We start from the raw sequence: 121896 nt of genomic DNA on the forward strand, positions 1-121896 counted from the left end.
TCGTGGGGGCCAATGTGTGCCCTTTACCACCAATCCTTCCTGGTCCAGGGGTACAGGTCGGTTTACTGGGCCAATTCCATGGTAGTGCCAGGGGTCTGCATTGACCAGCTAATAGCTGGTGAGTAAGCAAGATGCGATCGGAACAGTCGGTAGCTGCGTCATGGAGTAAGCTATGTCTTTCTGGTGTAGACAATTTTTATTCTTCAGGAACTGTGATCTCTGCTAGAGATGTAGCGAACCTCACAAAAAAAGTTTGCGAACCCGTTCGCGAACTTCCACCAAAAAGTGTGAACTTTTGCGAACTTTGCGAACCCCATAGACTTCAATGGGAAGGCGAACTTTAAAACCTAGAAAAGCCATTTCTGATTTTAAAGTTGTTTAAAGGGTGCCATGACCTGGACAGTGACATGCAGGAGGGGGATCAAGGGCAAAAATTTCTCTGAAAAATACGTTGTTGACAGAGCGTTGCGTTTTGTGCTGTAAAGGGCAGAAATCACACTGCATTTCTAAACTTGTGTAATAAACTGCTTTAAAACGTCCGGCGTCTACATGCCAATCAAGTTGTGTAAAGGTTACAGGCGGTTCACACGCAAAGACAAAACGCCGCAGTAGTGGATACGGAATATATTATTGCTGGTGGAAAAACATCGCTCAGGTGATTTTATTGCAATGCAATGTCACTACTATGTGTAACGTGTTTGGTGCACTACTATGAATAACAGCAAACAGCACTGGACACATTAAAGAACAGTAACTTAAATTAAAAAAAAAAAAATATATTAATAATAAAAAAAAAGTGATCTCTGGTTGGTGCTGGGGGTGAACTACTAGGAGCAGCACACCAGTCCCCAACACAGCTAGACTAATAGCACTGGGCTCTATAAATTACAGTAGCAAAGTAAAAAAACACAAATAAAAAAAATGATGTGAATGTGTGGTTGGTGCTTAGTGCACTACTATGAGCAGCACACCTGTCTCCAACACACACAGACAGAGCTGCAGTACACAATGAAAAGAAGAGTAACAGTAATCAGAAAATAAAAGCAGTCCTTACAAGGACTATTGGGTTACAGCAGATGAGATCAGCAGGACAGCTGCCCACAGCAGCTACATACAGAGCAGTAGAAAGTAGATTACTAGTCAGCAAAGCTACCTAAACTGTCCCTCAAACCCCTGCACAGCTTCTCTCCCTATGCTAACTCATCAAGCACACACAGGCAGAATGTAAAATGGCTGCTGGGCTTCGGTTTATATATGGAAGGGAGTGGTCCGGGGGTGGTCCAGGAGGGAGAGTTGCCTGATTGGCTGACATATATCTGCTGGCTCTGGGGTGAGAGGTCAAAATTTGGCTCCAGCTAAGGCGAACCCAAAATTGCGAACTTCGCTAAAAGTTCGCGAACTTGCGAACACCCGATTTTCGTGCGAATTAGTTCTCCGGCGAACAGTTCGCTACATCTCTAATCTCTGCTTCTGAAGTTCTGCCAAATAGTCAAGGTAGATAGAAATGTTAGGGTTATTGTGCTGTATTTGCCCTTTTTTCTAATCAATCACAAGGAAACTCTTTTTTGCAAGTTTTGGAGGCAGAAAAACTAGGGGGCTGATTTACTAACCCACGAATCCGACCCGAATTGGAAAAGTTCCGACTTGAAAACGAACATTTTGCGACTTTTTCGTATGTTTTGCGATTCTTTCGGATTCTTTACGAATTTTTCGTTACCAATACGATTTTTGCGTAAAAACGCGAGTTTTTCGTATCCAAGTTGCGCATTTTTCGTAGCGTTAAAACTTAAAAGGTGCAAAGTTTCGCGTAAGTTTTAACGCTACGAAAAATGCGCAACTTTTCGCGTAAGTTTTAACGCTACGAAAAATGCGCAACTTTTTACGCAACTTTCGTAATGGATACGAAAAACTCGCGTTTTTACGCAAAAATCGTATTGGTAACGAAAAATTCGTAAAGAATCCGAAAAAATCGCAAAACATACGAAAAAATCGCAAAATACCGATCATTACGAAAAAAACGCAATCGGACTCATTTCGACCCGTTCGTGGGTAAGTAAATCAGCCCCTAGGTGTACTGACAAACAGAACCTCGTGTAGGCTGCCAGTCCACATAGGGGCTACCAAATAGCCAATCACAGCCCTTATTTGGCACCCATGGGAACTTTTTTCATACTTGCGTTACTCCCCAACTCAGTTTACATTTGATGGTGGCTCATTTTACTGATTTTACTGTGTTTTATCTTTGCATTGTTCTTTATTGTGTGTTTAGTGCCCCAAAAAAGGTTGCTTTTGCAGTGACATTGGTGGATCCAGGGCTCTGACCACAGATTTCATTGCAATTATTGTCCTTTGATTGCTTTTAGTGGTTTTATTCCATTTTAACTTCATTTGATTTCAGTTGTTCTAGAAAGGTCCAGAGGTGCTAAGTTCAGATTGTTCTGGTAGTTTCTATTGCCAAGGGTTAGGCTGATGCCACACATGGCGTAGGGCTGATTTTTTCAGCAAGCGGAAAAACGCTTGCCGAAAATTCAGCCCTACGCCTGCTACTTGTGCCTGCACCCGAATGAATGGAATACGCTCGGGTGCAGGCACATGTAGCCGATATACGCATGAAAACGCGAGAGAATGCAAAGTGTGGCATGAGCCTTAACTCCTGGACATCTCTTGCTGGCTTGAGTTTATCAAAAGGTTACAGTGAGTTTTTTTACAAGTGTTGTCTTGCTTGCTTTTTTTTTGCTTGCTTGTTTTGACTTTGCCTGCTGATTGCTAGATTTGCAGTTGTCAGTATATTTCTGGCACAATGGCCAAACGGTTTTACAGATACATGACAGATACATTACGGTTTTTTGTGCTTGTAGTACAAATTGAATATCTACTGTATGTTCTGGTTAGGTTACGCAAGTTGCAGTGGCTCTCTAAATATAAAAACTTTGTGTAATACTGGTGTGCCACTGGTGACTGCTGCACGGCACGTAATTGTGCACATAATTTTATCTCTGATGCTAATGCCCCAAGCTTTATTGTTGGCACCTAAATTCCTAACCTTTAGTGCAACTTCTAAGGGCTCTGACACACGGGGAGATTAGTCGCCCGCGACAAATCTCCCTGTTCACGGGCGACTAATCTCCCCGAGTTGCCTTCACCTGCCATCCCACCGGCGACAATGTAAGTCGCCGGTGGGATGGCACACGCGGCGGCGCGATTTCGGGAAATCGCCGAAAAAGACTCGCGAGGCTTTTTCGGCGATTTGCACAAAATCACGCCGCCGCGTGTGCCATCCCACCGGCGACTTACTTACGTGCCGTGCAGCAGTCACCAGTGGCACACCAGTATTACACACAGTTTTTATATTTAGAGAGCCACTGCAACTTGTGTAACCTAACCAGAACATACAGTAGATATTCAATTTGTACTACAAGCACAAAAAACCGTAATGTATCTGTCATGTATCTGTAAAACCGTTTGGCCATTGTGCCAGAAATATACTGACAACTGCAAATCTAGCAATCAGCAGGCAAAGTCAAAACAAGCAAGCAAAAAAAATGGGTTGCATAGAGTGCAGCCCCAATATTATGCATTTTCAGGTTTGGCGGCCATGTACTTATGTGCAACCAGACATATGGGGTGTCATTTTTGATAGTTGCCATTGAGATTTTGGGGAGAAAACTAATTTTATATTTTTTTTCAAACTAAAGTCCAGCTTGTATAGGGAACTGCATCCACAATTTTGCCTGTAGAAAACCAAGAATGGTGTCTCTAAATAGCTGAAGTTGTCTATTTTTAATCAATGTACAGTTTATATGGGTTTTTTCACAGGTAAGGGGCAATTTTGTCTGAAAAACTTAGAGATGTGCACATAAATTGCAGCCCCATTATTATGCATTGCCCCTGTTTTGGGGAATTTGGTGGCTGCATCTTTATGTGCACCCATACATATGGCATATCGTTTTATTCAGGGGAACTAGCAGATTGATGTTTAGTAAGTTTTTGGTAGTTGCCATGGAGATTTTGGGGAGAAATCTAGGTTTGTATCTGGTTTTTCCTTGATTTCTGACCAAAGCGCTGACTTCTGCAAGGGACTGTGGCCACAATTTTCTATGTAGAAAGAGAAGAGTGGTATCTCTGAATAGCTGAAGTTGTCTATTTTTAATCAATGTATAGTTTATATGATTTTTTCACAAGTAAGGGGCTGAAAAGCTTTAAGATGTGCACATAAATTGCAGCCCCATTATTATGCATTGCCCCTGTTTTGGGGCATTTGGTGGCCACGTCTTTATGTGCACCCATACATATGGGGTATTGTTTTATTCAGGGGAACTAGCAGATTGATGTTTAGTAAGTTTTTCCATGTAGAAAGAGGAGAGTGGCGTCTCTGAATAGCTGAAGGTGTGCACTTTTCAGAAATATATAGTTTGTGGGGGGGTAGGTAGGGGGGGTTAACACTGAAAAACTGCAGGTAGTGCACATAGAGCTCAGCACCCACATTTTTAGCTGTAATTGCCCTTATGCATTGCCCCTGCTTTGGAGTGTTTGGTGCCCATTTCTTTATGTGCACCCATACATATGGGGTATCATTTTATTCAGGAGAAGTTTGTCTTTCAAATTTGCCTTTGTTAGAAAATTTTTATGAGATTTTTTTTTGTCAAATCCACATTTGATCATGCGTCCAAGTTTACGTTTTAGAAAAAAAAAAATGTCAAAAAAAGCTCCAAATTTCACAATGCACTGACAAAAGGTATTTGGCTTTTGAGTGCACATTGCACCTAGAAACCTAAAGATAGGTTACCAAGATACCAAACATGAGGGGATATTTTAGATTTACATATAAGTTATGCTGCATCAACTGTTACAAGCGCTTTTCCGCTTTCTTCTGGTGTGATATTGTACAAAGTATTGCTTTAGTTTGGGGGTTACTTCTGGACAGGAACTGTGGGGTACCACCACATATTTGGTATCATTGGACTTGGGAGTATCAGGGCTTTTACAAACAACAAAAAAAAGTGTGTAAAATTAACTTTTCTATGGAAAAAAAACTCAAAATATACAGAAATTTTTCATAATTTTATTTTTTTTTTACATATTTCACCCAAAATACACATCATATCTCCAGAAAAGTTATAAAATTTGGTATGTATGTCGACGCCCAATTAGTGACGAAAAAAACGATATATAATTTCCCTAGTTTCATGGAGGTTTTCCTACCAAAAAACATTGTTAAAGTGAATGAGTACAAAATGCTTAAAAAACGTCTGGCACTGGGGGGAACTGAAATGACAAATTCGGCTGGCACTTAAAGGGTTAATGCAGGATATATTCACTTTGAATGGTGTAAATAAATAAGGAGACTGGACAGAAAATTGGCTAATGGAGATTAATGCTGATAAATGCTAAATTGGCAATTGGGCAAAAATAACATGAATGCTAGTTATACACTTGATGGAATATTTTTTGGGTTCTCTTACTGAAAATGATTTGGGGGTGCTAGATAACAGACTATGCAAATTTAGACAGTGTTAGTCTTTGTCAATAAAGTACTTACTTGTATATAAAAAGGGACTCGCCAGGGAAAGGGAAATGCCAGTTTTATATACTAAACTTATTGCACCAGCTTAAAGTTTTAGCATTTTTAGTAAAAATATACTTTTTTTAGTAGTATGTACTATTTGGTACTCCTAAACAAAAAATTGCCATTTTAATTGTTAAAGGTAAACTGTACCCCTGAATGAATACTAAACCCAACCTATTTCCACACTTCTTCCTGTTACAGTTAGAGCTGCATTATTTCTGGTAATTGATAAATTGTGATAAATTGTGCAGAGCAATAACTTTTGAACCAGGAATTATAAGTTTCTTCCTTTTCTCTTTTGTATAGTTTTGCATGACAGACTTTTTGCCAGCAGAGAAAATAAACATGTGACATGCTTTTTTGCTTAAAAAGAAATAATAAAAATGACTAGCATATTATGACTCTGTTTTGTAAAGTAATATATTTAAATAGCCATTTGGTGGTCTGTAATTAATGAAGACTGTCACATCATGTATATTCTAATACATAATAATCACTCTTTGTGTAACAGTAAAGCTTTGGTTTCCTTAGTAATAACCCTTAGCTCAAAGTTCAGGAATACTTGCTTTGAACCAGAACTTTGTCAGGAAAACCAAGAGCATAAAAACACTGCAAGAGGTAACTGTGATTGCAGCTGTTTCATGTCATTCATAGGGATCAAATGTTACATTTTAATATGTTCATTCTACCACACTTAACACTGGCTTCCTTTTTGGCATAAATATTTTGAAGTTCTGCCATGTCCACAGCAAATTGTCTGTGTCTTCAATAACAGAATTCTGACTACTTTAGCTCTTAGCAATGAATTACTTTTAAACAATTGTTGCTGTGACTAAAATAAACATATTAGGGCTCATGTACGTTGGCAAGCGCAGTTACGGTCCTAACACTTTCCCTGCAGTCAGTTAAGTGTAAAACCACTTTCATTAAAGTTACTTGCATAAAAATTTGGACCATGAACTTCCACATAGTTGCTCTTGTCCTTTCTACCATCTGTTCCAAATTGACCGTCGATATGAGCCTATTAATACAGGGAAACCCTGGAGCTACTGCCACCTCTAGACCAAGCAGTAGCTTTAGGGTTTCCTCAGTGCCCTGCGTCAACCACAGTTCAGTTGTACCAAAGGAATAGGGTGTACACATCACTTGCACACTAAATACCGCAAATGACGCCAGGAACTCTTAGAAAATATTAGGCACAACTGTGCCTGATTTGTGACAAAGTGCACATTCCGTTCAGTTAATTTTGGTCAGTTGGGTGTAATTACTGTAGGCACAGTGCTGTTGAGTTAAGAGCATCTCCCCTTGCAACGACAATGACACTGGTATTCTGAGGAAAAACACTGAATTGCGGGATACAAATATGTGCTTTGGAACTTTGCTCACTGCATGTGCCCTATGGTCATCCATTATGTATACAGTACTATAGGTGCTAAATTGTGATAGAAAATATAATTATTTTGCAAAAAATGATGCAAGATCCGCAAGCTTCTAATCACTAACAAACAGAGAATGGTATTATAATGATGTGCAAGTGCCACAATTTTGCAAGCAGCATAATAATCACCCAGCATGTTTTGCAAAATCATGCACTGCATCTGTAGTAGTTAAGCAAAACTAGATTATCAAAAAGACAAATGTAGCCTGTTATTTTATAATTGTATAACATTAAATCGGGCAAAGTGAACTTTCTTAAAGTTATCTGCTTTCTCATTATATGACCTTTATATGACCTTTATAATACTTTATTAGTGATAAAGGTAAAATCTATCCTGTGCAACTGGCGCCCGGCGCACCCCCCCCCCCACCTGTCTTGCTGATGTGACCTTTGTGTTAGCTTTAAATGGTGATACCAAATGATAATACTGAGATCTCTGCCCCCTGCATTATTCACACCTCAGATTCAGGCTGTAAACCCCTGTATGGTTTACACCTATAGTCCCCTTTATTGTTCACCATTTGCATTGTTCACGCCTCAGATTCTAGCTGCAATCCCTTGTATTGTTTACACGTTTTAGCCCCTGTATTGTTCACCCCCTCTTTTGTTCACAACTCAGGCTGCAAGCACCCACATTGTTCACCTTTTCACACCTCAGACAGACTGTAGGAGCAGTGCCAGCATTGTGTCACTGTATGTACTGCTTGCCCTACCCTGCCTGTGCGACATACTCTACCTGCCTTATACTGCCTGTGTGTGACATACTTTGCCTGCCCTATGCTGCCTGTGTGTGCCATACTGTGTGTGCCCTATGCTGCCTGTGGGAGGTGAACCTGGCAGGGGTTTGTTCTGGGAGTTTGTTAGCATTTGAAAATTGTCAATACATGGTCCCTTAGGTGTGTAATTATGTGCTGGGGTTTGCTGTGCTAACAGGGGATGCATATGGATTTAAGGGTATGGCTTAATATGACATAATAAACATCTTTCACATATGAATGAAGGGTGATATGACTGTAGTGAGAACCAAACATTTGGGTTTTTGCTGTGCTACCACCATTGAGGTGCCTGACCAAAACTAACGTAACCACTTAAAGGAGAACTTATAGGAGAAGGTATAATAGCTGGGATGGGCAAAAATGTTAGCTAAATGGCACCAGCATTGGATATTTCTGTAAAAGTTCATCTTTGTCTTCTTCTGTCTTCTCTTTTTTCCGATCTAGTCAGGTGCATGAACCTGCCCAGCCTGGAAAAAGAAAGACAGAAGAAGAAGATCGCTGTGAATGAGCTTCTGCAAAAATTCCCCATGGTGATGCAGTTTTTTACTAAAAGGAGCACCAGCTCGGATATCACAAAAGTGACTATAATTACATTTTGGCACCCCAGTGGTTATACCTTTAGTTCTCCGTTAATGTCATGTTACTTTTATGGTACTAAGCATTGGACAACTGAAGGTGACAACTTTTTATCCAGGTGATTACATTTTTGCTGAATTTGTAACATGCAAATATGGTTTTATGATTCATTTCAGTATTTGGAGAAATAATTCCAAATCCAAAAACAATGAATTCAGTGCATGCCTGCTAAAAGTATTATTCACAATACTATACCATACCCTATTCAAACCCTTACTTGGGTATAGTGTATTACTTAGTATATATCAGTTATTTAAATCTGAGGTTGAGTGTGTATAAATATTTATACACCTGGCTCCCTTCTACTTAAGAGCTACACCTCTGCTAGCAGGAGAGGCCGGCAGAAGTCCCCCATCCCACCTACTAACTTTCACATTATTCATATATGCAAGTCCAAAGAAGCCCAGTATTTAGCACCTTCCCGATTTGTGGCCTGGAACGAGCTGCAGAGCACAGGTAGGCCCCACACGCAAGTGCATTCTGAATGAACACTAAGGGGAACAATTTAGATAAATACAAAGTATAACAATAAATACAAATAAATACAAGGTACAGTTGCAATAAGTTAAGAGACAAGAGGATGTAGATCCCTTCCCCATAGAGCTTATAAAACATGGGGCCTTTAATATTTTGTTAAAGCGCTCATTAAACCTTTTGTTTTTCCCACAGCAAACAAATTATGTGCGTTCTGAGTCTGTGATAAAAATACTAACACCAGTACCTAACTATATATATATATATAATTTGTGTATGCTATAAAACAATGATTTGTTTAAGAAAAACCACGGTGTATCTGAAGAATGTGGCAAACTTTCATCCAGCTGGCTGAATTAGATCACATGCATCGATATACCTTAAAAATGCATGAATACATCCCCTTAAAGAATACATTGATGTGAATGATTTTCAAGTGTACAAAACTACACATGGTAAAACTGATCCAAACATGTCACTAAAAGAACTGGTAGTTTTAATACTGCTGAGAAATGCCCTAGACAGTAATGTGAATGCAGCAGCACATATTCATAAACATGTTTTTATTTTCATTTAGGAAAATCTAGTGATTAAACATCAGTAATATGTCCTTGCCAAATCTGTGACAAGAAACTTTTGCAAAGCCTAACATTTGTTCTAGTAAGCAGTTCAGAACTGGGTAAGTCTAACGGTCCAACTACAGCACTAATGCTCTACCCTAAATAGGCTCTCTCAATGCATAACAAACAGTAACTGTTTTTTTCCTTTTTGAAATTGCAAATTAGAATGAACATTACATTTCTGTTGCAAAGAATAATAGTAAGAAAAAAAGTAACAATATGTGAAAGTGAGGGCTAGTAAAGCACCAGTAGGAAATTAACAGTATCTTTCTACCTTATAAGTGTACAAAATATTAACAGCTGTAAAAACACAACTTCTGTGCTGTGTTGAATAGAGCCCTTTCAAACTCTTCATTCTGATGAGTGGTGCTGAAGCAGTAATGGTTTCATGCTGTCCAAATGCTTCAGACACGAATATTAGAAGGTTTCCCTAAGAAATGCGGGATGGAAATATTTAGGATCAGCCAGGCCAAGTGTCTGAAGGCACACAGTGTTGGAGGCCCTGTTTAAAGGGGTTTCTTTTATCGTAAATTTTGAAACATTATTTTAGGAAACTTCCAAGGTAACACTGTTCTTTGATGATATACATTTGAAAACAATATTTTAGCTAATTAGTTTCTTACCAAGAAAAGGGCTGCTTGTGGGGGCTTAGCAGGGCACTGCATCATCTCCAAGACTCCCAAAAAATTTTCACAGTACACCCTGCACACATGTAATGTAAATTGTAATGCTGATACTGCCAAAAACTGTGTATATTAAGAATGTCTGATAAGAAATTTCCTTTTTTTTAATGCTCTCATATTCATAGGGGCATTTACCATTACTCTATTTTTTTCGGTTTGGGTTTTTTGTTGGCAAAAACCTGATTTTGTTGCAGAAAAAAATGCAATTTTGACATGATTTATTATGCAACAAAACAGCAGTAAATCCGAATTAAAAAAATACGCCAGCTAAAACCTGTTGAGAGCATGTAAAACCTGTTGAGATCAAGTCAAGGCAGGTGTATTTTTTACAACTGTAAAATCTTTTTTTTTGCTTTGTGGTTTTAGAGGTTTTCGAATTTGCTTGATGCTAGATTTTGTACAACAATATGAAAAAGTTGTGTTTTTTGTACGACAAATTGAAAAAGTTGTGGTATTAATTAACCCTAGTTCTATCTTTAATCAAAAAGTAGGGGGGGACCCAGCTCAATCAGGGGTTCCAAATTCAGGATTCAGTGAAACAACATTTGAATTCTGAAGAAACACCGCATTTTAGAGAACTTGCACTTGAAATTACACTTTGCTCACTGCACTTGCTGTCATAAATGACCCATTATATTTCGAAAAGCAAGTGGTAGCTCCAAGGTTCCTGCAGCTCCCCAATTATTGCTGCACAGTTGTGCAGAAAGAATAGGGTGCACACGTTATTTGCACTTCGAGTGCCGGGAAATGATGCCAACCAGTCTAAGAAAATATTTAGCACAGTTGCGTCCAATTAACAACAAAATGCTTACAACAAAGTGTGGAGGCAATTGCATTGACCATAACACATCATCCACAATTTCTTTAGGCATGACTACCCCGGCCAGTGAAACGACATTGGAATTCTGAAAAAACACTGCATTTTAGAGAACTTGCACTTGAAATTACACTTTGCTCATGGCACTTGCTGTCATAAATGACCCATTATATTTCTAAAAATGTTGTGTATGCAAAATGCATTATGCACTGACTAAATGCTTGTATTTTCAGCTCACTTATCCATAAAATAATCATAATGTAATATAATCCATAAATGTTTAAATATGTTGACATTGTACTGATGATTTCTGAATGCATTTTTTTTTTTAAATGTATGACAAATGAATTTTCAGTCTAAAATAAATTCTATGGGGGGAAATCACAAAAGTGGAGGTAGCCCTTTTTTGGAGTAAAAGTGGTGGAAAAACTGGTGGAAAACACTTTCTCAAAATTCACAAACAGAAATCCGCCTAAATTCAGACTCAACCGCCACTTTTCCGTTTTTGGTGAAAGAAAGACACTTATACGACATTTATACGACGTTTTAACAACATTTTTTCCAACATTTTCAAAATGGAGTAAAGCTCAGTGTAACTTTGTCAGATCAATTCTAAGCTCTTCTGTTTTGTATTGTTTCACCCAGTCTCCATTTCACACCTAAGGTAGGGGCACCATTGGGGGATCATTAACATATTAATGGGGATTAGCAGACTATTGTTAGGGGACAAGTTTCTGTCTAACCCTAGAACAATAGGTGCAAAAAGCCTCAGGTAAAACATTGATTAAAAAAAGTTCAATTTATATCTAAAAAGTTTTTACTTTTATAATAAATATTTATATATAAAAAAAGTTTTTACCTCACATTTACATAATTATGCAAATTTTAGCTTAATGAATGAGGCAATAATAACATTTTGTGTGAATATATTGTAAACATTTTTATTAAAAGGAAAAGTAAAGCCTCCCAGGCAAATTTTTAGTTTTAGCAGCAGCAGTGCCCTTTAATCACTTCACTGACACTTTCCGCAACTTATCTGTGCCCCCATAGCATGTCCAGAACTACAGAGCTGCTTGACAGCATTGGTCCCAACCTGTTCCCAGCAGCCATCTTGGTGATCAGCAAACAGCACATACACACTGGCACCCAAACAGGGATATTGGGGTACAGGGTTGGACTGGCCCCAAGAGGGCACTGGATAAAAACCCAGTGGGCCCTAGTCCCCTAGTTGGAGCTCTATTCACCGGGCATGTTGGGGGGGGGGGCCAGATTGCTGCTGCCCAGTAATGAGTAGGGGCTAGAGAATAAGGTATTTAGACCCTTAAATCTTGTTACAGAAGTGGAATTACACAGAAATATAGAAAAAAAATTACAGATTGTCCTGAAAAAAATGATGTATAGTTTCCCTGTGCAAACTAAAATTACCCCTCAGGAAATGCCCCCAAAGTGAAATGACAAATGGCATATGAAATGCAAAATCCTGCTGGTAAAATCCTTATTCCAAGGCTCATGTAGCTGTGGGACTGGGTTTGATGGCACCGACAGATTTACTAAGAGCTAAATGCAAATTCATAACAAAAATGGTGGCAAAATGACAAAATCTGAAAACTGCTTAAAAGACAAATTCACAAAAGTGGAGATAGAGGTTTGTGAATTAGGTGGAAAATCCCACAAATCTATCTCCACTTTTTTTTTTAATCTCCTGTACCATATACCAGGATATCTCCTGTATTACATACCAGCTGGGCACTATTATACGGCTCAGGGAATATCTCCATTAACTCTCCTATCAGCTCCCCAGTGTAGATTCTTTCCATATATCCTAATCAAATTCACAAAATTGGGACTGGATTTAATGGCACCGACAGATTTATCAAGAGCCAAATAAAAAAATGTTGGTAAAATGACAAAATCTGAAAACTGTCTGTTTAAAAGACAAATTCACAAAAGTGGAGACAGAGATTTGTGAATTAGGTGGTAAATCCGAGAAATCTATCTCCACTTTTATTTTGTCTCAATATCAGCACTTTCGTGAATTCCCCCCAATGAATCTAGCCCAGTTCACCCTTAACCTTACCTTTCCCAGCACCAACAATAAAGAACACCCTCAAATAAACAAACTGCAAGTCCAGAAAGGATGTGAAGAAGGCCAAAGCTTTGTTAACTTAGATGAAAATGAACTATAAGATCACAAGCAAAACACAGTGCAACAAATAAGCACCAGTAGAATGTTTGCCGAAAGACTCTACACAAGTAAACAGGCCTTCCACCATGCAAGCCACCCTGTACAAGTAACACTCAGACTGGAATTTTGAAGCAAGATAAACCTCACTCCAAACCCCTATTGCCTGGGACAAATAACCTAGGTATCCGAGTAACCTAAGTATCGAACAACAGAACAGGGTTATTATGCTTCCCCTTAGCTCTCCAGCAAGCATTTTCCTCTGCCCACAGCTGCTATTAACTCACTACTTTATAACTTTTCAAAGCAACATAATGGAGTAGGAAAATGGGACGTTACTCTGCACTAACACAAACTGAAAGAAGGGGGTTAAAGGAATTCAGGCACAGCTTTTAAAACTCTCTTATCTTGCCTCTCCCCAGAACTCCCTGAACATAACAACTTTCTTTCAGTCTTCCTAGGCCTGTTAAGGTTCCTTTGTCTTCAACCTTTGTAATGTACTTATGGTTTTTTATGGTCTCTGCACTAAATGCTGCTCTAGGTTCTCAAAATTTTTTCAGAAGGGTAAGTATGCCAGTAAATTAGATTTTAGTATGGTATAAATAATAATAAGTTCAAAGCACACTTTCAGCTGCTGTTAATCTATGGTCTATTAATTGGGGCGGTATAAAAAACATCACCGAATGGATTTTTAAACCTGCCTGATTGATATGTAGCCTATTTTCAGCCAGATACCAGACAGGTAGGCCTGTCTAATGGCCCTATGCAGCTTAAGACCACTATGTTTTAAAGAAATTGGCGACATGGGAGCCTTTTTTCCCTATGAAAGACAGAAGTCTCATTTACATCCACATGTGCAGTTGCAGTCATCTCAATTTTCCTGCAGTCAGCTGCACATAAAACCACTTTCATTAAGAGTACTTGTGGCAAAATGCACTCCTTACACTTCTGTATTGTTGCACTCTGGGCCACTCAGTCCTTAATGCCTTCTGTTCTGGATCAAGCACTGCTGCGTCTATTGATGCAGGGGAACCCTGAAGCTACCACCACCTCCTGACCAGATGGTAGCTCCAGGGTCCTCTTCGCATTAAGCATCAATAGCAGGGGCGCTGCTGTCATGAGGCGAGTTGAGACACTTGCCAGACAAGTTACCAGGGGCGGCAAAAAGCTCTCTGCACTGGCGATGCGACTCGCTCCCCTCTGACGCAAAAAACCTACACGTGGGGGGAAGTGTGGGGGCAGCACTGATCAATAGGCTCAGCACACTAGAGCCTAAAAACTCTGACTCAGATGTCACTTGCACACTGACAAAATGTGTGCGTAGTTGCATTCATTTTGGCAAACCGGTCAAAATTTTGGTAGGCACTGCCCTTGTGACCAAAATGATTCTGGAATTCTGAGTAAAAAAGAGTGCATTACGAGAAAAACATGGCGATTGTGCTCAAAACTGCACTTTACTTACTGCACTTGCTATTTTAACCACAGAGGTGCTGCTGCCATAAAGCAAGTTGAGAATGTTGCCTGCATTTTACCCAGGTACAGTAAAACACCACACCTGGTAACTTTAAGAGCAGAAATTTCATTTTTGATATTGGAATTCTGCCTCTTCTAGTGCACTTGCAATGTACTGTACTTGCAATGCAGCCCACCCTTGACTCACTTTGACACGAGTTAAGCACAGAGGCAGCATTGGAAAGTCCAACTCTGGGTGGCACAGGGGCCTAATTGCCCCTGGTTAACTAAGTGGAATTTGTCAAGTTTGAGTAAATAAGGATGATGTGTTAAAAGTGTGTGTATATTTGTGCAGATTATATGAATATAAACCATAAGCAGAGTTTTTTTCACATAATGAGTAATTTATATAAGATTTTGTAGCATATTACCTCCCCACTTACTGGCAAATTATGCAACAAAACAAATACATTTTGCGATAAATCACGAGATACCTGTTTCTGATATTGTTTATCCTTTTATACAAGAATAAAGGGATAATTGTATTTCCCTGTTCTCATACTGACTCCTAGTGACTTTTTTTAGTACTACCAAACTACAGTGTGCTTAAAGGACATGGAAAGGCAAAGTCACTTGGGGGTGCCAAAATGTTAGGCACCCCCAAGTGACTTTAATCACCTACCTTGTACCCAGGGCTGGTGCCCCTGTTGGGAGAGAACAGCACCAGCCCGGGGTACCTGCAGCGCTTCCTTCTTCCTGGTTCGTGAGCGCGCGCATGTGCAGTAGAGTGATAAGCCGAACTTTAACAGAGAAGTCGGCTTTTCACTCTACTGTGCATGCGCCTATCGTATAGTCGCAGCTAAACGAAGCAGGAAGGAGGAAGTGCATCGCTACAGGTACCCCGAGCTGGTGCTGTTTTCTCCCAACAGGGGCACCAGCCCAAGGTACAAGGTAAGCGATTAAACAAATTGATTAAGGTGTGCTACACAATGGACAAACCAGCTAATTGTAGCCCCAGGTGCAAGCTGAACCCTCAGCCAGGGTAAAACAATATCCAGGATAAAATGAAAAAACAGCAGCACTCCGGAAATGTTGTAGAAAAAAGTGACTTTACTCAAGTGCACACAGCAACGTTTCGGGCATAAACCAGCCCTTTATCAAGCCAGTCACTTTTTTCTACAACATTTCCGGAGTGCTGCTGTTTTTTCATTTTATCCAGGTAAGCGATTAAAGTCACTTGGGGGTGCCTAACATTTTGGCACCCCCAAGTGACTTAGCCTTTCCTTGTTCTTTAAGTCCCAAGGTCACCATGTGATTTATGAAATGGTTTAAGATGAAAAGGATTCTGACTGACAGTCAGAATAGAGCAGTGTAAATAAGAACTAAACAGGAAGGTTGATTCTTCAAATTAACCTATATATCCAGTTAGAGACGAGTTAGAAAGTTTAGGAAGTAATGAATATTTTTGTTTGACAAATTACAGGTATGGGATCCATTATCCGGAAACCAGTTATACAGAAAGTTACAAATTACGGAAAGGCCATCTGCAATAGACTATTTTAATCAAATAATTACATTTTTACCTTTTTCTCTATAATAATAAAACAATACCTTGTACTTCATCCCAACTAAGATATAATGATTCCTTATTGGAGGCAAAACAATCCGATTGTGTTTATTTAATGGTTAAATCATTTTCTAGTAGACTTATGGTATGGAGATCCAAATAACAAAAGAGCATTCTGCATAACAGGTCCCATATCTGTATTATATACTGTATTTGTGAATGGTAAAAAAAAATCTGAAATGGTAGAAAGTTTTCTCCTGAGAACAGTTTCTGTGGTTCATTTTCTAAAAAGCAAATTCACATTTATAGTATTATATTTATAAAAAGAAAGAAAAAAAAAGGATATTTTTGTTCCACTAAATACTAACATTAACTCTAAATTATGTGCCAGCTATAAGGTAACAAAGCTATGTATAAACAACGCAAAAATTCCTCTGCACTCACCCATTATCAATATGTAGAAATAGGACATTAGGACATTTCTGTGCATTCAGCTACTAAGAAATGCCTTCCCTCCCCACCCCAAAAAGAGGGATTGTTTGTCCGTACATTGCAATATACTTCAAGCTGGCCAACTACGTCAAAGTCATCCCTTCTGGTCAGTCCTACACTGACTGACCTATATAAGTAATTTAAGATTAGTACTGAGCAAAGGGACTAAGTTTTACCTGCAACATGCTTGCTTATAAGGTTAAAACTCCCATATGGTTGCCCTTTTATTGGCTCCATTGGGATCACCTGACTGTAGCTGGGAATAGTGGGGGCTACAACATGGAGCTGGCCACTGCTCCTGTATAAACAATAACACAAGAAAAAGGGAAAGTTGTGCTCAACCACAAAATTGTAAACCATTAGGCGGGGGTGCAATGAGGCTGTGACCACAAAATACATATAAACAACCGCAAAAATTCCTCTGCACTCACCCATTATCAATATGTAGAAATAGGACATTAGGACATTTCTGTGCATTCAGCTACTAAGAAATGCCTTCCCTCCCCACCCCAAAAAGAGGGATTGTTTGTCCGTACATTGCAATATACTTCAAGCTGGCCAACTACGTCAAAGTCATCCCTTCTGGCCAGTCCTACACTGACTGACCTATATAAGTAATTTAAGATTAGTACTGAGCAAAGGGACTAAGTTTGTACAAGCATTATTTCAAACTTGTAGATTTCTTTCTACTACAGGGATCTTTATGATCTCTAAGGCAATGTACAAATTGCACAAAAAGTGCTGCAGGTCTCTGCACTCCCACAAATGCAATTCTGTCTACATTCCGCATTGCTGTATTTGTGAATGGTGGGAGGGGGGCACATAGACAACCCCTCAACCAAATATGCATGCCATTCAGATGTGCAAGTTAGGCAGTGGCAGAGCCTACAGGTGACAAAAGGGGCTCTCTATGTCAGGAAATAAGGACAGGGCAGGCATGCATTCCCTGACTCTGCAGTCTGCACCTCACCTCCAGTGGCAGGTCAGACTGGTCAGGCACCTTAGGCAACCCAGCATTGGGGGAAATTCACAAAAGAAGAATCATGCACAAAACAATACATTTATATTTAACATTAAAATCATGTAAGATTCAAACAGTCTTACTCAATTTTGTGATTAAAGCTGATCCTGCTTTTTTGTTAAAACGGTCATACCACAAGCCACTTTGTTGAATTTTGAGCACCATTTAAGAATCAGACAAAACTGTTGGAATAATTTATGCAATGAGTCTGACTGGCAAAATGAGTGAGCTGGAGGTGCTAGCGTTGAAGAGGAAATATGATGTGATTTGTGTTGCTGAAATATGGCTGAATGAGACACATGACTGGGCAGTAAATATAGGAGGTTATACCTTGTTTCAGAGGGATGGAGGCAATAGAAAAGGAGGAGGGTGTATCTGTTTGTTAAGCAGGATTTAAAAGCCAATATAAAGGAGAAAGTGATGATGGTAAATGAGGGAGCTGAAGCTTTATGGGTGGAGCTTTTCACAGATAGTAAAGAATCCAGCAAAGTAATGGTAGGGGTATGCTATAGACCCCCTAATGTAAGGGAAGAGGAAGAGGCTTAGCTCCTGTTGCAAACAGGAAAGGCTGCTAGTTTAGGGCAAGTAATAATAATGGGGGATGTTAATTACACAGATATTGACTGGAGCAATAGTACTGTCACAATAGTACTTGGGAACAAGTATATAAACATATTGCGTGACAACTTTATGTCGCAGGTTGTTGAGGAGCCAATCGGAAACCATGCTATATTGGATCTAGTTATCTCCAACAACCCAGAATGTATAGCAAATGTGCAAGTGGTTAAACCTCTGGGTTGTTTTGAGCACAATGTTATATCATTTAATGTTTGGTGCAAAAAAAAATTATTCACTGGGGAAACAAAGACCCTTATTATTGGAAAAGCAAACTTTTTTGTGCTGCAGAGCATAGACTAGGGCATTAAGTTTTCTGCTAAAAACACAGAAATGGTTGTCACATAAAATTACTGTTCTCAATTTATTCCCCTAAGAAGTAAATGTAGAAGCATAAAGAATCATGCTATGTGGCTTAATTCAGATGCAATGAAGTTAATAAGGAAAAAAAGAGAGCATTTAGGCATTACAAATCATACGGGGACAGAAGTTGCATTTTAGGAGTATAAACACTATATCAAGTGTTGTAAAACAGCAATCCCGTGCATTGTGGCAGAGGCTAAGACTTGCCCCAAAAAGATTTTGAAGTATATTAATAGTAATTTATGTTGAGAGTATGGCTCCATAGAATAATTGTAACAATATTATAACTGATACAGAAAAAAAATGTGTTAAACCAGTCCTTTTCTTCAGTTTATACAATAAAGTCAGTGGCTGATGCAGCATATGGTACGTAAAGGGTTACTCAAAATTAATATGAACAAGGCACCAGGGACAGAGGGAATACACCTTCAGGTACTCAGAAAGCTTAGTTCGGAGCTAGCCAGGCCTCTATTCCTTATATTATCAGACTTGTTTTCATCTAATATGGTAACTATGAATAGAGGAAAGTTGATGTAATTCCTATATTTCAAAAGGAATTACGATCCCAGCCTGGCAATTATAGGCCAGTAAGTTTGACATCAGTGGTGGGCAAGTTAATTGAAGGCTTGTAATGTGATCACATGCAAAATTATGTTCTGGAGAATAGCATAATGAGTAGTAATCAGCATGGCTTTATGAAGGACAGGTCATGTCAGACAAATTCCATTGCTTTTTTTAATGAGGTTAATAAGAAGCTGGACAGTGGAGGTGCAGTAGATGTGATCTATTTGGATTTTCTGTTTGATACAGTGCCCCCCAAAGACTGCTTTCTACATTAAGGTCTATTGATCTTAATAAAGATTATTATCTTTCTAATGCATTACCAGTAGGTCCTTCCAGCAGACACAAGGGCACCCATTCAATTTACAATAAAGGAGTTTCCATCTGAATATTCAGAAAGTGTTTTTTTTTACAGTAAGAGCTATGAAATTGTGGAACTCTCTGCCTGAATTAGTCATACTGGCTGATACATTAGATAGCTTCAAGAAGGGGTTGGATTGCTTTTTCGCAAGTGAGGGAATAAAGGGTTATGAAGATAGCTCTTGCCATCTTGGAGTCAGGAAGAAATGTTTTCCCCTCTGTGGAAAATTAGAGAGGTTTCAGAAGGTTTTTTTTGCCTTCCTCTGGATCATCTAGCAGTTAGACAGGTTATATATTGATAAGGAATACATTCTGTGTGTGCAGGTTCACCCATGTGACTCGGATGGATTCTGTTCTCAAGCTAGCCTTAGTTACAGGTTCACCCATGTGACTCGGATGGATTCTGTTCTCAAGCTAGCCTTAGTTACCTCAATTAATATAAATAGGTGGTACCTCAGAACCACCTATTTGGTAAAGACCTTGTTTTCTGTGCTGTGAACAAATATTTCTATGTACACTGGCAAACAGGTAATGTCTATGCTCATAAGTTTCTTATGACATATGCTACTGTCACAAAGTCTATATAAACCTTTTGCTGTCTTTGTTCTGTAGTTCTGACTATCTTTTGCTCAGAACCCATGTACGTGTCTAACAAACCTTAGCTATTTACCTCAAATGACTTTTGGTATCTGAAATTTCAACAGTTTGGTGGAGAAATGCGGGCAGGCTCAGGTCACGGAGAGCAGCCATCTTGAAGTGAGGAGCTGGGGAACGTAAAGAGGCAGAAAGCATCCACGCAAGGTAATTGCCTTGACTCTCTTCTTTCCTCCCCTGGTGCCTCTGAGTGTCTCTGTCAGCAGCCTGATCCCCAGGAAGTAATTTCAAGGTATCTATGTTTTGTCCTAACCACGTGTCTGGTATGAAAGTGTTTGTGTGGGGGAACTAAAGGAGAAGAGGTCCTTTCTTTCAGAAGGTAAAAGGGCACAGGACTGGCAAATATTTTAGCCAAGGAGTTGGCCTGAATACAGGACTGAAGGGCTTGTGAGTGCTGCTACAAAAGAACCTCCCTTCTTCTAAACGGAGTGGGTACCCTCGTGTCAGTTGGAAAGACCTACGGGTAAATAATGCATTAGAGAGGTTATTATATGATTCCCTTATATATTTATACATAGTTATCATGTCACCTCTTAAGTGCCTTTTCTAGTGTAAACAAACCCATTTTAGCCAGTCTTTCTTCATAACTGAGACTTTCCATACCCTATACCAGCTTAGTTGCCCTTCTCCGGACTCTCTCTAATTCAATAATGTCCCGTTTGAGCACTGGAGACCAAAACTGAACAGCATATTCTAGATAGGGCCTTACCAGCGCTCTGTAAAAGGGATGAATAACACCCTCCTCCTATGAATATATACCCCTTTTAATACACCTTGTTTGCCCTAGCAGCTTCTGCCTGGCATTGCTTGCTACAGCCAAGTTTATTCTCTACAAGGACTCCAAGGTCCTTCTCCATTATGGATTTGCTTAGTGCAGTCCCATTAATGGTATAAGTGGCTTGCATATTTTTACATCCCCTACATTTATCCACATTAAATCTCATCTGCCACTTAGCCGCCCATATTGCCAGTTGGTCAAGATCCTGCTGCAAGGATGCCACATCCTGGATAGAATTGACTGGTCTGTAGAGTTTTGTAATACCCTCTCCTAAGTCATTTATGAACAAGTTAAACAAAAGTGGGCCCAGTACAGAACCCTGAGGGACCCCACTGAGAACCTTATTCCAAGTAGAGAATGTACCATTAACCACCACCCTCTGTACTCGATCCTGTAGCCAATTTTCTATCCTTGTGCAAACAACTTCACTAAAGCTGGCCATACACGCACCGATAATATCGTACGAAACCTCGTTTGGTACGATATTCGGTGCGTGTATGGCATGTCGGCGAGTCGACCGATATCGCAGGAAGCTGCTGATATCGTTCGACTCGCCGATCGGACCGTTTAAAAGATTTCGATTGGGCGCCATAGAAGGCGCCTCACCAAAATCTGTCATCAGGGCTGAATCGGCAGAAGGAGGTAAAAATCCTATTGTTTCTACCTCCTTATCTGCTGTTTCAGCCCTGAACGGTGTGTGGCGGATAGAGATGTAGCGAACCTCACAAAAAAAGTTTGCGAACTTCTGCCAAAAAGTGCGAACTTTGCAAACCCCATAGACTTCAATGAGAAGGCGAACTTTGAAACCTAGAAAAGCCATTTATGGCCAGAAAACTGATTTTAAAGTTGTTTAAAGGGTGCCACGACCTGGACAGTGGCATGCCAGAGGGGGATCGAGGGCAAACATTTCTCTGAAAAATACGTTGTTGTAATCAGTAATCAGAAAATTGGGTTACAGCAGATGAGATCAGCAGGACAGCTGTACCCAGCAGCTACATACAGAGCAGTAGAAAGTAGATTACTAGTCAGCAAAGTTACCTAAACTGTCCCTCAAACCCCTGCACAGCTCTCTCCCTATGCTAACTCATCAAGCACACACAGACAGAATGTAAAATGGCTGCTGAGCTTCGATTTATATATGGAAGGGAGTGGTCCGGGGGTGGTCCAGGAGGAAGAGCTGCCTGATTGGCTGCCATGTATCTGCTGGCTCTGGGGTAAGAGGTGAAAATTTGGCTCCAGCTAAGGCGAACCCAAAATTGCGAACATCACTAAAAGTTCGCAAACTTGCAAACACTCGATTTTCGTGCGAATTAGTTCGCCGGCGAACAGTTCGCTACATCTCTAGTGGCGGATCTGATGCACGAAAGATCGTCAGATCGCCACGTGTGTGGCCACCTTAAGACCAATAGACCTTAGTTTAGAAAGCAGTCATTTATGGGAAACGGTATCAAATGCTTTGGCAAGATCCAAATAGATCACATCCACTGTACCCCACTGTCCAGCTTCTTACTAACCTCATCATAAAAAGCAATTAAATTAATCTGACATGACCTGTCCTTCATAAAGCCATGTTGATTACTGCTCATAATGCCATTCCCCAGTAAATAATTTTGTTTGTGATCCCTTAACAAGCTTTCAAATAACTTGCCCACCACGAATGTCAAACTTACTGGCCTATATTGTGAGGCTGATCTCTCTTACTCCCTTTTTAAATATAGGAATGACATTAGCCTTCTTCCAATCCATAGATACCATACCAGCGAGTCACCTATTGTAGTGATGGCTGATGGATATGGACATGTCCTATGTTCAAAAGTGCTTACCTGGGTTTAAGCCATGAGAGATTCCTTCTGACAGTGGGAATAAGGGAAATGGTTAAAAGCAGCCAAAATATAAAAATATCATTATAAATGGGAAGAGAAACAAAACCTGTGCTACAAACACGAAGACTGGGAAAAGAGAGGTCAAAAATTAATTTATTTCACTCTCTCTTACAGTCTTACACAAACCTAATCTTTTTCTACCCTCCCTTATGCTTAAATTCTTCTGAAATTCTCATTGAACACTGGTTTAATGAAGTATCATTTTTGCCTGCTTGTCTAGCATATTGTGGTGATAAGAGGTATATTGGAATTTTTTTCTTAGGAAGCAACATTTAATTTAAGAGTTGTGGAACACAAAGAAAGTGTATAAAGGGTAACTGAAAGAGTTGAATACAGTTGCTGGATTTCTGACATTGTGAATTATAGTTTATATTTTTGCAGTATAAATTTATGAAGACCACTGAGTAATATTGTACATGAATAATACAGTAGAAAATGTTTTGTTAATTGTAATGGAAACTGTGGAAGATTTATAGACAGGCATTGTAAGTGAATGCAATGCATACTGGGTTAGTGCCTAGAAAGTAGAAATAAAACTTCATGCTATATTAATGTTGAAGGTACTATTCTGTAACATGGAGTCAAAATAGTGCTTGTGCCACTGACCGCACCCAACTCTGTTATTCAAACTGCCCTGCCTCCATTGTTTCCGTATCAAGGGGTGTGTCCCACCTATTTCCATGTCCTACCCCTTGGGTTGAGATTGAGGTGGTAGCTCAGGGTGTTGCAGACAGATGGTGTCTGCCCTCTGCAACAAAAGTTGTATCCATTCTTAAAATGACTGCCAGTTCATTCACAGTCTCCACCAGGAATGGGTCTTCACATACTACGGTACCTGTGTACAGTATCAAAGCAGTCAGTCTGGCTACATCAGGCTATTGCAGGAGTGTATAGTCTAGTGCTGTTCTACAGCAATACCTTTGATAGACAATGTTTTTTACATTTTGTAATTCTAATGCATTGTTGTTTGATATATATATAGATTAATATTTATGTATTGTTTTGTCACTTTATGGCTATTATGCCTCTCATCCTATAGCTTTATGTGATAATTTGTTGCGTAAATATCTTTCTGCCATTACTCATTCACTGCGGTAAGTCTCTTACCATTAAAAGGATAATTAAAAAAGGAAAGAGTCCGTGATAACGGAACTCATATCTACTTATTGTCATTTTCTTCTTATATACATTCCAGTTCTGTTAGTAATTTAACAGTAAAGGTTATAAAATTTGCTAACGAGAAGAAATCATATGCTAAAACCAGATGTATACCAACCCCAGAGATTCAGCTTGTTGTTCCCAATCGCCCTGTTGCTCTGTTCAATCTCTTGCCACATTTGGCTGCTGCCTCACACAGCCCCTCCCACACCTCAAGGACTGCCTGAGCTTTTGTCCTCAGATTAAGGTATGCATTTCACAGGAAAGGTAATTAATCTGCAAAGACATTGTATATGTGCAATCTTCATATGCCATATCACCCCCAAGCTAAGGGAAAGTTTAAGGTTAAATGGTGCTATTAAAGACATGGACTCAGTAAAGTGGGTGCAGAGACAATAATTGTTTGGCCTCATGATCTTATGTCTATGAGACACACTGCAAGTCAACAATGCTCTAACCATCAGATATTCCTTGAGAGATCCACACTTATGAAGTACTTCCACCTGCTGGTATGCTGTGCATAAACTATGATCTGTGGAAGTCTGTCTCAGTATTTCATTTGGTCACACAATAAACCACACTGCATTCTTGAGTTTATTCTTCATTGCCAGATTCAGCATTCCAGGAACTCATGCTCTTGCTACAGATGATTCAGTCCTCATCACATGGCACAATGCCAAGGCTTCCCAGCTGTGTTAGGAAGGACCGCATCAAGTCTTGCTATTCATGGATACTATAGTGAAAAGTAAAGGGTGGCCTGATAGGATTTCAGCACCCCACTGCAAGGACACTCACCTAACACGTATTTTATGAGTGTGGGGTAAGTGTGGACATAATAAATCCCTTTTCCCTGCACCACCTAAGGGACGTTAGATTCTGGCACTAAGGCATATCCTTGAGAGAGGTCCTAATGAGGACCGAAACGTTGGTTTTAACAATATATCTACAATTAAAATTTTTTTGATAAAACATTGAAGGGTGTGCTGGCCACAGATGATTATTTTCTACATATACATAATTTTGGCTAACACCCCGAAGAATATTGAGCCTTGGAGTGCGGACACCATTTGGATTGATATATATATATATATAACCCTTATGGCATGACTCCGAATTTGACAATAACAAAATAAAAATGTCATTGGGTGGCATTCATATGATTGCTGTTCAATGCCTTTAACACCTATATCATCCTATTGCCACTTTTGGACACCACCCCAGGTGCACATTATAGATGCCTATAATACAGGGGTCCCCAATATCAAAAAGGTTGGTGAACAACATGTTTCTTGTGAGCCACTGGTTGGGGGATCACTCCTGTAATAGGTAGTAAGTCACAAATTGACCTTGTGGCAAATTGACCTTAAAGTTGGAGGAGTTGTTTTAGTGATGAGCATGTTGACACAAAACCCACAAGTTGAGTGGGTTCAGGCCAAGAAGGCAAGTACCAAGTGTGGGTTCAGGCAAGTAAAACTTAAAGCAGGGCCCCTCCCCTGTGTTGATGCAATAAGTACTGACACCTCCCTATTGCAGCTGATCCTAGCTATATAGGAGTCATTAGAGGGGAGTCAGGTAAGGTGTGGGTAATAAAGCAGAAGACGTCAGGCTGGTTTGGTTGCAGGTTGGGAAGTAGCCTGTTAGAAAAAATTCTGAAAAGCACAGCCCTAAAACTATAAGCTTTGTAAAACTATACGCATTTAACAACTTGTGGTAAAGAAAAATTCAAATCCTTTTGTTTATTGCACAATTTCTTTAATCAAATACATAACAAGAGGGAAGACAAGTTAACACATTATTCCCTTGGTTTTTGGCATTCTAAGGTCCAATGCTGTGGCTGATCTTGTTGTTTCACAGTGTATATTGATCCAAGAGTCAGATCACAAACATTAAATTAACATATTTTTCATGTGTGCTGGACTTTAATTCTTTTTTTCTTGTTCAATTGCTGTAAAAGACAAAAATAAAAAATGTAACTTATGGTTATATACATATTGCAAGTCAGTATTAAGTAAAAAGAGCAAGGGGGTGGAGAGTTTGTATGGGGAATATTCAGGGTTTCTACGGTTGTTACCTTAAAAGATACAGTAACAAACAAATGGTTCTCATTTCACCACACTGCAAATTGTCCTTAGCACAGACGTTACCTGTTACCCACTACATGCTTCACTACAGACTGAAAGTGACATTTGTTAACATATGTAGTTAACCTATGTAGAGATTAAATTATACTGTAATTTATTTGTGGTACATGTCATTACAAAGTTACAGTAGATGGTAACCAAATTACAGAAGTATGGCTTACAAAGGCGCTTGCATTTCAAACATTTCTCAGAAAAGGAAGACCTTGTTTTAGCTGACAGATGTCTATATATATTTTATTTTGGATTGGATATAAAGAGAAAAATCTTTGTGATGCATTTAAAATCCTACTAATAGGGGTAGTTCACCTTCACAAAACTGTTTTTAAATAGGGCACAGCTGCCTTCTACTTTTCAGGCAGTCATGGGCAATAGTTGCATTTTCTCCTCTCTGTGCACAAAAAAAAGTGACATTTCACTAGATGTCTCAGTTTACCGCACAATACAGATTAAGCCTGGCTGCTGCATAAGGGCGAAGACACATGGGGCGATTAGTCGCTGCAACTTTTCACTAATGCAGTCGCGACGACTAATCACGGCGACTTTTCGCCCATAGCAGTCAATTGAGTCACCGTGACAAATTGTGCGCAATTTCGGTGCACAGAATAGTTGCCACAACTTTTGTGTTGTGTCTTTGCCCTAACAGTTACTACAGTAGGAACAACCTGGGGTTAAATAGGATCTAGGTTTTGGGGAAAAAAAAACAAAAAAAACCTTAACTAATAGGGGACCAGGCTGGTGTTTTGCATACCAAATAAAATTCAGCATTTTCAAGCAGTGATTTTGCTAGTAATAGCAAAAGTACAGCATTTTTACCACACAAGTGAAATGCGATAGTCTTTCTTAGGGTTTTTTGGCCTCCTTTTAGAGCTTCTCAGCATAACCTTGATTAACTTAACAGAGCAGTGGATTGGATACCCACCATAATAAGCAAGTGCCCCAGCTTGCTTGTCATGTATGTGCATGTGAGGTAAGATTAGGAGAAGAGTTAAACGGTCCTACGTCATGGCTGTCTACCCTGGGCAGCATATTATTTGCTAGAGATATGTACTTAAAAAAATAAATACTATTGTTTCCCCTATCTGTAGTAAGGGCTCTATTAGCTGCACCTCAGGTGTAAGAAACAATTGATAGACAGAAAGTAAAAAATACTAGCGAGTGAATCAAAGTTTAAAGAAAAAGCAAGGCACCCCCAAAGATTATAAATCATTGCTTTTACCTGTCTGAAGAACTTCTACTTTAAAAAATGAACTGTGCACTTTTTTTTTTTAAGCACACTGTTTTCCCTGTGACCAAGTCTCCCCTTGTTTCAGCTGGGCAGTACAGCAAATTGCCAAACAGCGCACCCAGGGCACACACACAGGGCAGTGCAAGAGACACCTGGAAGCAAGAAATATTTGGCAGCACTGTTCTCTATAGCAAAATACCCCAGGCCAGTTTATCTTTTCAAATAGGAGGAGAGCCAGCTCAGGTTAAAAAGGTTAGCGATTATAGCAACTGCCATCTTGGCCTCCCTTCTTTTGAGTGCAAAGTGCACAAACCATTGTTTGCAGCAGAACAAGAGTAGATGCTGTGTCTCCACTTCACTTCCTTATTTGCTGATCAACCATGCACTCAGAGCCACCATCAAGGGGTATTCCAGCTAGGGGCCCTATGGTAGAGTGCCCCCCCCAGAGACTAAGGGGTGATTTGCAGGTCACAAAGGTAGCACAGCTTAAAATGAGTGGGTTATTAGCACAATGGGAGGGCTCACAAGCCAAGGGGACTAGAGGTGATACATCACAATTACGATAGCTCTTAAGCTGGCCATACACGTGGCGATCTCACGATGTTTCGTACGACCGTCGGTCGCACGAAACATCGTCAGATCCGCCACACACCATTCAGGGCTGAATCGGCAGGTAAGGAGGTAGAAACAATAGGATTTCTACCTCCTTCTGCCGATTCAGCTCTGAAGGGAGAATTTTGGTCAGGCGCCTTCTATGGCGCCCGATCAAAATTTTCTAACTTGGCCGATCGGCGAGCCGACCGATTTCAGCAGCTTCCTGCGATATCGGTCGGCTCGCTGACATGCCATACACGCACCGATTATCGTACGAAACGAGGTTTCGTACGATAATATCGGTGCGTGTATGGCCACCTTTACACTCCGCTAACTTTCAGAGCTGAATCATCAGATATGGAGGTAGGAACAATAGGAATTCTACCCCTAGCTGACGATTCAGCCCTAAACATTTGCCTTTGCTTGGGCACCGGTGAATTTTCTGTCCCACCTGATTGACGTGATGACCAATATCCAAGGCTTTTGCGATATTGGTTATCTTGTCAATCCACCACACACGCACCAAATAAAACCTGTTAACTTAGGTGTTTGGGGCAATATTATTATAGATGGTGGACCTGCATGTACTTGCTAACATGGTGCACGGTCACATAAAATTTTCAAACCTGCCTGATCCTCGAAACAACAAATATCTATAGTAATTAGATACTGTGGAGATTGGCAGGCCACCATATACACACATATATAATTGTATTAAACTTTGTTTAGTACAATTTTATCTATGCATAACACCTTTGGTGTTAATGCTGCCTTGATGTAAATATAAATGTGCCCTAGAGCAACTAGTCATTGATAGATTGGGTGTGCCCCGAGACAAATAGCAATGGATAGAACACACGTGCTCTGGTGCAACTAGCCATCAACAGAATGGGCGTGCCCTGAGATGAGCCATGGATAGAACAGCCACCCAGGGGCAATTCTGTGGTCCTTCCCACCCTAAGGCAGACCTTTAGATGCTGCCCCTTCCTCACTCCCCACACCTACTAACAGGAGCTTCGGTGTGGGTTGAGGGGGATTTTGCAATTGTGATATCTGCACTAGAAAAGCATAAATTCCGTTTGAAAAAACTGAATTTCATCTCTTATAGTTATCAGGGCTGGCTTTTTGTTTATCAACTTGCCTCATGGCAGCAGTGCCACTGGGTGCACCCTGGAGCAACTAATCTACAGAATGGGCGTGCCCCAAGGCAATTAGCCATGGCTAGACTGATCATGCCCTGGGGCAACTAGCCATGGCTACATCAAGAGTGTGTGTGACACCTAATAAACAGTGGAGGAACACATTACTGCATAAGAATAATGCTTACTTTCTTTTGTTGGTAATGTATTCTTTTCTTGAGTCTCTGTTTTCTTCAGTTTGGTTTTATCAAACCTATCAATCTCACCAAGATCTGGCCTGTCTCCCATGGTGAATACCTACTGCAAATGGGCAGAGGGTATTGGTTAGACACAAGCGTACCAAGCAACAAAGAGCATCATATTCTTGCTGTGCTACTGTTTCCCCACAAGTTACACTGACAGCCCCCCCGAGCTCATTGTTCGCCCCACACACAAGCTCATGCACCAATATACATTCCATTTCTTTCAGCACAATAAAGAACTGTCTCCAGGCGATGAATGGAAGCATCTTGTGCCCGCCCCCTTTTGATACTGAAGATAGCACGCATTACCTATTGCACAAGAAACGCTATGGATGACCCCATGCATAAGTAAAGAAGATGAAGCATCGCCCAAATGATGCTCAGTGCAGCTCACCTCTTCCTTTATCAGTCGAACAGGGTCCTCTGCACTCGGATAAATGAGACAATAGACTGAAGGCTCCGAACCCTGCTTATATACTATACCCAGCCCTTAGTACGTCACGGCCTGTCTCATTGGTGGGATATCAGGCAATGCTACTATCAGGAGGTGGGTGGGATGATCGAACGTGCTTGGGAGTATGGATCGGAACCGGACACGTGTCTAGTTGCTGAACAATAGTACTGAGGTGGTCGGATATCGGAGTTGGGGTCCCCTTTCCCGTTCGAATGGATCATCGTGATGCTATATGAAAGCTTTTATATTATGCTATAATTCATGGATGCCTTATGCAGTAATTGTCAGTCTGTGACTATAGGGTTATACGGGCGGGAGATGAATGGAGTGATGAAAGAATGGAGCGGTGGTGAACTGGACCATACCGCAAAATCATTTTGGGACCCGTTAAACAATGAGATGTTTTTCATAAAAATATACACTGTGTCTCAGTTTGTGTCCTACACAAACCCTACACCCGAAAACAGTCGCAGGTGGTTAGCTGCTTCTATAGTTATGTCTGATGAAAAGGTACACAATGTTGATATCAAGAGAATGGGGATATGAAGGGAAAAAATATAGGTGCACTGGTAAGCACACACACATAAGAGCCGAGGTACAGGGTTAAGTGTAAAATCAGGGAACATTTTAATAAGTCTAGTTAAAAGGGTTGCGACTTAATACGCAACAATTAGAACCCAGCAATGTGCATTGTTTAGACATGACCCTGATTTTTCAAATCATCTGGTCATCTTACTATAAATGTGAAGCTGCTCTTGTGCCTTAAACCTTCATATACGCACAGCATGAACCACCTTGTTGATATGATGTTTGATCTGAATAAATGTGTGTTTTTGTTGTCAGATTGGTTTTAAAAAAAAAAAAAAAAAAGCAGGTGTGGTTTGAAAAAAGAATTGTGTGGATGAAATACCTGTTCTGGTTGACTCTCCACTACAGTATTTAAGTAGGACATTAAAAGTCCTTCATTCTATGAGTAGTGGAGAAGGCTGCAAAAGACTTCGGATATTATAAAACTGAATTCTCTGGTTTGATAAAACTGGTGAAGATTGTATATATGTGAAATTGATACAGCTGCCCATAGTTATTTGTATTGAAACCATTTGCTTGGACGAGTTGCTGGGTTTAAGTTATTAAGCATTTGACCCTTTTGATTTGACCCTTTGATCTTCTTGTGCCATGTGCTACCAGTAGTGATGACCATTTTTTTTCGGCAGGCATGGATTCGCAGCAAAATTCCACATTTCACCATTGGTGAAGTTTTGCATGGTTTTGGGGGGGGTCAATGTATTTTTTTGTGTTTTTACCCCACAAAAATTGCAGTAAATGTGTTGAATTTTCAGTAGCTAGAGATCTCTGGGGCAATTTGTATGTACTAACTTAATTTTGGGGTCTCTAAATGCCAGATACTTTAGTGATCCTATGCACAATGGGCATCAAACTTGTTCAGTGGACCCTTGGCTTTCATATTTAGGACGTTTTTTCTTGGTACCTAATTATGTTGGAGTAAGGTGCTTGAAAGTGGAAGGTTTGATAAGTTTTTCATGAAAACTACCAATTTTGGGAAAGCATTACGACTCTAGTTTGGAGTAGAAAGACATGGGCAACAATTTTGAATTTACCCGGATGTGTACTTTTCAAAAATATATGGTTTTGGGGGGAAGTCAATGTATTTTTTGTGTTTTTACCCCACAAAAATGCAGTAAATATGTTCAATTTTTTAGTAGCTAGAGATCTATGGGGCAGTTTATATGCACTAACTTCATTTTGGGGTCTCTAAATGCCAGATACTTTGGTAATCCTATGCACAATGGACATCAAACTGTTCAGTGGACCCTTGGCTTTCATATTTAGGATATTTTTTATGGTACCTAATGTTATGTGAGAGATATGATGCTTGAAAGTGGAAGCTTTGAGGCAATTTTTTAGAATTTTCATAATTTTTTATAGAAACTGCTAAATTCAGAAAAGCATTGATGTTTGGTACTTAGGAGTTGAAAGACATGATTACCCATCTCGGATTCAACAAAATGTGTACTTTTTAACAATACATAGTTTCCTGGGGTAAACCCTATGTTCCAGGATTTTTGGCTTTGGGATCTGCCTTTGGAAGTATGCCGTATTCTGCTGTAATGCTTGAAAATGTGGTAATTTACTGCTGGGAGTTTTTGATCTATAGAAGTCAGAAATCTCCATAAAACTATACATACTAGTAGTATACTACTAGTTTGGAAGACATGAGGCTTTCTAAATCAGTTGAATTTGTGTCCATAAAATAAAATATGTTTCTAGTATATAAATCATGAAAACTATAAATATTTCTTTTTTTTGTATTTAGAGCTCTAAATCTTGTTCCAGAAGTGGAAACACACAAAAACTCAGGCTTGGGATTTGGAAAGCTCAGGTTCTCCTGAAAAAAAAAAAAATATAGTTTTTCTACATAAAATAACCCCCCCCCCCCAGTGAGTGCCCCTAAAATGAGAGAGCACAAAATGTTTACAAAAGGTCTGGCACTGAGGGCAAACCGAAATGTGAAATTCTGCTGGGTTAAATGTGATGCAGTCCTTACAGCTGTAGTTTCTAGAAGTGACTTAAATATTTCATATGACTTGCTAACCTAATGATCACTCTACAGGAGCTTTTGAAGAATGGTGTCAGATTAACAAAAATCATCCTACAAGTCAGATGTAGTCGCATGGGTCAAAATATAATGGGACTGATACCAAAATCTGATGTTTAAACTACATAGAAGATCTGCCATCTGACACAACATACCTGTTGGAAGAGAACGCTGCATGCTGCGTCTTCATCCAATGATCAATTCTTGCCAAATCGTATGGCATCTGACAGACTTTTTTCTCACTGACATATGTTGTCAAATGTGGATGCATGAACAAAACACGCCATGTGACTTTAATTGATCCTAATTTACATTACAGTCTATGGAGATCATATTTTGTGCTGTTGTGTGGTATTGCGTGCTGTTGCATGACAAGATCAAATAAAATCTGACCCACAAAATCTGATGAAAATCTTGTGGAGTTTAGCCCTATTATAGAAGATTCTTATGGACTCTGTATTGGACTACATTAAAGCTTGTGTTACTTTCCCCTAATCACCTGCATGCTGTAAGGAATTTGATTTATTTCTCATTAAAGGAACAGTAACAGCAAAAATGAAAATGTTTTAAAGTAATGAAAATATAATGTACTGTTGCTCTGCACTGGTGTGTTTTTGCTATAAAATTAGTTTATATAATTAAGCTGCTGTGTAACCATGTGGGTGTTACTGTTCTTTTAAAGAGTCAACAATAGAAAGAATCTTCGGCACACCACTTACAGTACATACTTCCATAGGGTGCTTTATTTCCTCAGCTGCTCCCAAGCCATTCATACCTTTGTGAAGGAAAGAAGCACACCAATATACCAGCAATGCAGAAACAAGTGGCACAAGCTAAAGGGGGATGAGACCTTCTTCATGTGCACCTGAAGAAGGGGTTAGCCCCCAAAAGCTTGTGCCACTGGTTTCTGCAATAAATGTGTTAAAGTCATTGCTGGTATGTCAGTGTGCTTCTTCCCTTCACAAAGGTCCTTTAAAGAGTCACCCTCTAATGCTGTCTTTAAAACCTTTCAGATGCTACAAGGCATAATTAGGTAATATAATTTTAGTGGTATGTTAACTTTCTGAAGGACTTTTGGGGGCAGCCGTATTTATCATGGGGGGAAATTAAAGAAAATTCTTTTCTGTCTTTGAAAAACACCTTTTAGGGTAAGAACCTACGGAGCGGTTGAGTTGCCCTCGACAGCAGAGATCTATCACGAGGGTGACTCAACTGATCCATGGGTTTTTACACTAAATGGTGTGTTTATCAGAGACAGAATTGCAATAGGAGTTGCCAGTGGAAAGCCCTTTGCATTGCTTCAGTAATCCGAAGTCGCACTAAGTTTGCTCCTGCAGGCAACTTTGCATGACTTTGGAAAAATAAAAATGACGAGAAGGGCTTTCCACCAATGACTCCTATTGTTGCTGGTGGAAAGCCTTTTCAGAGTGATTGTCATATTGCCAACAAACCGCTTTTCTGGGGGGTTTGTCGCCTGCAATACTAGAGATCTATCGCCGGCGACTCAACTGCTTCATGGGTTCTTACCCTTATAGGACTTAGGACATCTTTAATATTATTTTGAGAATTCTTCATGCCTTTAAATATAGATTTGGTCTACACAGTAATTACGTACTTTGTTTAGTACAGTTACAATAACATTTAGTGCACAAGCTAATTAACAAACTGCTGGTATGTATGCATGTATGTATAAAGTGCTAACATGTTCTGCAGCACTGTACAATAGAACTGGTTATACATCAAACACAATGACTACATACAATGACTGATACAGGTTGTAAAAAGCTAGAGCTTACAATCACTACATATGCTGTATGCACAGTATGGTAAGGTCACACACAGCTACAGGCCCTGCACCACTGTACATCTGCAATTGTGGTACATATGTAGGAGTGGGGAACAATGTTCTTATTGCCCTTTCCCCTTAGCTCCAGGCTCCCCCTTATTTTTAAACCAATGTATATACATAATATATATTCTTGTTCTTTGAAGCACAGGTAAAAGACTATGAAAAGAATATGAAAACAGATCTTTGAGAACCATCTAACCAGTGGATTCCACACGTCCCTAATGTAACATAGGAAAATGCCTTGTTAAAAAGAGAAGGGTCTCTATTTTGCATTTTACAATTTACTAATTTCTCACAGGTTCTCACGTACAGAGACTACCATATAACAATGCATGGTTGCATGTACTGTTGTCAGCAATACGCTGCTTCACCCAACGACTTGCCACTAGCTGATTACAAATCTTGCTCTCTTTAGTCTTGCTAATTTTGCAAGGTGCGCCTGGGCATAAATTCCCAGTTTAACTGTCCCGCTCTCCATTCTCTCGCCTCTGTCATTTCCTGTAAGTGAATGCGCTTCCTCTCAGCGGCTCCTTAGGGGTCACGTGGTGCAGCCTTGTCACATGTTACTGTAGCAAGTTCGTTCCGGGGTAAGGAGACTGTAAGAAATTGGCTCACCCTAGCGAGGAGGATGCTTGCGCCTGGGGCAGAGGAGGAAGGGGGGGAGCCTGAAGTTCAAGTCATGTCCCAAGAGCAGGGCGAGTGGGAGTGTGAGCAGAAAGTTCCCAGTGCGCCAGAGATGGATGGGGCCGGCGATTCCGATCTGGATTATGAAAGCCTGCTCGCCTCTGATCGCTACATCCTGTATAGGTCAGTAACGAAACATGGCAGTGGTTAGTGGTACAGGATTTTTTTTTGCTTCCCTGTGCCATTCTTGCTCTGGCCAAGATACTAAACCTACGGCAGTTTTTTGACCCCCTATTACCATCCTTAGAAGTGCCATTGGGCTAGAGCTTACGCTTTATAGTACCTAGTGGGATGATAGTTGGTCTTTCTTTTTTCTAAGAAAATCAGGCGACTTTTTTACATACATTTAGGAGTTTATACTTACATCGAGTAGCCATCCACTTGTAGAATAAACTTGTTACAAACAGATGTATTTTGCAGAATAAAACATATCCAGTCACTTGAGATTTCTGGGTGTTGTAAATTCAACTTAAATCCTTGATGATACCTTTGAAAGCGGACAGTCAATCACTCAGCTTGTCACCTAATTCATAAATACTGTATCACATTGTATAGAGTATAGACCATCTTTGTTTTAAACATAATGTTGTGCCTTACACACTCCCTTATGTAGTCTTAATCCGCCACCTTCTTGTGGAGCCTTTGGCACTTGGGCTACATATGATGGATACTGTCAGTTCTTACCTCCCATTCAAATTGCTGCTAGTGCTAGTGCAAGTTAGTGCAAACCAAATTCAATAATGTGTTTTTACTCCATTCTAATTGTTTTTCAGTTTTTTTCGAATACTGTATAAATTCAGTTAGAATAAGCATTATACTCTAATGCTATACATCTCATGCATGTTTGAGAGGTTGTTGTTTACAAACCACCTTACTGTTGATTTTAAAAGGTTAAAATTGACAGTACATGCTCTGCTGTAAATCCTGCAGATAATTTGATCAGCTAGAATATTTTTATGGCCCCATGGCTTTTATTCAATAAATCAAAACTATAAGTTATTTTGTTATATATGGAAACCCATGACTTTTCTGAAGTAGCTGGCTAAGCAGACATATCCTCTCCCGCTTGTTGTGGCTGTATGGGGCACTGCTGGAAGTTTCGGAGACTGTATTGGGACAAATGTAAAACATCTAAATCTCTTGTTATGCATACACATTTACACTAAAACTTTTGTTATGTATAACCATATTTGTAATCTTAATTTTTGAACATTTACGCATTCGTTTGGCCTGTTTTTTCCCTTTAGTCCAAAAAACCTTGTTTTTTGGTATAGTAGGAAACCGTTCTTGTAGTTCCAGTGCTTAATGATAACATTTTATACAGGGACAGAAAAGAATGGGCTGACGTGAAACCAGTACCGCAGGACGATGGGCCAAATCCAGTTGTTCAGATTGTTTACAGTGAGAAATGTGAGTTTTTTTCATTATTTTTAATTTTAAGAAATCAATATGAAAATTCAATCATCTGCACAGAGAGCCCTGTTTATTAACTTATGCAAAGCTGCCATATTATCTGTGCTAAAGAGAAATCCAGAAAGCTCCAAATTACAGAATGCCTGTCTCCCATAGACTCTAATTTAATCAAATAATTCAGATTTTTAAAATTGATCTCCTTTTTCTCTGTAAAAAATAAAACAGTGCCTTGTACTTGATCCCAACTAAAGTATAAGTAATCCTTATTGGAGGCAAAACAATTCTATTGGGTTTAATTAATGTTTTATTGTTTTTCAGTAGACTTAAGGTTCTGAAGATCCAAATTATGGAAAGACCCCTTGTGTGGAATACCCTTGGCCCCGAGCATTCTCGATAACTGGTCCTATACCTGTACATGAAAAACAAGACTAATTTTGGAATGTATCAAAAATGCTTGTTAAAGTAATTTTATTTATAGAAGATAACTGTAATATTTCTGGTTGAACATTCCTCCAGTTATAGTATCTTGGTTCAATGGTTGTTTCTTTCCACTGGCAATAATGTAAATTGCCTCACAAGGCAATTGTGGGTGACTTCAGAAAAACAAAGCAGTGCAAAGCAGTCACTGGTACTGTGAGTGCTCCCTGCTGTTCAAGGAGCAATATTTTTTTTTGGGATGAGATCCATTATCTTTTAAATCTGGCCAGTGTGAGGCAGAAGCGTCAACCTTGGAGGGGGGCACAGCAAGGATCTTGTCCCACATAGCCCTGCATGCCCTGGTCTGGTTTTGCGCCTGTGTGGTTTGCAGTGTCGGTGGTTGTGCTGTGGTTTGGCACAAAAAAAATATGGCTTTGCATAGATTTGATGTGCTCAGCCTAAAGCACCCTGATAAGCATTGCTTCAGGGATATCTTGGGGGAGGAAGCTGGTAAAAGGTTAATGGTAATTTATTTAGTTCCAGCCTCCCTGCCACAAAAGAGTCACCAAGAGATACTTCACAATCCAAGAGGCCGTCGTTCAAGGACCTCATGAAATAGTGTTTGTAATTCTATTTTAAAAAATAATTTGTCTGCAGGGGCAGCTTTTAGGCCAGCAGTGATCTTGACTTCTAATTGTAGAGCTATGAAGTTCTGGTTGGGAAACCTCTCACCATTGTCTAAATGCAAACGAGTCTAATTTGAAGGAAATGCTTTCTGAGATGAAGTTGGTGATAGACTTTGAAACTGAATCTAGTCCTGGATCTAGTGATGTTGTCAGCGAGGTTCATGGCTTTCTCTGTGGCTTCAAGAAGGGCTCTGTGGCTTAAAGCATGGTTGACTGACTCTTCTTCCAGATCCAACCTTTGTCAGTTAGTCTTTAAAGGTGAGATGTTATTTGGTGAGACGTTAGATTTCATTATCAAGAAGGTGTCTGGGGGTAAGAGTGTCTCCTTGCCTCAGCAGAGAGACAGGGAGGAGTCTCCTGAGTCATTTCAAGAGTCAAGGTTTTTGAGGACAGAGAAGTCTTATGGCAGACAATCTGGGTGGAAGTCAAAGCATGGAAAGAGTTGGCAGACAGGCAGAAAGAATTTATCTTTCCCCCTTATCCTCAGGAAAGTCACAATGAGGGTAAGCCAGTCCAGACTTTGTAGAAAAGTTGTAGCTTTGCCCCTACTCTCAAAGTCTGGGCCATGAACATTAAAGATTCTTGGGTCTTGGATGTTGTTTTAGAAGGATATCATCTCGAGTTTCAGAAAGTTCCCAGGAGAAATGTTTTCCGGTACTCAGTACCCCCAAACGTTCCTCAGGCAGAGGAAATCTTTCTGGAATTTGTGGATCTGCTGAACCTGTGGAACCTGTTCCTCTTTTCTCCCAGAAAACAGGACTTTACTCAAAGCTATTTCTGGTACAGAAATCTTCAGGCATTTCAAGATGCAGTCCTTGGCACTCAAAGTCCTGCAGTATGTCCAAAGTCTTGGTTAAGATGATTATAACGGTTACGAGAAAAAGGTTCTGGGCAAGGTGGACAGGCCAAAGGGAAGGCACGTGCATTGTACATGTTTGGAAACTAGTGCAGAAATTTTCTGTCCAGTTCGAAAACTGGAATGTGAACAAAAGCATTTTTTTGAATTGAGGTTTATTAAGAAAAGAAGGAATCCCAGCTTTTTATTATCTTGACTCCATTCTGTTGGTAGCCCATACAAAAGAAGAAGCACTTGTAAACAAGGACAGAACTATTTCTGGACTTTCCCAGTTTGGTTAGATCATAAATTGTTGTCTAACCCCAGACAGCTCGATAAATAGGAATGTTTGGTCTCTCAAAGACGTTGGAGCAGGTGAATTTCTTTGTGAGACAAACCAGAGTGTCTATAAGGATGTGTATGTCAATTCTGAATCTGATGTCTTCCGCTATTCAGATGGTGAAATGGGCGAGGTGGCATATGAGGCCCCTTCAGATCTTTCTCATAAGATCTAGAGCTCTTAAGCCCAGAGGTCAAATCTTCTTCAGCTATCATATGAAGTTAAGTTAAATCTAAAGTGGTAGACAGATTCAGAAAACTTGTCTCAAGGACTTCCTCTTGCCAAACCTCGGTGGGTGACCATCACCATGAATACTTCAGAGCCAGTCTGGGGAGCAGTGTTAAACAGTCACATTGCTCAAGGGCAGTGGGACCTGCACTCATCCACCCTCCAATGTTCTGGAGTTAGATCAGGCCGTACTAACCTTTGCCCAGGAGGTGTCTTAGAACTGGGTGAAATACAGGTCAGACAATGCTACAGCTGTGGCTTATGTTCAAAGACATGGAGGTACCAGAAGCTTAAGTCTTATATGAAAGTGTCGCCAATAATTGTTTGGGCAGAGCAGAATATGGCAGGCGTGACACCAGAAATACAAGATCTCCAGGCAGACTTTATCAGCCACAATACCTTAGACCCAAACAAATAGGGTCTTAACCTGGAAGTGTTTTAATTGGCCATTCAAAAGTTTGGATCTCCGGAGGTAGATCTCTCGGCTACATACTGAAACAACAAATGTCTGTAATTATTTTCAAGAAATCCTTGCCGGCCCTCAATGGGGGTGGATGCATTGCTTCAAGACTGGAGTAAGATCTTCGGTAACTTGTTTCCACCTTTTCTATCATATAGGGAAGAAAGGCTTCCACTAGTGCTGGGCGGTATACCGGTAAAAACCGATCACCGGTTTTTTTTTTGAAACCGATATGAATTTTCTACATACCGGTGTGCTGAATACTTCCGGGTGCGCACGTGACGTCAGCGCGCACGTGACGTCAGCGCGCACACTCTACAAAAGCGCCATCGCTAGGACGCATTCAGAGTCGGATACCAATGTGAGCTGTCGGGGGGTGCCTGGCCAGTAATTATATTTTATGTGAAGGGGATGGGGTTGTGTTTGGGGGGGGGGTTATATTTATTTGAAGAGGATGGGGGGGTGTTTGGGGTGGGGGTGGGTGGGTGGGTTATACTTATGTGAAGGGGATGGGGTTGTGTTTGGGGGGGGGGTGTTTGGGGTGGGGGTAGGTGGGTGGGTTATACTTATGTGAAGGGGATGGGGTTGTGTTTGGGGGGGGTGTTTGGGGTGGGGGTGGGTGGGTGGGTTATACTTATGTGAAGGGGATGGGGTTGTGTTTGGGGGGGTGGGATGGGGGTTATATTTATGTGAAGGGGATGGGGGGGTGTTTGGGGTGGGGTGTGCGGATGGGGGGGTGTTTGGGGTGGGGGGGTGCGTGCGGATGGGGGGGTGTTTGGGGTGGGGGGGTGCGTGCGGATGGGGGGGTGTTTGGGGTGGGGGGGGGTGCGTGCGGATGGGGGGGTGTTTGGGGTGGGGGGGGTGCGTGCGGATGGGGGGGTGTTTGGGGTGGGGGGGGGTGCGTGCGGATGGGGGGGTTGCGTGCGGATGGGGGGGTGCGTGCGGATGGGGGGGTGGGGGGGCTGCGTGCGGATGGGGGGGTGTTTGGGGTGGCGGGGGGGGGTGCGGGTGGCGGGTGTTTGGGGTGGTCACCTAATCATGCATGGGGAAAAAAAAATACCGTCAAATACCATGATACCGATATAATTTTGAAAAATACCGTGATATAAATTTTTGGTCATACCGCCCAGCACTAGCTTCCACTTCAGCTCAGCGTGGAATTGTTTTGCTCTCTTTGCCTTAGAAAGAAAGGCCAATCCTCAAAATCCGGATTACAATTTGGTGATCCATTTCCTGTTTTTTGGGTTATCAGAAAAGATACAGTAACAGTATCTTACTGGGTCAGGTCTCAGCATTGTCAGCCCTAACAGAGAAATCTTGGTCAGATGATTTGCTGGCTCTTAGATTCTTCAATGTCTTGAAAAGAGTTTGTCCTCTTTGAACCTTTAGAAGAAACTTCTGATTGGCAGGCTACACTTAAGATATTATTTGGTAGCAATCACGTAAGCGTGCTGAGTGGGAGAAATATGCTTGCTTTCAGCTGAAGAGCCACATACAGTGGTCTTTAAGGATAAAGTCTTCATGAGGCCAGTCTTTGGATTTCTGCTGAAGGTAGTCTCACAATTTCATCTAGACTGGAGATTGTTCTGACTTTTTTTTTGTGAGAGGCACTGGCATAATTTGGATTTAGTCTGAGCTATTTCCCACTATCTGGAACATACTAAGACATGGCGCAGCTCTTATAATTTGATCCTTTTCCTAGGGGCCCATTGTTAGTGATTTGCTGCCATGGTGACTTGAGAAATAGAGAAATTTCATTAACAATTGTTGCTCAGAAATGCTGATTGCCGTGTATTTGATTTGGAAGTTGTTATTAAAGAGCTATTAAATGTTTGGGCAGCAAAGCACGTGGAATCTCAATGTGTGCCATTTTCTTAAGGACTATGTCAGACAAAGAGTTTTCTCCACCAGCATATCTATGCCAGGGAAGAAAATGCCAATCCACTTCTTCTATGCCTAATGCAATTGTGCATTGAAAAGCCTTCTGTTAGGCTTTCAGGTAAAAAGCAGCACTTTTCACAAAGGCTGCAGCCGAAGAAAGGGTTTTATTTATATAGAGGGCCTCTCACTGAACTTCTGATTTGGTTTTTGCTTTAAAGAACAGGAAGTAGAATGCAACTTTTAGTTTCAGATATTGCAGTTTTTTGTGCAGGAAATTAAATAAAGCCAAAACCTTAAATATGTTAAATGTTTGTTCAACACAAGCTCTGCCTATTGCCTTTTAAACTATATGCTATATCGCTGGACTTCTGTTTTTGGCCATAGGTACAGCAGCCTTATGACGTATATTCACTCCTGCTATTGTTCTGATAACTGCATGGATATTCTAATGCCTTTTTGAATTAATTTTACAGTTCGGGATGTGTATGATTATTTTCGTGCTGTGCTTCAGAGTGATGAAAAGAGTGAAAGAGCTTTTAAGCTTACAACAGATGCCATTGAACTAAATGCTGCTAACTACACCGTATGGTGAGTGGGAATAAGACATACCTGTTTCCTCATTATCTTATTATGTACTATGTAATGCTGAGCATTAAGTACATTAAAATATGACAAACCTAAAAACCTGTGATTATTTTCAGAGTTAAAGCTGCTGAATATTTCATGTGTTCATATTAATGTATATTTTGGGAATAGTTTTGCTTTTTTTATAATAGAAAAAACAATAAACATGCTGCCCAAAAGTATATTTTTTAAAATTGTGCATATTATTTTAATTTGATTCTAGGAAGTATGTTTGCCAAGGAGGCTAGCACGGTAGCTTGGAAGTATGTTTGCTAGCCTCCCTCTGCTCTCTTGGGTTAGGGGATCCTTACTATGCGGTGAAACTCACAGCCTTCCAACCCATATCTCTTTAATTTACTGTGTCGAAATTTATTTTTGTAGGCATTATCGTAGAGTACTCTTGTCATCTTTACAGAAGGACCTTAGAGAGGAAATGAACTACATCACTGCAATTATTGAAGAGCAGCCAAAGAACTACCAAGTCTGGTAACTAAATGGCATAATAAATTATTTATAGACTTTATAATTTAAAGAGAATCCCTGCATCATGCTCTTAGTGGAATTCTTTGCCCTATATCTAGCATTCAAGGCCTATTTAACTAGGATAGTGTCACGAGGGGGAGGATATGGGAAAAATGCAAATGATCATAAAAGAGGGCTGCTGCTTGGAACATATTTATTATTTTGTAATTATTTTGTTGATGGATCGTAAAGGGGGCCTTTAAACCATTTAAGGCCTAAATATACCCTATTTTTCAACATTATCTCATTGAATAGAGCTGCTGAACCTACTTTCTTTTTTAAATAAGAAATGTGTATGTTTTTTGTTGTGTCCTGTTCTAAGCTTGGCAAAATCTAAAAGTAAGGTTATATTCTACACCCTGGTTTTGTCAAAAGCACATACAAAACAAATCAGCAGAAAGCAGAATGTGGTGTTTAGTGCAAGAAATTTAAAAAAAAAAAAAAAAAAAGTACATATTTCTTAATTAAAGCAAAATTAGTCCAACATTATGCTGAAAAGGGGTATACTTGTCCTTTCACATTTCTACATGGACATTTATGGATATAACGATTGTTTAATGTATTTCTGAATGGGCCTAATAAGTCCTAAAATGGGAGCAGGTGACAGGAAATTTTGCTGATGAAGATGTATATTTGTGTATATGGAGGAACTTTCTGGGTCTGTGTGTCATAATTGAGTTGAGTGAGTGTATAGTACCAGGGAGATGTTTTATGCTGATTGTGTGTAGTGATGCCACATAAATGTTACATAAAAATGTAACAAATGTTACATAAAAAACAACACTTTAAAAAGGAATTTTGTTTTCTTTTTTGCACTGCAGGCATCATAGAAGAGTTCTTGTGGAACTGCTGAAAGATCCTTCAGAAGAGCTAGAGTTTACTGCAGAAATCCTTAGCCAAGATGCAAAGAACTATCATGCTTGGCAGCACAGGCAGTGGGTCATTCAGGTGCTGTCTCCATCTCAAAATTTTTGATCATCCTGCCATTCTCTTTAAAGGGATACTGTCATAATTTTTATGGTATACTTTTTATTTCTAAATTACACTGTTTACATAGCAAATAATTCAATGCACCATTTAAAATTTTATTCTTACTAACAAATTTTTTTTTTTATTTGTAATATTGGTGTGTAGGCAGCCATCTCAGTGCTCATTGAGTCTGAGCTTTCAGAAGGAGCCAGCACTACGACATTAGAACTATTGTTTCTCCTACTTCCATGTAACTGGAGCAGTTGCAAGCCAGACTTGGATAACTCACTATTGAGTACTATTCTGCTATCTATTGGGATCTGCTATCTTGCTCCCTTCCCATTGTTCTGCTGCTCGGCTGCTGGGAAGGGGGGTGATATCACTCCAACTTGCAGCTTAGCAGTAATTTATCAGAGCACAGGTCACATGGTTGTGGCACCCTGGGAAATGAAGAATATGGCTAGCCCCATGTGAAATTTCAAAATTAAATATAAATTAAATATGTGTTGTTGAAAAATTGATTTCAATGCAGGCTTCTGCTGGAGAAGCTCTATTAACTGATGCCTTTTGAAACATGTTTTCCCATGACAGTATCCCTTTAACTTCTGTTAGTTTCATGTATTTAATGCACCCGTTGTGGGAAGCACATAACTGTGAATACTTTTTTTTTTTTTTTTTTTTTTTTTAATTCCCTCGTTTTGTTGTTCATTCTGTGCAGGAATTTAATTTGTGGGATAATGAACTTCAGTATGTTGACCTGCTGCTAGCAAGGGACCTCAGAAACAACTCTGCTTGGAACCAAAGACACTTTGTCATATCTAGTACATCTGGGTACAGCAACTCCACCATCCTAGATAGAGAAGTCCAGTAAGTCTCATCAATCTTTGAAATACTATAGAAGCTTTGATTGTGTTAATTTATTTTCTGCTGCAATTTCTTGGTGCAAGCATAGATAAGCAAAATATTATGTTTCTAGCAGTCCAAGTATGTCTTACTTTTTCCAAGCTCCTCTTGGATATTACAGACAGAAAATGTAACCCAATCAATTTTTTTGTTTACACATTATTTTTTTTTTTGTAATTTTAAGTTCAGTTGTTTTGCTTGGTCTGTCCTAACTAAGCTTTTGCTGCTTTCGCACTAATAAAAAAAAAAAAAAAAAACACGCTTAGAGCCAGCTGTGTAGTAACAGCAGATACATTTTTTAGTTTAAGGCTTATGGCACACAGGTTATTTTCTGACAGTGGAGAAAACAACTACATTTGCTGCCTTTACCCATTGTATGTCTGTCCACTGAAAGGATCAGCCTGTAATTGCAAACACTGTAAATTGTGGTGTGAAAATGCACACTAGCTGATAAAACAACCCAAGTACCATCAGCCTAAGGTTATTTTATTCTGCCATGTATCTTTTGAGACACTTTGATCCTAAATGTTTATCTAGAATGTAGAAATTTTAAAAAATAAAAGCCAATTCAATTACCCACACAAGCCTAGATAAACTGATTTTACTTGACATCCATTATGGAGTTGTACTGGCAATTTTATTTATTTTTGTTCTGACTTAAAGAAAAACTATACACCCAAACAATGTAGGTCTGTATAAAAATATATTTCAGTGAGATTAGTCACCCGCAACAAGGGAGATTTGTCGCGCGGCGATTAATCTCCCCGTGTGTCACAGCCTTTTTTTAAGTAGTATGTACTATTGGGTAATCCTAAATAGGAAGCTGCCATTTTAAGAATTATGGGCCACCTCCTGGGTTTATACAGTTCATGGTATGCACAAACAAACAAACAAGGGCACACATACATGTTAGGTCACAGCAGCCAATGAATGGATAAAGTTCTGTCTTGTACTCTCACACTACTTCCTGTTACAGTTAGAGCTGCATTATTTCCTGTCAGGTGATCTCTGCGCACAGACCACAAAATGGTGACTCAAGGTAAAACATGTAAAAGGGCAATATTTATATATAATAAAATAACAGTTTGGCAAGAATCTATAATAGGTTGCTTAGTTTATATCATTAACTGTTGGTTTAGTATTCATTTTGGGGGTATAGTTTTCCTTTAATATCCTTTTATATTATTGCAGGTATGCTCTAGAAATGATCAAAGTAGCTCCCCATAATGAAAGTGCCTGGAACTACCTTCGAGGGTAAGATATTTTGTTTTCATAGGGATTTATTTTTGTCAGTTACATATGCTTTCTTCCAATCACATGTATATTATTTTGTTATCAACCTGTAACTAATGTACAGTGGCTTGCAAAAGTATTCGGCCCCCTTGAACTTTTCCACATTTTGTCACATTACAGTCACAAACATGAATCAATTTTATTGGAATTCCACGTGAAAGACCAATACAAAGTGGTGTACACGTGAGAAGTGGAACGAAAATCATACATGATTCCAAACATTTTTTACAAATAAATAACTGCAAAGTGGGGTGTGCGTAATTATTCAGCCCCCTGAGTCAATACTTTGTAGAACCACCTTTTGCTGCAATTACAGCTGCCAGTCTTTTAGGGTATGTCTCTACCAGCTTTGCACATCTAGAGACTGAAATCCTTGCCCATTCTTCTTTGCAAAACAGCTCCAGCTCAGTCAGATTAGATGGACAGCGTTTGTGAACAGCAGTTTTCAGATCTTGCCACAGATTCTCCATTGGATTTAGATCTGGACTTTGACTGGGCCATTCTAACGCATGGATATGTTTTGTTTTAAACCATTCCATTGTTGCCCTGGCTTTATGTTTAGGGTCGTTGTCCTGCTGGAAGGTGAACCTCCGCCCCAGTCTCAAGTCTTTTGCAGACTCCAAGAGGTTTTTTCCAAGATTGCCCTGTATTTGGCTCCATCCATCTTCCCATCAACTCTGAGCTTCCCTGTCCCTGCTGAAGAGAAGCACCCCCAGAGCATGATGCTGCCACCACCATATTTGACAGTGGGGATGGTGTGTTCAGAGTGATGTGCAGTGTTAGTTTTCCGCCACACATAGCGTTTTGCATTTTGGCCAAAAAGTTCCATTTTGGTCTCATCTGACCAGAGCACCTTCTTCCGCATGTTTGCTGTGTCCCCCACACGGCTTGTGGGAAACTGCAAACGGAACTTCTTATGGTTTTCTGTTAACAATGGCTTTCTTCTTGTCACTCTTCCATAAAGGCCAACTTTGTGCAGTGCACGACTAATAGTTGTTCTATGGACAGATTCCCCCACCTGAGCTGTAGATCTCTGCAGCTCCCCCAGAGTCACCATGGGCCTCTTGGCTGCATTTCTGATCAGCGCTCTCCTTGTTCGGCCTGTGAGTTTAGGTGGACAGCCTTGTCTTGGTAGGTTTACAGTTGTGCCATACTCCTTCCATTTCTGAATGATCGCTTGAACAGTGCTCCGTGGGATGTTCAAGGCTTTGGAAATCTTTTTGTAGCCTAAGCCTGCTTTAAATTTCTCAGTAACGTTATCCCTGACCTGTCTGGTGTGTTCTTTGGACTTCATGGTGTTGTTGCTCTTAGACAACCTCTGAGGCCGTCACAGAGCTGTATTTGCACTGACATTAGATTACACACAGGTGCACTCTATTTAGTCATTAGCACTCATCAGGCAATGTCTATGGGCAACTGACTGCACTCAGACCAAAGGGGGCTGAATAATTACGCACACCCCACTTTGCAGTTATTTATTTGTAAAAAATGTTTGGAATCATGTATGATTTTCGTTCCACTTCTCATGTGTACACCACTTTGTATTGGTCTTTCATGTGGAATTCCAATAAAATTGATTCATGTTTGTGGCTATTATGTGACAAAATGTGGAAAAGTTCAAGGGGGCCGAATACTTTTGCAAGCCACTGTATATCCTACTCTTCTGCTTTGTACAACCTGACTGCCATCCTTTGGTGACAGATGATCAAATGTTTTGACCATCATGGTTTTACCCAAGACCACATCAGCAGTAAAAAAAAACCAAAAAAAAACCTCTGTGTCTAAGTATACATGTGTGTTAAAATTTAGAGTATGGGGTTACATCAGAGCTCACTGAGCAGGTCTTCAGCCTTAAAAGGCACTTTTGTGGCCTGCACTCAATTTCTGCCACTGTTATCGACAAATAGAATATATCTTTTTATTCAAATCTGAATCTCTGCCAGTAAAACCTTAATTTGCATAATCATGCCAATTCAAATATTTTACTTATAAATGGGAAGGTATTTTCTAAAAGATTAGTGTGGTTAATAAAACATACTGTACGTCAGAAGTGTCCACAGGAACATCCTCTATTAAAACCTGAGAAGTTTTTAAGCCATATTTTATACAACTACAGGAATATATAAATACAATTCAAAATCTAAAAGTAATTCAACTTCTGGTGGTTTTTCAGGATTTTGCAAGAGCGCGGTATGTCTGAATATCCAAGGCTTCTGGATCAAATTCAGTGCCTGCAGCAGACACACAGTTCTCCTTACCTTTATGCTTTTCTTGTGGACATCTACGAAGACATGTTGGAGAAGAAATGTCAGAATGTTGAAGATACCCTTAATCGTGCACTAGAGGTGGGGATTGCTAAAAAACACTATCTGGGATTTTTAAATAGGGTTTTTTATTGTTAAAGGGGATGTTCAAATTCTGACTTTTTTTTCTGACAGTGAACAGCCCCATCAGAAAAAAAAATCTCTATTATTTAAAATGTTTGGTTTTGAATACAGACCAGGATTAGTGCTGCTAAGAAGATGATTTACAAAAATGTTTTTTGTTACAGGCTGTTCAAATTCAGACTGCCTGAAGGTGAATATCTTAATGCTAGTGTAGTCTTTGTGTCTAAAATATGCTCTTTATTTAAAGTCACCCTATGACCTTAAATTACCGTTACCATAAGCTTCCCCTTCACATAACTACAGCCCTACAAACCATGGTAAATGGTTTCTTTATACACAGCCAATATTTGCTCACAATGGCAACCATCTTCACAGTCACTATCTTACTATAAAATAAATGTTGGTGTTTTAATTATAATTCCTTTCAAACCCATCCTATTTGCTTTTCTCTTGTAAATGTAAATATCAAATGGACACAGCACTGGCAGGGTTTTGTTGAAAAAGAAAAAATATCCTTTATTAGTGCAAAAAAAAATCTGTTTCGGTCACAATTCCTGGAGCTTTCTCAAGATGCCTCTAAAGTGTAAGACCCCCATCTAAATACTGTAGGTGTGAGAATTGGCGCCAAATGACATCACAACGTGTAATATATGCAGAAAGGAAGGTGAATGTGTATAATGAACACATAAAGTAGTTAAGAAAAAAATGTATCGGCAGCCAGACAGAGTGAAACATGTAACAAAGTGAAGATTCTGGCAAAGTAAAATAACGAAACAATTGTAACAAAGTGAAGTAACAAAAAAATGGAAACAGTGGATACACTTACAGAAACGAGTCATACCCAGAGGAGAAAGGCAGAGCAGGATGCAGGCAAACTTTAATAATAGAATCGTGCTGGGCAAAGGGTTGCGCACTGACCGTTGAATTAGTATGGTAAAGGGCCGTGCCACAATATTAATGCACAAAAAGTAAAGTGCGTTTGTTGCTTGACATAATTGGCCATAACATGATCAAAGACACAATCAAACAAGAACAGAGTTTATTTTACAGTTCACAGTTTGACACTGCCAGTCAGTCCCTTCGTAAATCCATCACAAATTTGTGGCCCATGGTGTCTTCAGATGCAAAATTTCCTTTTGGTAATGTGAAAACCACATCTCTGAGGTTACGCACACGTTGTGATGTCATTTGGCGCCAATTCTCGCACCTATGGCATTTAGATGGGGGTCTTACACTTTAGCGGTATCTTGAGAAAGATCCAGGAATTGTGACTAAAAGTCGATTTTTGCTTTTTGAACAAAACCCTGCAAGTGCTGTGTCAATTTGAGATATATACAGGTCCTTTTCAAAAAATTAGCATATTGTGATAAAGTTCATTATTTTCTGTAATGTACTGATAAACATTAGACTTTCATATATTTTAGATTCATTACACACAACTGAAGTAGTTCAAGCCTTTTCTTGTTTTAATATTGATGATTGTGGCATACAGCTCATGAAAACCCAAAATTCCTATCTCAAAAAATTAGCATATCATGAAAAGGTTCTCTAAACGAGCTATTAACCTAATCATCTGAATCAACTAATTAACTCTAAAAACCTGCAAAAGATTCCTGAGGCTTTTAAAAACTCCCAGCCTGGTTCATTACTCAAAACCGCAATCATGGGTAAGACTGCCGACCTGACTGCTGTCCAGAAGGCCATCATTGACACCCTCAAGCAAGAGGGTAAGACATAAAAAGAAATTTCTGAACAAATAGGCTGTTCCCAGAGTGCTGTATCAAGGCACCTCAGTGGGAAGTCTGTGGGAAGGAAAAAGTGTGGCAGAAAACGCTGCACAACGAGAAGAGGTGACTGGGCCCTGAGGAAGATTGTGGAGAAGGACCGATTCCTGACCTTGGGGGACCTGCGGAAGCAGTGGACTGAGTCTGGAGTAGAAACATCCAGAGCCACCGTGTACAGGCGCGTGCAGGAAATGGGCTACAGGTGCTGCATTCCCCAGGTCAAGCCACTTTTGAACCAGAAACAGCGGCAGAAGCTCCTGACCTGGGCTACAGAGAAGCAGCACTGGACTGTTGCTCAGTGGTCCAAAGTATGTCATTCGGAAATCAAGGTGCCAGAGTCTGGAGGAAGACTGGGGAGAGGGAAATGCCAAAATGCCTGAAGTCCAGTGTCAAGTACCCACAGTCAGTGATGGTCTGGGGTGCCATGTCAGCTGCTGGTGTTGGTCCACTGTGTTTTATCAAGGGCAGGGTCAATGCAGCTAGCTATCAGGAGATTTTGGAGCACTTCATGCTTCCATCTGCTGAAAAGCTTTATGGAGATGAAGATTTCATTTTTCAGCACGACCTGGCACCTGCTCACAGTGCCAAAACCACTGGTAAATGGTTTACTGACCATGGTATTACTGTGCTCAATTGGCCTGCCAACTCTCCTGACCTGAACCCCATAGAGAATCTGTGGGATATTGTGAAGAGAAAGTTGAGAGACACAAGAGCCAACACTCTGGATGAGCTTAAGGCCGCTATTGAAGCATCCTGGGCCTCCATAACACCTGAGCATTGCCACAGGCTGATTGCCTCCATGCCACGCCACATTGAAGCACTCATTTCTGCAAAAGGATTCCCGACCAAGTATTGAGTGCATAACTGAACATAATTATTTGAAGGTTGACTTTTTTTGTATTAAAAACACTTTTCTTTTATTGGGCGGATGAAATATGCTAATTTTTTGAGATAGGAATTTTGGGTTTTCATGAGCTGTATGCCACAATCATCAATATTAAAACAAGAAAAGGCTTGAACTACTTCAGTTGTGTGTAATGAATCTAAAATATATGAAAGTCTAATGTTTATCAGTACATTACAGAAAATAATGAACTTTATCACAATATGCTAATTTTTTGAAAAGGACCTGTATATTTCACAAGTATAGTATACCTTCTCTGTTTTCATTTATTTTAGTTCTTTATTTAGTCAGAAATGCTTTAATTGCTTTAAAGCAATTTCGTCTGCATGATACCTGGATTGTTAAATGTGATACATTTACTAATCCACGAATGCTCCGAATGTGTCCAAATGCGTTTTTTTTTTTTTGTAATGTTCGGTATTTTTGCGACTTTTTCGTTCAATCATATTGTTGCGCCGAGTACGAAAGTTTCGGATTCATTCAAGCTTTGGTATCGTGACTTTCCTTGGGCCAGGTTGAAGCTGCAAAGTGCCATTTATTCCTATGGGAGGCTTTCAAAATCATGCAAAGTCGGAAAGGTTTTCCCGCCGTTTACGATCGTTCCCTACGAAAAAGTCTCGAAAAATACAAAACGTTGCGACGGCAACGAAAATGTTGCAATATTTTCGTTTCCAATCCGAATTTTTCCCATTTGGGATTCGAATTCGTGTTTTGGTAAATCTGCCCCTTAGTGGACACTTTTAATAATGGCAGATCCTTACTTGGCACTGCCTAAAGACTAAGGGGCCTATTTATTATGCTGGGTAAATGAAATTCACCAAAAAAAAAGGCATAAAAAGCTGTGTAAAATATATGGCAAATTTATAAGTGTTTTATTTTACACTGTCCAAATGCCAGATTTGACTTTATTCCTGGCGGAAGTCATGCTAAGAAAAAATTCTAGCTTCATTCTACCCCCTCTCAGACCACCTACTGCCTTACCTCTAACAGCCTTCTTAAACGGGGGACACATGATTTAATCTACGAGCCAGTAGGGTTTTAAATGCTTAAATCCTAAAACTAGCCATTATACAGACATTTGAATCCAAGTTGACACCTTATTTTGGTCAGTGTAGGCTAAAACAATGGCCTGCTCCGCATTATGAATCCATGGGGCCAAATGATTGGCTCAACACCATTTTAGCTCACCACAACTGTGGCCATATTTAGAAAATAGCCACATGTTTAACACTCATCAAACAAGTGGGTCTTTCCATGTATGGCAAGGTTAAACTTAAATGTTAGGCTTACAAGGTTGTATTTTAATATGTCTGAAAATGTGAAATTAACACCTTTTTCCCCCTTCTTCCTCCAAAACCTCAACTAGCTCTGTGAAATACTTGCTAAAGAAAAGGACACAATAAGAAAGGAGTACTGGCGATACATTGGGCGATCTCTAACAGTGAAATACGGAGTAAACCACACAGAAAAGGAAGAGCCAATAAATATGGATACTGTACAACCAGAATAACATCTGACTACTTTGTTTTCACCTATATTTTCCTTGTGTAATGTTATTTTTAACCCATTGTTAAGGATCCTAAAACTTCACATGGGTCCTCCCACCAAAATATTAACTATTAAGAAAAGAAGTATTTCTGATGGGGTAGTTTTCCCTACTAATAACTAAATATTAAATAATACACCCAGGGGCTTAAATTCATATATGGGGAATTGTTATACTTTTCAATGCACAACACCCAGTTGTTAGTTGTTTTTAGTCTGCTTTGTGGCTTTTTACTCATGGGAGCAGACTTTAATACTGAACACACAAGCTGTCCAATTGTATTTAATTATTTTTCTTCAGCACTGATGATTGCTTCCATGGGGTACAGAGTGACAAAACAGAATAAACTTGATTATATCACTTAATTGCCATTAGTCTGTTGAAATCAAATTCATATTAAAGTCAAACATGGTTATCCAGTTGAATTTAATGTTTAATTTCATATCATTTCACTGTGCAACAATGTTTGGGACCCACTGGGACATTAATTTACCCCCCCTTTTTTAAATGTCATATGTAAACTCCCTTCCCTGTTAAAAGATTGGATTTTGGTAAAATTGCAGTGGAGTACTGCACCATGGTACATTTTTCCTTTTTATCTAGCTGCTGATGTTCTAAAGTAAATTATTCTACACAACAATCCCTTTACTCATTTTGAATGTTATTGAATGTATAGTCACCAATACTGTCATGTTCGAACAGCCCTATCTAGTAAACAACCTTGTTTAGTAAAGCTTATAAATAGTGTAAAATGTAGGTTTTACTACCTGTAATTGATCAGTGTCTTGAGCCTCATTTCTGCTAACTCAAAACAAATGACTGCACAAATATAATCTTGTAAATTGTATACAAATGATTGTTTATATTTTTTACTTAACTGCTTGTCAAACTTTTGCCTTCTAAAATTACATTTTGGGTTCACTGAACCAATGAAGGAATGTTTCCTGGCATAAATACAGAATGTTCAACTCCAAGCAATTTATGTGAATTTACATGGTAGATTTAGTTTACTTCTAAAGTTCCATCATGGTGTTCATTTGGGCATCTTTTTTTTTAAACTAATCAACATCAGTCAAATAGGTTCCTGTGTCAGAAGTGTGACCTAAAGGGAAGTTGTGTTATAGCAATTAGCTGTTATTTGGGCAGTTCAGAAGTTTGCTTGATATTAGTGGTCAAGATGTAAAGCATTAATAATTGCATTTGAAAGACCTTTCTGCATATACTATAAAAATGCACTTGATTTGTAACTTAACTGATCTCAAATAAAAAAAAAATGTTGCAGATGTCTTATTCTAGTTGAGTAACTCTAAAAGCCATCCTTGCAAAATTAAAAGATTAATCAATTGTACCATAACTGTTTCGGTATTTTTGTTAACATTTCTAGTTTGCCAATAATAAGAGAAGATTTTGTAATGTATTAAGTTCTCATAACATATATCTGTAGCAATAAGTCAAATCAATTGGACTTGCTGTTTTTTCTGGTTTTCTCGATTTAGAAAGACTTGTACAAGGATTTTTCTGGAATACATACCCTGGAGTCTTGCTCCAATCAGCATAATCTGTTTATCATAACCAGAATAGGGTCAGGGATGTTATGAAGGTAAGGTGTTGGTTGTATTAGCACAATTGAAGCTATAAGTTGTTGTTGTTAGACCGTCCAGTGAGAGGTGCCAAAACAGTCATGCTTTCCACTTTTACAGGTAGTTTTGGTGTTATTCTCTTTCTCCTGGTTTTAACAAAGAACCCATCTGAATACCTGCAAGTTTTAAAGGGCCCTCAGATACAGTCATGGCCAAAATTGTTGGCACCCCAGAATTTTTCCAGAAAATCAAGTATTTCTCACAGAAAAGTACTGCAGTAACACATGTTTTGATATTCACATGTTTATTCCCTTTGTGTGTATTGGAAGAGAACAAAAAAGGGAAGAAAAAAAAGCAAACTGGACATAATGTCACACAAAACTCCAAAAATGGGCTGGACAAAATTATTGGCACTCTTAACTTAATATTTGGTTGCATACCCTTTGGAAAAAATAACTGAAATCAGTCGCTTCCTATAACCATCAATAAGCTTCTTAGGCTAATACCACACGAGGCGTAGGGCTGAAATTTTCGGCAAGCGGATAAACGCTTGCCGAAAATTCAGCCCTACGCTTGCTACTTGTGCCTGCACCCGAGCGTATCCCATTCATTCGGGTGCAGGCACAAGTAGCAGGCGTAGGGCTGATTTTTCGGCAAGCGTTTTTCCGCTTGCTGAAAAAATCAGCCCTACGCTGCGTGTGGCATCAGCCTAACACCTCTCACCGGGAATTTTGGACAACTCTTCCTTTGCAAACTGCTCCAGGTCTCTTATTGGAAGGGTGCCTTTTCTTAACAGCAATTTTAAGATCTCTCCACAGAATCAATGGGATTTAGATCTCGACTCATTGCTGGCCACTTCAGAACTCTCCAGCGCTTTGTCGCCATCCATTTCTGGGTGCTTTTTGACGCATGTTTGGGGTCATTGTCCTGCTGGAAGACCCAAGATCTCGGACACAAACCCAGCTTTCTGACACTGGGCTGTACAGTGCGACCCAAAATCCCCACCCAGGGGCAGCAAAACAACCCCAAAACCTCCACCATATTTCACTGTAGGTACTGTGTTCTTTTCTTTGTAGGCCTCATTCCGTTTTCGGTAAACAGTAGAATGATGTGCTTTACCAAAAAGCTCTATCTTGGTCTCATCTGTCCTCCTGGGTCTCTTGCCATAGCGTTTAATTTCATTTAAATGTCAACGGATAGTTTGCGCTGACACTGATGCTCCCTGAGCCTGCAGGACAGCTTGAATTTCTTTGGAACTTGTTTGGGGCTGCTTATCCACCATCCAGACTATCCTGCGTTGCAACCTTTCATCAATTTTTCTCTTCCGTCCACGCCCAGGAAGATTAGCTACAGTGCCATGGGTTGCAAACTTCTTGATAATGTTGCGCACTGTGGACAAAGGCAAATCTAGATCTCTGGAGATGGACTTGTAACCTTGAGATTGTTGATATTTTTCCACAATTTTGGTTCTCAAGTCCTCAGACAGTTCTCTTCTCTTTCTGTTGACCATGCTTAGTGTGGCACACACAGAGACACGATGCAAAGACTAAGTGAACTTCTCTCCTTTTTATCTGCTTTCAGGTGGGATTTTTACATTGCCCACACCTGTTACTTGCCCCAGGTGAGTTTAAAGGAGCATCACGTTTGAATCTTATTTATCCACAATTTTGAAAGGGTGCCAAAAATTTTGTCCATCCCATTTTTGGAGTTTTATGTGACATTATGTCCAATTTGCTTTTTTCCCTCCCTTTTTTGTTCTGTTCCAATACACACAAAGGGAATAAACATGTGTATAGCAAAACATGTGTTACTGTAATATTTTTCTGTGAGAAAGACTTGATTTTCTGGAAAAATTTCTGGGGTGCCAACAATTGTTTTTGTTGACAGAGGAAGTGTAACAGCACCCTTTCCCCTCCTGCTGTTCCAGCTGTTTGGGTTGCCAGCCAGACATAGCGTAACAATACTGTCTGTCCAGCCTAAATAGGTTAGGGCAGTATGCAGAGATGGGCATGTATAGCCAATTGTGCATAACTATAATATCCCATGGGAAAATGAGCTAATGGTAGGACAGTCAATAAAACCACTGAAAATAAATAAGGGACTTTTTCTACACATGCCTTTATGTGCTAATGGAAATATTTCTAATGTTTTTGATTTTGGAGGAACTTTGACATTAATCACTTAAAATTCTTCCAGAGGGTTTTTTTTTTTTTTGTTTTTTTTTTAAGTTTTATTAAATAGACAATTTATTTTCTTGTCCAAGAGAAGTACGTGTGTCAGGTGAACGAAAATATTTTTCTAAACTGCACACAAGAATTACACCTTTATTGTATACAAAATGCTTTAATAGAAATTAAGAATCAGCAGTAAAAGGGTAGAGAGGAAGACTTGTTTGAGAAAATTCAAGGGCTAATTAATCCATACTTAACATTTATCTCAAACAAGTCTTCCTCTCTACCGAACAAGTGAAGCTCCTACCTCACAGATGAAATCAACAATAACAGTTGATTTAGGTAGTGTGTATTGGCTGCCACAGCTAATCCTACACTTATGACCACATAAATACATTATCTGCCCCTTAGTGTAAAAAAAAATCTAAATCGGGAAAATAAAAATAAATCCCCTTGGGGCAGATTTATATAACCCACGTTCTATTCATTCCTATGGGATTTTTTGAAGTGTATTAGATGGTGAGTTCTAACTTTCACCCATTGATAAATACACTTCTAAAAATCCCATAGGAATGAATAGAATGAGGATGAGTTTTTATGTATCAGGCTCTAAACTCACATTTTGATAAATCTGCCCCTTAATGTTTGCTTAACAGTGTGCTCTCTTGACTGTGATGTTTTGTGTCAGTATTAAAGTCAGCTGTATGTCTGGAGTGGGGGGAAGATGTTGTGTTGTTGGTTGTGCAGAATACACACAAAACACAAGCTCTGTGTACCTAGGTACTCTTGCTAAGTGTTTCACAATTGAACTGAAATATCTTGCATTTTTTTTTTTATTTCTTTTCAACAAATATAAAGTACATGATGCATTCTCTAGGCATTATAGTAACTTCAGTTAAAATTATTTTGTCATAATCAGAATCTCGAAATACAATACAAAACTGTACAGGAAATTACTTTATCAGAAGAGCAAATTGATCCACATTAAAATCATTTTGGTCCCATTATAAGATTAAGTTAAATGTTACTCATTTCCATCTAAAAATATGTTTAAAAACATAGCTATAATTACAACAGCAGACCAAAAGCTCTTCAACAGTAATGATCCATGCCTTGAAAACGGTCTACAGCAGCTCCCCATATTATGATCTTGTTAGGATATCCTGTGAGGTTCACTGACATTACACATGCTCAGGGATGCTGTTGAGAAGTTAAGCTTAGGCATGGTTAGAAATCATCAAATATTAAAATAAATCACAGACTATATCTATCATATAAGCTTTTGCATGCAGGCTGGATTATTAATCAATTTTTATGCAACATACACTGGCCTCTATGCTGTCATGTAAAGTACATCTGAATTAATTACAGCCATGGGTTTTTATTGTATAAAAACTATATATATATATATATATACACATACACCTAGGTTCAGGTAACTGAAAGCAGCCTCAATGCATGTTCTGTAAATCAGCAGAAAAAGAGATGAAGAGCTACTGCGTCATGTTCAGAGTCACAGATATTCACAGCTATAGGGTTATGATGGCCTACAGCTGGCCATACATCTGCTTGTTAAGAGAGGTCCGCAAATAACTGGATCTTTTTCCAATATGCCCACCTATGGTTGGTGATATTGGGACGATCCAATTGTTTGGACTGCAACAACAGTGATACAGTCTGTTGGGGCGAGGATATAAGCAATGAGTCAATGTGGTCCTCGACAGCAAAATCAAACCTGCCTGACCGACATCTGACCAATCTTCAGCCAGATATTTATTCTGGTAGGGCCCCATACACTGGAAGATAAGAATCAGTCTGAAGGAGTTGAATAGACAGCTTAAATCTGCCATGTATGGCCACCTTAAAGGCACAGCAACACCAAAAAATTAAATCTTTTTAAAGTAAATGAAATATAATGTAGTGTTGCCCTGCACTGGTAAAAGTTGTGTGTTTGCTACAGTAACACTACTACAGTTTATAGAAATACCCTGCTGTGTAGCCATGGGGGCAGCCATTCAAGCTGGAATAAAGGAGAAAAGGCACAGGTTACATAGCAGATAACGGATAAGCTCTGTAAAATACAATAGTGTGTTATCTGTTATCTGCTACATGCCTGCGCCTTTTCTCCTTTGAATGGTTTTCCTGATGGCTACACAGCTTCATTCTTTATATAAACTATAGTAGTTTTTCTGAGGCAAACACACCAGTTGTACCAGTGCATGGCAACAGTACATTATATTGGAATTTCTTTTATACACTTGAATTTGTGGTGTTACTGTTCCTTTAAGGCTTAGGCTGATACAGAAGCTCAAAATATGTAGTGTAGAAGTTCCAGCCCAGTGCTTTCTTGAGCTTTGGTTCTCTTTCAGAGTAGTAAGTGGAAGGTAGGAAACTGAGACATATTTAAATGGTTTCTGCAGTAGTTACCCACATACCACAGTGTTATGTTTTATTACCATATAATACAAAACTTAAAATGCTAGTTTAATGTTATAGTGGTAGATGAATGAACTTCTTTACAAAGATCAGTTTTAAGCTGATACTACACAAGACTAATTCTTGAGCTGTGGAAAAACGGCTTGGCAATATAAAGTCTTGTTGCTGTGATAATTGGTTTAAATAATAGAATGGAATGGTGAGTTTAAGGCCGATAGAATAATAGGTAAAGGCATAATTTTATTCATAGATCATTTTAAATGTGTAGAAAACATACAATAAGGTATAATTTTTTGCTATCACAGGGAACGTGGCACTTTAAATTAACACATGGTTCAATTCAACAGACAGAACTTTAAAATACTAGATCAATTTACTATAACACTTTGTGCATCAGCCTTGGTAGATAAAAAGAACACTGTGTAGGTTACCAGCTTTGTTCATACATAGGTGACTATTAACATTCTAATTTGGGAATCCTGATGGTGCAGAAGTAATGGCAGCTTTGACTAGTCAAATCCAATTATATACTATTGCAGTGCTGTCCAACTGGCGGCCCGCGGGCCACATGCGGCCCGCGACCCCCCTCTGTGTGGCCCCCCACCTGTCTGGCTGCTTTGATGGCTTACCTTTGAGTAAGCATTAAATGGTATCAGTACTGAGATTAACTGCCCCCCCTGCATGGTTCTCACCTCAGATTCAGGCTGTAATCCCTCTGTATTGTTTAAAAATGTAATCCCCTGTGTTTTTCACACCTTTTAATACCTGCATTGTTCACCTCCTGCAGTGTTCACACCTCAGGCTCAGGCTGTAATCACTCCCATTGTTCACTTCTTCACACCTCAGACATAGGTACTGTAGGCAGAGTATGGCACATACAGCCAGCATAGGGCAGGTAGAGTATGGCACACACAGGCAGCATAGGTCAGGGAGGGTATGGCACAATAGAATGTGATCACACTTTTTGTGGATATACAACTCTTACCCACAGTGACGGTGGGTCCGGGTGCTCATGCCCCAGACCATTCAGCACAGGGAGCCATCACAGGAAATCAAATATGAAGATAGGCAGGCACTCCGAATTATTTGTTGCAAATGTAGAAAAATGCAGCCAGTAGAAATTAATTAAGTTAAAAAAGTATAAATTTTATTTTATCCATATGTAAAAACAAATAGCTATTTGTTTTTACATATGGATAAAATAAAATTTATACTTTTTTAACTTAATTAATTTCTACTGGCTGCATTTTTCTAAGTTAAAAAAGTATAAATTTTATTTTATCCATATGTAAAAACAAATAGCTATTTGTTTTTACATATGGATAAAATAAAATTTATACTTTTTTAACTTAATTAATTTCTACTGGCTGCATTTTTCTACATTTGCAACAAATAATTCGGAGTGCCTGCCTATCTTCATATTTGATTTCCAGGGTATGGCACACACAGGAAGGGTAGGGCAGGCAGAGTATGGCACACACAGTCAGGGTAGGGCAGTCAGGGTAGGGCAGGCAGAGTATGGCACAGAGGCAACATAGGGAAGGCAGAGTATGGCACACAGAGGCAGCATAGGGAAGGCAGAGTATGGCACACACAGGCAGGGTAGGACAGGCAGAGTATGGCACACACAGGCAGGGTAGGGCAGGCAGAGTATGGCACACACAGGCAGGGTAGGGCAGGCAGAGTATGGCACAGAGGCAGCATAGGGAAGGCAGAGTATGGCACACAGAGGCAGCATAGGGAAGGCAGAGTATGGCACACACAGGCAGGGTAGGACAGGCAGAGTATGGCACACACAGGCAGGGTAGGACAGGCAGAGTATGGCAGCCCTATGCTGCTTGTGGGAGGTGAACCTGGCAGGGGTTTGTTGTGGGAGTTTGCTAGCAGTTGGAAATAGCCATTAAATGGTCCCTAAGGTGTGTAATTATGTACTGGGGGTTGCTCTGCTATCCACAGGGGAGGAGGAGGCATATGGAATTTAAGGGTATATCTTAATATGACATAATTCTTTCACATATGAATGATGGTTGATATCCCCACTGTAAGGACCAAGCATTTGGGATTTTGCTGTGCTACCACCATTGTGATAAAATAGGTGTGGTTTGAAGTGGGTGTGGTTTCAAAAAGGGGAGTGGTCAAAACTGGCTTCCATTAGCGGCCCTCCACCATGTATGCTAGAGAAATTCCGGCCCTCGGCACCATAGAAGTTGGACAGCACTGTACTATTGTATGTTAGAAAGCTCTGTGTCAGTGCACTTGATCAAAGTGATTCTCTGATAAAAATAAACACTGCAATAGTTTTAATGACACTTGTCTATGGGAGACTTAATGAGAAAAATAATTTTCTGCGTTACTAAAAATTAGTATTAATGTAGAAAATGATTCCTATAGCAGAAGTTTGTAAATCTGCCCCATAGTGTGTAACTTCTCTTGTGTATTTTCTACTACTGGAGCACAAAACAGTTCTACTGAAATTCTTACGTTAAATGTGGTCTAATATTACTTTATAACATCTCTCGAGTTTCTGCCACTGCCATCTCTTTCATTAATAAAGCCAAGACTCTCTTGTAGGTGTCTAACACCATCTGAGTTGAAGGTCTTTCAGATGGGTTATTTTTACCACACTCAGAGTGGATGTCGAACAGATGGAACCTAACAATGTCACTTCCTTGCACATGACCCAAAAGGTGATCAGTCACAGCTGGAATCTTCCAAATATCAGTCTTCTCATCATATGAAGGCATTATGTCATTTGAGAATTCAACATTTGGCCCATAGGGCCACAACTGTTCAGGAGCAACAAAATGTCCAGTTATTTCCCTTTGGCCACACTTGACCAAAATGCCATTTTCCCTGTCCACTACAGGCAAAGCATCAAGATCATTAGCTACTACATGAAAGTCACTTGTCAGCATGTATTGAGACAGTACCTTGTCCAAATCATTGGAATCACACATGACCAGAGTGCCATGGGGGCTAGTATGAAGATAGTTAATGATGCTAACATACTCCATTGCAAGTTTAAGGCGATTCTGCCACGTGTTGAAGCCTTGGTATTTAGGAAAACTAAAAGTTTTGTCCAAGTCTTTCAAGGAACCAAGTGGGTGATATTCAGTCAGTATGCTAAATGTCTCTTTACAATATCCAACAAGGACCACAACATTTCTGCTTTGCAGTGACTGCAGCATCCTTAATCCATGGAGGAAATCATCCTGCAGATCTAGCGATTTTAATTCTGAAAGAGCAACTTTCATGCCCTTCCACTCAGACAAAAATACCTGAAATGAATGGGAACCAAAAATCAACAGAGCACACTTCAGAAAAGAAACTCACTCTTTGTTGCTTCAGGTGCACTCTAAAGTTTTCTGCATGGGTTCCAATGAACTTATACATATGCTCTACTGCTTTGGAGCTGCCATGTATTACAGTTGGTGGTATATTTCCCCAACACACTTAGCAAGGGCCAGTAAGCAACTGTGAAAGGCAGGAGACAGAATGCATGGAAGCCAGTGCCCCATAGAAAACTACATAAAAAATACCTTTGCTTTCATATAAAAGTTGCTTTTATAGGTGTCTACAGAGAATGTCTGAAGACGAGAGATGTATCAAAATACGAATATGCTGCCCTTAAATTGCCTGGAAACTATGAATATAGTTTAAATTAGAGAGTCTGTTTAGTATTATTCTAAACAGGACCACAGCAATACAGGTGTCATGTATGTAGTGCATCTTCAATCTAACTACAGGCACATATTCCCAGGATGTTACCTAATGGCAAGTAGAACACACCATACAGTGTAGAAGAAAACTTACCAGCACTTAAGACTCAATGCAAGCAGGGATAAGCCATGTATATTTAATTAAACATTATTTCTGATGAAGGGCTGTGTTCCTAAAATATTACATTTGATTAAATATGCAGTGGTTATTCCCAATTGCATTCAGTCGGTGTGCCTGTAATGATTTCTCCTATGTAATCTTAGGGGTGCTGATCTATATTTTGCACCAGACTTAGGGTGGGTTACTCTTATGCTATAAATTACAGTGCAAATCATGTTGTATTACCTACCTAACCTATTTTATTTATTTTAATTCAACAGAAAAATGTATAAAGCACTTTCTAAAGTTGTAAATATGTTGTTACATTACACAGAATAGTCCAAAAACACTTTAATATGCAGAAGTATTCCCACTTTGGAATAGAATTAAAGCTTGTAGCTGCCATTATATTGGTCGCAGCTATTCTAGAAGTATATATTACTTTTGTCACGTTTTGAAACTTACCTTTTTAACTGCTCCTTCACCAACAAGCTTTAGCTTCCTGACTTCTTTTTCAATAGTCTCACAAGTCAGCCACGGTGAGCAATTTTTCATCGTTGCTATCTTAAAGTGTCCATAAGGACATAGGTTCAGTTCAGAATGGCTGAATTGAGAAGGTGCATAGATTTGTTCAATATACATATACAGCAAGAAGTTAACTGAAACCACTGTGAACAGTAGCATTAGAAAGAGGACAAGCAGGCAATTCCAGCTGCCACTTTTTCTGTTGACATTGAGTTTTCTCTCCATATTTGCTCAGCACTGTATGTAACATTCTGAGGGAAAAAAAGCAAACTTTGTTACTTTTACAAATAAAAAAACATGCATTCAAATAAGAAATATGTTTTTATTGTATCTGTATTTTAACACAACAGTAACTATGACCTTTTTTTTTCATTTAAAGAAATATATTTTACTGTTAAGGTTAAGAGCATATTGTCAGTCTGTGGATACCGTAAGTGGCAAGTCTCTCGTAAGTTTGGCGGATATCAGCTGCGTGTGCCTGTACCCGGACACCCGCTTATCTGCAGGCTGACATTATGCCCGCGTGCCCTTACCCTAGATATATTTTGCATAATCATTTGATTTTTGAAGGCAATACCTAAAATTATATCAAACAAGATATTAAAAAGTATTTAGGCCAGAAAAACAAGAGAATAGTGTCATATTAGGCTGAAACTATAAAAAGTCTTTTTTTGTTCCTGTTTAGCTAATCAAGTGTGTTTTTGTGTTATTGAAGTAGGCTTGGCAGAAATATGTAGATTATGTTGCCCACGTACCCTTCCCATGGCTAGTTAAAGTGTATTACATACTTTATTGTACAGGTATAGGATCAGTTATCCGAAAACCTGTTATCCAGAAAGCTCCAAATTACAGGAAGTTCATCTCCTATAGACTTTTTAAAGGTTTTTATTTGCATTTTTAAACATAAAAACATACAACACTTATAAACATCATGTGGTTCTACATCATGTTGTCCTGGACTGTGTTTATACAAGATAGCGTGTACAATAACATTAGCATTTGACCTGGTTTAGGTTGGTAATCCTAGTGGGAAGAATGCCCCATAGGCTGTAAGGGGGGGTCAAATTAATTAAGTAGCTTCTATCCAGTTCCTACAAATTTTTTCATACTTCTGGGGACACCCCCTTGCAGTCTGTGTAAGTTGAATCAGGGGGAATAGCGTTCTGAGGAGATTTAACCATCTATCTATTGTGGGAGGGGATTGTGCCATCTAGTGTAGCAGTACACATTTTCTAGCGTAGAACAGTAGATTTTGAAATAAGGTTCTTATATGAGCTGTTGGGGTAAGGTCATTAACCACTCCCAGTAGCAAACCTTGGATGTTACGAGGTTTGGGAGGGAGTTTTTTTTTTCTTGGATGTAATCCATTACTTGTGTCCAATAGGATTGAATAGTCTGGCACTGCCAAATGAGATGTATGTAGTTTGCCTCTGGAGCATTGCATTTCAGGCATTTGGGTGATTCACGCCTATTCATGCGGAATAATCTCAGAGGGGTTAAATGGAGTCTGTGTATGATCTTAAACTGTATCAGCCTTTCTCTAGTTGAGACAAGGTAGTCATGGGCCCTATCAGTGGCTTTATCCCAGTCATCATCATCTATCTCTTCGAAGTCCCTATGCCACATTGCGTAGGCTGTCCTAAATGGAGATCTAACTGTTGAGAGAAGCGTATAGCGTTGTGGTAAGTTTTTTGGTTGTAGGGCTTCGAACGGTGAGTTCTATTCTGGATATAGATGAGGGTGGTGTGGTTTTCCTAAATTGTGCCTGGAGGGCATGCCGTAGTTGGAGATAAAGAGTACCATAGGAGTACTGCTTGGGTAGTGTCTAAATTGGTCCCTCAGTGCCAGGGTGTCTCCTACTTGTATGTCTCCCAGTGTACGGATTCCCCATATGGGCCAAATTCTATATGGTGATATTTGCTGGAATAGGGTGTGTTGTTTGGATATCTGCTGGTTTGCAAAATGGGATATATGTTAGTGACTCTATTGAGCTCACTATTGTGGCTTGGAGAGGGAAGTTGGGATTCGAAGGGTCTGGGTTAAGCCACCATTGGATGTAGTATAACTGTGAAACAAGGTAATATAGATACCAGTGTAGGAGACCCAGACCTCCCTCATTGATTGGCTCACTGAGTTTGGTTCTGGCAAATATGGGGGATTTGTTTGCCCCATAGACTCCATTTAGACTCATAATTTAATAAATCAAAATATAAAAAATGATTTATTTTTCTTTTGTAATAATAAAACAGTGCCTTGTACTTGATCCCAACTAAGATAAAATGAATCCTTATTGGAGGCAAATCAATCCTATTGGGTTTATTTAATGTTTAAATGATTTTTCAGTAGACAAAGTATGGAGATCCAAATTACAGAAACACCCTTTATCCGGAAAATCACAGTTCCTATTCTGGATAACAGGTCCAATACCTGTATTGCTTTTTCATAGCTGTAGTGAAATTCACTAACAAGAATATTTTGTAAAAATTCTTATGTAAATGTCTTAACATGTAAAAGCTGAGTAAGAGTATTATGCTCTGCAGTGCACCATTGTAGTAAGCGTACCACTGTCTAATTTACAACTATTTATTTTCCCACAATAAACAAAGGTTAGTAAGGTGGTCATACAATGAGCAATCCTCCTCAATATTCAACCAAAAGGACAGGTATTGTACTAACTGACACTATGGCATAGCCACTTTTCTATCGTCAAGTTTTATCAGGCCGGACTAGCAGAACTGAAACAGAGGTTCATTTTAACGTTTTCATCTATTGATGCACCAAGTACTAGTACACTACTAACAGTGTGTAACAGCACATGACATTTTCAACCATGGAACAAAGATATCAGAAGGAACCATCTTCCCATCACATACACAGCAAAATTTATAAAAAATACTTTAACAGTATATTTAAACAATGGTATACACTTGGGCTTAGACAGGCAGACTTTACAAAAGGCCCAAAAAACCCTATTGCCTTAGAGAACTGCCATACAATGGGCTATACTAGTAAACCAAAAATCACTGCCACATTTTTTGATATTATATTATTTGTGTTGTGAAACTACAGACCCAAGGAGGTAGGCATGAAACAATCTTTTAATTTGCTTTAGTTTCTAACATAAAAACATTACATAAAAACACTTTTTCTGTTTCAGTAGCTACTAAGTCACGCACTGTAGATCTGCATCATATGGGGCAACCAGGAGCGACAAATACCTGCAGTTACTAGGTCATCTCTGTAAAAGGACACCTATAGTAAATAGTTTGATGAAACATTGTATGTCACCCTCAATTGGAAAGGCATTTAAAAATGAAGACCAAATGCAAATTATATTGGACTATTACTCTCTACATCATAATAAAAGTTAACTTTATGCTGTGTAAAAAACAGCAACAAAATTTGCAATTTGCAAAAGCAATTCAAAATAAATTACAGTCATCAGTACAATCCTGCAACAGATAATTAATCAGCATTTTATTCTATATATCTTGTGCAACAAAAGCATATATCATAAACGTATATACTGCATAAAAATATGTAGCTAAGAAGTGAAATGCACATAGATAATAAACTGGTTTAGCAGTAAAAACACATCATTTAAGGTGGTAGCTACTATTTACATAGCTGGTTGTACTTCCACCTCAGGGAGAAAGGACTGATATAAGAGTGCCTCTGATCATATTTACAAATGTAATTAAGAAACATTACGAATACATTTTAATTGTATTGATTAATGTTTTTGTGTATTTGCATAGTTAATAAAGTAAGAGTACAATTATAAGATGCACTATTTAACTTTCATTAATAGCTAACACTACAGTACCTTGTTATACAGTGATCAACCAGTATAAATAAATTCAGGTGTTTGCCTTTAAAGAGAACACTGTTTTTGAGGTCCCACAATGGCTTGGTGTTCCCTAACAAAACGTGGATCCACACATCCACTCAAACTCAGTGTAAGGACACTATATACTATATAAGTATACAGGACACTCTGCAAGTGAAATATAGAGACCACAATGGTGCAATACTAATAATAAATGGCTGCACACACTCAGATCCTACTTACACAGTGCATCTTCTACATTTGCATGTCACAGTTAATTTGCAGCAACGTGTCTTTCCTCTCCACCCTCCAGCACCTAAACAGTTAAGTGCTAATAGTGAAGATTATACCAAGGAGCAAGCAGGATAACGCTTCAGTTCTACTTGTGTGTCCAAAATAACATGCATATCATCCCTTTTCCACCTTTCAGTTCTGCCTGCAGTAACTTTCACCTCTGTGCAGCAGTTCAGTTCTTCTTCCTGTCCTGGTGATTCCTGGTACCATGTGATCACCTACAGCCAATCACACTGTTCCTTCTCCTAGCAAGAGAATCACAACAGAGCAGGGAGGAGGGAGCTGGATCGGGTTTTTAGCAAGCAGAAGCAGGACTGATTCAATCAGGGGCATCTTCAGAACATTGATAGGAAACGCGTTGGGCTATTTTATGTAGTTAATAAATACATGGTTTTAAATATATAGATTGAACCAGTCCTGCTGTTAGCTAGGAGTGAGATCATTACAGGATGTGATGGGGCTGAATCGTGCCAGACAGATCGAGTGAGGGAGTTGTATACAGATCCCAGAGCTGGAAAGAAAAGAGGAAGTCAGGAGACGGCGGTGGAGGCGAAAAAAGAGGTGGAAAAGCCCAGAGAGCAAATCTGGTGGAAGCAGTCCTGGCATGAACACGATGACGTTGCTGTGGCCCCGTTGCTGTTCCACCTATTGGCTTCTTATAGTCTCTGCCCTGAGCATGATTCTACTGGGTACCTGCACCAGCTCTTCCCTCATAAGCCTACCTGCACAGAGTAAGTGAGCAAAGCACTGAGCTCACTTCCTGAATAGTCTATGTAGTATTATTATTACACAGTATGTATTTATATTTTAAAGGGAATCTACACCAAACACTTTTGCCTAATGAAAAAGTAATTCTAAGCCGTTTTTTAATATGCATTTATTATATTTTAACGCGCAAGTCAACCCAAATTATATTTTTTTGCCTAATAAAAAAAAAAAACATAATTCTAAGCCATTTTGCAATATATATTCATTACAAATTTGCAATGGTTTCTGACTTATTCATACATATAATTACTATTAGAAGTAGTGTTTTCCAGTCTTTTTCTGTTCTGTGCCCTTGGTGGCTCTGGCATTTGAAACAATGTAAAGGTGGCCATACACGAGCAGATCTTCCCCCGATATCCCCACCTACGGGTGGGCGATATCGGGGAGCATTTAGGTAAAAAAAAAAATAATCCGATCGTTTGGCCCTGGGGCCAAACGATCGGATTATGTGGGCGGCAATGGGGCAGTCGGATCGGGGACCGCATCAACGAGCCGATGTGGTCCCCGATCCGACTGTATTTTCTAACCTGGCCGATCGAGATCTGGCCAATTTCAGGCCAGATATCGGTCGGCCAGGCTGCTCTGCTCTCCCCATACACGGGCCGATTAGCTGCCGAATCGGTCCAAGGGACCGATATCGGCAGCTATAGTCGGCCCGTGTATGGGGACCTTTACACAAGGCAACAGACTGACAGACCTGTCTTGCAGAGGGAGACTGACCTCTGCAACATTGTTTAAGGAGTCATAACCAGGAGTTCAGCAAATTACATTTACAAATAACTTTTAAAGCACTAAACATTTTCAATAAAGTTGCTTGGAATTATGTTTTCTTTTATTAGGAAAAAAGTTATTTTTGGGGTTGACATGTCCTTTAATAATATGAATTATATTTTGATATATTAATGGTGTATTAAAGTTATTAATTATTATGAGTTATTTCTACTGCAAGCTGTTTCTGTCAGGTTGTTTATATTCTCTGCAGTGTTGGTTCTGAGTCCTGAAACAATGTAGCAGAAGCTGATTAAGGCTCATGGCCCACTGGGAGATAAGTCACCCGTAGTCTTGGCTGCCAAGGGCAACTAATCTCCCTGAAATGCCTTTCCACCAGCAATAAAGGGAATCACTGATGGACAGACATATGCATCGCTTCATTTTCCGAAGTCACATGAAATTGCCTGCAGGAGGAAACTTCGCACCACTTCAGAAAAAGAAAGCAATGCGTATGCCTTTACACCAGTGATTCACTTTGTTGCCGGTGGAAAGGCATTTCAGGGAGACTAGTCGACCACGCTAGCAGAGATTTAACTGTGGGTGACTAATCTCACCGTCAGACATTAGCCTTACAGATTTTATGGGAAAGCTATTTCCATTACAGGTATGGAACCTGTTATCCAGAATGCTCTGGACCATTGGTTTTCCGGATAAGAGATCTTTCCATGGATCTACATAACTTAAGTCTATAGACTTAATATATAATATAATATAAATATTGAATAAACTCAATAGGCTTGTTTTGCCTACAATAAGGATTAACTATATATTAGTTAGGATCAAGTACATGGTTCTGTTTTATAATTACAGAGAAAAAGGATATGGGAGATGGCCATTCCGTAATTCAGAGCTTTCTGGATAACGGGTTTCCGGATAAGGGATCCAGTACCTGTACATTATTTTAACATTAGAAACCGGAGAACAGAAAGGGATGCAAGGGCAGTTTTCAGTTGCTTTTTTATTTACAAATAGTGTTAAAACCACTGGAAATGTTCAGTACAGGTATGGGATCCATTATCTGGAAACCCGTTATCCAGAAAGGCCATATTCCATAGACTTAATAAGCAAATTCTAATTTTTAAGAATAATTTCCTTTTTCTCTGTAATTATAAAACAGTGCCTTGTACTTTATCCAAACTAAAGTATAATTGATCCTTATTGGGGTGCAAAACAATCTTTTTATTTAATATTTGAATGATTTTTAGCAGACTTAAGTTATGGAGATCCGAATTAGGGAAAGATCACTTATCCAGAAAACCCGAGCATTCTGGATAACAGGTCCCATACCTGTATATGTTTATGGGAAAGTTGATTAGGGATTCCTTGTGGATATTCTGAGATGTGCAAATCCACACTTACCAGCACACTCTGGCCTTTCCACTCTGTTCCACCTGGTGCACAGTATTTAGAGAGACTTCGTCACTCTCCACCACTTTCCAAACAGCACAAAAATATCAGCACAACAGGACTTGTTTAAGCGGGATAAATCCTGCTGATTTTTAATAGTAGCAAACCATATAACGTTTTGGGCGAAGGGGTGTGCCCCCGAAACGTTATATGGTTTGCTACTATTAAAAATCAGCAGGGTTTATTACGCTTAAACAAGTCCTGTTGTGTCGGTATTTTTGTGCTATTCTGGGATGTGCACATGTACAGTAGAGTTAAACTGGAACTTAGACACTAAGACAAACTTTACTGTACTGGACCTGTCCACAAACCTGATGGAGGCATAGCACTCAATAGACACACTTGTATTTTTTAGCGAGGAAGTGCAGCAACCCAGGGTCTGAGGTCAGTGATTTAATTACTGGGTGGAGCCTAACATATTAGCACCCCCAGTGATTAATCCTTTTCTAGACAGTAAAATGGCTGTTGAGATATTGGGTGCATTTATAGTATGTGATCACTAAATTCACAAATCAGCAAAGAGTGCACTCCGGAGAACCAAATCAATCAATTGTGATTATTATTTTATACCACAAAACATGTTTCAGATCCACTGATTCTTCATCAGGTGCTTTTACAACAGTGTACCATAACCCAAATTACCTTTAAACCCCACAAAGCCAACAAGTGTGTCAGCTCCATCATGTGGCCAGACTCATAGAAATACATACATCCAATTCAGAGCAATACAGAGCATTGCCATCTACTGGTCTACTCCGATAATGCACCAAACTACTAGTATCATGGGTATATAGTGTATATAGCAAGATATCGAAAAAGCAGGTATCCGTCTCCTACTTACTCTGTCATACAAGACAAGTCCATATGAGATTTCAAAAGTCCATTCTGGAAAATTAAAGGCAAAGTTAGTAATTTTACAAAAAATGCTTAATAGCTTACATGTTCCAATACCAGCCACCTGAGACTTGCACTATTATGTTTGTGCTCAAAAAAGTGTTTAGTCACTGATCTCTTATGTTCACCAATTTTGATTCTTACTTTCCTTATAGTCTGTCCCACATACATTTTACCACATGGGCACTTCAAACCATATACATCATTCTCTGAATTACATGTGTTATACTCTTTTACTCTTTTTTTACTCTGGTAAAGAAAAAAAAAAAGAGTACGTTAAGAGAACTTTATATAATGTGCTTGTGGCGTCAGTCAAAACTGGTTCTTTTTGTATATAATATGCATTAGGTGCCTGCACCCACTGCCTCTCACTGTATAATTTGCTTGTGGTGCAAGAATCCACAGTCTTACTGTTTCGGTGCATGTAGTGCCAACATGTACTGTACTGGCAGCACCTCTCAGTATATAATGTGGTTGGGGTGACGGATTCTGCTGCATCTCACTGTATAATCTGTTTGGGATGTTTACTGCTTTTTACTTTGTCTTGTTCTCATTGTACATTTTGATGGTGATGACATTAACAATTTCTATGCTGGTATATGATAGTGCGCTAAAGTATACTTTATGTTACCAGAGTGTCCTCCAACACCCATGGATATGTTATGCCCTTGTGCAGCACTTTTCATATAAGTGGGCACTCCACTATGCACCTATGAAAAGTATTTGCAACATGTTTAGCAGTAACTAAAGTCACAAAACCTTAACCCAAACTATCACAGAAGAAAAGTATCTGAAGCTCATTTAATAGATATACAATTTCCATTTTGCATCAGTTTATACTTTCCAGCAAATGGTGTAGGAAATGTAGTGGTGCAAAGTTTTCTCCAGGTCTAATAACCCATACTTGACAAAATAGCTATCTGTCCTCCAAACAAACACATCTTTTGTTTCCTATTGATCTGGTATTGTTTTATAACTGGTATTGTTTTCAGGACTGTATATCTTGGCCCATATGCCAGTGTTTGTCATTTTAATCTGTGAGTCAGTTTCAAATCATGAGAGCTTGGCTATGAACATTTGCAAAGCATGTTGCATAATTCTTTACCATGTGTTCTGTTTCCTTATTAAAAACATCAACATCCTCTTTTCAAAGTATTTTTAAAATATCTTGTGAAATATCTTATTTTCCTATTTTATTAAAGAATCACTTTTACCTTCCCCATAAAAGTGCCTCTAGCAATTGTCAGTTATTGCATCATGGATTTAGCTGTTGTAGTCAGAAAGTAGAAGGTATGCATACAAGAACTGGAAAAAGACTACTGAAAATTAATTAGTCACTGTTTTGTTCTCTTTATGAGAAAGGTCTCATAAGGAGATCGAAACGTTGACTAAAAAAATTTAGATTTTTTTTCACTTTTATGACGTCCTTTGAGTGCATATGATATAAGATATATACAGTGTACAGGTATATATAATTTTTTTTTCAGTGGCTTGTTTAGAATCTGTTATAGATTTCTGTGTCACTGAATCTGAGTTGTGAAGGCAAGTAGTGCCTAGTAGTGAGCAGCAGTTCACTGTCATCGCTCTGTGTGCTTTAGATATGGTATTTCGGATTCAGTAATGTTAGCAGTAGATAGGAGTGTGTTCCCTAGTTCCTTACAATGTGCTGTCTCAGTGGCTGAGAAAAGAGAGTTAAGAAAGACCTTGGGGCAATGGAATCAAGGAAATATGATTTTTCCAGACATTGGTAATGAAAAGTGATGTTCTTCTGTTGTATGTTTCTGTTGTATGCTTCTGTAAAGATGAGTCTTTAGATCAGCATTGTGCTTGTGTTTTTATAAAAAGTACAATAGTGTCATAGACAAAACTGATTTAACTTTGTGCATTTATCAACAGATGTCTTAAGGAGACCATCTCATTTGAAGATGGATCAGGCATTGCTACTTATTAACAATGCATTACATCATGAGGGATTTGTTGTCTACTGGAGATCAGACCAATGCTACCAGGTAAAATAAGACAATGTGAAAATTTGATAAACATGCACAGCAAATATGAGGTTTTTTTTTGGTCTCAGAAGAGCATAACCTTTGTGTTGCATATTATTTTCTGGAAAATAATTGCAGCTACAGTTTGTTGAAAAATCTCATATTGCCCTAGCTTTTTACTTGTTTTAAATCTAACCACTGTTCTTCATGCATCTGTTGTTCTAAATTAACTCTAGAAAACAAAAGCAAGTGGTGACAACAAAATGTGATAAAAGAGGAAACTACTTGCAGATACTATATGCTGAAAGTAATCTCACTAACAAAGTAATAGTAGAAGAAGATACTGGGAAATATTTTCCTCCTTAATGACAAGAAGGAATAAAGGAAGATGCTTTTGCATTATACCTACCTACCTAGTTCTACCTATTAGTAATTGCTGCAGGGCATTGAATTTTTTTATGTCAATACATTTTTATTTGAAATAAAAAAAATGTGTACAGACTGATTCATTTACCAACAAATGGCTGAGCGAAATAAGTGTAGTCTGGTATCTTGTTAATTAGTGATTATTATGTCTTATTAGGTAAGCAAATACTAGCCTGTATAGATACAAAAGGATCCTAGAGGTATTTCCTACCAGGGAACCCCTCCCTAGTCCCATTAGCGGAAATCTTACAAATATTTAGAATAATAAACAACTAAACACTGCTCAATAATAATAAGAAAGTAGACAGGCTATGTTGTCATAGCTTAAATCTAGTAGTAATTTTGTTCGCTTAGTTCAGATACAAGTTAGTTGTGATCCAGTTTTCATAAGTCAATGAGAAAGTCTACAGCAAGAGAAGAGTTTTAGGGTAGTCTGTACCGTGCCTATTAGTGATGTGCTGGTCAAGAAAACCTCTACCCGCACCCGTCCCTAACCCCCCCAAACCCTACCCGACCCGGGTTCTCCACTCTATAGACCCATGCCTGCCTGCCCCCGCAATGATGTCACATAAGGGGCGGGGTGTGTAAATAGAGAAGCCGGAAGAGGCAGCCAGCAGTGTAAGGTTGCGGGCAGGGAGGGCGAGTAGAAGAGCTCAACCCAAAGCTGCCTGCAACCCACAAATGATGTGACAAGGTTGTCACAAACCCTCCCGACCTGTGGGTATCGGGCCATGCCACACATCACTAGTGCCTATATATAAGCCATGTTTCCCAGATTTTAAGAAATTTCGTGTAAGTATCTGTTAAAATGCTGGACATTTTTGTTACAGGGGCATTGTTTTTATCAATTTATTTACATAATGTTTTCTTGTTAAAGCATCTGTTTATCTTGCTTTTTGTCAGTGCCTGTATCAGACTTTAGTAAGAATTGGGGCTTCAAAACAAAATGGAAACCAAGTAACTGCAGTTATTGAAACTCAGCATCCCGTTACTCTGCTGTTGAATGACTCATCAGGACAAAAGGAACTTTGCCAGTGAGTTATTTTGTATAAAGAATCTCTGCTTACATAATCAAGCATACTTATTACTTTGGTTCATGTACAGACTTAAGGAAAAGTTTACTTTTAACTTTTATTTGCAAATGCAATCCTTTCAAGTGGTCTTTATTATGCAGTATCTAGTAGAATTAAGTCTAAAAACAACTGGACTTTTTCTTGAAAACGCTTCTTCAGTTCAAATGACTGGTAGGGAATTCCCCGGTATTTAAACCCTTGATTGTAGTACAGTCACAGATACTGTAGTACAATCACAGTGGTTCCATTGAACTTATTCAGTTAGGTGTTAGCTGAAACTGACAGGTGTAAGAAGGTATGATCCAGTCACAATAGTACCATGATTTTCATTGATGCAGGTGCTAATCCTTCAAAGTACATGACTGGAAGTGTGAACTGTTGTGAAACCGCCGGGGTGATGTCAAAGCGGCATTGTATGTTGATGACAAGCGGTGTCACAGGCCCCCTCCTCTGTTCAGGGATGGTTTTTCCAGGCTGGCATAAATGGCCTATTTCTACTAGATACTGTATATAATGACCTGGATGAATGAGAATCTTCATAGACGTCTTTATTATTCTTTTTTTTTTTTCATAATTTTCTTTTCTGCTTATCTTCTAAGTGAAAATAAATGGGCCTTCAAAAAGTCAGTTTGGTTATGCAGGCAAAATGCATGTAACCGCAATCTTTTTCCCCTTTCCTCATATTTTTAATGAGGTATATAGAGGACGCTCGAGGTGGAACTGCTATGTATGTGTAAAATTCAGGCTGTGAAATGATGTCCTCAGTTTTTCCCACTTTAGGCTAATGTTCCTTTAGCCTAATACTGGAATTAGGCTTGGATTCCTGAAGGATTTTTCACAGCTGTTGCAATGCAATTCGGTGTGATGTTGTATGGGGTGTCACAGACACACTGGATAGCATATGATACTTTGAATTCTCAGTTTATGTGGGACTAGTATATCCACAATAGTGGGGTACATGTCATATATTCAAGCTATTTTAGTGGGATTTTACTTTCACACATAAGATTCTTATAGGTTTTTAACCATGTATTTCATTTTTAGGCAAAATAAATAAAAGTTACATATTAGTTATAGACAGTTTAATCTAGGAGTCATTACATTTTCTTGCATGGTGTGGCAATCTATCACAGACTTTTGAGGATACCTGTTTATTTACCGTGGGTATTTTCTTATTGAAAAATGTGCTGGCCAGAAAAGGAAATGGAAAGGGAACAATATGTGTACTTTTTTGAATAATGTGTAACTAAAAAAATCAATATTTTAAATGTATAAAATGTTTATTGGCTCAAATATGCACATGTCATTTTTGGGATAGATCTACCAGGGGTTTTAGATTTTAGGTAATTTTAAGTATTAGTATACTCTACATTCTTTAAAAAAAATATATATATATATATATATATATATTTTATATATTTAAAATGAAATTAGATTCATCAATATGTGTATTTAAATATATACACATATATATATAATGTATTGCCCTGTTGACAATAATAAGGAGTAGATTTTCTTTTTATCAAAGCTGCATCAAATTCCATATGCCACCTCTAGTTTTTTCAAGATATGTGTTTAGTAATCTTGCTTGTAAAGAACTGTCATTGTACAATGGTTACACCTTGGTGTTCTTTCTATATATGAAATAGTACAAATATTTTTTTATTCTGCTTTTTATTATTTTTTTATTCTACTTACCATTATAAAGAACACCCAAAAAATTTTTTGAATGGGACAGTATTGTTTGTTTTTATTCTTCAAATGCTTCTCTGCCGTCTATATGATTTGTCATGCAAAAGCAAGTACTGTTCTATAAGTAAGAACTCTCCTACCTTTTGTTGTTTAGATAAGAGTATCCTAAAGTTGTTAATATTCTCCTTTTATTACAGAATGCACTATCACTTTAGGGAATTTGGTAACTATTCATTGTGGGTGAAGAGTAACCTTTCTAGCAGTGATAATGTAACATGTGAAATAATTATCAACCAAAATCCTGCCTACAGTTACATACGTGAGTATATTTTCAGCTTAATGTTCTTTCTGCACTGAGCCTTTTCTTTCTTGCCATAGAACTGGCATATCGCACAATCTTGAATTAGGTTATCAACCCTTTTTCCATAAATGTTTCATACCCTGTTTAGTTTCTTTACCAGAAGCAAATTAATGGGTATTTGAAGTGTATAAAAGGTGTAATATTACCGTATATACTCGAGTATAAGCCGAGTTTTTCAGCACTCAAAAAGTGCTGGAAAAAGAATCCTCGGCTTATACTCGAGTCAATTAGTAAATGCAGCTTATGATTAACCGTCCGACCGGGCGCACATGTCCATGCGTGCACGCGCGTATGCATTACCTTTAATACCCAGGACAAATGACCACTCTATTTTGAGCATTGGGTTGGTATGATTGAAGAAAACTGGCCACATCCGAAGACGCTGACTTGCTAAGGGCTTTCACTGTTGCCTCACTTCAGACATACTCTGACATGAGTACGGTGGGTGGAGTGCTGCTCCACACCAGGTAACCTGTCTATATTGTATATTACTTTCTCCTTCCACTCCTGATGAACAAAATCTACCTCCTTTGCCTGATTCACTGGCCTTTGCATCTACTACCATCCCTTCCTATCCCTGTCAAGAACCCCCTACCCTACCCTTGACTTTTGGTCTGGAAGCCACTCTATTGTAGCAGTGTTAATCATCATTGAAATTTAGCAGAGTGAAGTAATTCTGGAACTTATTTTATTAATTTTGGACTTCATTCACAATGTGTGGGGCTGGGTGCAAACCTCAGAATGGGCAAAAGGAACTATATTATTGCACTTTGCATCCTGTCATATGTTAAGTACCCATAGGCAGCACTGTATTCATGAATGGTGGCATGGAGCATCATATGGGCATCCCCAACAGGAACACTTAAGTCCTGTACTTACTGTCTATGGCAGGCACAATGTACATGGCTAGGACAAAATACAAGTTTACTAACTAACTCTCTCTCTCTAAAAGCAAAGCACCAGGAAAAAATGGTAGTAATTACAAATGCTCAAGCAATTGCTTTTGAGTGGAGCTCTACCTGTTACCCCTGAGTGTGCCTTAGCAGAAGCTGCTGCATTTCCCACCCTAGGCTTATACTCGAGTCAATAAGTTTTCCCAGTTTTCTTAGGTAAAATTAGGTACCTCGGCTTATATTCGAATCGGCTTATACTCGAGTATATACGGTATTTGGATATTACTTGTAAAAAGTTTAATATTATTTACAGTTTATTAAAATATTTATTACAATTTGGAAGAACACAGATTGCTTGGACAGCAGCCTTAGTAAGGGCAATAGTGATTTGTAATTCAGCAGGTCAGTGGCAAAAAAATTTAAATTGTCCCTTATGATCATAGACTGAATATTGTCATTGCATTTGCAGGTCAGGCGTTTATCACCTGTAAATACAGCAAAGAGTGTTTCTAAGCTGCAATTGCCTGACCCACGACTGCACTGACAAGGTCCACATAATTACCACTTAGTTCAATAGAGGGCAAATCCCAACATTTTGCTGCCTGCTTACTGTGCTGTAAATTGTATGGGTGGCAAAATGCTGGTAATCTCTCTCCGTGCCATTGTCTAAATGCCACACCAGACTGTTTTGTTTATATGTAGGTGGAACAAAAAGCCAATCTGCTCCTGTAAATGCAACCTGTGTGCACACAGAGCAAATTTCTGTGCAAAAATGCCTGCTTTTACTTTTCCGCCATGAAATCAGATCTGGGTGCACATTGGCTGATGCTATGCCTGTCAGTCCATTTCCTGAATTTATACGCAGATGGAGAAACAGCCTGGTGTAGCATAAGCCTTAGGTCTAGCAGTGTAGTAAGGAGTAGGTCAAAGGCAGAAGATTACCAGTAATAAATAACATTACCGATAGACTTATCTGGAATTTATCTTTTGGCTACTGTACTATACAGCTGTAGAGACATATGTTAAAGGGGACATATAGGATAAATGGGAAAAACACTAATTTTGTAGGCAATCATGAATAATATACGGTGCTGGTTTCACTTTGTGCTAAAAATCTATCTGTAAAAATGGCCCCTTTATTGGAGCTCCCTAAAGATCCTATCACTTCTCTGTCCGAGTTTGAAATGGATAGTGGGCGTGTCCTAATGGTCCCTGCCAGACGCACAGTAGGAGGGGGAGAGCCATTCACAGCCCTGCACTCACACAAGCAAAGACAGGCTTCAGTTCCCTATCAGGTCAGCCTAGCTGCTGATTGGTCATATCTTACAGTGCAGTGTTTGGAGGGCCGCCGGCTCCTCAGCACATCCAGAGAATTCAGCCAGCAGGAAGTGGAAAAGATGGGCGGGACTAGTGGAGTTTTGGTGGAATTTCTCAATAAATCAGTCTGAAATACAACTTTTTTAAGCACATTCCTTCTATATCTAGAGGAGTATAATTCTCTGGTACATTCTTAATTTTTATAGGATATGTCTCCTTTAAACAAGTTAAAAAGGAGATTATAGAAGGATGTCTGGAGTCTAGTGGCTGTAAGGCACATTCCAATTTAACCATACCCCCAACTGTCCCGCTTTCCGCGGGAAAGTCCCGGTTTTTATAGCGCATCCTGCTGTCCCGGATAGTTCAATGAATGTCCCGCTTTTTCTGTGTCATTTTTTTTTTTAATTTTTGTTACTATGGTGGTGAAATTTTTTTTTTGCGTCAAATATTGAGGGTGTAGCACTTTTTTTCTTTATACAGCGTACATTTCTATAGAAGATAATGAGCAGCAACCCAACTCTGGTGGTCAAGCAAGTGATAGACATTGTGTCCTAGGACTCACCCTCTTGCATTAGATAAAAAAGTTCCATATTCGCTTGTTAGAATCTCTTTTAGATGAGCAATTGCCTATTACTTTATCATTACAGCTTAATTTTAACATTTAGAATCTGCTTGATTTTCAATTACACAACAGAGAAGCACTCTGCACTGTATAGTTATTTTTGTTCATACTTTGCATGTATTTACATAGTTAGGTTGAAATGAAAAAAGTCCAAAATCCACCAAGTTTAACCTTAATCTATCTTTTATAGCGATTCTCATTGCTGTTCTTACCTATATGGGCCTTATTATCATTGTGTTTGTGGTCAAGTTTCTGCTGAGGTAAGCAACTGAATCAAGCAACAGTAATTATCTTTTTGCATAGTAAATACAGTTTAAAATATATATCCATGCAAATGGCAAAATAACAAACAAAAAATTATTGACTTAAATGAGAAGGAATTTGCCAAATGTTAGTGCCCCCCCCCCCGCCCCGTTGATTATAATAGCTTACCTGATAGTTAGTGCTTTTAGTAGAAAACCTTGCTTTGTGTAATTCCATGCAAGCACTACTGAGCCATCTTCTTATTCCACTTGTTCTTTCTTCTGTTGCCCTGGGCCAGCATGTGGTGCAGAAGAGTGAGAAGGCCAACTGCACGTGCTCACCTGGTGAGAAGAAGGAAGAAGCATAGGAGACTGCTCCATAGTGCTTGCAAAGAAGTAATCTGTTCTGGGGTATCAGGCAAGTGATTATAATCACTGAGGGATGCCTAACATCTGGCGCCTCCAAATTATTAGAGATTTCCTTCTCCTTTAATGAGGCATAGAAAATATATTAAGTATTGAGGGTTTAATTGTTGTTCTTCCTGTATCTAATAATACTGCACTAAAATGCATGGTTGTCTCTTAATATAGCAATTATTACCCGTGTACCTACCAGTATGAGTATAATGTAATATGATGTGTCAAAATAGATTCAGGATTATTTAACCATAGTAACCATGTTACTGGTTTGTGACAGCAATCCAGTAAATAGTAACTTACTATGATCTGATTGCTGGTCCCAGGGCCAGCAATTGGTTATGCCCGGCCTAGTGTGCAAGTGATCCACTTGTTTGGTGATATTTGCTAAATGAGTGACTCTCCACATGTATGGTCAGCTTTAGGATCTAATTTGAGATAACTGACAAATACCAAGTAATCTTTGTATGCTGTTAGAGGACACTTTAAGTTTTTAGTTATTTTAAATGCAACAGTTATTAGTGTGAAGAACAGGTTTTAAAATATTATTTTCTTTTGTCACCTCTTGTAGTTTTAGATTGAACTACAAAAAGGACAGTTCAGGAGCTTAAGGGAACAGTAACACCAAAAAATGAAAGCATATTAAAGTAGTTACGACATATTTCTTTTTGTCACATGGACCCTCTAACCTATAGGTTAGGTTGATCGTTTTTTCACTGATAGGGCTGGTTTTGTAAATAATTGTTACTTGACCTAAACCTGTTTTGCCAACTTGACTGGACAAGTTCTTCTCAGATTGTCAGTTATTGCTTCTAATGCTACTGCACAAATATGGCAGACCCCACAAAGAGGAACATGGGGGACAGATAGGTTATGTAAAAATGCTTTCATGGCAAAATTATAAATATAATATAATGTTATAATAGCTGTAAAAAAAGGTTTAATTTCTGTTGTCAGAAAGGTACTCCCCTATAGTTGCACTTGGCACGTTCCACATTTCTGCCTTCTGTTCTGAATTGGGCACTGCTAAGCCTATTCATGCAGGGGAACCCTGGGGCTACCTCCACATCCTGACCAAGGCGGTAGCTCCAGGGTTTCCTTGTGTCCTGTGTCAATAGGTGAAGCGCACTTGTCACTCTCATGCCGAACATTGGAATAACGCTGGGCAGACTTAAAAAATATTAGGGTCAACTGTGCCCAATTTGCAAAAAGGCACAAGTGCAATTGCGTACATTTTGGCGAAGTGGACGCAAATGCATCAGGAGCAATGCAACTGTGTTAGAAGCAATGACTTCTTGTGGCTGCAATGATGCAACATGGTGACTGCATTCAAAATTGGACTTTGCTTACTGAGTTTACAGATGAGCCGTACTATCTGACAAATTTTTATTTCTTTAATACAAGAATAGGCTTTAAAGCCACAGAGCTTTACTATTTCTTTAGATTCCTTGCCTTTGTTATTTAAAGGAGAAGGAAAGGCAAAGTCACTTGGGGGTGCCAAAATGTTAGGCACCCCTAAGTGATTTAAATCGCCTACCTTGTACCCCGGCTGGTGCCCCTGTTAGGAGAAAATTGCACCAGCCCGGGGTACCTGTAGCACTTCCTCCTTCCTGCTTTGCGCGCGCATGCGCAGTAGAGCGAGAAGCAGAACTTTAACAGAAAAGTCAGCTCTTCACTCTACTGCGCATGCGCCGGCCACTGGAATTTGCCGGAAAAGTAAGCAGGAAGGAGGAAGCGCTCACTCCAGGTACCCCAGGCTGGTGCTGTTTTCTCCTAACAGTGGCACCAGCCCGGGGTGCAAGGTAGACAATTAAAGTCACTTGGGGGTACCTAACATTTTGGCACCCCCAAGTGATTTTGCCTTTCCGTCTCCTTTAAAACCCACCAATTACATCATTTGCTTAATTTTTTTTAATGTTTTCAGGCTTACTCTTGTCCGAAATTGGTTGTATAAAAAGATGAACCCCATTGAAACTGACCGTCTTGTTAATTCGGTGAGTTATTTTAAGATATTTTGTAAAGAAGCATCTGACATCAGTTGTGCACTACATTCTTATTTTATTTTTATTCTTCTTTATTTTATTACAAGAAAGGTTTTCTTTTTTAGAACATATCTGTTTACAACTAAAAAGTAGACTGTTGTTTCATAAATACATTATTAATACTTTAATAATAATTGTCAATTATATTTGTTTATAAAATAGTTTGGTATGATTGGTGCATGACAAGAATTTAATTAGAATAGAGTGAAAATAACGTCTATGTCACTAACATGTTTTGATAAGTTATACTTTTATGCTTTGATGGTTTAAGATAAACCAAAAAATTGGAAATCACCGGTAGGTCAGTTACCTTTACTTTTCTTTACATTCTACCAACTGTGTTAATATCTTCAAAAAAGTTATATAATAATGCATGCTCCAGTTTTAACTTACCCGAAAGACTTGGAACCCCCTATTCTATACTCTTGGTTCCACTCATTTGGAAGTTTGACTTTCATAGCTAAATTATATGTATTCTAGGTGTATTTTGTAGGGGACGGGAGATGTATATACTACATCGGCTTATTTTGCTACTTTCACACATTCATTATGATTCATTATGTTAAGTTTGGAATAAAATGAATACTGCATTTTCAGGAACTGGGATCCCCTAACAGGGCAGATATATCTAGCCAGGAAACCTATTCAAGAGCTTGGAATCCTTCAGTTCAAAGACTTCGTTCGCTTGACACTTTTAGAGGGTAACTAAATTACTTTTTTTGTATTTTATTTCTGTTACTTTGTTGACATTTCGTGATACAAATGTCTCATGTGGATATGAGAGCAGTTGAGGGTAAATTGGCAATTCTTTTTTTCTTTTTGCCATTGTTATTGTTTTCCTAAACATGTTGCAACACTCATTGATTTAATCTGCATCTGCATCTGCAATCTGTAGTACATATTTTAGTGAGTATACAAGACATTTTTTTATTGTTTTCTTTTCTAGTGCAGTGGTCAAAAAAAATTTGACAAAACATCATTTGGTCACCCCTTTTACCTTTTTTATCCAAGTAACCCAGGGGTGGCCAGACTTTTTCCATCGGCGATCAACCGATGACTCCTCCCCCAATACACAGCGTACGTACGCAACGCAGGGTACATACGCATTCATTGCGCACTTCCGCATCCCCCGGCTTTGTCGCGGTGCACCAGAAATCCCCGGGGGATCGACTGGTGGACCACGATCGACATCTTGACCACCCCTGATATAACCATACAAAGGAAGTCATTTAATTTATACTTGATCCAAACTAATCAATCCATATTGGTTGCAATACAATCTTACAGGCTTTATTTAATGTTTGAATGTTTTTTTTAGTAGCTATGATGATCCAAATTACAGAAAGGCTCCTTATGCAGAATACCCCATCTCAAACATTCTGGATAATAGGTCCTATACCTGTACTTGAAAAGAGCAGCTACAGTATGCCAGTCAGAAAATTGTTGCAACAATATATAGAAATGTTTATATGTAATGTGCTAATTTTTCAACACAAGTTGTCATTTTTAAATGTTTTTATATATGTGTTTTATTTGTAAAAACTCAGCTCAAATTCATTAACATATTGTCCATGTTTTATGATTGACATTTCAACTATAATTTTAAACTTATCCCCAAAATTAAATGTAAATGGGAAGTCCTTCATGTAGAGTAGTCTATCAACCTTACATCTTAACATAAATTTCTGCACATCCACTTCACTTTTCTTAATTTGTACACAACAATATGTACGTATCGACTTACACCACAGTTTGCTATAAATTAATTATATATACATTTTTTTTTACATCCAGGCTTGCTCTTACAATAATGGTTTTTGTTAATTACGGTGGAGGAGGCTATTGGTTCTTCAAACATCAGAGTTGGAATGGTAAGCTCTTGTTTTGTTTTTTTTAATTATTTTTAGATTTGTTTATATAATTTTTCTTTATAGATCACAATTAATTATGTGCAGTGAGGTATATTGTAATTTCCAGTGAACCCATGCTCTGTAGAGCTTATAATTTAGGGAACCCAGTTTCCCTTTTTGTACAAAGCCCTATGGGGATTCTTGTGGCAGCCCTGCAAAATGAGAAAAGAGGACATGTTTGTACTCTTAACCACTTTTAACACCAAACAACTACAACAAATACATACTTAATGGGCAAAAAGATGTTTTGTACTTATGGTCAGTGACTCCTATAAACACTACAGTTGCTTTTTCACTTCCTTATATAATGTCACAGTACTGGCAGCAGACTTAACTGCTATTGGCTGTATCTCCTGTCAGTCTGACATTGCTTCCTGTGCCTGTGACAGAGTGCTGCAAATCAAACATAACTATGTTAGATTAATGATATGCTGAGTCTTTTTGCCTATGCTGTTGCAATGAAAAAATGAACCAATAACCTTACAATTTATGCAGCTGGTTAGAGTGCACAAGCAACCAATGAATTGGTCCAATAGGAAAAGTAAGGGCAAAGCCTAGACATTATAATGTAAGCATATAGGAAGTTCTCAGTGTGATTCAAAACAGGCCACTCCCAGAAAACTGATCAGAGAGACAGAAGAAGGACCTTTTTACAGTGGCTTTTTACTTATTTTCTGTGAAATGGATTTTCTAACATGCTGATAGCATTGTTGGTGGTTTAATAAGATTTGAACATTGAAGGTGAATAACCTCATGGTTTACCTCTCTTTGATCATATCTTTCATTGTTAAGTAACCAGTGGGTATTGGCCACCTTAAGAACACTGATCTAGCTATACTTTTTTATATTTGTTTGTTTCTTTTATTCCTACCAAAAAAAATATATGTATACACATATGACAAAATACACATATAAGTTTATAAATGAAAAAGGAGCCTTCCTGGGACTAATTTTATTAAGTGGAAATGTTAATTAAATTAATGTTTTTTCCTAAGACTTTTTACCTCAGCAGAACTTATATACACATATTTTATAAATGTTTCATGTATGTATAACTTGATGAGGTACTTAGGGGCTTGAAACCAAATATTTTGGAAGCCTTTGAATTTGTCCTTTTCACCCTGCACTGCTGAAAAGAAGAATAATAGCATTCCATGTGTTGCTTAAAGGGAGAATATACCCCCCCTTTTGACATGGAAACTATCTGAACTTCCAGAAATAAATAATATAAACCATGATCTTTGTTTGCAGGGATGAGACCCCCCCCCCCCCCCACCTTAAGCTCACAGTGCAATGCACCCCCTTCCTTCACCTTAATCTATTGAGAAGTGATAGAAGTCCTTTTGCAGAAAATCAGGTAATAGAATTCATCACTTTACAATGGAATGAGATGAAGAAGGTATTATTAAACTGTGAGCCAAAGGGGGGTTAGGACATGCTTTGTTAAGAGTATCATGGTTTCCTTTCAGTCTTTGAAATCATGTATGTCTGTGTAAAAAAAAAAAATACTTTAACGTATATATCTCTTTTTAGGCATTCAGATAGTGTTTAACTTTCCTACATAAGGCCATCTGAATGAGCTCATGTAAAAAAAGGTGGAGGTTTATTTATCATTTCACAATGCCTTGGGAAACTTGGGAAAGTCAGGAGCATTTTGGACTAGCTAGTTACTTTTTCAAGCATGCAGCATCTGGCGAGATGTCAACGTTTTTTTTTTATTGTCATTTCACTTTCACATGCACAACTCTCTTGATTCATTTAAGCTTTTTTTCTGTTGGCATTTGTATGTATTTACCCCCACAGAACCTTGAGATGCTTTCACACTTTAACAGTATTCAAAATAATTAATTAAAAGTCACATTAGCTTATCAAAAATAGTCTGTCATGTTTTAAATGCTACATTTTTTGTTGTTTGTAGGTTTAACTGTAGCAGATCTGGTTTTCCCATGGTAAGTATTTTTTATTGCACTATTCCAAGAATTAGCTCTAAAATGCATCTCTTGTAATGGTGCTTGTGACTACTGCTCACCTAACATTGGGGAAAAATAAAATAACTAGTAAATTCTACTTTACTGTGCGCATGGGGGTCTTGGAAAACTGCAAGGAAGCCTTGGTAAATCAGGTAAAGATGGTGCTCAGAGTTAAAATACCCTGGGGTAAAATGCAAGTGATTATATTCACCTTACAATTTGGCACTACCCATGCAATGCAGTTTTCTTGTCTTCTAATTTAGAGACTAACCCAAGCATCACAATCCACATTTTCTTTTACCTGTAATTTTGTTTTATAGGTTTGTGTTTATTATGGGGACATCAATTTATCTTTCCTTGAATTCCATGCTATCGAAAGGTAGCTCCAGGTGGAATCTGCTTGGAAAGGTGTTGTGGAGGAGTGTCCAGCTGTTCCTAATTGGCTTATTTGTGATAAATGTAAATTATTGCCGTGGTCCTTGTGAGTAATTATTAGTTACTGTTTATTTCTTATGGTATACTGTAATATATCATAGCAAATATTTTTTTTAAAAAAGAGACTGAAATACACATCAAATGAAACATGGATTTCTCAATAAAAGTGGGCTCATAGCTGATCTTGTTATGTAAACAAATTAAAATTACATTTTTAAAACAGTTGGTTTTTCATGTTTGATGTCCACAGTGTAAAGCTGCTGTGCTGCATACATATAAATATGTATACTGCTTATACTTTGACACATGATAATAAACATGCTTGTGCAAGGGCATCCAATATGGGAGCTATATACTGTTTTACATGCAAGGGTTAGGAAGGCTGTGTCAGTTATAAGAGCTATATAAGTGATAGCATATTTCTTTTCTCCTTAAACTTGTGGAGAAATATAGATTTTTGCATCATATAGTAAGGATATTCAAGAGTTAACCAGTCCTCCCTCTAGAGAGAGTTTGCTGACCTGTTTTTATTTTATAAGGTTATCATAGCAAGGACAAAGGCATAGATAGTTTCCATTATTTTAGTATATTGGAGGTGGCAAAAGTCAAAATCACCTTAAAGGACATCTGGAAAGGGTAAAAGAATACTTCACCAATTTGTGGTTGGATTCTGAAATTTTAGAAATCAGCTGATTGCATATTTTAGTCAACAGATGTATATAGGCCTTTTGTAGGATATAGAAAATCCATGACCTTAGTTAACAAAACAGTATCTAGTGAAGTAATGCACTTGCTTGGTCTGTGTCATCAAACAGAAATTGTATCCAATTGCTGGGCAAGATTTAGTCTGGGCGCAAGAGAAATGCACCTGGGGTGACAATATTATCCCTTGGTATGATCTTGCTTGTATGTGTTTTATATGGTTTTAAATATAAAGGTCTGTAGAAGTATAAGACTTTTCTGATCTTCATTTTAATGTTTTGAGCAGATTAATACAGTATTTAGTTTTAAACTGTGTTTCTTTTCGAAAGTATCTTTTAGTGAAATTCGTATTATGGGTGTTCTACAGCGTCTCAGCCTAACATATCTAGCAGTTTCTGCCTTGGAATTAATCTTCAGCAAACCAACACCTGATGCACTAACCCAGGTAACTTTATGTAGTTTTTTGGGTTCAAGAGATGTAAAGTTGCTGCTGTCAGTGGTTTTGCCTTTTGTATATTATATCATTTAAATCATTGTTTCTCAAAGATTGAGGCCAGCTTCTGTAGCAGTTATGTTTACTGCTGAACTTCTAATTTCTACGTCTTCTTAAATTAAATGCTTGCAGATCCATGATTTTGTCTCGAAATATGGAATCCATTATGAAATTGTTGCCAGACATCTGATAGCCCTGAAATTTAAGTAGTGATGTTTTTAAGTTGGTGAGCTCTCAATGATCACTGTGATAAGCAGTAAGGCTTTGGTGAGAAAAAGTTTAGATACATTATAGTTTGCCTTCAGAATTCAAATGGTACATGTTTACAGAAATGAACAGATTTCTTTCTTAAAGGAGAAGGAAAGGCTAAGTCACTTGGGGGTGCCAAAATGTTAGGCACCCCCAAGTGACTTTAATCGCTTACTTTGTACCCCGGGCTAGTGCCCCTGGAGCCCAGGATAGCTGTAGCGAGTGCTTCCTTCTTCCGCGTTTCTTCTGCAGGCAAAATCCTTGGGCTGGCGCATGAGTATTAGAGTGAAAAGCCGACTTTGTTGTTAAAGTTCAGCTTTTTACTCTAATGTGGTGCTGATCTCTCTTAACAAGGGCACCAGCCCAGGGTACAAGGTAAGCAATTAAAGTCACTTGGGGGTGCCTAACATTTTGGCACCCCCAAGTGACTTAGCCTTTCCTTCTCCTTTAAAAAGGACATTAGCCCAAAATGAAAATTAAGTATAATTTACTTTAGTAAAAGTGCCCAAGGAGAACTGCTGACCTAAAATCTATAATTAGCAGCATAAAGGTGCTTTATTTAATGTGTGGCATAGAATAAATAAAACCCAGAATCCTTTGATCTGTATCACCTTGATGGTTATTCTGCATTTAATGCCATTAAATATATCACTAGTTATCATTTCTTGAGTTGCAAAATTGACTTTGCAAAACAAATCTATCTGTGTTATTTGTTCTCCTTACAGAGCCGAACATGTTTTCTGTTGCAAGATGTACTTTCACATTGGCCTAAATGGATTGTAATATTGGCATTAGAAGCAGTATGGCTGTGCTTGACTCTGTTGCTACAAGTTCCAGACTGTCCTTTGTAAGTGCTAACTAAACATGCTAATTGATGCTGTAACAAAGGAAATAGGTGTTGGTACATTACCTTCTGTGGTTTTTTTTGTGTGGCATGGACTTTGGCACTTGTAGATTTGACAGCAATATGATGTGCCAGTATATCTACAAGTTCTACAACTTCACTGTAAAAAAAAGTTATACTTTAAGCTTATAGCCATCTTTTTCATATATGAGCCTTGTCTCTACTCCAAAAATCTATGTATATTTTAGAATCCTAAATATAAAACATGCCTAATGTATGATCCTCAAATACATTACCATGTGGAGAGTGCTTTCTAGTTGCTTCAACCAGGAACTATGACCCCCCCCTCCTTCTGGCCAGACAGAGCAGGGAGCAGAAATAGACAAGTTTTTATGTTAACAACTAAAAAGGAAGTAGAACAAAAAACAACAACCCATAGATGTGTGCAAAAAAAAACAAAAAACATTATTCATATAATTTGTGGGTTTTTTTTTTTTTTGGTGTACAAAGAAATATACATAAAAATGTAAACAAACTAACATTACATATTTTTAATACATTAAGTTCTACCAAGAGCTGATCTATGACTTTATTATATGGATAATACCAGCAGTAATTCTGCACCAAGCACTGGAGTATACAGTTGTATTTGTATGCTGGTCTTTAATGCAGTTATATCAATTTTTTTATCCATTTAGAGGGTATTTGGGACCTGGTGGAATTGGAGATTTTGGCAAATTTCCTAATTGTACAGGTGGTGCAGCTGGTTATATTGATCGTATGATCCTGGGACAAGGGCACATTTATCAACATCCAACATCCAATGTGAGTGTCAAGTTTTATTGGGGGGTTTTGACTGATTTGCTGAAAAGAAACATTTCTTTAAATAAATAAAAGATGGTAGGTATTTTGCTCAGCTACATTATAGCCAAAGGGAACTTTTCTATCTAATGTATATTACCAAACTGTTCCGTAGGTTATTTATAAATCAACAATGCCGTACGACCCAGAAGGACTACTGGGAACTATCAATTGTGTGGTGATGGCATTTTTTGGCCTTCAGGTATAAAACCTTTATTAAAGATTCTATATTTTTTTATTTGTTTGTAAATTGAAGAGGTAGTCTGATGCCAAATGTAAAAGCCTTGGGATATGGGGTTTGTTTAGTACCACCTTGCATTTCCACCTAACAAGGATTTTCCCATTAATCATCACAGTATTTTTGGCCAGATTAAAATCATTTTTATTGGAGAAAGTATTTAAATTTTATCAATATACAATACTGTGTTTATGGGTTTATATTGCAATGTAAGCAAGTCGATCTGAATCATTACTAATCAGGCAATGATGAAAAATGGAAAGTAAGCTGCTCAGAAAAGAGATCCTTTCTATACATTTATTATTAAAAAAAATAATTAAAAATTACACATTTTATAACAGTACAATTAGAGAATTTAATTACATACAATACTGCGTTTTTAAAAAAAGATTTACTTTTTGTGTTACAGGCTGGGATAATACTCGTATTATACAAAAATCAGCACAAATATGTGTTGGTGAGATTTTTTTCATGGGCCATTATCATGGTATGTAGCTGTTTCTTTTGCTTTATTTTTTAGGATAGTAGCTTCCACATTATCAATTTAACATTACATTCTTGAATAGTGACTTGTTTGCAAAATAATTCTATTATTAATTATAAAAAACAAGAGGATTTGTTATTGATTCAAATAATGTGTCTATTGATAAAAACATTTGATAAAACACCCCCAACAAAGTTTGGTTGCAGCACAGAGATTCCAGGAGCCTACTCATTTGTTGTGATATGCATCCTTCCAAACCTTAAAAGCTTTCTCTATGTCCTAATAAGCCTTTTGTGCTTATACAAAAGAAAACAATGACAACTGCTTCTCCATGTGGATAGGCAATGCAATATAAAAGCAATCAGTGTTTTGAGTGACAGTACTTACAAATGTATTTTGAAAAAAAAACAGATATTTTTAGATGAAATGTCCTTCCCCTTCTCTAGGGTGTTCTGTCAGCAGTTCTAACAAAATGCTCTACAAATGAAGGGATCATTCCGGTGAATAAAAATCTCTGGTAAGTGCAATTATCCATTAACTGATTATCCATAATAGACTTATACATCTCCAGTGTGTGATGTTCTTGGAAATTGCTGGGGGTCTCTTTTTCATAGTACAGGTATAGGACCTATTATCCAGAATGCTCGGGACCAAGGGTATTCCGGATAAGGGGTCTTTCCGTAATTTGGATCTCCATACCTTAAGTCTACTAAAAAAATCAATAAAACATTAATTAAACCCAATAGAATTGTTTTGCATCCAATAAGGATTAATTATATCTTAGTTTGGATCAATTACAAGGTACTGTTTTATTAATACAGAGAAAAAGGAAATCAGTTTTAAAATTCCTAATGATTTGATTAAAATGGAGTCTATGGGAGATGGGCTTTTCGTAATTCGGAGCTTTCTGGATAATGGGTTTCCGGATAAGGGATCCTATACCTGTACTTCAAACTGAAGAAGTTTTACATTGTCTAATGTTTTAGAATTGGTGCTGTATTTAAATTTACATATAGGGCAGTTGTTTTTTTAGATTCTTATAATTCATCATCCATTCTATTCATTTATCATTAATGATGCAAGAAATAGAAAAGCAGTGCTGATTACACCATGTTTGAGTTGCCATAAGACCCTCTGATTTACTTGCTAATAAAACAAAAAATGGGACAAAAGCTACCCAGTATTAAGTGCCAAGTTATATTTGCAGCACTATTTTGGTTTATGGCAATAGGAAAATTGGCTTTGTAGGCCCATGACATGCCAACAGGATTTCCCTTGCAAACCTTGAATCACTCCATAGAACAGAATGGGGATGGTTGAAACAGTCAAACACCTTTTACCAAACCAACAAAAGTATCAGTTTAGATAAATCTGTCAATTTGCCAAAACACAACAGTCAGGAAATTCTTTAAAATCCTAAAATAATTGCTGGAAATCTTTTGTGTCCTATATTTATTGATGTGAAATGATTAAAAGTGATTTTGCTTTCAAACAAATCCCTGGTTATTTCTGTTAGACATTTCATGTGTATTCTTGATGTTACAGGTCTGTCTCATATATCACAACCCTTAGCTGCTTTGCCTACTTCCTTTTGATGCTCATATATTTTCTAGTGGATGTGAAGAAATTATGGTCTGGGGCTCCATTTTACTATCCAGGTACTTTGATTTTCTATAGGGAAAGTTTTACATATTGGCTTGTGGGTGGCCTGAATAATCATTAAAATTCCTCTTCAATGTAAGTAGTAAAAGGAGCAAAGTTTGCTATAGGTGTAATTTTTGCTGTTGTTTTTTTTTATTTAGGGATGAACTCTATACTGGTATATGTAGGCCATGAAGTATTTGAGAATTATTTCCCATTCAAATGGCAGATGCAAGACAGTCAATCACACGCTGAGCACCTCACACAGAACTTGCTGGCTACATCCCTTTGGGTACTGATCTCCTATATCCTGTACAGAAAAAAGATTTTCTGGAAAATCTGAGAGCATGTTTAAATGACTTTGTGCCATCCTTATAAATTGGCTCATGCCTTTAACAGACTAATTATGCCATACTCTGAAAATATTTTAATTCAAAATGGTATTTTAGGTGGGTCAGTGTATACATGTTTCACTGTTTAAAGGTGATATGCAGAAAATACTGTTAGAGGGAACACTGTGCTTGTTAGCTTATCAGTCTATTTATAGTACCACAGTATGGTTGCTTCCCACTAACAAGAAATTGTCTTAGTGGGTGACCTAAAAGGGGTCAACACTGATCGCTTCTGTTCTGTACTTTTTCATTTTTTGTTTGTGGTTATTGGCCCAGTTACCAGATTGAGAAAACAGATGCACCAGTTGCTGTAGAACAATTGTTGCTCGACTTCATAGCATTAATTGCACTGGTAGACAATGTGATTAATGCTATTGGCAGTAGTAATAAACCCAGAACTGCCCTTACTCCTCCAGCTGGATTTTAAAGGAGAAGGAAAGGCAAAGTCAATTGGGGATGCCAAAATGTTAGGCACCCCCAAGTGACTTAAATTGGTTACCTTCTATCCTGGGCTGGTGCCCCTGTTAGGAGAGAACAGCACCAGGCCGGGGTAGCTACAGCGCTTCCTCCTTCCTGTATCGCTCGCGCGCATGCGCAGTAGAGTGAAAAAGCCAAACAGAGAATTCGGCTTTTCACTCTACTGCACATGCTCCTGTCATTTAGTTGTTGCAAAACGAAGCAGGAAGGAGGAAGCGCTCCGCTACAGGTACCCTGGGCTGGTGCTGTTTTCTCCTAACAGGGGCACCAGCCCGGGGTACAAGGTAAGCGATTAAAGTCACTTGGGGGTGCCTAACATTTTGGCACCCCCAAGTGACTTAGCCTTTCCTTGTCCTTTAAGACTGTCAAAGCTCTAAATTCAGATATAGAATGTACTTTGTAGATTTTTTAAATACATTAGCCCACATTTCAAAAATGCTTATTATGGAAAAGTATTACAATACATATAAAACTTCTATAACGTTCACCCTTTCATTGCAGGTGATTTGACACAAATTATACACAAAATGCCAAGAAACATTTTCAGAATTTTGTTCCCTTTCAACTTTAGGTGCCTTTCCTAGGGGAAACATATTTTATTTGGGAATTTATAACTTAAAATGCATACAAATTCCAAAATATTATACATGTGAATGTCAGAGGTCTTATGAACACCCCATATGAATACCTAAACTATGTGGCATATAGAGATTCCACAACATGAATGGTGTGTTACATTTTTCATACATCATGCTCTGTTGCCTACTAACAAAACAAAGGCGGCTGTCAGTATTGAATAGAATAAGCTGTGGGAAGCAGGGGAATCAATAGCATTGGTTTACTAAATGGCCCATTTATCAAACTGCATGTATTTCTGTGACGTAGTTCCATATAAGGACCCAGTCTTCAATTTCTTTTTTATTTTATTGCTATCAGCAGTGTAAAAGCATGTTTGTTTTATATGTTGTAAATTTTTCAACAATTGTATAATAAAAAACATAAGGAACCAGATGTAAGGATCCCTTTATCAGCTTTTTATGAAACCAGTGGGGATATAAGACAACCTGGAGGGGAATTTGCGCACAATGCAAAAAACTCTTGGGGTACTGTGATAAAAGAAGAAATGTTTTCTATAGGTTGAGTCAACCAATCAGCAGGAAGCATGTACTTGATGTCTAAAAAGGTTGCCTTGTATTATAGCACCTGATTAAATTTGCTGTCTAAGGCTAATGCCACACAAGGCGTAGGGCAGATATTTTCGGCAAGCGTAAAAGCACTTGCTGAAAATTCCGCCCTACGCCTCCAACATGTGCCTGCACCCGAATGAATGAGATACGCTCGGGTGCAGGCATATTTAGCCGATATACGCATGAAAACGCAGGACTTTGTATTATCTCGCGTTTTCATGCGTATATCGGCTAAATATGCCTGCACCCGAGCGTATCTCATTCATTCGGGTGCAGGCACATGTTGGAGGCGTAGGGCGGAATTTTCAGCAAGCGCTTTTACGCTTGCCGGAAATATTCGCCCTACGCCTCGTGTGGCATTAGCCTTAGATATGTTGGTTGCAGACTACATTTTTTGCATTTCTAACACTTTATGCAACCATATATGCCTTATGTGCTTGACAGGTAAATGGGTCATTCACAATTTAAGTAACTTTTACTATGATATAGACAGGGGACAGGGATATTCTGAGATCATTTGCAGCTGGTCTTCATTTATTATTCTTTGTATTTTGTTTTAATTAGTTTGCTTCTTGTTCAGCAACACTCAAGTTTGGAATTTCAGCAGCTATCTGGTTTATAGGGTCCAGTGAAACCAGGTAATGGTTTGAAGAGAGAATGAGAGATGTATATGAAAGGGCTTTAATAAAAAGATAAGTCATAAAAAGTAACAGTAATATTTTAGCTACACAAAGCAAGTGTTTTTTTTGCTGCCGCGGTTAGTGACCCCTAATTAAACTCTGGAAAAAGGCAGAAGACAATAAATATAGTTATAGTGTTCTGAAGCTCCCTAGATTGGTATTTAAACTGCTGGTCACTGATACTAGCAATCAGTCCAGTTACTGGTCAGATTTGTGGTTAATAAGGTACTTGTTGAAACAGAAACATAAGTCATAGAGAACAAAGCTGGTCACATAGTCAGTCTGCCTTCTGGTTGCCAGGATCACTTAACCTAAGAACCATCCAGAATCTGAAATTCCATTTTGGAATAAGGAAGAATAGAAAGAAAAAATACAAACAAATAAATGCAAAGTAATTATATAATAATGTTTTAAGTTGCAGATGCTTTGTGGTTGCACAGGTTAACTTGAAATATTTTGCAGGCATGCAGAACACATAACCAGTATGTTTGCCCACCTTTATAAATCCAAATACATAAAATGTGCCCACAGCCTCCCAGGGAAAAGTATCCACCAAACAGAGCGGTTTCATTAAGTTGTTATTGCTTATTGGGTACTATACTCAAGGTATCTAGAGTAGCTGCTTATTTTTCTATACTCAAGAGTATCAACACCATTCTTAGCCCCATGTGTAGATATTGCCCACTTTGTAGCTATAGCAACCTTTTACTAATTGCAGCCCATCGCATTTGCAATAAGCGTAAGGTTTACTATGATCTTCCCATTGCATCCTAAACCAAGTCACACAGTTTAATTTAGGACTCATGCTGCTGTTTTATTTTATAGTTTCATTTAGATTTCTAATATGATTTTTAATAAATGTATTTTTAAAATAAAGTTCATTTAATATGTAATTTATACCTGTGATGTGATTTATTGTTTCTTATGTTGCAGTGCAGCAGTAATGCCATTAACAAAAAGTAGTGTTCTTAACATTACCTAGAGCACAGCAAATTGTATCCTATGTGCAGTCCTTACTGCAATGCTGGCAGTTCAGCTACAAAAAAGGGGAAGTTGTACTCAACCATAGTTTAGTTGCCCCATGTATGTAATGATTGCCTCATGATGACTGCATATGGGAATTCATCGAAATGGTAACAGACATAAGGTGGCATAGTAACAGTTTTCATTGAATCTTGTCAGGCCTTGATACAGACTTTGATAAAGGACATATAACCACACCTGACAAAACTGGAGCATGTTAAGGCTTTCATTGGAGCCCAAGGTGGGCCTGGAGATCAGCCCTGTGATTTACTCCAACTGGTGTACAAATTCAGTTTAATTGAAATGCCATGAAATATGGCAGTAGTGTCTGTTAATAACAACATTGTACAATGATAGTATCCAAAGTGTTAAATGCCTCTACAAGATTCTTGTGGCCAAGCTTCCATATATCTCCTGAGGAAGCATGTCAGTCCACGAGAAACGCTTTGGATACTATCGTTGTACTATGCTGTTATTGACATTTATTTTCCCTTTTGTTTTTTTTTTTATTTCAAAGATTAAAACTGTATTACACTATTTAGCGTGTCTCTCCATAGAAAGTACTTTTGAAGCACATGAAGACTGACTGTCACGTGTATTATGTTTGGTTTTGATTCATTGAGCATCTGGTAAGTCCTGCTATTGAGAGGATACTATCACCTGTATTTTGGCACCTTCATTTGCAGTTTTGCACTTTTGCACCTTTGCACAAATGAAGTTGGCAGCAACACTTGCACTTGTTCTTGTGTTTTTTAATGTGTGGGCATGTCTGCCCACACATTAAAATATTAATATGTGCATGTCTGCATATAAAATGAACCTTAACTTTTATCTCTGAAGTTACGGTAGGCCAGTAACTCAAAAACACTGCTGTAAAACTGAGTTCTATAGACACAAAACAATGACAGCAAAATATTTAATTCATTTTACTTTAGTTTTGTAAAGAATGACCTGCTATATATGTGCACAGTTATACAACCAAAGAGGAATTTTTAAGCTTAAACACTAATGCCAATTTTTGGTCAATACGCATTAAGTTATATCTATAACTTACAAGCATAATACAAAGATCCTTCTGGTGTAATGTTTGCACCACCCACACTGCAATTCAGTCCATATGAAGTAGAAGGAAGTACTTTCACAGAAATACAATATTTCATTATATACATACCGAAGAATACCAAAGGAGTATGTTACAAAAAGAAATGCTATGCAGGAGTTCATCAGATACACATATACATGATTTATGAACATTGGGGAAAAAAAAGTATTTACAATGATGCACTGTAGTCCCTAAGGCTTCCAGTTAGATAATACACTGATTCTAGGCGACATCAGGTTAAACACTGCAACAGTATGATCTTTTCATTAATGCAGAAACGATGCAACACTACCATCAGATTCTCTGTGCACCGAGAAACTTGCCGTTCCATGGCAAGCCGAAAATCTTCTTTGACCCCTTTAGTGATACCTCGTGTCACTGTATGATGTCTGGGATAGAAAAACATGGAAGGCTTTGTTGGTTGAAAAGAATATTCAGGTTCATGCATGTTGTTTACAGGGCATGCAGAAAACACAAAAAAAAAAATCTTTTAAGTGATGGAAGTAAAATGTTTCCATTTCCTAACAAAGGAGTCTGCGCCCTCATATTTATGATAAATGGGTTACAATAGTTTGAATGAAAATACCAAAAATAATTAAGTCAACCTTTTTAAAACAGAGTCAAGACTGAGTCAGTAGCTTATTGGTCTGTGTAAAGGGCCCTCTGACAGGGCTGCCCAACTGATTATCTGGCAGTTTTAAAAATCCTGTCAGGGTGAGGACTACATTGGCTCGCTGATGAGGTCCTCAGCCCAATGGCCTGCATTTACACTGCTGTGATCCGATCATGGCCAGATCAGTCTGTTATCACCCACCTCATGGTGGACATATTGTTCCTTTAAAATAAGCCTTGACATTGCTTGTTGTTTAATATGTTGCAACGGTTGGGCTTAACAAAATACAAACACAAGCTACTTATGGGAGAAAACCATATAATGTCACAACAATACAGTCAAATGAATGCAATAAAAAAAATGAAAATAAAAAAAATTAATGGATAAAAATACCAGACACCAAACTGCAAAAAAAACTATGAGCTGTGAGGAGAAGATGTTGACTGATTCAGCACATCATGAGCAAGCTTTGCTTTGTGGACATGGTACCTGTCATTGGTTGCTATGCTGGCCTGTAGAACAGGTATGAATTCCTGCTGCAGCAAACCCATGGTATTGCTAGAGGTCCTTAAAAAAGAGTAAACAGGAATATTCAAATACCCTAAACAGCTTATCCTCAGCTGCAAAAATACATTAAAAAAAAACATAAAAAAAAGTGCTGGGAGCTGTGATATGGGTATTATGATAACACATTCCTATGTTACATTTATGTGTAGACTTTATGTTATTTTACTGTATGTATGGCTAAAGTTGTTGCTTGCCATTAAACAGTTTTTCTATGAACTGCTTTTTTGTGAACAATAAAGGCTATACTAAACACCTGAGGTCATTTTAGACAAGGCATACAAATAGTTTTCCTTATATACACTATATTGGTAAAAGTATGTACCAAGAATAAATACTTAACCATACAGATAGTTTATATTATGTTAAGTGACCTATTAAAGAATCTTGCCAAACTAGAATGATCCACCATTTAGTGATGGGCTGTGTGCTCCCTCAGAGATCACATGACCAGAAATAATGCAGCTCTATCTGTAACAGTGGGAGTAAAAGACAGAAAAGAAGTACCAATGTATTTCTCTACATTGTAGGGTGGTTGGATATTTAGCCTTAACACTAGATAACCTAAAGGGATGAATTCAGATTTTGAGGTTTCTTGTTATTACTTCTAAATTCAGACTTTGATGTATCCATATTTTAAACTTCTTATTTATTTTTCAGTCTTGGTACATCTTTATTCTGGTATACTTTTATGTGACTCAATCACACAATAATGTCTCTATATGTCTGACTTCTTAAATATGTAAAATATATTTTATGTATATGTTTTTTTTAATATACTATTTTTGACATTGTTATACCCTTTTATAGCTTTTTGAATATGGCTTGTTATGCTGTTCCTTTAAATCTGTTGCATTGTGTTTTCTCCTCCCTTTTTTCCTACAGTGTTTCTCTTTTCAAATACTGGTATGGTGTATACATTTAAGTCTATGATAAAGTGTCAGTTGGACATGAAATGCATAAGGCTTGTGAGATAATAGTATAAATAAAGATTTTTTTTTTCATTTTTACATTTGTTGGCCCACTTGTGGTTCCTTTATGTGCCCAATACTCATTTTCTTTTTTGCTGCAAATACAGCTTGCCCACTCCCTTGAGCTGAAGGTCTGGGGCTGGAGCACTTAGACCACCATTTCACACTGGTGACTTTCTGCTTTGGTTTGTGCATTGGTGTCCGTATACATTTTCTCAAGTAAAAGACAGAACTTTGTCCATTAATTGGCTGATATGACCTAACATGTATGTGTGCACAGTGAATCGTATGATCCCAGGGGTTGGTTCTTAGTACTCATTGGCACATACTACTAAAAAAAAATTATAATTTTATGAAAACTATTTACAGTAGAACCATTATTTTACATTTTTCAGTGGACTAGAAACAAATTGTGTAAAGTCCAAAAAATGTAAATCAGGAAAATGCATTATGCTTATATATTAGTGGGACAAAAAAAAATGTAAAATGAGGGAAAACTGAAAATCAGGGATATGTAAAATTGAGGTTTCACTGTGTTTAGATGCAGCCGGGTTTTACATATGAGCTTTATGTAATATATTTTTATACCGACCTGCATTCTTTGGAAGTATAGTTTTCCTTTTTAGAAAGAGCACTAAACAAGAAAAGCAAAGAAAGACTGTACACTACCTCCCCTGCTGTAAACATGTACTAGAACTAATGTTAATTCCAGTATGTAAGTATCTATGAAGGTTTGTATGCATCTAGAATATGATATGCAATATTCAGCAGTTGTAAGTTTCAAGTAGTTGGACCTGCAGAGTAATCTTGAAATACAGTACATATACAGTAAGTTACCAGAGTAATTCTGCTCATTCTTTAAGTATAGAAGAAACTGCTAATACTTCTTGTATCACACTATCATAGTGTAAAACTGAAGGCCAGTGAGGGAGCCGAGATTAATGCTGCCTTCACAGGGATTTTAATTACCTTAATTCGTTATTTCCAAATCTTTTTACAAAACCATCACTTTCATATTACATGGCCAGTAAATGTGTGTTAAGTCTGATAAATGACCTACTACAATAATGGATTCCTACTATAGGGATGGCAGAGAAATAAAAAGCCACCACCATGATATCACAGCCTCATGCAACTGGCGTTGGTATAAAATAAATGTAAGAAATTACTAAATGCACAGAGGCAGGCTAGATTACCCAACTGAGAGTTATTCTTAAATTCTGTATTCAAATGTATGTTATAGTTTCCATATCACTTACTTTAGAAGCACTCCTTGGTTTGGGATAAGTTCCAGGTGAACCTTACCCCCTTCTTGAGTCCTTAAATAGGCAAACTCCTCTAACATGTCAATATCTGATATTATTAATAGGGAAGAAACCAATGTAACTTTTATTGCTGCTCATCGCTATAATACTATTTAGAATCTGAGAAAACAAAAAACATCTATAATAGATACAGGCACATAACCTATTTAAGAAAATGTTATGTTACATTTGTTAACAACTGTAAATCAGCTCTGTAATTGTAATACATGGACATTGTCTAAGAGTTTTTACCTGGGCTTGTGAAAAAAAAAAAAAGTACTATTACTATTTAAACCCCCAAAAATATATTAACACAGTTTTTGCCCCATAGATTGAAAATAAACCAACCAAACTGAGGAAATTCAAATCCTTTTTCACATAAGCCCAACTGAATCTCATGTCAAAAAGGTAATCCGCACCTCAACAAAATGTAAATGGTTTTAGAAGTTATTTGTAAATTTAAACATAAATACATTTTGAAATGTAATTACCATGAAAATCATTGAAAATATTTAATTAATGTATACATTTTCTTTCTGTGCACAAAAGGTAAAGAAACTCTTTAAACAGATGAATTTAAAACCCAAACCTGCTTGTCATTTACTTCTAACACTAATGGCACATTGGTCATTTAATCTGCTGGTAAAGAAAAGGTAGATCTGGCCTCTTCTACCACATATGTGTGCACTGGACTGAAATATGTACATGGGGAAGCTTTTGAATAGTAAACCAGTATGTACCATTAGCCTAAGGCCAGGGGCATATTAGAAAAAGTAGACTGACAGGCAAAGCTTCAGCTTGTAAGCTCGCACATGGAGTGAATGTTGGCACGAAAATGCATACTTTTGTGTTAGCACACATACTTTTTGTGTGCTCACAGGCCAATGCCACATGCGTGAGTGCAGTCATAACATGGAGTGGCTGGGAGCATAAAGGCCTTTTCTCCACTGGCATTTATAAGCATGGTATGCCACTACCCGAAGTAACAGTGCTAATGCCAGACTTGCACAAAACGATATGTTTATAAAAAATTTATATAAAAATTAAAAAAAGCAAATAAGGCCCAATTAATTACTGTATATGGCTAGTGGCACAAAAGTAATAAGTTCATTTAAGCGAAATTAACCTACAATCACTATAGCTGGGATATATCAGATAAATAATAACAAAGCTGTGTTCATACACTACACTCCTTCATTAATCATTGTTTTTCAGGCAAAAACTATTTTTTTCCATGAAAGTCTCTATACCAAAAAGAAAAAGGATACTTGTGATATAGTTGAAAAAGTTTTCATACTGAAAGTTTCCCTGCTGACATATCTTGGATATAGCTTTTAGGAACAGGTTCTCTCCCTTAGGCCAATCATGCTGAAGTAGCACAATAACATGACCCAGTGCCATGTCATCCCGGTTATCTGCAAATGCTCTGAGCTAATAAAGCAGCACATTGTTAGGAAAATAATCACAAAAAGTAGCAGCCACACTTTATAAGAAGTGTATACTAATTTTTTTAGGTACTTAAGACCAATGGCACATGGGGCATTTTCTCCTCTGGTGTGTAAATGCCAGCAGTGAAAAGCGAATCCACTGCCTTCCGCTTGTCTTGACAGGCATGACATCAGCCCTTCAGTGCACACACACATAGCGGATTTAGGCAGGGTTGGACTGGGCCCCGGCGGCCCAGACCCGACCCTTACCAGCACTCCCCCTCCTGACCCCTCCTCCCCCGACACGTCAAATTTGCGCGCACGGGGGAGGACGTCGAGTGGGGGGCCATGCGAGGGGGGTTAGGGGACGCACTAGGCTGGGCGCACCTGTAGGGCCCCTGGGATGGGAGCCCCGGTGGGCCCTTCACCCCCCAGTCCGACCCTGGATTTAGGTACAGAAATGCTTAAGTATGAACTTTCATGCTGAAATCCACTCTGTGGGTGCACCAGAGTAATACCATGCATACACACATTCAGGAAGTGGAAGGCAGTCGCTCTGGACTGGGCATATTTATCATAAAGGTGGAACAGAGCTTTCCATAGTCTCACAGTGAAAGTTCTCTTGATAAATATCCCACGGAATTGGATACAGGTCAGTGGAATTTCACCTCTAGCTGGCTGTGATATCCTATGATAAATATGCCCATATATATTCAATTTTTTTACATATATTACATTTTGTATGCATGCATACTTTCTTTTGCATTGTTTCCTCTAGCTTTATTTAAAGGAGTTAATAGCTCAGCTTGAATTTAAAGCCTTGCCTAAGCTGCCACTAACTCTCAGGCTGGTTTTCCACTAGCAAGGCTAGAAAATGAAAGGGGAACCAAAGATTTGTTATTTATGAGCTCTGTGGTATGACATCCTTAGGGCAAGGACACCTAAGAATGGCTATAATGTTCTATAGTGGTATACAGAAAAAAACAGGAATTTTGTTGTATTAACACAATTTGTCCAGAATATTTAATGAAATAATTGGAAATAACACATGCTTAGTAAATTATTTTTTTTTTAATATGAATAAGATTAATTTTACCTTGTGTCTGAGGTTAACTATAGGACTGAGATTCAATATATTTTAACTATAGGGTGCCCCCCCTTGGATTATATATATGACTGGAGTAAAATATTTCCAAGGGGTGGGGTGCAAAAAATAGTATGCAGGCAAGCTGATTTTGTAACTTTGTGGTTAAGTGCTGCCACTTGTCTGTATATATATATATATATATATATATATATATATATATATATATATATATATATATATATATATATATATATATATATATATATATATATATATATATATATATATATATATATATATATCTGCTAATTACTTTACTGCATTCCATTGCTTTATCAACTACATACCTTTAAACTTGCCAACATCAGCTGAAGACAGTAAGGCATAACAGATTTACTTGTACATGGCAATAATTTTAAGTCAGAACCTATGGAGAAAAAAAAAAAACAACATATAAATGCTGCAATTAAATCAGTCAAGAAATTCCATAGTTGGCCCAATGGTATTTCTCTGCCTACAGAGAGAAAAGTATAACAAAAAGTAGACTACACCAAAAATACTGTATCAAATTTGTGCTATTTTCCTGTAAGGCAGTGGACCCCCTTAAAGGTCCAGCCTTTGGTCTAGACCCTCCTTAGCTCATGAAATGGGTACAGATATAGAACACATACGTGTATCTGCCATTCAGTAGTACAATCACCCCAAATCTTAACCTTCAAGCTGGAATTTCAGGTGTGCCTTAAATGGTCATTCTTCCTAGTTTATAGTGCAGTGAGAACAAGTGATGAGAGAAATGTTTTCTTCTTTAAAGGAGAAGGAAAGGCTAAGTCACTTGGGGGTGCCAAAATGTTAGGCACCCCCAAGTGACATAAATCACTTACCTTTTACTCCAGGCTGGTGGGCGTTAGGAGAAAACAGCAACAGCCCGGGGTACCTTGAGCGAGCGCTTCCTCCTGCCAGCGAAATCCCTGGGCCGACGCATGCGCAGTAGAGTGAAAAGCTGACTTTGTTGTTAAAGCTCAGCTCTTCACTCTACTGCGCATGCGCATGACAGGAAGAAGGAAGCGCTCGCAGGTACCCCGGGCTGGTGCTGTTTTCTCCTAACAGGGGCAGCAGCCCGGGGTAAAAGGTAAGCGATTTAAGTCACTTGAGGGTGGCTAACATTTTGGCACCACCAAGTGACTTAGCCTTTCCTTCTCCTTTAAGTAATTAACTGCATCAATTCCATGTAAGATTTTAAAGATATGGCAAATAATAACTACAGTGGGCTTAATTTAAACTTACTTAACATTGATATAGTCAACTTTTATTGCATTTAATGTGTTCATGGTACATAACTGTTGAAAATGACAAAACAAACCTTTCCTGAATTTAGGTTTTATTTTGGAAGGATCTTCTTGAATTCTGGCAGACTCCTGTACAGGTGGCACAATATAGTTCATCAGGTCCAGGACTTTTTCACACGTTAACTAAAAGATAAAATACCGTCAGATTAATTTAAAGCAATTAACTGCGTTAGGAAACAGCAGCATAAAAAATTGGATGCAAGTATTCATAGGGGGTCTCTCAAACAGTAGAAACTTGCTGAGTTTTCATTTGTTAAATTGTCCCAAAGTTCCACTGTATCACAACGGGAGTATCACAGCCACTTGAATGTATGGCAGTGGAAACAATTTTATGTGTCAGTAAATACACAGTTATGTGTAATCAATAAAACAACATTATCTCAGTCTAAATAGCATATTTAGCTCCCATGGCTTGGCCAACTAGCCCCACAATACTACACACACACACAGAGAGTTTTACAAGCTGCCTATTTTACTGAAACTTAGCTCTTGCTAGTGGATCTAGAGATCTGCAATTCTAATATGCACTTTAAAGCAATATTATAATTACCCTGTACTCTCCTAATGCAAAGTGGCATGATGCAAGCTGAATGACAGCCCTCTGCTGTTCCAGTGCTCCCTGAGCTATAATCTGCTGGTTTGGGGAACGTGAACCCTGAAGTGCTGCCAAATGATGAAGGCTAGCAATTGCCTTCTTGTGTTGCCCCTGTGTATAAAAAGAAAAAAATTGTAAAACAGATAACCATAACCAAAAAAACCATATAGAGATACTAACACTACTTAGTAGTACACTACTAAATCTAGTGCCACCAATCTACTTTTACACACAGGTTGTACACTGGTCTTGCTAAAGGCTTGTGCACCTTCTTTTGCTTGAGTCCTTCATTTGAAAAACTTATTACTGTGTTAACCAGAATTAAAGATGCACCAAATCCTGGATTTGGTTTAAGGTCTGTATAAGCAAAGGTGATGTTTTTCATCATCAGATTATGGTAATTTTGTTTGGGGGGGGGTTCACTCAAATTTGAATATGAAAACGAGGGTGTGCACATGGTTCTGTATTCAACCGAATCTTTTGCCAACTTTATGTATTTGGTCAATTCAAAAAGTTATGGATTTGCTACATACCTAGAAAGAAGAATGCCACAATTCAGTATTAAAAGGGACAACTTTATTATGGAGAAATAATGTGTGTCTGGTAAAATAATTGTTTTAACTCTTGAATAATGTGTCTCATTCATCACATCCCCATTACTTGAACCATAAAGACACAGTATGGTATGGTAGCCCAAAACCAAAATAATCAGCCAAATCATTTCAAATTCTTGCCCTTGGTTCTAATAGTCCATTTTTTTAGGATGTGCAGTTTGTATTGCTGGTAGTGGATGAATGTTGTTTTGATTAAAACATCGCTTTCAATATCAGCTGCACATTACTTACCTGATAAATAACCATGTCTGTGAGGAAGATCCTTAACCAGAGCCATGTGTCTGTCTTCCATGGCAAGCAAATTCTGGAAAATTCTAAAAATTTAAAAGACCTTAAGTTATGCAGGATATAGCCAAAAGTTAAACTGAGCAAACTCTTACACAGAATAAAAAATATAGATGGAAGGTAATTTAAAATTTAAACCAGTGATTTGGATGTAGTCTGCATTTTCACAAATCGTGTAGTATAATGCTAACATGTTGCATAACAGTAATTACAGTACCCTTCCTGCCTGATGTTGAAGTAAGCTGAGTAAAAAGCACTGCAATGAGGATACTGTTACTATCAGTCAGTCATACGGTTTTCCACCTCATTTAAGTGGGCTTTCTGCAGTTTGAAGACAACTGAAGTGTAATAACACTGGGTAAGAATATCCCTGTAAATATACAATCATGAGCAATTATGTTGATAAAATGGCAACTAATAATCCTTTTACAATTGTACGATACAAAAATGGATTTGTTTTCGGTTGGTTAACAAAGCATTCTCATATCATTTCAGAGTTTGACAGGATATGCTTGTTTTGGTACATAAGGGCCCGTGGCAGATGGGGAGATTAGTGCTGCCATTTTTCCGAAATGGCGGAAGTTGCCTTAAAAGGAAACTTACACGATTTCGGGAAATCACGGCGCTGCCTATGCCATCCCACCGGCAATTTACATTCTAGCTGGTGGGATGGGATTTCGGGGAGATTAGTCGCCCACGACAAATCTAATCTCCCCGTCTGTCACAGCCCTAAAGGTAATCTGTCTTTTTAGTAAAAAGCCACCGTCTGCAGATGTTTTTAAATTCAGATCAGTTTCAGTTTGTACTGGTATTAATTATATATTTTGCTAAAAGTGACCTTGAAAATTTAAAGCCCCACTTTCAGTCAGCTCAGGCACTGACAGGTCCTACCCTGTGCATTTTTAATACGCAATAGTTTAATAAACAGGATGCAATGTTGCTCCATGCTGTAACTCAATTGCCAGCTAACTGGCAGCTATATGCTAGACGTTGTCAAATGAGTCAGTAAATTGTACCTTTTTCTAGTGCTTCTGTTGAATGCAGCAGGTCCCAACATTCTCTTGCTATCTTAAAGCATTCTAGCACTTCATTTGGATTAGCCAGATCATTCTTATTAACAACAACATGGCGATTTCGGCCTTTGCCAGAGACATCCTCATCATCTGAGCTCTACAAAGAAAAATAATGCCTCACAGAACAAAATAACCACAAGGTTATCACCAATGTGCAACATGCGCAACTATATGATCAGCACAAACCCAAAAATAAGATCCATTTCAGCATTATTTGATATTTGATTTTTTTCAAATCATTAAACATCTACAGTAATTAATGTGCACGGTGTACATTTAACCTAATAGCGATTAATTTTCCGAGGTTAATGAGTTGGTTGGCTGAGAAAAAATTCTCTGAGAAATACTTTTCTAGAAGAATACTCCACAATCCTTGATTTATCGTTTTTCTTAATGTCCAGCTAGACTCCAGTAGAAAAATCTGTAAAATTATTAACTGATAAAGCCATACACATTAAGATTCTTTCATCTTGTGTGGCTGACAAACAAGCAGATCTGGCCACCTACATTTTGATTGAGAGAGGGCCATGTTAACACACTAATGCAGTCTGGGATTTTCAACACTGCCTGATAGATACCTGGACCAGGGCTGAAGACGAAAAGGAAGAAGAGGAGCAAGAAGGTATGTATGAGAGTAGAGTGAAAACCAAACTTACAAGAAAGAAGCTGGCTTTTCGCTCTAATGCACAGGACAAAAGAGAAGAGTGGAGAAGATTGCAATGTGATACTACTACAGAAGTACCCTGGGCCAGTGCAGTTTTCAGCTAATAGGAGCACCAGATAAGGTATCAGGTGATTACAATCACTGTGGGGTGGCTCACATAAATCACTCCTGAGTGATTTTAACTTTCCTTCTCTTTTAAATCTACCTGTATATGACCAACATAACAAAGAAACAAGGGCTAAAGAGAAAACTAGTGTCTTCTTTTACTCATTAGTTAGTATCGAACACATTGGCTTTCACTTTTTTTATGTACTTCTTATTTATGTGTGTTGTGCCACAGCAAATTTATACACCTGCTGCTAAGAAGTATTACAGCTTCTGTGCCCTACACTCTGCAATTTTTAGCCAAAAGTAAAATATTATCACCATGGTTTTTTCTCTGCTTTCTGCAAGTTTTCTTCTTTTGTGAATATGTTTGCCAGGAGTTTGTTCAACTTCAGTGTATATGTTCGATATATCTTCCAAAAGAATAATAGGTACTTGGTTTGTTGTGTTTGGCCCTTTAATACAAAAATAAATGAAGAATTAGCATTTGTGAGCATAAGCATGGAAACCAATGTACTTGACAAATCTTTCTCCTTCTGAACAGCACTGGCATTTTTTCACTTCATAATTTCGCTGTTGTTACCACTCTCCCTAAAAGGACCACAGCACAAATTTGAATGTTTTGCTGTCCGCAGGATTACCTACTTGACAGATGGCTGGAATAATGCTTAAATTTGCACTGAACTGCTCTGTCCCCACCAGTGGACCTACGGCTGAGGCATTTGCCGCTTAGCAATGCTCATTGATACATTTTAAAGTGGCCATCGCATGACCCGTGGGATAGAGAGCGTCCACCATTAGTTTATGAATAGGGAAATCAGAGCATTTTGCCATGCTGAAAATTGCACAGGTGGCAAAACACTTGAACTCATGCATATGCCATCTATGCTTTGCAGAGAACAAAATTATTTAGATAAAACTGCATTTGTATGGATGATAATATACAACACAAAGTGAGCATGTTTATGTGCACCATTTAAAGAAAAATAAATAAAAGAAACTTTTAATTTAAACAATGAGCAAAGGATACTTTACACAACACATCATTTTGTATTTTTTACTTTGTGAATGCAATATTTTTACTAATATATCAAAATACCATAGGAAGAACAAACATTTACATGTACCAACCTTGAAAAAGTGATGGCTGAATGCTGCTGATATAGTGAAACACATTTTTAAAGAACACAAGAGTAGTTGAATAGACAACCTGATTTTTATATTTTGCATGGGCTTCATTTTCAAAGTTGGTGATGTATCTACAAAGATCTTTTACACGATGAAAAACATCATTCAAAGTCCTGACAATATAAGATATAAGGGAATAGAAGAGAGAGTATTAGGAACATACTGAACATGTTACCCAACAGTTTCTACAACACTGAAAAAAATTATCTTAAGTGCATTGAAACACTATAATTTTCTGTGGCCAGACAACTGTAAAAAGGGTACACCAAGCAGCATTCACAGAGAAAATGTTGCACTCCCTGTGCATAGTTGGCCTATGGGCAATGGGTAGTACAGTGCAGGGCAGCAAAGTCTACTGCTTAGATCTAAGGCTAAGCTATTTAATGAGATTTTAGGCATTGGGAGGCACAAGTCCATTAAATGCTGTTAATGCAATTTACAGCAATTCTTTGAGGCAAACCATATATTACCTACTACTCATATAATAACCAATATGTATGAAGGACAGTAGATAGTTGCAGTTGTACCCAAGAACAGTGGAGGGGCAACAATGGAGGCACAGGTAAAAAGCATTGGGAAAAGACACAAGGTATTTTATGTGTCTGTTTTTTTTTATATATTAATGCCATTGTCATACACAGCAATTGTTTGTAGCTAGGGTGGTTGCGCGGTATTTACATGCATTTTACCACAGGTCATAGCAACTATAGAAGTGCGTTACCAAATCATGAAAACATGTTTTATTCTGCCACTTAATTATCACCTATTGACCAAGGTTTAAATATTGCAGTTCCATATTTTTATATATCTAACAGATTCAGAAATTATAAACAACTCTTACTATAAACATATAATTACTATAATTATAAACAACTACTCTACTTCTAAGAGTGCCCACAACTAAAAAGGTGTTTTTTTTACAGTAAGTACTTTTTATTACTAAACAATTTACCAAGATTTAAGCACTTCCAATTCAATGGGGATTATTTATGGCCATAGCAAGTCACTTTAAAAGCACTTAATATCAGAGTAATACTGCTATGTTAGTTAGCCGCTGTTAGTCTAATGTCACATGCTGTTTTTCTCAGCCAGCAGAAAAACACAAGGAAGCAAAACATCTATCCCACCCAATGACTCCTCATATGCTTAGTAACAGACATGAATAGGATCTGCCTGGCATTGTACACATACAACACTGTTTTTTTAATTACGATAATAAATCTCCCTTACCTTGTTCCTTTATCCATCTGCCATTCGCAACGCATACCTATAACTGACAAAATTTTAAAAAGCCTTTCCCAGGGGTCCACTATCTGAGATGATTTTTCAGTCAAGCCTTCAATAATGTATTTTTGAGAGTTCCGTTTCGTGGGTGATAAAAGGTCAGATGTTTCCTGTACACCTAGATACAAATAATCTTAATTATTACCACCTAACTGAATACCAACAAGAGGCTTTAAATAGTTCCAGATTTTCCTGGTTAACATGCTGTGCAAGCAAAGTTCTAGGGAATGCAACCTGGTTTTGAATCTTCTTTATCCTGTTTCTGGCTTTGTGTCATCTTAAGCGTGCAACCTCTGCTTGTTAATAAAATTCACAAGTATCCTGTGGTAACCTATGGTCTCACTGTAATCGTATGGAATATAGTGACCCAGCCTAAATTGCATGGGTGGGTTACCAAATTCCATACAATTAGTGATTTTTTTCCTACAACAGAAAATGATCACTAAAACCCAGAAGATAAATAGATTCTCGAGTAACAATGCTACTTGTAAGGGTTTTCCAAGGTTAAGTAACACTGTTATGCATCAGATACTGTGTTTTACAGGAATGTAATGGTTTAAAGCTATTTGTAAAAGTAATTGCTATTGAAGGTAGCACATGCCTGTTCTTTTCTATCCTATTTCCTGGACTTTTAAAACAATGCAGCGGAAGCCAGTGGAAGCATGTAAGGCTGACTTCTGCCACATTGAGACAAGAGACAACCAATAATGCAAAAGTTTAAGAAAAATACTAGTTTTATTTAGATTTCATTAGATTTAGTCATTTAAATGAAATGAATTAAATAAAAATGGTAATGAATGCATACTGAAAATTTCCTTACAATTATTCATTATGTCAATTTCATTTTTTAGTTTAAATTCTTTGTAATGTTTACTGGGAAAGAAACTGAAATAAACAAAGAAAAGAGCTGCAAATTATGTCAGTGCTATAAAAAGAGTAATAAAATATAAAATCAAACAGTTACCCTGATGTTGGTTGTCTGTTTGAGGAGATCGGGTTACATAATTGATATAAAATTCTGCAGCTTTGTTCAGGTATTTATATAACAAACTGGCTGGCAGCCGAACATCCAGGTTGTTTATAATAAGAGGCAAGACATCACAGACTGTAAATAAAAGAAAAGAAATAAGCAGGCAACAATGGTTATATATAAAACATTAATTAAACTAACATTTATAAGAATAAATAAGCTGGATTATGCGGATATTTTATATTTATGCATACAAAGTCAGCTGTGCTTACATGTACACCTACAAGTACTATGTAAAAATAGTTACAGTACAGATGTTGAACCTTCACTTTCCAGGAAAGTTTATGTTTAACACTGCAGCATAATTTGCTGTTTAGGTGGTATCAGCACAATATTTGAATGTATGCCCACAGTACAGTGACATTTTCTGGCTGCTCAGCACACTTTGAAGATGGGGGTATGAAATACGTTACAGTCAAAATTCTGGCGCAGTATACAGTGTTCTTCTGTGTGTGCTACAGACATAGAGGTTTTGTTGCACCAGATTTCGGTTTGTGATGCATGTAATGCCTTCTGCTCAAAATTGTCAAAAACATGATGGCAAGCCTGTGCACTTTCAGATTCTCTTTGCAATGTAGTCTTAAATGGGTTGTTCACCTTCCAAACATGTTTTTAGGGCGAGGGCAGTCGAAGCGTATATACGCTTCTCTCAGTCCTGGGCTTTTCTGCCTGGCTGAGAGAAGCAGATCCACTTCCATACGCCGCTCTGTGTGCGTGCACTAAAACCTATGGCAACAGCCAGAGGGTGCGCACAGAGTGGATTGGCAGTCGGCCTGAAAAACGCGAAAGCTAACATTTTCCAGACTGACAGCCGACTGCTCTGTGTGCGCACCCTCTGGCTGTTGCTATAGGTTTTAGTGCACACACACACAGAAGCGGATCTGCTACTCAGCCAGGCAGAAAAGCACAGGGCTGAGAGAAGCGGATATATGATTCATCTGCCCTTGCCCTCACAGTTCAGGTGTTTTCAGATATAACACTAGAAATAAAACTTTACTTTGATAATTTTTCTTAAATTGAAATTGAAGTTCTTGTCTCTGTTGTCTCAGTATGACAGCTCAGTAATCCAGGTGCAGATTCTGAAATGTTACAATGTGCTGCATTACTTGATACATTTCAGCAATCTCTGGAATACTAGAAACTACTGTATCAAATCTAACAACTGCCTTTAATGGAAAATAAGAGATATATAAACTTATGTAGCAAATCAGAACAGGTTACAGAGTCAATGAAAACCCTCCTAAATTAGAACACATCTGTTTTAACCAATCTGTATGTTAATCTAATAGCCTACTGATCTTGAAGAAATGAACTGATCTAACACAATATTTAGGATTTTAAAACAATGTCTAGGAATCACAGAATGTGTTCTTTACCTTCTCAGCCCACATCCAATATTTCAGTACAATGTACTGTATTATTTAGCACTGCAAATGTATGCAAAGCGAGAATACAGGCGATAGGATTTTCCATACACAGCTGGAATAATGTCCCTGCCCCAAAAAGTTACAAGCTATAAATGTGCCACTTATGCTATTCCTTCAAGACCCATGTTCTCATCTCTATCCACTTTTATCTGACCTAACACTAAGTTCAAGGAAGTTTGCTATCCATTCCCTCCATTATTAAAAACAACACACATACCAAACAACTTTCTAAAACAGTTTACAGGAGATTCTTGGTCTTCAATATTCTCAGCCTCCAATAATGTTTCACCCAAGCTTACCTAGAAAAAAAAAAAAAGACATCATTTATAAAAATCACACAAAGTGGATACTAATTCTTGTTGGTGCAAATAAAGTAGTAGTAAAGTAGTAGTAGTAGTAGTAGTAGTAAAGATACAATATAAATAAATTTGCATTCAAATTTATATTCAAAACGTGAGGCTTCTGACACCTTACACTGCTAAAAGAAAAGTAGCCCATTTGTGGTTCATGCTGCATTTATTAATATCTTCAAAGCTATAGCTACAAGGAGGCTACACAAATAATTTATTTTGATAAAAGACATGCAATGAGCTTCTCACATATTGGTAGCCCACCAATATGACATGGCAATGCTGAAATCCACACTATAAATGTATGTATGTATAAATGTCTTACCCCATGTTGTACCACAGTCTCTGGGAAACGCCTCAACAAAAGCAGCAACATCTCTGCCCGTTCCAATGTGTTGAAACATTGCTCAGTAGCTTTCAACAACATATCACACTGAATGCGACCAGGTAGTGCCTCAAACAAACCTGAGATATAAGAAATAGTTCTCAATCACCACAACAATAAAGTTTTAATATGCATATTGGGCTACATTCAATTCCATCAAATTTTAATAGTTGTGTGTAGCATAAGGCATGTGAATAATTTCTGTTTTAAGTCTGCACTGCTTGTCTTGCATTACTAAAGGCTCTTTGGTTTCTTTTAGCCCTTCTTACTCTAACCATGATGATTTCTTTGCTTTCAGTGTGGCCTCCATATTTATATGCTCATGCAAGGCCCACCCATCTCTGACATCACTGTCAGGGGCTGGGGAATGGCAGATGCCTTGTATATCATACACACACAAAATATGTTCTTTTCAGTAACAGTATGTATTTTAGGCAGAAACTGCTAAACAAAGCAACACAAACCTAAAGGCACACAGAGCTGTACCTTGGCTTCTTTCCGCCTGCATTTTTTTCTGCAGAGAATAATTGAAATAGTTGACGTATGGGTGATGACTCATATCCAAAGCCTTAATGATATTTAAAAAAAAAAAAAAGCAAAAAGACACCTGTACCTCTTAAAAACTGGGTCTGTTTGTCCTGAGAGTCATTCCGGAGAGCAGCTGTAATCACTCCGATTTCCCTCCAAACTACAGGCTGGTCTGGAAAGTTCACAAACCTACAAAAGGGGAAAAATATATTACCTGCTGTGTACCAGAGATTGTACGTGGTGCCTGCCTTATTAAAACAGAAACTGAGACATTTGTGAAAATTTAGCAGAAAACTAGATTACTTGTTCTCAAAGGGCCATAGAGAGCACTCACATATCATATAGCAGTCTTCCAGCGGATGCTGTTCGTTCTGCATTTCTTTCAATACTGTACATTTCATACTGTAAGATGAAAATAGTAATTTAGATCTCACTTTAAATAGACAAAATACTACTTTTATTGTGCTGACATGCATTCCATGTTGCGTAATGTACCAAAGGGGGTAAGAAAACAGCCAACTGAACATTCAAGTTTATACTTATCTAAAAGGAACTTTGATAAGTAGGCACCTATTTGAAGTCCTTATAGTCAAAGAGAGAAGTAGTAAGCAGAAAGCAAAAAGGGGGGCAGAGCTTCACACTAGACAAGGAAGTAACTAAAAGAACTGCTGTGCAGCTGCTTGCAATAGAGAAACAAAATAAATCTGCATGAAGGGAAAAAGGTATGTTATTCTGGGGGCTGAGATCTTAAAAAAAGGTTTACTTATTTTTTAATTCTTGGGCCCGTGGATACAATAAAATCAAACCTTAATACTGCCACACATAATTACATTGTGACAGTTGTGACATTACTCACAACTTTTTACTTCCTACTTTGGGGGGGAAGCCTTTTGGGGAGATGCTTTCCTATTTCAGCACAAAGTGTGGTCTGTAAAGGATTGATTTGATGAGATGGAAGTGGAAGAATATAACTGGCTTGCACAGAACCCTTAGCCCAACCCAGCTAAACACCTGTGGGAAGAACAGAAAGCTGCCTCAGAGCCAGGCCTGATAACTACAATCCACTGTCCAACAAAACAACTGCACATTTGGCTAAATGATAGTTGTTCTAATATCTAATGGAAACCTTTCTAGAAGAGGAAAGAGAAAACAACCTTCATATTATTTTTTTTTGTTTAAGAATGAGATGTTGGAATGGCAGGTGTTCAGATATTTTTGGTCTAGTAGCGTATCTATATATTAAAAGTTTTTACCTCACATTTGCATTATTATGCTAGTTTTGGTTTAATGAATAAGGCAATAATAATGTTTGGATAAATATATTGTATATATCTTTATTTAAAGGAAAAGTAAAGTATCCAAGGCAAATTTTTAGTTCTAGCAGCAGTGCCCCCTCTTTAATCACTTCACTGATACTTGCCCCAACTTATCTGTTGTGCCCCCATAGCATGTTTAGAACTAGAGATGCTTGATGGCATTGACTACCACCTTTAGCTGTGTCACTTCTGTTTCCAGCAGGCATCAAGGGGATCAGCAAGCAGCACATGCACACTGGCACCCAAACTGGAATATTGGGGTACTGTGAATTCAAGGTTAGACTGGCCCAAAAGGGCACTGGGAAAGAAACTGTTGGGCCCCATTTCATTGGGCGTGTTGGTGAGTGAGACGGATTTCTGTTGACCAGTACTCAGTGGTGGTAGAGATATGGTGCCGTGTCAGACGTATGCAGAGGGTGGGCCGTATATTCACTTCTTCCCATGAGACCCAAACATACCAGTCTGACACGGTGTGCATGTTCCTAGCTGAAATCCATGCTGGCATTTTAAAACCCCAAATTAAGGAAAGCTTTGTGGTTTGGTCAGGGCTGCCATCAGAAACTCTAGGCCCTGCACAGTTTATTTATATTGAGCCCCCCCATGAACACAAGCATGCAGTAACAATATTTTGGCCATGGCCCTTGTGTTTTCAACATAAACAGCTGATGTTACTGTATAAGCAGATCATATAAAGAGTTTGACTGATTAATGTGCTAATAAGTCATTCAGTTTATTGGGGGTCAGTGGAGTTTGCCCTAAGTTTAACCCCTTCCCACCTAATTGCCCCTGCTCTGCGCTTTCATTGCTTGATATGGAAGTTATGTAAGTTTTCACATTAGTTATGTAAACTGCATAAGTTTAGGGGCCCCAATAACTAGTCAGTAGTAGTTCATAAAACAGTAAAAATAATTAATGTGCTAATAAGTCAGTATTTTAACTGGGGGGGGGGGGCACCAGTGGAGTTTATATGTATGTTACGCGAGTACCCCCTCTTCCCCCAATGGCGGCCCTGGGTTTGGTAGTTTGAAATAGAAAACCACATTACCCATTTTGGATTCCTCATTTGCACATTTCAAAAATATATGGTTTCCTGAGGGTGAACCTACTGTTAGAGGATATTCTGGCCTTGAAATCTGAAGTATGATGATTTATTTTTTTTCATATTTAAATTTTTAAATCTTGTTGAAGTGGGATTACACAAAAATTTTGAAAAAAAACAGAAAACCCAGTTTATCCTGAAAATTGATGAATAGTTTTCCTAGACAAACTAAAACTACTCTTCAGGAAATGCCCCTAAATTGAAATGACTAGCAAATTACAGGGCTCATGTAGACATGGGGCTTGGGTTTATTACAGACCAACAGATTTAATAAGACCTAAAGGCACACTGACCCGTGGTATCAGGTGATTACAATCACTGGGAGGCGCCTAACCTTTTGGCACCCCCCCAGCTATTATACCTTTCCTTTTCATTTAAAGGAACAGTAACACCAAAAAATGAAAGTGTATAAAAGTAACTAAAATATAATGTGCTGCTGCCCTGCACTGGTATAAGTTGTGTGTTTACTTCAGAAAGTCTACTATAATTTATATAAATACGCTGCTATGTAGCCATGGAGGCAGCCATTCAAAGGAGAAAAGGCACAGGCACATAGCAAATAAGTTCTGTAGAATACAATAGTGTTTTATCTGTTATCTGCTATGTAACCTGTGCCTTTTCTCCAGCTTGAATGGCTGCCCCCGTGGCTACACAGCAGCTTATTATATAAATCAGTGCTGTCCAACTTCTCTGGTACCGAGGGCCGGAATTTTTCCGACCTACGTGGTGGAGGGCCGATAATGGAAGCCAGTTTTGACCACTCCCCTTTTTGAAACCGCACCCACTTGAAACCACACCCATGTTATCACATGACCATACCCATATTAATGGTTGTAGTACAGCAAAAACCTGCCATACTCTGCCTGCCCTACCCTGCCTGTGTGCCATACTCTGCCTGCCCTACCCTGCCTGTGTGCCATACTCTGCCTGCCCTACCCTGCCTGTGTGCCATACTCTGCCTGCCCTACCCTGCCTGTGTGCCATACTCTGCCTGCCCTACCCTGCCTTGGTGTGTGCCATACTCTGCCTTCCCTACCCTGCCTGTGTGTGCCATACTTTCACTGTGTGTGCCATTCTTGGCTGGTTTGTGCCAAACTTGTCCTGTGTGTGCCATACTCTGCCTGCCCTACCCTGCCTGTGTGTGCCATACTGTGCACACACAGGCAGCCTACAGTAACACAATGCTGGCACTGCTCCTACAGTCTGCACAATAACTATATATTAAAAAACTTTTTAATTGCAGTACCACCTCAGTATATGTTCTTTTTGTAGTATGCAGGGATTATTTGTGGGTTTCTACTGCTCCTGAGGTGTGAAGAAGTGAACAATGGGGGTGATTACAGCCTGAGCCTGAGGTGTGAACAATGCAGAGATTAAAAGGTGTGAACAGTACAGGGGATTACATGTATAAACAATACAGCCTGATTACAGCCTGAATCTGAGGTGAGAACCATGCAGGGGGGGCAGTTAATCACAGTACTGATACCATTTAAAGCTTACACAAGAGTAAGCCATCAAAGCAGCCAGACAGGTGGGGGGCCACACAGAGGGGGGTCGCGGGCCGCCAGTTGGACAGCACTATAAATTATAGTAGTGTTACTGTAGCAAACACACCAGTTTTACCAGTGCAGGGCAACAGTGCATTTGTATTACTTTAAAGCTCTTTCATTTTTTGGTGTTACTGTTCCTTTAAGGAAAAACATATGAAGAACACAGTTGCCCACAGGAAATCACACTCAAGACAGGCAACAAAGTACCCATAATATCCCTGAATAGCTCCATATGCAGAAGGTTCTTCTGCATTTTAGCACAGTTGCATTGTCAGTTTTACCAGCAGGGATTCACAAAGGGATTAACTCAAAGGTATTTTGGGTGCTTTGTTGCTTGTGGGAAGCAAGATTTCTCAAGGGTGACAGAGAGTCCCATTTGCCATTTCCCTTAAAGAAAATGTGGGCAATATGGGCTAATTTTCCCACTCAGATAAACTGCTTTGTATTGAAGTATCAGCAATGCTATTAGACCAAAGCAGAGCAGTGACAGCGACATAGAAACAGGAAGGTCCTGTTACCTTGTTACCTACCAATTGTTCTGTTAATAAACTCCAAATGGCAGAAGGGGGTTGGCAGCACAAGCGTCCTACAAAGGAGCTATGGGCTCCAGAGTGAGCCCTGGCGCAGTTGCAACCCCTACAGTAGCAATAATAAATCCACTGACCACCACTGTTTTCAATATTGTTTAAATGTTGTCGCACTAACTCCCTGAGCTGTTATTCAAACTCAGCTGCAGAGCCTCGGTAGTGAGCCTACCACATTGGGTTGAATATACATTTAGAATGGGCGCCAATTGGTGTCTCATGTAACACTACGCACCTGAATATTGAAGTCCTGAGGGTACAGTGTGCGCGCTGTAATGAGCCAAGCTCTGGCCGCACATGTATCTTCTTGCACCAACTCCCGTGCTCTCCGCACTAGGAACTCACAGTCACCAAGACCCGCCATGACTGGAGCTCTCGAAGCACTATTATTACGTCATCTTCACGCGACCAAAACAAAGTAGCCTTGTGTATATGCCGCCACAACTCAGCCAATGGGGGTTTCTAACTCCAAAGTTCTAACGCAGAATTCTAACGCAAAGTTTAACAAGAATCACACAGTGATAATTTTTACAGGCGTACTGCCTGTAAGAGAAAGGCATTAAAAAAAAGTGTAATGCATACAGAACCTGCAGCATAACTGCAGTGCAGAAATGCTATAACACAATCAGTTGTAGACAACGTTGGCACTTGATTCGCGTTAGATAGGGTCCCTTTGTTAACAATTTATTCTGTCTCCTATTAAAGCACATTTTTAAATGAACCTAGGTTTTAATATCTGCCTGCTCTGCCTGCATAATTACATATTTGCACCATGGTATATTACCTTCATGCAGCACAGTATCAAATCTACTGTAACCCCACAGTCTCCCCAAGTTTCTTCTTACTTCATAAAAAAAAGCCATGCTAATTATTCTCCACAACATACCCTTTAATGTAATTGTAACCCCTATTTGGCTATAAAATAGTCAAAACCCATGCTAATGTAGTGTTAGAGCATGGGGTACATGCGACTCTTAGAGAGGATGGGCCTTCCCTATATGGAAGAGACCTGTGGAGCAAGGGTGTAGTGAAACTACAACTCACAGTAGCTGTGTGCAGTGCAGTGCAGTTTAGCAAAGATGGACGCCAGAAGGTTCTTGCAGTTGAACTATAGCACAAGTTTATTTTCAAAGACAATTGAATCAGCAGGGTTATACTCGCAATGCAGATATAAATGTTAAATGATGGTACACTCTGAGGACCGCAAAGAGAGGATACACACCGGTTTATCCCACCTCTTTTGGGAGTCTGGGCAGGGTAAATACACCTGGTCAGCTTGGCACCCCGTTGGAAGCAGTCAGGATAGATACCTCAGTCCTCAGGTTGATAACCCCGAGCTTGAGGGTCCTACAGCCGACTGTGGAACAGGGTTGAGATACTGCCTGTCTCCTATGTCTTAAATCGTGGCCCTATGCTGAGGCAACATTGCCTGTATGGAAGGATACTTTCAGCTACTTTCCTTGGTGAGGCTGAGCTGATCTTGCTTCTTTCCCTCTCTATCTCACTCTCCCAGAGAGTGCTCTTACAAGAGTATCTATCTTACTGGTCCTCGTTCATAGGGAGTATTACTTTCCTCTAAACCATTGGTACCTATGAGACCAAGGGGCACATTTACTTACTCACGATCGTTCCGACGGCGTCCGATTGTGTTTTTTTCGTAATGATCGGTATTTTGCGATTTTTCAGAAAATTGTCGCGACTTTTTCATTGCCATTCCGAATGTTGCGCAAAATCTGCCGATTTTTTCGTAGCGTTAAAACTTGCGCGAAAAGTCACGCCTTTTTCGTAGCCTTCGCGCTGAGTACGAAAGATTCGGATTCATTCAAGCTTCAGTATGGTCACTTTTCTTGGGCCACGTTGGAGCTGCAGGGTGCCATTGAGTCCTATGGGAGGCTTCCAAAATCATGCTAAGTCTGAAAGTTTCGCCCGCCGCTTACGAGCGCTCAATACGAAAAAGTCGCGACAAGATACGAGCACATCGTAATGGCTACGAAAAACTCGTTTTTTTACGCACAAATCGTATAGGTAACGAAAAAGTCGCGACAATTTCCGAAAAGTCGTAAGGGCTGCGAAAAAATCGCAAAGAATACAAAAAAGTCGCAAAATGTTCGTTTTCCAATCGGAATTTTTCCAATTCGGGTTCGGATTCGTGGGTTAGTAAATGTGCCCCCAAATGTCAGAAAAAGTGGCTTGCCTAATTCTGGAAGCTCTCTAAGTGCTTGACAGTGTATTGCAATAGTCCCTTGGACCTTGCATAAATACAGTATCATCAGCGCTAATTCTGGGGCTGGAGTCAAATGTGGCAGCAGCTCTGAACTAGTGTAGAAAGTGCAATTGTGGCTTTTTGCTGACCCTAGTAACTGGCCACTCCTTGTAGCTTGAGGAAAAGTTCTCACCTTGCCTTGTGGCAGGAACAACCCTGTAAGTTTGACTCCTATGTTGTATATATCAAGGAAAATAACTGCACTTTTGCCTTCTCAGACTCCCTTCATATCAAATTATCTTCATTTTTTAAAAGAACCAACTTCTCAACCTGCATCTTTTTTAGGACTGATATACTAAAATATTTTGGGTATTTGCAAGTGAAGCATTCCATTCCTCATTATCTGTTTTAGGCTTCTTGACTGCTACTGAGAGGTAGGTTAGGCAGCAAATAATAATGAGAGGAAATAAATAATAATAATAATAATATAAATAGAAATTCCCCAGTTAGGCATAATAGAAATTGAAATAGAAATTCTCCAGTTGGGCATTGTAGTGTGTCATCCTGCTTTCCATTATATATATTTGTTAAATCTTGGATAAACACAAGATGAAGTCAAGGCTTTCCTTCATTCATTGTACACTTAGCTGCTGAAAAAGATATGTATGCACAGAGTGTTACAAAACTTGTGCAAGCCTTTAAAGGAACAGTTCTGTGTAAAATTAAACTGGTTAAAATAGATAGACAGCGCAAAATAAAAAAATATTTGTTATATAGTTAGGCAAAAATGTAATCTATTACTGCTATTAACTTCCTGATTTCAGCTCTCTAATCTATTAGTCAGCGACTTTAGGAGGGGTACATGGGACATAACTGTTCAGTTAGTTTGTTAGCACTAAAGTCAGATTCAAAAGCTAACTGCTAACTACTTAGAGAGCTGTAAAGGAGGAAGTAGTGTTCTGGCTATTGTGTTAGATATCTGTTCACTCCAGCCTTTATACATTTTTGCCTAACTATATGTACCCCATACGTCGTTGGCAGTAAAAAGGTTAAAAAAGGAATTTTTTAATTAATGTTTCTTCTGTGAATTAATTGTGTCTAGTATGTTTCATGGTGTTATCTCCAGTCTGGCGGTCTAATATGAAACCCACCTGGTTTCAGGCCAGTATTTATTAAAGCAACAGGCCAATAGTTTGTGCAATGTTAAAAAGGATGTGAGGTCTGTAGAAGGGATTTGAGCTCCATGGAGGTAACTGTTATAGAGTTTGATCAAGTAGTGCAAGAGTATCTGTAGGTATAGCTTGTAGTATTGAAACGGGAGCCTATCTGAGCCAGGGGCTTTACCGTTAGGAAGATATTCGAAAATGGCAAGTACTTCCTCTTGTGTAATTTAATTAAAATATGCCAATCATCCTCCTGAAACTTGGGTATTTTGGCCTGTTGAAAGTAGTCTGAGAGAAAAGGAGTCTTGCCAGAGGGTCTGAGACCTTGTTCATTTCATAAATATATAGGGCAGTATAATATTCATGGAACTGCATGGGTATATGATCCGATACCAAGTGATCTAAATTGTTTTTAAATTGCAGCAATATTAGAGTGTGTTTTTTGCTTTCTTAAAGTGATCCTGACACAAAAAAAAAATTTCAAAATATCAATGTAAATAAAAAGTTACCTATAGCTCATGTTGATCATTTTTCACTTATAGTTCTGCTTTTGTAAGTAATTGTTACTTGAAGTGAGTGAGTATGGCACACACAGGCAGCATAGGGCAACCATAGTATGGAACACACAGGCAGCATAGGGCAGGCAGAGAATG

General features: G+C 38.6%; 5 protein-coding genes across 9 annotated transcripts; 2 read left to right on the forward strand and 3 right to left on the reverse strand.

The window, feature by feature from the left end:
- Window positions 1-25807: 25807 nt before the first annotated feature.
- On the reverse strand, window positions 25808-29943 carry tmsb10 (thymosin beta 10). 2 transcript variants are annotated; one of them, XM_012955037.3, is made up of 3 exons: window positions 29832-29941; window positions 29384-29492; window positions 25808-26041 (listed from the first exon to the last, which is right to left on the reverse strand). In XM_012955037.3, exons 2-3 carry the CDS (start codon window positions 29481-29483, stop codon window positions 26016-26018), a joined length of 126 nt encoding a protein of 41 aa, XP_012810491.1. In that variant the 5' UTR covers window positions 29484-29492; window positions 29832-29941; the 3' UTR covers window positions 25808-26015. The 2 variants fall into 2 exon arrangements, with proteins under 2 accessions (XP_012810491.1, XP_002934042.1); XM_002933996.5 differs by having other exon boundaries at window positions 25818-26041; window positions 29384-29495; window positions 29832-29943.
- A 4913-nt stretch (window positions 29944-34856) lies between these two features.
- On the forward strand, window positions 34857-52406 carry fnta (farnesyltransferase, CAAX box, alpha). Its single transcript, NM_001123421.1, is given in 9 exon segments — window positions 34857-35164; window positions 36366-36451; window positions 41775-41889; window positions 42307-42411; window positions 43269-43395; window positions 44135-44283; window positions 45511-45573; window positions 47786-47957; window positions 52054-52406. Coding segments are annotated over 9 exon segments (1140 nt in total). The 5' UTR covers window positions 34857-34985; the 3' UTR covers window positions 52198-52406.
- An 8343-nt stretch (window positions 52407-60749) lies between these two features.
- pomk (protein-O-mannose kinase) lies at window positions 60750-67133 on the reverse strand. Of its 2 annotated transcripts, none has more exons than XM_004911049.4 (3): window positions 67046-67133; window positions 62705-63015; window positions 60750-61698 (listed from the first exon to the last, which is right to left on the reverse strand). In XM_004911049.4, exons 2-3 carry the CDS (start codon window positions 62987-62989, stop codon window positions 60925-60927), a joined length of 1059 nt encoding a protein of 352 aa, XP_004911106.1. In that variant the 5' UTR covers window positions 62990-63015; window positions 67046-67133; the 3' UTR covers window positions 60750-60924. The 2 variants fall into 2 exon arrangements, with proteins under 2 accessions (XP_004911106.1, XP_002934041.1); XM_002933995.4 differs by lacking the exon at window positions 67046-67133 and adding an exon at window positions 66837-66924.
- Window positions 67134-67355: 222 nt separating this feature from the next.
- On the forward strand, window positions 67356-92174 carry hgsnat (heparan-alpha-glucosaminide N-acetyltransferase). Its single transcript, XM_002934007.5, has 18 exons — window positions 67356-67618; window positions 72624-72736; window positions 74045-74175; window positions 76104-76225; window positions 79290-79359; window positions 81683-81752; window positions 82398-82501; window positions 83595-83671; window positions 85629-85659; window positions 86001-86161; window positions 87147-87262; window positions 88285-88406; window positions 89102-89228; window positions 89380-89466; window positions 89912-89989; window positions 90433-90503; window positions 91532-91644; window positions 91789-92174. The coding sequence occupies exons 1-18, from the start codon at window positions 67492-67494 to the stop codon at window positions 91968-91970; spliced, it is 1902 nt and encodes a 633-aa protein (XP_002934053.2). The 5' UTR covers window positions 67356-67491; the 3' UTR covers window positions 91971-92174.
- A 2176-nt stretch (window positions 92175-94350) lies between these two features.
- ints10 (integrator complex subunit 10) lies at window positions 94351-118322 on the reverse strand. 3 transcript variants are annotated; one of them, XM_004911050.4, is made up of 18 exons: window positions 118113-118322; window positions 113663-113730; window positions 113414-113517; window positions 112741-112880; window positions 112283-112364; window positions 110573-110713; window positions 109555-109726; window positions 108268-108437; window positions 107458-107591; window positions 106311-106464; window positions 105241-105323; window positions 104351-104506; window positions 103815-103923; window positions 102802-102881; window positions 101209-101371; window positions 99896-99989; window positions 97591-97668; window positions 94351-96877 (listed from the first exon to the last, which is right to left on the reverse strand). In XM_004911050.4, exons 1-18 carry the CDS (start codon window positions 118239-118241, stop codon window positions 96721-96723), a joined length of 2214 nt encoding a protein of 737 aa, XP_004911107.2. In that variant the 5' UTR covers window positions 118242-118322; the 3' UTR covers window positions 94351-96720. The 3 variants fall into 3 exon arrangements, with proteins under 3 accessions (XP_004911107.2, XP_002934040.2, XP_012810503.2); XM_002933994.5 differs by lacking the exon at window positions 97591-97668 and having other exon boundaries at window positions 118113-118310; XM_012955049.3 differs by lacking the exon at window positions 113663-113730 and having other exon boundaries at window positions 118113-118275.
- Between the last annotated feature and the right edge of the window lie 3574 nt (window positions 118323-121896).

Source organism: Xenopus tropicalis, chromosome 1 (assembly GCF_000004195.4).
Source record: "Xenopus tropicalis strain Nigerian chromosome 1, UCB_Xtro_10.0, whole genome shotgun sequence".
Lineage (NCBI taxonomy): Eukaryota > Metazoa > Chordata > Amphibia > Anura > Pipidae > Xenopus > Xenopus tropicalis.

Excerpts from the sequence above, each read along its gene's own strand:
- tmsb10 (XM_012955037.3), bottom strand. The coding sequence starts at position 29,483 with ATGGGAGACAGGCCAGATCTTGGTGAGATTGATAGGTTTGATAAAACC. Across the intron at positions 26,042-29,383 it reads TACATTACCAACAAAAGAAA|CAATTGAACAAGAAAAAAAG; the intron begins GTAAGCATTATT and ends TGTCTTTTACAG.
- pomk (XM_004911049.4), bottom strand. The coding sequence starts at position 62,989 with ATGGAGAGAAAACTCAATGTCAACAGAAAAAGTGGCAGCTGGAATTGC. Across the intron at positions 61,699-62,704 it reads GTGAAGGAGCAGTTAAAAAG|GTATTTTTGTCTGAGTGGAA; the intron begins GTAAGTTTCAAA and ends CATTCATTTCAG.
- hgsnat (XM_002934007.5), top strand. The coding sequence starts at position 67,492 with ATGAACACGATGACGTTGCTGTGGCCCCGTTGCTGTTCCACCTATTGG. Across the intron at positions 87,263-88,284 it reads CACCTGATGCACTAACCCAG|AGCCGAACATGTTTTCTGTT; the intron begins GTAACTTTATGT and ends TTCTCCTTACAG. Across the intron at positions 89,229-89,379 it reads ATCAACATCCAACATCCAAT|GTTATTTATAAATCAACAAT; the intron begins GTGAGTGTCAAG and ends ACTGTTCCGTAG.
- ints10 (XM_004911050.4), bottom strand. The coding sequence starts at position 118,241 with ATGGCGGGTCTTGGTGACTGTGAGTTCCTAGTGCGGAGAGCACGGGAG. Across the intron at positions 108,438-109,554 it reads CAGATGGATAAAGGAACAAG|GACTTTGAATGATGTTTTTC; the intron begins GTAAGGGAGATT and ends TTATATTGTCAG. Across the intron at positions 103,924-104,350 it reads TTGCATTAGGAGAGTACAGG|TTAACGTGTGAAAAAGTCCT; the intron begins GTAATTATAATA and ends TTTATCTTTTAG.